Below are 144,179 nucleotides of genomic sequence, written 5' to 3'. Positions count from 1 at the left end.
CCTTGCTGAAGTCAGTCTTTTCACACTGGTCAGCTCTGGGGAGGTCAGAGTGCTCAGTGCTTCTCTGGGTCAGACTGGTACTGATTTGGGTGTGGAGTGTAGCCAGGTTGGTTTGATGTGGAGTTCGAACTGATTGGTTTTCATGCTGGGCTGAAGATCCTGCCATCCCAGATGGGGGGGAGAGGGAGGTTTTATTCCCCCCCTAGCAACGTTACTGCTAGAGAACTGTAATACTGCATCAAGAAGTCTGAGGTTGAAATTTAAAGGCATCACCAGTGGATCCATAGTTCTGATGAAGCTGGGAAATTAAACAAAATTATTTTTTTTAATAGACTTATTCTGTGGTAACTGGTTGTAAGAGACTTCTTAGTGAATTCACCGTGCTAGTTTTTGAGGTCATGGGAGAGAATGAAAGAAAGGCTGTTTTTTGAGACCAACGGAATGCCAAATTTGGAACAAAGTTTTAATACATGAATTCTTGTAGTTGCCAGAAAGCCCTGTACCTCTCCTGGGTCAGGATTCGTTAAGTAAATTGTAAGCTCAAATAACGTTTTCTGAGAATTCTGTTTAGTTGCATGTCCCACAAGAAGCTGCTTGGATGGTGCAGATCTGCTTGTGCAAGTGAGAAATCTCCAAGGAAATTTCAAATGCTGTATTTCCACTGGTATTAACAGCCAATGTTTGGATAAAGCAAACGCTACACTGATAGACGTGAATCAGGACTTCGATCTGGTAAGGGAAAACAATATACAATAAATATGACAGCCTAAATGGAGTTAGAGACTTTGAGGAATAAATTTATGACAACCTTACAGGCTGACTGCATTCGATTGGGCTTGCAGGTTTGTCTGTTTATAGCTACAACACAGAAACAACCTGTGGCTATTGTGGGACAGTATGATGAGATTGCTAACAGACTGATATACTGATTGTTACTCTGATCAAGAAATGCAGGGAATGAATTTAAGTCTTAATAGGCCATGATCCTTTTGTCATACATGTACCATTTGTGAAATTTAATTTTGATTTTTTATTTGCAATCTATGTCCTTGTAAATTGCACTAGCTGGTTTTCTTACCAGCACTACTTTTGGCATGCCTAAATGTAAATTGCTGCAGAACTTGCAATTCTTTAACATCAGGTCATAGGCCATACTTGTATCTGGTCTGATCCTACATACTTGCACAGTTTTTGTTGATGGTTCTGGGAAGTCTCATAAAGCTGTAGTGGTTTGGTGTGAAGATAACAATTGGCATCATTCTGTAAAAATTATTGAAGGTTCAACCCAGTTAGCAGAACTTGGGTGTCCTGGTTTTGTTAAAAACAAGTTTCTCTTTTAGTGAATTTTTGCCTATCAGCTAAAGCCTTCATATTAGTTGCATTTTCCTGGAAAACTCAACACATGTTTTGGTTAAACCTAGCAATGGAATGCAAACTTATTGATAAGCACGGATGGACATCTCGCGAGAGGGGCAACGAGAAAACTGATGACCGAGAGACTGACCAATGGTGTATAACATTCCATTCACGTGAATACTTCATATAAAAGTGGGAGATCACGAGGATCTCGGCCCTTTTCCCTTTTTCCTTCCCTTCTGCTTATGGCCAACATTAGGAGAGGACCTTGCTGGTCGTCCCTGCGAACTGAGGCCTAGTGAGAGACTGAATCCAGCTCCGGTTGGCTACAGAGTCTAATCCAGGACTTTGGGTGCTGGCTCTGCAGTTGCTGAGACTTACAGGATTGGTTTTGTATATTTTGTATTATTTTCTCTATTCTTATTAGTAGCATTAGTAAAACATCTTTAATTTTTCCAACTCTCTTCTCTCTGTCCTTAGTGGGAAGGGGGGAGAGGGAGAGGCAAAAGGGGGAAGTGGGGGGGAGAGGAAGTTAACAATACATCTGCCAGGGTTTGATTGTCACCCCGCAATCTTAACCCTCGACAGGCGCAGCTTTACTTTACTTAGAGCTTGTTAAGGAGGAACCTCTAAATTTGATTTGTGATTCTGAGTACGTAGTCAAGGTCCAATGCATGTATCTGATTTCCAACTGTTTTTTGTTTGTTTTCAAAAACAAAAAGGGGGAGAAGTAGGGGAAACACCACAAAACCAGTTGTCAAAAGCATTGTATGTGATGAAATACTTTGCAAGTATGACCCAAAACCATGCTAAATCAGAAAGAACCTACATTAGTTATAGTCAAATCACTAGTCAATGGAAAAGGCCACATCAATTGATAACTTGGGGAAAAGGTTATGTTTGTGTCATTACAGGCCAAGGATTGAAGTGGATTCCTGCGAAATGGGTCAAGCCATGGCTGAATAAAGACAACAAAGATTCAATTGATGTAGATGGATGGGAGGGAGATAAGTTGTGAGGACTGTTTCAGATGTAAAGCCTGGATCCTAATTCAGTGTTATGGATGCTCACAGACCTGATGGTTTAGAAGCCATTAGCAAGTAGACAGCATATCTTCTATAGAGAATGACTGCAAGGGAGAAAACTCATGGACTCCACACAATCCAATATGAATTCAAGCGAAGCCATTTATTACAGAAACAAGCCTCCTTATATATGCAGTTATTTCCTGCTCATGCGTCCACGCTCCAAGCATGCATTAGCTGATTGGATATTGTCCATGTTCACGAGCTGTCCACGCACCTGAGTCTCACTGCTGTTTTTCAGGGTGCTGTTTTTCATCCTTCGGGCTGGCCTTGAAATTACTTTGACTAGTTCAGAAATAAATCTCCATCTAATAGAAACCCATCCACACAACAACCTCAAAAAAATCCCTCAAATCTCCCACAAATGACAATTTGAACAAACAATAGAATTAGCCAAAAGGGTCATGTTATATTTAGATAGAACTGAGGTAAAATTATGAGACATTCCTACTGTAATATCTACTGCACTCTTTCTCTCTAGTCTAGCAGCTAGTAAAGCTTTAGGAGACATATCAAAGTTAAGCTATTGTTCTTTTAAATAGGTTAATTAAACTCTTGAAATACTAACTCAATTAATAATAGATGTTGATGGTGTTAGACATGTTGCTCTACAAAATCACACAGTTATAAATGTTCTGCTTTTAACATTAGGAATATGGTTGTGCTGTATTAACTTGTTTGATTATTCTGAACCTATTAATAAGTGCATTAGGCAAACTAGAACAGTGCATTAATAAGATTGACGTAGTAAAGTTAAGGTTTGACATATAACTTATAAGTTTTGGAATAAGTGAGTAGTTGTTTGATCTTATTAAATAAGGCTTAATTGCAATATTGGTAACTGTAATTATTGTTGTTAATCATGTGCTGTATATTGCAGTGTATTTCAAAGATGATTTGGCACGCTGCAAATGGGGCCTGGCTGGTTCAAGAACAAAAAGAGGGAATTGTGGAGGGGTTTCTATCAGATGGAGATTTGTAGTTGAACCAGCTAGGCTCAAAGGAATTTCAAGGCCAACTTGGAAAGCTGAAAACAGGACCTGCTGTGGGAGTGAGGCAGTTCTACAATAACAGGGCCTCAACATGACATAAATCAATGGACCTATCAGCAGCGAGACTTCAGCGCGTGGACAGCTCGTGAACATAGATGATATCCAATCAGTGAATGCATGCTTGGAGCGTGGACGCGTGATCAGAGAATAGTTGCATATATAAGGAGGCTTGTTTCTGTAATAAATGGCTTTGTGTGATTCACATTGAATCGGAATGCTGAGTCCTTTATCGCTCCAACAATACGGTACCCCAGAAAGAATTGTCAGACAATGACACTCATTTCCAAAATAAACTCATAAAACTCCTGGGCCAAGAACCATGACACTGAGTGGGTGTATCACATGCCCTATCACCCACCAACCTCCATAGAGACTGACATATATAATGGACTGTTAAAAACTATATTGAGAACATGGGAACTGGGACATAAATTTAGCAGAAGCCAGGTAAGAAGGGAAATGGCTGGGGAAGGCAGTGTGGATTGCTCCTCCCTTAGGAAAAGGCAAGCCCATTCATGGGATTGTCTTTGCTCAAGGACCTGGGTATACTTGGTGGGTTATGTGGAAGGATGGGGAGATCTGGTGTGAGCCTCAAGGAGACTGAACCTTGGGGGAAAATAATCTGTGATGGTGAGATTGTATGTTACAGGAAGTAATGTAGCAGGAACCACCTGAACCGATGAAGCTTCACAAGGAACTGGGCAAGTGCAATGATGACCCAAACCAAGCTGGTGTTTGTGCCCAACAAACAAACATGCTACTTCTCCTGTCTTAAGTGACCACCTTGACTGATGGGGCCCAATTCATAGCCTGTTCTTATGAACATTTTGATGAGTGGTGGAGGCCTAGGCAATGGGGAAATAATATCTATCTGTTAAGGGACAGGGGATAGTCATTAATGACACTGTATAAGTTCGTATGTTGGGGATAAAGATGGTTTAGGTATGTAGTAGAAATTGTGTTAGTAAGAGGGGATTTCCAGAATGAGAAATAGATATAAGGGGATGGTCAAGAGATATGTAAATATATCACATTATGTAGGACCTATCATGACACAAATGTTATGGAATAAGGGGTAGAGATTGTATTGGGTCTGTCTGGGATAGAGTTAACTTTCCCCATAGCAGCCCTCATAGTGCTGTGTTTTGTAGTTGTAGCTCACCAATGTTTTGGCTACTGCTGACCAGTGCCTGCACAGCATCAAAGCTGTTTCTCCAACCCCCCTCACCCACCCAGAAGGTCAGGACAGTCTACTCCAACTGACCAAAGGGATATTCCATATCATACAACATAATGCTCAGCAGTAAGAGCTAAGAGGGGCTGCGTGTGTACGAAAAGTAACATTCAAGGCATTTATCTCCAAAGTAACCACAACACATAGTGGGGTTCTATTTAAAAAAGAATATTTCCAACCCAAAGGGAACTATAACAATCATCTAATCCAACTGCCTGACCACTTCAGGGTTGACCAAAACCTCAAGCACAGTATTAAGAATATTGTCCAAATGCCTCTTAAACACTGAGAGGCTTGGGGCATTGACCACCTCTCTAGGAAGCCTGTTCCAGTGATTGACCACCCTGTTTTGGTAAGGAAATGCTTCCTAATGTCCAGTCTGAACCTCCTCTGACATAGTTTTGAACCATTCCCGTGCATCCTGTCACTGGATGCCAGGGAGAAGAGCTCAGCACCTCCCTCTCCACTTCCCCTCCTCAGGAAGCTGTAGCAATGAGCAATGAGTTTGCTCCTCAGCTTCCTTTTCTCCAGACCAGACAAACCCAGAGCCCTCAGTCGCTCCTCATAGGACATGCCTTCCAGCCCTTTCACCAGCTTCATTGCCCTCCTCTGGACGCATTCAAGGACCTTAACATCCTTCTTAAATTGTGGGGCCCAGAGCTGCACACAATACTCAAGGTGAGGCCACAGTGGGATAATCACCTCTTTTGACCAGCTGGTTATGCTGTGTTTAATGCACCCCAGGATGTGGTTTGCACTAAGGTGCCAGGGCACACTGCTGCCTCCTATTGACCCTGATGTCAACCAGCAGCCTCAGATCCCTCTCTGCAGGGCTGCTCTCCAGCCACTCCTCTCCCAGTTTGTACTTGTGTCCAGTGTTACTCTGTCCCAAGTGCAGAATCCAGCATTTGGTCTTATTCAATTTCACATCATTAATGATTGTCCAATGCTCCAATCTGTCTAGATCCTTCTGCAAGGCCTCTTGAACCATGAGACAGTCAACAGCACCTCCCAATTTGGTATCCTCTGCAGACTTGCTAAAGGATCATTCAACTCCTACATCCAGATCATTGATAAAAATACTGAACAGAACTGGCCCTAGAATCGAGCCCTGAGGAACACCAGTCACCAGCTAGATGTAGCCCCATTCACTACAACCCTTTGAGCCCTGCCTTTCAGCCAGTTCTTCACATAGCACACTGTGTACCTGCTCATCCTAGAGCTGGACTTGTTCAGAAGGATGCTGTGCAGGACAGTATCAAAAGCCTTGCTAAAGTCCAGAAAAACTGCATCCATCAGCTTCCCTTCATCTGCTTGGCAGGTGACCTTATCATAGAAGGATATCAAATTACTTAGGACTTCCCAGGAAGTTATTGGACATTGCCTGTTGATGGGAAGTAGAAAACCAATCTTTTTGCCTTTTTTTTTTTTTTTCCTTCTGTGCACACACAGCCATTGCTTGTCTTTTTTAAATTGCCTTTATCTCACCCCATGAGTTTTTTATCTTGTTTTCTCCCTGTCCTGTTGACAAGGGGGAGTGACAGAATGGCTTAGTGGGTACCTGGCAGCCAGTCAAGGACAACCCACCATAGGTAGACACAAGTGAACTTCAAGTAGTAGAATGCAAGTGTTTTTGTCCTTACTCATTCTCTTACAAATGAAGTCGACACAATTTATTGTAGTTGTGAGCAAGTTTACACAGGTTGGTTAGATTAACAGTGAAGATGACAGATCTCTGGAAAATAGAGGGAGGAAACATCTATTTTAATATTTTCTGTTCTCTATCTAAAAGTCTCCTCATACATGATATTAAGATCATTAGCCTTCACGTGAATACTGAATTTGATTGCTGTTATCTAAGTCTGAGAAATATTATTCCAAAATCAAAAGACTTATCCAAGTGTTCTGAAAGAAAATGCCCAGTGCAAATGTACACGTCCTTGTGGTTAAAAGTGGCAGTGGAATAGTAAGTTACTACCACTTAGCTAGAAGTCTTATTTTAATTAATCATACATCAAACTCTTGATGTTTTGAGTGCTAAACCACATTTGACAGCAAGTTCTCAGCAGACACTGATATACACATACTTACCAACTCTGAGACAACATTAAGTTTGATGTTAAATTTTAAAGGGGGGGGGAATAGATTTGCCATTTAAAGTTTTTTTTTGTTCACCAGTGGTCTTTGGACCAAAAGTAACAAGTTAATCTAGGATATGCATTTTCAGACCTTAAGAGTCCAATACACTGAGATGTCACTGCAACACTAAACTGAAAATAAATTTGGCCTAGGAAAATATTTTAATTACACTTAAAGATTTGTGAGGTCATTTATTTTTGTAAGATCAAATGTCTTGCTGACATACTTGAACCAAAATTTCTTCTAATGCAGCAGGCTTCTACAACTTTATTCATGATAGGCCACAAGACAGAACATTTTTTGTTTCCTGCATTCAGAAGTGACACAGTTCATGCTTTAGGAACCCCTTATTCCTAGGGTCTACATCCAAGTACTGCAGCTGTTTTATAACTTGCTTGCAACATAATCACTATTTGTCTTTAAAGATAAGCAGTGGCAGAACACCAAGTTGGAGGAAAGGGCCAGAAATCTGTCAGAAGAAAAAAAAAAAGGGGGGTGGGCATATTATATATTAAGATTTGTGGTACAGTAACCAATTTTGAAAGTATATAAAATCCATAAGCATTCAAAATTCTTATAATGACAAGCTATTTTTTATAGCATTTCATTGGTCTGAAAATGAATCTAAATAAGAGTAATAAAAAATAAGAAGGTATTTGACACTTTATAAAAAAAAAGCCACAAAACATTTAATGGAGAGACCAGTTTAAAAAAAGGAGTCACACAACATTAGCTCCATATCCAACCAAAAACAAGACAAGCTGTTCTATAAATCCATTTATTAATTCATTTGAAACACCCGTGCCTAAAACTTCTCCCATAATCAACACGACTGTAACTACAATCACAGCACAAAGTATTGAGCTTATTACAGGCAGTAACTTGGGTCTCTACCCTACCCAAATGCTGACTGCAAAAAACTCAATTCTCTTTCTTAAACCAGCTAACTGGGGGTGGAGGGGAGGAATTACAATTAAGTTACTGGGTAAATTAGGACTGAAGAAACCTTGTCTAGTCACAAGAAAAAAGGATGAATAACTTTCTTAGAAATTACTAGCAGTGAAAGAGTAAATATTAGCATTTTGCATAGAAATGCACTATGACACCAATACAAACATCATAAGCCCCCACCCAAAGCACAGAGAAATTACCAGTTCTCCCTGGGAGATTAGGGAATTCAAATAGGTGGCAAGTTTCATTGTCTTCGCACAATTAAAAAAAAAGTCATTTTAGCTTAGATTAAAGCAGTTCTCATGTAAATGCATTCAAGTAACTGTATACATTAGGAAAGTAAATCACTTAAGTGAAAGCATTTGCTGTCAAATGCAACTCTTGCCATGGGTATTTACCCAATAACACAATTTTTTTTTAATTCCAGACTAATGGCAGAATATTCACTCACTACCTATGATGTTAATACAAATCTTAGCCTAAAGAGATTATAAACTTGAAATAGTGAACAGCTGCATTAGCTGTCAAAATTATAAAAACATAGTAACAGCAAGGCACCGAAAAAATTCGGCATTATATTAGTAGAATAATTTCCTTTGGAGAAGACCTTTAAGATCATAGAGTCCAACTGTTAACCTAATACTGTCAAGTCCACCACTAAACCATATCCCCAAGAACCTCATTTATGTGTATTTTAAACCCCTCCAGGGATGGTGACTCCAGCACTGCCCTGGGCAGTCTGTTCCAATGCCCCACAGTCCTTTGGGGAAGAAATTGTTCCCCAGATCCAACTTCAACCTCCCCCGGCACAACTTGAGGCCGTTTCCTCTGCTCCTGGCGCTTGTTCCTGGGGAGCAGAGCCCGACCCCCCCTGGCTCCAAGCTCCTTTCAGGCAGTTCAGAGATCAGAAGGTCTCCCCTCAGCTCCTGTTCTCCAGCTGAACCCCCCAGGTCCCTCAGCAGCTCCCATCACACTTATGCTCCAGCTCTTTGCCCAGCTCCGTTCCCTTCTCTGAACTTGCTCCAGCACCTCAAGGTCTTTCTTGTCATGAGGGGCCCAGAACAGACCCCAGGATTCAAGGTGCAGCCTCACCAGTGATGAATACAAGGGGATGATCACTTCCCTAGTCCTGCTGGCCACGCTATTCCTGATACAAGCCAGGATTCTGTTGGCCTTTTTGGCCACCTGGGCACACACTGGTTCATGTTCAGCCACTGTCACCAACACCCCAGGTCCTTTTCCGCTGAGCACTTTCCAGCTGCTCTTCCCCAAGTCAGGAGCATTCATGGGGTTGTTGTGACCTAAGTGCAGGACCCAGCACTTGGCCTTGTTAAACCTCATACAATTGGCCTCAGCCCAATGATCCAGTTGGGCAGGATCCATCTGTATGGCTTTCCTACCCTCCAGTAGATCAACACTCCCACTTAGGAGCTCTAGCTACAACTAACTATCAATAAATATATAAATTTAAAGGGTCAGTGAAAGATAGTTCTTTAAAATGAAGTGTTGCTTGTAGAAGACTAGTAAAGCCATAGAAAAGAAATCAGAGCCATGTAATATTGATAATTTAAATATTGTAGTCAACACTGAAATTATGAAGTGCAAATGAGAACTACATACTATCCATCCCTGGAGGTGTTTGTTTAAATGAGGTTCTTAGGGACATGGTTTAGTGCTAGAGTTAGGTTATGGTTGGACTCAATGATCCTGAGGGTCTCTTCCAACTGGAACAATTCTGTGATTCTACAGTGTTGTGGGGTTCCGTTTTCTTTTGTGTTCCCACCCCCCCCCCGCACCCCCCCGAAGATTAAACCCCTCAGCATCATAGCACTGTATGTTATTTTATTTTAGATACAGGTATCTCAGTAGCTCAATAATTCACACTGTATTTAGTGTTCCCTCCTCTCCCCCCTCCCCCTTGCTAGAGTATTTTTTTAGAATGGAACATACCTAGCCTCTTGAGGGAGGAGAAACACGCCAACCAAAACCCACACGCCAACCAAAACCCACACGCCAACCAAAACCCACACGCCAACCAAAACCCACACGCCAACCAAAACCCACACGCCAACCAAAACCCACACGCCAACCAAAACCCACACGCCAACCAAAACCCACACGCCAACCAAAACCCCACTCCCTTTGTGAACTGGAGCAGTATTTAATAGTATTTACCAACACCTAGAAATAACTTACAGATATGAGAATTCAGCAGAGAAAGAAGGTATTATGAATAGGTATTGGCTTTGAAGAATTGCCTCTACAGACAAGAAAAAACGCATGCCTCAAATGTTTAATTCCTCTTGTTCTGTATTAGCAGCGGTGAAAAATTACGTCGAGAAGGAAATCAAGACTCTGAGTGAAGATCACCTTGGTATCTTCCCCCCCCCTCCACCCCACAGTCCTGGTTTTGTTAAAAACAAGACCGGTTTCTCTTTTAGTGAATTTTCCTTTCAGCTAAAGTCTTCTTAGCAACTGCACTTTTCTAAAGTAGGATACATGTTTTGGTAGACAACGCAATGGAATGCAAGGTCGTTGATAAGGATGCACGTCCTGTAAGTGAGAGGGGCAAGGAGGAGCGAATTGAACAGCTGACTAAAACTGACCAACTAAGTATTCTATCCCATTCTTGTGATACATCATATAAAAGTGGGAGATCACGAGGTCCTCGTCCCTTTTTCCCCTCTTCAACTATGGCCGGCATCTGGGGAGAACTTTGCAAGTCGTCCCTGCAAATCTGAGGCCTAGTGACAGACTGAATCCAGTTCCGGTTTGCTGCAGAGTCCAGCCCAGGACTTCCGGGTGCCTGCTCTACAGCTACCAGAGCAGCCAGCATTGATTTGCTGGGATATTTTCCAACTCTCTCTCTCTTTTTGGCCTTCTTTGCCTTCCTATCACCTGTACTTGGGGGGGGGGGGTGGGGTGGTGGTGCAGAAGGGCTGAGAGGGAGAGGAAGTTAACAAAGCATCTGCTTTTGGTTTATTGTTGCCCTGCAATCAAACCTTGACACATACTTTGTTTGTCCTACAGAAAATGTACATTCATTTTTACTTTGATAATAAACTACTTATAAAAAATCTTGCTTCTAAATTATTTCATTTTTATAGATGCAGCACAAATGGAAAATAAATGGCTAAGTACATTCATCAAGACAGGACTTCAGAATAAGAAGTTTTAGCAGGGACAAGAGGTAGATCCTCGTCCTCTTAGCTTGAAAATCTTTGCAGAAAACTTTATGTCTGACCTGAACTAGATTCTGCAACATAAACAATTATGTCTTCTATTTCCTGAGGTTTTGCATAAATATAGGTATTGGTATTAACACAAATAAACAAGTCTCTCTTCTTCTGGAAATACACATACTTATTTGCAGAGAGACAGATTAAATTATCTTCTAGTACTTCAAATAGGGTTGAGTCTACTGACATTAAGTGCAGAGAACAGGAGAAAAACCCAGAAAGTGAAAAAGTCAGGAAATCAGAAAGCAGGGTATCCCTCTCCTTATAAACAGGTGAGGCTTTCTGGAAGTCTATCCTATAGATAAACAGAGCACACACAAGAACAGACACCTCTGCCTTTCATGGTACATTGGGTGTGTGTGGCAAGAGGTCAGGGACCGCCCTGTGCCTCTCACAGCTAGTTCCAGCCTGCTCAGCAACAGATCTGCCACAGACCAAACCTGAGCCAATCAGTAAAGCTGACAGCATCTCTGTGAAAAGATGTTTTAAAAATGGGAGAAGACACCAAAGCAAGAGGGGAGAAGGAAATAAAAAGAAGTGAAAAACAGAGGGAACACCAAGGTCATAATAGAAAGAGCTCCACGGCAGAGCAAATATTCCTTCAGGAACTGCAGTCTGCAGAGGACCCATGCCAGAGCAGATATTCCTTAAGGACTACAGCCTGTAGAGAACCCATGCTGGAACAGAGAAAAAATGAGAAGGAATGAGCAGCAGAGAGAAACTGCTATATGCTGACCATAACAACCCCACACACACACACTTGCATCACCAAAGGGACTGAGTGTAACTTGCAGACATAACAAAGGGCAAGGGGAAGAGTTTGGAGTGAAGTTGAGTCTGAGAAAAGGGGGAAGAAAAGTGTTTTCCCCACATGTATTCCCCATGTCTTTTTATGTTTGTTTTGTTTCTGTTTCCCAATAGTTATATAAATAAATACTAAAATTATTGATTAATAGATATATATTTTATATATATAAAAATTAAACTCCCCAAGTTAAGTCTGTTTTGCCCAGGACAGTGATCTCCCTGTCTTTATCTTGACCCACAAGCTTTCTTGCTCCTGTTGTTCCTACTTTCTCACTCCACCTTGCTGGGGAAAGAGGTGAAAGGGCAGCTGGGTGAGAGTTTGGCTGCCAGCCAGGGGCAACCCACCACATCCCTGCTTCATATTTCAACTTGCTCCACCCCTACCCAAACATACAATCTCCCAGAACTGTGGTTAGAGGCCTCAGCATGATTGACAACTAGGATGTTTATTCACAGCAAAGAATCTTGTCCCAAGTCATTACCATTTAAAAATGTACTATTCATCCAATATTGATACCTTATTTTATATGACTAGAGATGTAGCTGTAAGTTTGCCTCATCATGCTCTCTATACAAACCAATGCTGCTATAACTGAGGGTAGGAGTGAACACACACCCCCTCCCCTTTAAACAAGTAAACTGTTAGGACAGAACATAAAATCACAGAAGAATTTCGCTTGGAAGGAACCTTCAAAGGCCATCTAGTCCAACCACTGTGCAATGAGCAGGGACATCTTCAACTAGATCAGGTTGCTCAGAGCCCCATCCAGCCTGACCTTGAATGTTTCTAGGGACGTGGCATCTACCACCTCTCTGGGCAACCTGTTCTATAGACCAGAAGAGAGGTTGCTTACCCTCTGTCTTATGGCTTACACCTAACAGTAAAGTATGTTTATACTGATTAAAAAAAAATAGAAAATAATCAGGATAATCAGGATGATGGGGGGGGAGGTTGAAAGAGGTTTCAATCACAAATGCTAATAAAAAAGAAATACAGTAGTCACCTGGGGTGCCTTCAGTAGTCACTGGACCAAGAGAGATTTCTATCTTGATTGACTTCTAGAAAAACCCTTTTCCTCAGTAGATAGATGACTTGTGTGCTCCCTAACTCTAAAAGCATTTAAGAGTCATTTTTTTTAAAAAGTATTTGCACCACACAAGAGACAGAATTTTCTGTTAAGCTGTTTTTTGAAGATACTCCTGTCAGCATGTATTTTGACAGATCAGATCTCTTATAACTGCAGTTCCACTGATAGTAAACCAACTATCAACAAAACATTGTCTTCTTTTAACATTAGGACAAAGATCTTCTGACTACCCAAAATACATGAGATTAAGGAACAGGATGGGCAAACAACTATCCAGAATCATACAGACATAGCTGACTGCCTTTTGAGTACAAGATGGGTGTTGTGGTTTAGCCCTAGCCCCACCCCAGCCAGCAACTAAAACCACCTGCCCCTCACTCATCCCTCCTCTGGTGGGATGGGGAGGAGAATCAGAAAACAAAAGGCAAAACTCGTGGGTTAGGGTAAGAACAGAAAACTAAAAAACAAACACACACAAACAATAACAACATATACAAAGTGATGGATACACAGAGCAATCTCGCTAGATGGCAATCCTGACACTGCACCTTGCCTCCTCTAAAGCAGCAAGTAGATTCCTGACCTCAGCATGTGCCAACCCCCTCTCCCCACACACACCTGAAACACAGCAGCCCAGAACCATGTGAGGAAGAGAGAAAGGAGAGAGCAGGCAGGCAAGCAAGAGAGAGATAGATAGATCCCTCCCTCCCTCCTCCCTCCTCCCCCCCCCAGCCCCTCTTTTGTAACTGAGCATGACTTTATATAGTATTAAATACCCATGTCATCCCCCCAGCTACCTGTGGAAATTAACCCTATCTCAGTTGACCCAGCAATGGGTTAGACAACCTACATCCTCTAAGCCTTATTTTCATTATTTGTATCATGCCTAGAAAATTTAAAGACAGTTTACTATCCCAACATTTTACAATTTGAATTGAAGACCAGTGATAAGTTACAGACATACAGAAGGACAGACAAAATGCTCATCAGTATGATAAGTAGTTATCTAACCATACCAGAGACCTAGACACTGTACTGAATTTTAGTAGACATTATGTTTGACACAGTATTTGAAAAAGGACAGCAAAAAAACAAGTGTGCTGTGGGCAAAAAAGTTCAATGATTTTTGGAGAATTTAAATCAATTGAATTTATTGTCAAGTAAAAACTTATAATTACCAATTTTGTTACTGAAACAAACAAAACCCACACTCTCAGAAGTCACAGAACAGTTGAGGTTGGAAGGGACCTCTGGAAGTCATCTGGTTCAATACCTCTGCTCAAGCAAGTGCACCTAGAGCCAGTTGCCCAGGACCATGTCCAGATGGCTTTTTAGGATCTCCAAGGAAGGAGACTCCACCATCTCTCTGGGCAATCTGCTCCAGTGCTTAGTCACTCTCACAGTGAAAAAGTTTTTCCTTATGGTCAAACAGAATCTCCTGTGTTTCACTGTGTGCCTATTGCTTCTGCTCCTGTCACTGGGTACCACAGAAAAGAGCCTGGTTTTGTCTTCATTACAGCCTCTCTTCAGATATTTATACATATTAATAAGATTCCCCCCTGAGCCTTCTCTATGCTGAACATTCCCAGCACTCTCAGCCTTTCCTCAGATGCAAGATGCTCTAGTCCCTTAACCATCTTTGTGTCCATGTCTCTCTTACACTATGGAGCCCAGAACTGGACGCAGGACTCCAGGTGTGGCCTCCCTAGTGCTGAATATTAGGGAAGGATCACCTCCCTCGACCTGCTGGCAATGCTTTGCCTCATGCAACCGATGATACCATTAGCCTTATTTGCCACAAGGGCACATTGTCTGCTCATGTTCAACTGGGTGTCCACCAGGATCCCCAGGTCCTTTTCTTCAAAGCTGCTTTCCAGATGGGTGGTCCCCAGTATATATTGGTGCCTGGGCTTGTTCCTCCTCAGGGGCAGGACTTGGCACTTCCCCTTGTTGAACAGCATGAGGTTCCTATCAGCCCATTTCTCCAGACTGTCCAGGTCCCTCTGGGCGGCAGCACACCCTCTGGTTTATCAATCACTCCTTCCTTGCTGAGGGTACACTCTGCCCCATCATCCAGGGTCATTAATGAAGATGTTAAATGGGACTGGACCCAGTATTGACCCCTGGGGTACACCGCTAGTTACTGGCCTCTGACTAGATTTTGTGCCACTGATCACCCACCCACTGGGCCCAGCCATTTAACCAGTTTTCAATCTACCTCATCCTCCCTTGCCTCTGCAAAATCTCTCCTTCCCCATTTGTTCTCCAATCCAATCACTACAGATAAAACAGTCTCTTAGATGGGGCAACAAGCAGCACCGGAAATTGGGGTCAGTGTGTGGTGGTTGCTCTACTAGCAGTAGTTCCTTTAAAGTCAGATCTCTCAGCCCCTACTCAGGTTACCACTCAAGCTCCTGCTCCAGTATGGTCTTCTGTCTCCTCTTTCTTCTGCTCTGGTTTTATTTCTTTTCTCCCTTTTATTCAGCATTTACCACCCTTTCAGTTTTGTTTTCACAGAGGTGCCACAAAGTTCACTGATCATCTTTGGCCTGCAACAGGGTTGTTGCTGAGCTGGCTGGAACCACCTGTAACTAGTACAGGGCAGCCAACAACTTTCTCCCACAGAGGTCACCCTTGCAGCCCCACCCTGCCTCCCCTCAACCTTGCCAATTATGCCCAATACAAAAAGTCACAAAGGAACTATTACAGAACACACTTTCTTCTGTCCTGCTAGGAAAAAAAAATCTCAACAACAAGCATGGAATTATACAGTGGATTTAAGCTACTTTTTCTGAACACACTAGGGAGGAATTTTTCATAAAGAAAATACATACTAAACTAGGAATTTTTTTTCAACAGAAATACTTATTTGATCTTAACATATACCAGAGCAGAAGTCTGATATGTCTTTCAGTTGTGCTTCTTAGGGTAAAAGGTCATGATCAAGTAAAGTTCATTTTTATATTTAAATGGTATTAATACAGGTTCAGAAAAGTAGTAATCTATATTTTTTGAAAGAGAGGGGTCAAGTCAAGGTGTAGATCAGTGATGTTTTTAACATGGAAGTCAGCATAATGGCAGGTTAGTATGCTTTAGAACAAGTCAATGAACATTATTGAAAAAGTTTACCTCTTCATTTTACAAGTGACTGACAACATCTGAGCAAAGTACTATCACCTTAATAAGCAGCACCAGTGGTAGACATGATTGTAAAGTATAACCTTACCTAGCAAACTCTAGTCAGCACAGTAATCCTAAAACATAATAGCTACCCATGTTCCCTATATTCATTACTTGTTCTGACCTAATAGTAATCTGAGGAAAACAAACCGACCAAGCAATACAGCAGACAGAATGAAAAGCCTTTCACGTAAATATTCAGAGGGAACTGTCATCTTAATAGGCTACATCCAAAGTTACACATGGAACTTGGGGTTCAAGGCTACCTTTGAACCACTAAGACTCTGAGAATAGAAGGATGAGAGATTGATCAGTGACATTAAACATAGCAACACATTTTATTGGAGCACTTGCATCCAAACTTGCGCATACAAGCAGTCTTAAACTTAAGCAGACAGATAGGTTCCCCAGAACTCTTATACTAGAATCACAGGATCATTTCAGTTGGAAGAGACCCTCAGGATCATCAGGTCCAACCATAACCTAACTCTAGCACTGAACCATGTCCTTAAGAACCTCATCTGAACACCTTTTAAATACCTCTAGGGATGGTGACTCCAGCACTTCCCTGGGCAGCCAGTTCCAATGCCTGACAACCCTTTCCGGGAAGATTTTTTTTCCTAATATCCAATCTAAACCTCCCCTGGCACAACTTGAGGCCATTTCCTCTTGTCCTATCACTTGCTACTTGGGAAAAAAGAGATCAGCACCCTCCATGCTGCAACCTCCTTTCAGGTAGTTGTAGACAGTGATAAGATCTCCCCTCAGCCTCCTGTTCTCCAGGCTAAACAGCCCCAGCTCCCTCAACTGCTCCTCATAAGACTTGTGCTCCAGGCCCCTCGCCAGCTTTGTCACCTCCTCTGCACTCTCTCTAGTATTTCAATGTCCTTCTTATAATGAGGGGCCCAAAACTGAACACAGTGTTCAAGGTGGGGCCTCACCAGTGCTGAGTACAGTGGCACAATCACTTCCCTAGTCCTGCTGACCACACTATTCCTGATACAAGCCAGGATGTTGGTGGCCTTTTTGGCCACCTGGGCACACTGCTGGCCCATATTCAGATGGCTGTCAGTTAACACTCCCAGATCTCCCCCTCATCTCCTCAATCTGTGCCCAGCCTCAGCTCTTACCGTAGCTGCTGCTGTGCACATTGGTTCACCATGTTTAAATCTCCTGCGGTTGCTCTGTAGTCACTGCTGTGCTCGCCACTTGCCCCAGACTAAATCAAACATGCAAAAAACTCCCAAAAGGAATATGAAGACTAGCCAGGTTAGCACTCACCACTGATCACTCCTAGGAAATAGAACTGCAGAGACTGAATCCAAGGCACTTCAATTAAAGTAGCTGGCACTGTTAGTACAAGGAAACTATCAGCTACAATGTTGTCAAAGATGTCAAAGAATAGGATCTTCATACAGCTATGCCAGAAGAAGTGACAATGAAAATAAATAGATTACTTCAAAGATAGCAAGTGGACTCAACAATTGGTCACAATGATAAAAATGTTCTCGCTATAAAAGGCTACTGTAAGTCATCCATATAAAAACAACTGGAATATTATTGGCAAACAAAGAAATAAAGTTCTCCTCTGTTCAACCCCCCCCCCCCCCCCCCAATTGAAGGTCTGAAGTTCAGCACCTCATCTGCATGTTAAGTATTGTTGAAAACCATAAAGCTACTCTTAAAATTAAGATCTACTCTCACCATTATTTGGAGGTGCAGACCTTGAATAGCACATGAGAGCATTCAAGAATAACTTTTTTTTTAAAAAAAAAAAAAATACTAAAAGCTAAGCTTAGCAAAAAAAAATAATATAAAAACCTACTTTTAAATGTTTACAGTATACTGTCAGTAACTTTTATTTTATAGATAGATCTCCAAGAAAATTCTATCATAAAAGATAAATTAACAACACATCTCAAACACCTTACAATAATTGCAAATACTAGAATGTAATTAGGTAATATTTAAATCTAATATAGTTACCACAGTTAATGACAACAATTTGTAATGGTTCCACGACCTGCTGAAATACATACAAATTTTCCAAGCAAGTCAAACAAGACCTCACATAACATGGATTTACAGAAGTTATACAATGTACATTATACACAAGAAATATAAAAATGCAATCTTCAATTGTAGAAACATTCTCCTCAAACTGATAGCCAAATCAATTCACCTCCTAAATTCTACATGCCATCACCAAATTCACATTTTACATTAAGACAAAGTTAAAACCAACCACTGTCACATGATAAAACCAGAAATAAGTACTGTATGTTATTCAATTAAATAATTTCATCATTACTTGATAATTACTTCAGTGATCCTAGGCCCATTTTTCACTGTTCATAGATAAAAATACAAATTAGTTAATTAGTCAGCAATATTTACGAGTAACTGAATGCTGCACAAATCCACTGACATGAAGTATTACAGTTGTCTTGGAAGTCATGACATGAATACACATTCCAAAATGCAATTTGGATGATTGCATTCAAGTTTTACATTGTGGTAAACTCAATACTATAATTTCTTTTTTCTTCTCCAGTTAATCAACACTTGTTAATGGGAATGCAAAAAGGGGGAGAAAAAACAAACATAGATTAAATAAGTTAATATGATATTTAAATGCAGTAACTACTTCAATCAATAAAAACTGATTATGCTATGCCAGTGCTTCTCCACTAGAAGCTTCCAAAGTAGGAAAAAAAAAAAAAAAAAAAAAAGACATTACTTCAAGGCACTGCTCTGATAGAAGTCATGGCTATAAATGTGTAAATGCTTTGGTTAAAGACTCTGGTTTTAAATATAGTCTTTGAAAAATGAAACATTTACTATAAGCTACAGTAATACATGTTTAGAAAGCATCCCATCCTTTGCACCTTGAGCATCCATCCTTAAATTAAAACCTAGATATGCTGTTCCCCAGCAAATAATTTTAGATATGCCCAAGAAATTCAAATGTTATTTTGGCTTTATGTCATTAAAAAAAAAAAGGCAATAAAATATAAGCTATTTTCATCAAAGCCAGAAGGGAGTACTCTGAATAACTGAAATTGGGAGGTGCTGAACTGAACATTTGCCTTGTGTTAGGAGAGATCAGAAACATGCTGTCTTGTAGTTCAGTATGGTACCTCAGCCCATGATGTTAAAAGTGCTCCTTTTCTTTTTTTGCCATTGTTAAAAAACACCCACAACCCAATCGCTTTCATTTGTGCTATTGTCATCACAAAGGCAAAATAATCTGAGACAGAAAACTAGCAACACAAAGAGACCCAGCAAGTGTTAATTCCAGTTTTATATCCTGTGATCCACAAGCTATTTAAAATACTGACAAGGAGATACAGAGAAAGCCCCAAAACCCTATACTATGTGTTTCCACTGCACAGTGCCTATTCTAACATAAGTAGTTCAGGTCTTTTTAATAAGACTGTGCCAAATTGATACCTTATACTGAACTACATCCTAAAATGAAAGAAATGGCACTAGATAATTTTGCAAGCATAATACAGTATTTAATCTCCGCTAGCACGTCTGTACACCAGCCCCCTCCCACAAAGAGATATGCGCATTCCAATCAAGCTTGGCTCAGCCAATTCTCCCCCTCCCTCCAGGCCTTGCTAGGTTCCCAAACTCCCACTGACTGTAGCTTTCATTTTGTTTTAAACAGCAAAACAAGAGGAGAAAGTTTCCAAAGCGAGGATCCTTACCCTTGAAATCCCACCATGCACGCAATAAGGAGGGTGAATTGGTTTTGTTTTGGTGGTTTTTTTTTTTTTCTTTCCCCTCTCTCCTGGGAGATGAAGGGGAAGAAACAAAAACCTAAATGGAGGAGAGACTAAGCGGCAGAGACAGAGGGAGAAAGAGGAGAGCCTGGTGAAGGAGCAGGGCGAGCGTCAGCCATATTGTGTGTGTTCATCCAGTATTTACAAACCTGCAGCTACAGCAGCGTTTTGAGTCTGGGAGAGAGAGGAAAGAAGGGAGGGAGAAAGAAAGAAGAGGAGGGAGGAGAGAGAGGGAATCGAGGGAGGTGGGGAAAGCAGCGGCAGCAGTAGACAAAGGAATCCAGCAAAGCGCGAGCATACACACACAAACTCAGGATTCCCCGGACAGCAGCAGTGGCGTATGCAACCCCAGCGCTGCCAGCCCAGCGCGTTAGCAACTCTCCCAGCTCCAGCCTTTGACTACTGCGGCCGAGCCTCGCCACCACCCTCATATCCTCTTCGTCCCGTTTTCTCGTGGTGGGGGAGCAGACGGATGACAGGGCAGCGGCATACCTCCCCCAACGTGCACTATCGACAGAGATGTTTATCTGCCGGGGACCCCTAGGTGGGCCCCAGCCCACACAGTACAGTAGCTCCACAGAGAGGAAGGGGGAATATGCAGCTGCGACCCCTCCCCTCCAACAAGGGAGGATGTGAGGGTGGGGTAGGTAGAGGGGCCGTGCCAAAGGAAGGCAGCAGTCCCCCAGAGCCCAGAAAAGTGGGGGTTGCCAAGGAGCCGGGACACTACGTAAGAAGGAAAGATAGAAACGGCAACACGAGCCTGAGGGCCGCCACTCCCGGCCGCCTCCCGCGCCTTCCGGGCAGGCCGCTGAAGCGGGCAGCGAAGAAGAAAAGGTACCAGAGACGAGGCACCACAAGTACTTAAATAACATCAGCCTCGGGGGAGAGAAGGGAAAGCTAGGAATAGTGGCTCCAAGCTCATCTCACAGCGACTCCCTCTGGCTCTGCCCGGTTAGACTAGACTAAGGCAGGCCAAGGGCGGTGCGACGGGCTGCGCTTTTCCCCCCGCCCCCCCCCCCATTCGCTACTCACCTGCTAGGGGGATGGGCGCCTGGGAGCGCCAGGAGAACGGCCTAGAGACGTTAGCGCTGCAGCCAGAGCAGTTCTTCTGTCTCACTAAGCCACTCAGATTCTCTACGGCAGCAGTAAGGACAGCTGCTCTCCTTGTCTCGTTTGCTCTATTCTGTCGTCACCACTGCTGCCTCCTGTTCGCTTCTGCCATATTTAGACCCTCCTCTCTGTACACGAACTCCACCGCCAGGATAAAGGCCTCCTCACCTTCCTGCCAAATAGTGAGCTACCCGCATTGAGACGTTCAAAACACAGGGCCGGACACCGCCCTCCTCCCCTCCGCCAAGGCGCAGGCGCACTGCAAATTCCGAACTGCGATAGGAGCGCAGAAAGCAATCCTCCACCTAGTCCACCACTCCCCGTTAGCGCGCAGGCGCGCCCGTAGTAGTAGTTGCTGCTGCTGCTTTACTGTTGTCTCCCGGCGCTCCGTTGGCAGTCATAGTGGAGGGTGGTGGGGGCCTGTCCGCAAATGGCTGTCTGTTGGCCCTTCTCCAAACGCAGACCACCAGGCCCTGGGGCGGTGAAAGTCCGCCTTTCCCCTCCCGTCAGCCCGCCCACCGCGGTGGGTCTAGTGCTGCCTCGCGAGGTGGACACTGATGGCAGCGGTACCGCTTCTCTAAAGGTGCCTTGGGAGGCAGCGGCTCTCCGCTGCCCCCTTGCCGTCATAGAAAAGAAAAGGTGTAAGCCATCATAAGAAAAATAAGCTATGGATATCCTGTGTTACAAATTCGGCCCGTGCCGACTGAGGAGAGAGGCTAGGACATAAAGTATAGAATTACAAAGGTAAATATTTATTCATGTGCATGAGATATCTCAGCCAAACTGGGCACGCCCAAGGGATTTTTCTTTAGGGTTTTTATACCTTACACTACAAGGGTATGTTATGAATCACCCAATTACCTACTGTGAGCACTGATGCAGGCAGGTTGCAAGAAGAGCCAGAGGCCACGAATGCATTGCAAAGAGCAAGTTTTATTTTAGTTCCCTCTCTACTGGGGGATCTCCGAAGTCACACTTGAGCTCCCAGGCAGAGGTGACACAGGCGGGGACGCAGGCGCTGGTCAGTTCAGCCCTGCTGGAAGATCGCTGGGCCTGCTGAGCTCGCCTGCATTTCAAGGCTTCGGGCAGGTGCAGCCTCCCGCTCTTTCTCACAACAAAGCAGGAATCTCAGCCATAGTGATGAGGTGCCTGGAGTTTCTCCCAGGCCTATGTTACCTAACACAGAGGTTCTACTCATCAAGCACACAAGGTCAGTAAAACAATTAGTGTGATGTATGTGCTTTCTCTACACCCCAGCTGCAAGTTGCTTCAGCGTGTTTACATTTCTCCTCCTCACCATTCTTCCACAATTCCCATACACCTACTAATGCATATTTCTATCCAATCATAAATGTGGTACAACATAGCAACATACATTACAAAAATATATATTGTAGGTCTTGCAGCATCATTATCTGTCAGCATCCTTGTGGTTTATCTGTTTATTCAGATGTTTCTATCATCAACTTCTGCAAAGTTATTAGGCATCAGCAATTCATGTTTCTCTTAGATATGGATCCTTCAGTTAAGGAAACCTCTGTTCTGGCAAAAATTTTCTTAGTTGATCGCTTGTCCTTAGTAGGGGTCTTGGATCTTCAGAAAATGGCACAGCAATTAAACACTAATAATGTTCTTAGCTCTTAATGACTGTGTCATCTCAATAATTTATGTCATGCCTACTAGAAATGAAAATAAAGATTTAGACAAAAATATAAAAATAAGATGCACTGTCACCAAATCATAATCTATTGCATTTTTTACATTATTCAGGAATATAACTTCAAGAGCTGTTCATAGCTTTAGACTGACAAAGAACAAAATGGAAAACATCAATAAGTAAAATTATATTCTTCTCTGACAAATCAAGTAATTGGTTCAAAAATCAAAACAGGTGAACAGCTGAGGCACAGTCTACCTTAAAAAATCTAATGGGTATTGTTTTTCAAAGTAGACCTTGGCAGGTATAACATGACATGACATGACATGACATTTCTCTGTTACAAAATCATAAGACAAAGAAACTTCAGTGCATGAAGACAGCTATGAAAAATTGTTTGAGTCAAGAAGAGTTTGACTGAAGGCCATCATATCATGAAACCAAAATGCAGCTTAATTAATAATATCATAATATCCTGAAAATTTTCATGGTTTTTGGTTTTTTTTGTTTTTTTTAAGTGCTGTTGTCACCTGACGCTATGGGGACAGATAGGTTCTTTTAGAGATCCTTGACAGGATGATGATGACACTAAGTTGTAGTTTCAATTAAAGCTTTCTTTTTTAACAGAATGTTATGATTAGCATAGCATAGAATCTTATTATAAGAATACCACAGGATTTCTGATAAGCAGAAGCAGTGTAGCACAATTGCATAAATAGTGTAGTGCGGCAATGAGGAATGACGCATACAGACGCAGACAGAGACACACAGGCACAGAGTTCTTGTTAGCAGCGAGAGCAGAGCCAGGCAGAGCTGAGCTCTCTTTTATTAACAGTTCTCAATTTATATGTTTACAGATACAGGGCCAGACCAAGAGGTTAGACAGTTTTTTCAAAAAATGTTATTCCAAACACACCACACTCATGTTGTGTCTGTTTTCAGTCACATCCCCACGCATATCTTGTGGATGGCGTTCTGACCCACTCATTCACATGCCCAGGCCCAACATTCACACCATACATATGGGGGCGGTTTTCCGACCTGAGATATCATTCTCACTGGCCTGGGCTATCGCTCCTTACACTCATAAAAAACATACTTCTGTATAACCTGTCCAAGACCCTTTAGCTGGAACTGCACATCCTGCTGTTCCCACAGCATAGCACAGAATTTTATAGCACAGCTTAGCTTATGGTTTCTAATCACCTGGACACTTTGGGTCAAATCTTAATACTTGACTTGCAGTATCAATATAACAACCATAAACTAGACTCAAAATACACAAAAGAATATGAGTCATTCAATCCTCAGAAGCAGCACATGATGGTGGAGGCCTCTCTGACCACCGGAGGTTCATGGGTTTTGCTGTCCAGTAGCAGTTCTGGCTTAAGTCCCATTTTGGACTTGTAACTGCTTAATTTTATAGATGGTGATCTGTGTGCTGCTGTGCTTCCCTGTTCTGTTTCAGGGTCATCACAACCTGCTTGGCTAGGTGTTTGAGACCTTCAAGGCCAATAAGGAGGGGAGTAGTCAGCCTGGCACCCAGAAACCTGGAGGTCAACAGGGAAAGGGCGAAGTTGTCTGCCTGGTGTATCAGTGTGTACAAATACCTGATGGGAGAAAATGAAGAAGAGAGAACTAGGCTCTTCTTGATAGTTCCCAGTGACAGGTCAAGAGCCAATGAGCACAAAGTGAAACACAAACTGTGGCCTGCACTATGCTGCCAAATGAATTGAGAAAAATGGATTAGCAATATCAGTTGTGGCATACCACTTGGCTGTCTTTAGCTCCCCTTCATATTGGAGTTCTAGAATGTCCAATACAGCAGCCCTTAATGGCTGCATGACTTTGTTCAGGCCACAAGAGTTTAATTTTAGCCTCCACCCTCTGTCAGACTTTCATTCTGGCCATATGGAACTATCAAAGGGTGAGTCTTACTGATCAATCCTTGACTTTCCAATTGAGGAATCAACTTATGGATGGTAACTGGGGGGCTCAATTGGTGTGATATTGTCTCTGGTGCACTGTCATGGTAGCAGTTGGCATCTGCGGTTCTTCAACACGCAGCAACTCCACCACAGAGGGCTCATCTGAGAGGCCAGGCAAGGTAGACAGCTGTTTAGTCTTCTATGCATCCATGGAGGCTATACCAAAAACTAACTAGTACCCTTTCGGGTCCTTGAAATATACTCTCATGAATCTATGCCAAGGACACACGGGGCCTCTGGGCTGGTCACAATAGGATGCTTCTGCCACTTCTTCCTTGTCAGGCTCACCTCACCCTTCAACACAAACAACTGCTGGGATCTGTTGCTCCAGAAATTCATATGGGTTCTGCCTCCCTTGTACCCCAATGGCATTAGAGTACACTGTGCACCGGTATCCACCAGAGCCTTATACTCCTATACTCTCATGGGTCTGATGTGCCAGGCCATCAAATCCACACAGTCCAGCAAACCTGGTTGTCCCTTTCCTCCACCTGGCCAGAGGTAGGCCCCTCTCATTCCCAGTCAGAGCATTCACTTCCTTACTCCTGTAATTGTAAACTAAAATACCCTTCACAAAGATCAGGACAAGGAGAGGCCTTCTCAGCCCTTCTACTGCATCTGGGGTATTGTTCAACAGTAACCAGAGCAGTAATCTTCCTGGATGAGCCAGCAGTGTGCTCAGGTGACCAAAAAGACCACCAGCATCCTGGCTTGTATCAGGGATAGTGTGGCCAGCAGGACTAGGGAAGTGATTGTGCCACTGTACTCAGCACTGGTGAGGCCCCATGTATGGGGATATAGCGGAAGATTTGGTGAGGAGGTTAGTTAAATGTAAATACGCTCAAGTGACTTGCACCTGTCTGTAGAAAAAGTACATACATCACACTAATTGTCTTACTGACCTTGTGTGCTTGATGAGTAGAACCTCTGCGTTAGATAACACAGGCCTGGGAGAAACTCTGGGCACCTCATCACTATGGCTGAGATTCCTGCTTTGTTGTGAGAAAGAGCAGGAGGCTGCGCCTGCCTGAAGCCTTGAAATACAGGCGAGCTCAGCAGGCCCAGCGATCTTCCAGCAGGGCTGAACTGACCAGTGCCTGCGTCCCTGCTTGTGTCACCTCTGCCTGGGAGCTCAGGTGTGACTTCGGAGATCCCCCAGTAGAGAGGTAACTAAAATAAAACTTGCTCTTTGCAAATGCATCCGTGGCCTCTGGCTCTTCTTGCGATGTGCCTGTGTATGTGCACACACCCCACCTTGAATATTGTGTTCAGTTTTGGGCCCCTCATCATAAGAAGGACATGGAGGTACTAGAGAGAGTGCAGAGGAGGCGACAAAGCTGGTGAGGGGCCTGGAGCACAAGTCTTATGAGGAGCAGTTGAGGGAGCTGGGACTGTTTAGCCTGGAGAATAGGAGGCTGAGGGGAGACCATATTACTATCTACAACTACCTGAAAGGAGATTGGAGCATGGAAGATGTTGGTCTCTTCTCCCAAGTAGCAAGTGATAGGACAAGAGGAAATGGCCCCGAGTTGTGCCAGGGGAAGTTTGAATATTAGGAAAAAATTCTTCCCGGAAAGGGTTGTCAGGCATTGGAACTGGCTGCCCAGGGAAGTGATGGAGTCACCATCCCTGGAGGTGTTTAAAAGGTGTTTAGATGAGGTTCTTAGGGACATGGTTTAGTGCTAGAGTTAGATTAGGTTATGGTTGGATTTGATGATCCTGAAGGTGTATTCCAACTGAAATGATTCTATGAATGGATACTTTCTAGCCACTGTTTGTGTTGGGTTTTGTTTGTTTGTTTTTTGTTTACCCCCCACACTTCATGTACACAGTTTTCCATGTCTGAGGTAGCTGCGCTATCCCACTTCCTCACGTCCTCCCTATGACCAATGACAAGCTAAGGAGCCACAGACAAAGGCCGGTTAGCTGACAGTAGGAGGTAGGGGACGTACCAGAGGGTACGTAGCTCTGTCTTCTGATAGGCCAATATGGCACAAAGGGAAAAGCTGAGACCCTTCAAGATGGCCCAAGACTTTTCTGTCTTTCACAATCACCCCCCAGACTTGTCTATCTTTAGCAATAACACCTCCTCAAAAGACCAAAAATTGTACAAGCAGACAATCCAGAGGGCTATATAAAGGCTCACCTATACTAGCACTGGCAGGGAACCCACCATCCTGAGGACCACTCTGCCCACCATCCTCATCGCAGGAACTGAACCAGACACCTGAGGATGCTGCACTCCCAGATTACAAACCCCAACATCCTTGTCACGGGATACCGGAGGCCACACATCACTGGACCCAGACTATAAGTCCCATCATCCATGCTGCGAAGCCATAAGGGTGGCAGGATCCCTCACTTACTTTCTTCCTTTCTTTTTTTGTTCTCTTCTTTCTTTCCTTCTCTTTTCCTTTCCTATATCTCTATTTCTTTGCCCCTGCTTCTGTGAGTAGTAAAATAACATAAGGCTTACATCCCCACACATGCTGCAAAACTCTTTTGTGTAAATCCTTTTGCTGTTAAACTGTTCACCAATTAGGCTTAAGTAACATAAATCTTTCTGCTGCCGAATCACCTGCTAATTGGGCCGAGCTGCAAAATAAAAGGTGTTGTTTTTCTTGTTTACATACCTTAAGTATTTTGTATACTGTTTTCCAACCAAGGGGACCCACAAACCTGAGTCACCTCTCCCCCCACTCACACCTCTGGGTGGGACGTGACAGTCCCCTTGTGCGGTTTGGCTGAACCCCTGCCCAATTATATCAAATAACCTCAAGTCAGCACTATAAGTCTGATCATGCTCAACAGCCAGTCTGGCGTAATGTTGAATTTGCTCAATGGATTCACTAATAGTGCAGGGCAGTCATGACCATTGAATTCACGTGCTTATACAGATTCACAAATAGTAAAATATATACTGTAAGTCTGAGAGCATTCAATGAGAAATTCTCATTGTTAGATCCACAAATACTGAGTTTTATTAAAGCAACAGGTTCAAGTTCTTTGAGATGCTGTTGATAAATACACTGTCTGCAAAAACACACTTTAGTTGCAAAATATACTTTAGTTGTAAAAAACATGTTAGTTGGAAGAAATAAGTATTGGTACCAAATTTATATAAATTCTAAGATGACTATATAGTCATGATTACAAATACAAGCTTGAAGTCTAAGTGTCCCAGGGAAACCTGGTAAAACTAAGTGCACAAATCTTACCTAAAAGCATCCCTTTGGGGTGGGGAAGATATGCTCAGCCCGTCAACTGGTCTCAGAAGTCCTATTATGCTATTCCCTTGACTCCCCAGTGATGGTGTCTTCCCCCCACCCTTCCTCTATTGTTACGGTATTTTACAATATTTTCTACATTTAGGTGAGCTTGAGTGACTCTAGTCATGCATACCTTTGCTATTGATTGGTTTAGCAATCCTCGCTTCCATTTTTAAAGTAAAAACCTCACTATGCATGCTTGAAGGTAGGCTGGAGGTGGGTATCCTTTGAGACAGAGGTGTATTTTGGCATTATAATAAGATTATAATGAGAAAAGTTCATCCATTGGACAAATTTCTAGCTCAGTAACTAGCATTTTGAACATTTATTCTTTTTAATTCACAGCAGCTATACCTTATCTTTTTAAATTGTCAGCAGCTATACCATCTGGTCCCTGTACTTGCCTTGTTACACAAGGCTTGGCCATGATATCTTCACACCACTCTGCGAGGGCAAAAACTCATGGACTCCACACAATCCAATATGAATACAAGTGAAGCCATTTATTACAGAAACAAACCTCCTTATATATGCAGTTATTTCCTGCTCACGCGTCCACGCTCCAAGCATGCATTAACTGATTGGATATTGTCCATGTTCACGAGCTGTCCACGTGCCCGAGTCTCATTGCTGTTTTTCAGGATGCCGTTTTTCAGCCTTTGGGCTGGCCTTGAAATTCCTTTACCTAGTTCAGAAATAAATCTCCATCTAATAGAAACCCATCCACACAACAATCTCAAGAAAATCCCTCAAATCTCCCACAATTCCCCCTTTTTGTTTTTGAACCAGCTGGGCCTTGTTTACAACACGCTGAATCATCTTTGAAATACACTGCAGCATACAACATATGATTAGTAACAGTGATTACAGTTACATATAGTGCAGCTAAGCCTTACGTTATAAGATCAAACAACAGCCCACCTATTCCCAAGCTTTTAAACCGTTTGTCAAACTTAATTCTACTATGACAATCTTATTAATGTGTTGATTTAGTTTGTCTAAAGTACTATGAATAAATCCAGAATGATTAAACAAGTTAATACAACATCTTTCGCTTAAATTCATCAAAACCATGTCCTTACAATAACAACAAAAATCTATAGCAACACGATTTTGAAGTATAACATGCCTAATACCATCAACATCTACTATTAATTGAGTTAGTATCTCAGAAGTTAGATTAGCCCGTTTAAAAGACAAATAGCTTAACTTTGATATGTCTCCTAAAGCTTTACCAGCTGCTAGACTAGGGAGAAGGAGTGCAGTAGATACTATGGTAGGAATGTCTCATAATTGTGCCTCATTTTTGCATTGACTAAGTGTGATATCGCCCTTTTGGCTCTCCTGCTGTTTGCTCAAATTGCCATTCTCCACGGAAGGTACAGCACCTGCTTGCTAATGGCTTCTAGACCACCAGGTCTGTGAGCATCTATAACACTGAATTAGGATCCACGGTTTACATCTGAAACAGTCCTCACAACTTATCTCCCACCTGTCCGTCTGCATCCGTTGAATCTTTGTTGAATCCACTTCAATCCTCGGCCTGTAATGACACAAACATAACCTTTTCCCCAGGTTATCAATTGATGTGGCCTTTTCCATTTACCATTAACTAGTGATTTGACCATAAGTAATGTAGGTTCTTTCTGATTTAGCATGGCTTTGGGTCACACTTGCAAAGTGTTTCATCACAGGGCAAATTTAGGCTGCACCACTTAGATATAAGTGATTCATCACATACAATGCTTTTGACAATTGGTTTTGTGGTGTTTTCCCTACTTCTCCCCCCTTTTTCTTTAAAAAAACAAAAACAAACCAGTTCAGCATCAGATGCGTGCGTTGGACCTTGACTACGTACTCAGAATCACAAACCAAATTTAGAGGTTCCTCCTTAACAAGCTCTAAGTCATGTAAAACTGCGCCAAGTTCTGCTAATTGGGTTGAACCTTCAATAATTTTTACAGAACAATGCCAATTGTTATCTTCATGCCAGACCAGTACAGCTTTATGAGACTTCCCAGAACCATCAACAAAAACTGTGCAAGTATGTAGGATCAGACCAGATACAAGTATGACCTATGACCTGATGTTAAGGACTTGCAGGTTCTGCATCAATTTACATTTAGGCATGCCAAAAGCTGTGCTGGTAAGAAAACCAGCTAGTGCAATTTATAAGGACATAGATTGCAAATAAAAAATCAAAATTAAATTTCACAAATGGTACATATATGACAAAAGGATCATACCCTATAAAGACTTAAATTAATTCCCTGCATTTCTTGATCAGAGTAACAATCAGTATATCAGTCTGTTAGCATTCTCATCTTACTGTCCCACAATAGCCACAGGTTGTTTCTATATTGTAGCTATAAATAGACAAATCTACTAGTCCAGCTGAAGGCGGTCAGCCTCTAAGGTTGTCATAAATTTATTCCTCAAAGTTTCCAATTCAATTTTAGCTGTCATATTTATTGGATATTGTTTTCCCTTACCGGATCGAAGTTCTGTTTCAGATCTATCAGTGTAGTGTTTGCTTTATCGAAACATTGGCTGTTAATACCAGTGGAAATACAGCGTTTGAAATTTCCTTGGAGATTCCTCACTTGCACAAGCAGATCTGCACCAACCAAGCAGCTTCTTGTGGGGCATGCAACTAAAGAGAATTCTCAGAAAACGTTGTTTGAGCTTACAATTTTCTTAATGAATCTTGACCCAAGAGAGGTGCAGGGCTTTCTGGCAACTGCAAGAATTCATGTATTAAAACTTTGTTCCAAATTTGGCATTCTATTTGTCTCAAAAAACAGCCTTTCTTTCATCCTCTCCCATGACCTCAAAAACTAGCACGGTGAATTCACTAAGTCTCTTACAACCAGTTACCACAGAATAAGTCTATTAAAAAAAAATAATTTTGTTTAATTTCCCAGCTTCATCAGAACTACGGACCCACTGGTGATGCTTTTAAATTTCACCCTCTGACTCCTTGATGCAGTATTACAGTTCTCTAGCAGTAACATTGCTGGGGGGGGAATAAAACCTCCCTCTCGCCCCCATCTGGGATGGCAGGATCTTCAGCCCAGCATGAAAACCAATCAGTTCGAACTCCACATCAAACCAACCTGGCTACACTCCACACCCAAATCAGTACCAGTCTGACCCAGAGAAGCACTGAGCACTCTGACCCCCCAAAGCTGACCAGTGTGAAAAGACTGACTTCAGCAAGGAGGTAAAATTATGAGCTCTTTCCCCAGATGTGCCAGAACCCAGGAAACAAGACAGAAGCAAAGAGAAACATCACCAACAACCCCTGATTCAAAGCTGAGAAGCAATGCAGTGCCACAACAAGGATGGATGACAATACTCCAGGAAAAAAAAAGACAGAGTGGGGGGAGTAAAGCCCCCCTTTCTCCGCTTAGCAGCGGGAAAACAGGTTTTTCCTTTTTTTTTTTTCTTTTCCTTTCTCTTCTTGCTGCAGTTCAGATGTAGCCAAGGCCACGCAGCTGGCATAATCGCTGGTATGAAGTGGGAGGCTCTGGTAAAGTCCTCGTTTACAATGAGCTGAGTTTTATACACCATTCCAATTACCTCAACAGTTGTTACATTCCTCAGCCCCATTTACCTTTCACAATTTACAGATGTCAAAATACAGTATATTAAACATCAATCCATTATTCCATTTTCCTAGATCCAAATCAGTTCACATTCCAGCAACTTTTAAATACAGCTTGATACAATACCAAGTTCACACCCATCATAGCATTTCGGTGTTTTTTTTTTTTTTTTGCAAAGCAGAGTTTAACAATTTAAATTCTTTTATGGTCTCAAAATTACTAGATAACAATATAAGCAATTACTCTAATGCATAAGGATGCATCCTAAGAGGGAGCAAGGAGGAATTTTAGCAGTGAAATCAGTACCCATTTTGTAATTATCTCCCCAAACAAAATTCTTTTGGTACCAAATACAAATATGCAAATTAAAATACTGAGCTCAGATATGAAAACCAAACACCAAGTTCAAATATGGAGGTGGATCACAGTTACACTTATTCAAGACAATATCTCAATTTTTACATTGCACCTTTGAACCGCTCACTGCCCAGCCAGACAGAGGCACCGCTGGGTCTCCTGACAAAACAGGTCAGTGCGCGCTGGAGCCCAACCGGCACCTGCCCCCCCCACATTGAGCTGGACCGGGCAAGGCTTTTATTAGTGTGTCATCTGGGGTGCTACAACTGTTATCCCAAAACCAGGATTCTTTACCTGGTGTGCATACAAAAGAGCCAAATCCAGCACATCGAGATGAGACACAGCCTATCACACAGTTGCGCAAGTCTGGATATTGGAATAAAGCCAGCATGCTAGAAAGAAAAGTAACAGCTAGTACACAGAAAATGTTAACATCACATTCACACAGGAAAGAACTAAATTACTCATGGTCTTCTGTATTATCACAAAATGCACATTTTGAGTCAACGGATTCTCATGATTTAACAGTCTGTGAACTTACTGTACCATATAACAGACAAAGACCTATTAAACTGTAATATTCTTAAACAGATACCTACAAAGAAAACAGGTTAATAAGGAAAGCATCTTGCAGACTTTACAAGTTTACTGTGACCTGTGTGTTATCAGTTAACTCTCTCTCAGCTTGGTGAAGTTCAAACCGTTCCGCCTGTAAAACTGTCTGAAATGATTTAATGATCTCTTGTAGGGATTTATTTTGTCCTGCTCTTCTCACCTTAAAAACAACATTAATTGCAACAAGGTGTTATACTTCAAGATTCTATTCTCCGGACAATTTTCCCAATCATTTAACTTATACAGCAGCCACCATTAATTACAATATTTTACATGATCTTCCTTCCTCCTATTTCCAAGTGCTTTCCTATGTTTTAAAACACCTCCCAATGCCGATTTTTTAGGAACACGACTGAAAACAATCATTCCTGACCCCATCTCGCAAGTAAAAACCTTGAGAAGAGGGAGGGAGGGGGGGAAGCACAGGGCTGCTTGCAGTGCGAGTGGGAAAAGTAGGGAGAAGGTTTTACGGTGCACTTAAAAACAACCAGTAGAACAATTAACTCACATTCCTGACAAGCTGCTTGATTTTCAGAGAGGCAGTACACAGGAGCACATAATATGTACTGTAAAACTCACAGATAACACGTTGATAGCAAACATTAGCATTCTCTACTGCTAATTTCAACACCAGTGCTTCCTTAGCTTCTAAGTTTTCAACCTGCTTTTTGATGATCTCTTGAAGGTGGTCAATAAATTGCATGTAATTCTCATTGGGACCCTGATTAATAGTTGCAAATGATTTGGCTGCTTTGTTGGTTTCAGGCACCTCTCTCATAGCTTGATATTGCTGACTGTTGGATTCACTCGCTAATAGTTCATCTGATCTGTCACACAGTTCTTTTGCCCAGTTCTGATCCGGCGACTCCTTCTGCTCTCTCATGGAAGTTGGAGGGTTAAAAGCTGGTTTTGACATAAAGAGAGGTAAGGTCAAGGGACCTGCCCAAGAGATTCAGTTTCTGGGAATTAAATGGGAAGATGGGCGTCACCAGATCCTGATAGCGGTGATTGACACCGCTAACTAGCAAAAAGGAAACACAAGCCTTTTTAGGTGTTATGGGCTTCTGGAAAATGCATATTCCAGATTACAGCCAGATTGTGCGCCCCCTTTATCAAGTGACTCGAAAGAAATGTGATTTTCAATGGGGCCCTGAGCAACGACAAGTCTTTGAACAAATTAAACAAGAGATTGTTCATGCAGTAGCTCTTGGACCAGTCCAGACAGGACAAGGTATTACGAATGTGCTCTATACTGTAGCTGGGGACAATGGTCCTACTTGGAGTCTCTGGCAAAAGGCACCAGGTGAGAATAAACGTCGACCTCTAGGATTTTGGAGTAGAGGATATAAAGGATCAGAGGCCAATTATACTCCAACTGAGAAAGAGATACTGGCAGCATATGAAGGAGTTCAAACTGCTTCAGAAGTGATTGGTACTGAAGCGTAGCTCCTCTTGGTGCCCCGATTACCAGTACTAGGCTGGATGTTTAAGGGTAAGGTTTCTTCCATGCATCATGCAACTGAAGCTACATGGAGTAAGTGGATTGCATTAATCACACAGTGGGCGCGAATAGGGAAACCTATTAGCCTGGGGATCTTAGAAATGATCACAGATTGGCCAGAAGGCAAAGATTTTGGAGTATCACCTGAAGAAGAGGAGGTGATGCGTGCTGAGGAAGCCCCAACATACAATGAATTACCAGAGACTGAAAAGCAGTATGCTCTGTTCACTGATGGATCCTGTCGTCTTGTAGGAAAACATCGAAAGTGGAAATCTGCTGTGTGGAGTCCTACATGACAAGTCACAGAGACTGATGAGGGATGAGGTGAATCAAGCCAGTTTGCAGAGGTAAAAGCCATACAGTTGGCATTGGACATTGCTGAAAGAGAAAAGTGGTCAGTACTTTATCTCTATACTGACTCATGGATGGTGGCAAATGCCTTGTGGGGGTGGTTAAAGCAGTGGAAGCAAAATAACTGGCAGCGCAGAGGCAAGCCTATTTGGGCTGCCTCGTTGTGGCAGGACATTGCTGCTCGACTAGAGAACCTGACTGTAAAAGTACGGCATGTGGATGCCCATATGCCTAAAAGTCGAGCCACGGAGGAACATCTAAACAACTAACAAGCAGATCAGGCTAAGATTAAAGTAGCTGAGGTGGATTTGGACTGGCAACATAAAGGTGAATTTTTTCTAGCTCGGTGGGCCCATGATGCTTCACAGAATCACAGAATCACAGAATGTTAGGGATTGGAAGGTACCTCGAAAGCTCATCCAGTCCAATCCCCCGCCAGAGCAGGAACACCCAGATGAGGTTACACAGGATAAAAAACATGAAAGACTCAAGCAAAATTAGACCTATGCAATGTAACAGCTATAGATCATTTAGGATGGAATGATGGGGACTCGTTGAAAGGGGCAGGTATCCCACAACTCTTGGAACAGACACTAATTGACACACCACAATTACAGGCACTATTAGTTTCTGAAATCCTGAGGCAGTCAGCAGACCTTGCATATCAAGCTATAGTAGAGATGTCTGAAACCAACAAAGCAGCCAAATTGTTTATAACTACTATCAGGGTCCCAGTGAGAATTACATGCAATTTATTGACCATCTTCAAGAGGCCATCAATAAGCAGGTTGAAAACTTAGAAGCTAAGGAAGCACTGGTGTTGAAATTAGCAGTAGAGGATGCTAATGTTTGCTATCAACGTGTTATCCGAGAGTTTTACAGTACATATTATGTGCTTCTGTGTATTGCCTCTCTGAAAATCAAGCAGCTTGTCAGGAATGTGAGTTGGTTGTTTCACAGGTTGTTGTTAGAATTGTTTCTTTGTGGTATAAGCACACCGTAAAACCTTCTCCCCACTTTTCCCGCTTGTGCTGCAAGCAGCCCTGTGCTTCCCCCCCTCCATCCCTCTTCTCAAGGTTTTTACTTACGAGATGGGGTCAGGAATGACTGTTTTCAGTCGTGTTCCTAAGAAATCGGTATTGAGAGGTGTTTTAAAACATAGGAAAGCACTTGGAAATAGGAGGAAGGAAGATCATGTAAAATATTGTAATTAATGGTGGCTGCTGTATAAGTTAAATGATTGGGAAAATTGTCCGGAGAATAGAATCTTGAAGTATAACACCTTGTTGCAATTAATGTTGTTTTTAAGGTGAGAAGAGCAGGACAAAATAAATCCCTACAAGAGATCATTAAATCATTTCAGACAGTTTTACAGGCGGAACGGTTTGAACTTCACCAAGCTGAGAGAGAGTTAACTGATAACACACAGGTCACAGTAAACTTGTAAAGTCTGCAAGATGCTTTCCTTATTAACCTGTTTTCTTTGTAGGTATCTGTTTAAGAATATTACAGTTTAATAGGTCTTTGTCTGTTATATGGTACAGTAAGTTCACAGACTGTTAAATCATGAGAATCCGTTGACTCAAAATGTGCATTTTGTGATAATACAGAAGACCATGAGTAATTTAGTTCTTTCCTGTGTGAATGTGATGTTAACATTTTCTGTGTACTAGCTGTTACTTTTCTTTCTAGCATGCTGGCTTTATTCCAATATCCAGACTTGCGCAACTGTGTGATAGGCTGTGTCTCATCTCGATGTGCTGGATTTGGCTCTTTTGTATGCACACCAGGTAAAGAATCCTGGTTTTGGGATAACAGTTGTAGCACCCCAGATGACACACTAATAAAAGCCTTGCCCGGTCCAGCTCAATGTGGGGGGGGCAGGTGCCGGTTGGGCTCCAGCGCGCACTGACCTGTTTTGTCAGGAGACCCAGCGGTGCCTCTGTCTGGCTGGGCAGTGAGCGGTTCAAAGGTGCAATGTAAAAATTGAGATATTGTCTTGAATAAGTGTAACTGTGATCCACCTCCATATTTGAACTTGGTGTTTGGTTTTCATATCTGAGCTCAGTATTTTAATTTGCATATTTGTATTTGGTACCAAAAGAATTTTGTTTGGGGAGATAATTACAAAATGGGTACTGATTTCACTGCTAAAATTCCTCCTTGCTCCCTCTTAGGATGCATCCTTATGCATTAGAGTAATTGCTTATATTGTTATCTAGTAATTTTGAGACCATAAAAGAATTTAAATTGTTAAACTCTGCTTTGCAAAAAAAAAAAAAAAACACCGAAATGCTATGATGGGTGTGAACTTGGTATTGTATCAAGCTGTATTTAAAAGTTGCTGGAATGTGAACTGATTTGGATCTAGGAAAATGGAATAATGGATTGATGTTTAATATACTGTATTTTGACATCTGTAAATTGTGAAAGGTAAATGGGGCTGAGGAATGTAACAACTGTTGAGGTAATTGGAATGGTGTATAAAACTCAGCTCATTGTAAACGAGGACTTTACCAGAGCCTCCCACTTCATACCAGCGATTATGCCAGCTGCGTGGCCTTGGCTACATCTGAACTGCAGCAAGAAGAGAAAGGAAAAGAAAAAAAAAAAAGGAAAAACCTGTTTTCCCGCTGCTAAGCGGAGAAAGGGGGGCTTTACTCCCCCCACTCTGTCTTTTTTTTTCCTGGAGTATTGTCATCCATCCTTGTTGTGGCACTGCATTGCTTCTCAGCTTTGAATCAGGGGTTGTTGGTGATGTTTCTCTTTGCTTCTGTCTTGTTTCCTGGGTTCTGGCACATCTGGGGAAAGAGCTCATAATTTTACCTCCTTGCTGAAGTCAGTCTTTTCACACTGGTCAGCTTTGGGGGGTCAGAGTGCTCAGTGCTTCTCTGGGTCAGACTGGTACTGATTTGGGTGTGGAGTGTAGCCAGGTTGGTTTGATGTGGAGTTCGAACTGATTGGTTTTCATGCTGGGCTGAAGATCCTGCCATCCCAGATGGGGGCGAGAGGGAGGTTTTATTCCCCCCCCAGCAATGTTACTGCTAGAGAACTGTAATACTGCATCAAGGAGTCAGAGGGTGAAATTTAAAAGCATCACCAGTGGGTCCGTAGTTCTGATGAAGCTGGGAAATTAAACAAAATTATTTTTTTTTAATAGACTTATTCTGTGGTAACTGGTTGTAAGAGACTTAGTGAATTCACCGTGCTAGTTTTTGAGGTCATGGGAGAGGATGAAAGAAAGGCTGTTTTTTGAGACAAATAGAATGCCAAATTTGGAACAAAGTTTTAATACATGAATTCTTGCAGTTGCCAGAAAGCCCTGCACCTCTCTTGGGTCAAGATTCATTAAGAAAATTGTAAGCTCAAACAACGTTTTCTGAGAATTCTCTTTAGTTGCATGCCCCACAAGAAGCTGCTTGGTTGGTGCAGATCTGCTTGTGCAAGTGAGGAATCTCCAAGGAAATTTCAAACGCTGTATTTCCACTGGTATTAACAGCCAATGTTTCGATAAAGCAAACACTACACTGATAGATCTGAAACAGAACTTCGATCCGGTAAGGGAAAACAATATCCAATAAATATGACAGCTAAAATTGAATTGGAAACTTTGAGGAATAAATTTATGACAACCTTAGAGGCTGACCGCCTTCAGCTGGACTAGTAGATTTGTCTATTTATAGCTACAATATAGAAACAACCTGTGGCTATTGTGGGACAGTAAGATGAGAATGCTAACAGACTGATATACTGATTGTTACTCTGATCAAGAAATGCAGGGAATTAATTTAAGTCTTTATAGGGTATGATCCTTTTGTCATATATGTACCATTTGTGAAATTTAATTTTGATTTTTTATTTGCAATCTATGTCCTTATAAATTGCACTAGCTGGTTTTCTTACCAGCACAGCTTTTGGCATGCCTAAATGTAAATTGATGCAGAACCTGCAAGTCCTTAACATCAGGTCATAGGTCATACTTGTATCTGGTCTGATCCTACATACTTGCACAGTTTTTGTTGATGGTTCTGGGAAGTCTCATAAAGCTGTACTGGTCTGGCATGAAGATAACAATTGGCATTGTTCTGTAAAAATTATTGAAGGTTCAACCCAATTAGCAGAACTTGGCGCAGTTTTACATGACTTAGAGCTTGTTAAGGAGGAACCTCTAAATTTGGTTTGTGATTCTGAGTACGTAGTCAAGGTCCAACGCACGCATCTGATGCTGAACTGGTTTGTTTTTGTTTTTTTAAAGAAAAAGGGGGGAGAAGTAGGGAAAACACCACAAAACCAATTGTCAAAAGCATTGTATGTGATGAATCACTTATATCTAAGTGGTGCAGCCTAAATTTGCCCTGTGATGAAACACTTTGCAAGTGTGACCCAAAGCCATGCTAAATCAGAAAGAACCTACATTACTTATGGTCAAATCACTAGTTAATGGTAAATGGAAAAGGCCACATCAATTGATAACCTGGGGAAAAGGTTATGTTTGTGTCATTACAGGCCGAGGATTGAAGTGGATTCAACAAAGATTCAACGGATGCAGACGGACAGGTGGGAGATAAGTTGTGAGGACTGTTTCAGATGTAAACCGTGGATCCTAATTCAGTGTTATAGATGCTCACAGACCTGGTGGTCTAGAAGCCATTAGCAAGCAGGTGCTGTACCTTCCGTGGAGAATGGCAATTTGAGCAAACAGCAGGAGAGCCAAAAGGGCGATATCACACTTAGTCAATGCAAAAATGAGGCACAATTATGAGACATTCCTACCATAGTATCTACTGCACTCCTTCTCCCTAGTCTAGCAGCTGGTAAAGCTTTAGGAGACATATCAAAGTTAAGCTATTTGTCTTTTAAACGGGCTAATCTAACTTCTGAGATACTAACTCAATTAATAGTAGATGTTGATGGTATTAGGCATGTTATACTTCAAAATCGTGTTGCTATAGATTTTTGTTGTTATTGTAAGGACATGGTTTTGATGAATTTAAGCGAAAGATGTTGTATTAACTTGTTTAATCATTCTGGATTTATTCATAGTACTTTAGACAAACTAAATCAACACATTAATAAGATTGTCATAGTAGAATTAAGTTTGACAAACGGTTTAAAAGCTTGGGAATAGGTGGGCTGTTGTTTGATCTTATAACGTAAGGCTTAGCTGCACTATATGTAACTGTAATCACTGTTACTAATCATATGTTGTATGCTGCAGTGTATTTCAAAGATGATTCAGCGTGTTGTAAACAAGGCCCAGCTGGTTCAAAAACAAAAAGGGGGAATTGTGGGAGATTTGAGGGATTTTCTTGAGATTGTTGTGTGGATGGGTTTCTATTAGATGGAGATTTATTTCTGAACTAGGTAAAGGAATTTCAAGGCCAGCCCAAAGGCTGAAAAACGGCATCCTGAAAAACAGCAATGAGACTCGGGCACGTGGACAGCTCGTGAACATGGACAATATCCAATCAGTTAATGCATGCTTGGAGCGTGGACGCGTGAGCAGGAAATAACTGCATATATAAGGAGGTTTGTTTCTGTAATAAATGGCTTCACTTGTATTCATATTGGATTGTGTGGAGTCCATGAGTTTTTGCCCTCGCAGAGTGGTGTGAAGATATCATGGCCAAGCCTTGTGTAACAAGGCAAGTACAGGGACCAGATGGTATAGCTGCTGACAATTTAAAAAGATAAGGTATAGCTGCTGTGAATTAAAAAGAATAAATGTTCAAAATGCTAGTTACTGAGCTAGAAATTTGTCCAATGGATGAACTTTTCTCATTATAATCTTATTATAATGCCAAAATACACCTCTGTCTCAAAGGATACCCACCTCCAGCCTACCTTCAAGCATGCATAGTGAGGTTTTTACTTTAAAAATGGAAGCGAGGATTGCTAAACCAATCAATAGCAAAGGTATGCATGACTAGAGTCACTCAAGCTCACCTAAATGTAGAAAATATTGTAAAATACCGTAACAATAGAGGAAGGGTGGGGGGAAGACACCATCACTGGGGAGTCAAGGGAATAGCATAATAGGACTTCTGAGACCAGTTGACGGGCTGAGCATATCTTCCCCACCCCAAAGGGATGCTTTTAGGTAAGATTTGTGCACTTAGTTTTACCAGGTTTCCCTGGGACACTTAGACTTCAAGCTTGTATTTGTAATCATGACTATATAGTCATCTTAGAATTTATATAAATTTGGTACCAATACTTATTTCTTCCAACTAACATGTTTTTTACAACTAAAGTATATTTTGCAACTAAAGTGTGTTTTTGCAGACAGTGTATTTATCAACAGCATCTCAAAGAACTTGAACCTGTTGCTTTAATAAAACTCAGTATTTGTGGATCTAACAATGAGAATTTCTCATTGAATGCTCTCAGACTTACAGTATATATTTTACTATTTGTGAATCTGTATAAGCACGTGAATTCAATGGTCATGACTGCCCTGCACTATTAGTGAATCCATTGAGCAAATTCAACATTACGCCAGACTGGCTGTTGAGCATGATCAGACTTATAGTGCTGACTTGAGGTTATTTGATATAATTGGGCAGGGGTTCAGCCAAACCGCACAAGGGGACTGTCACGTCCCACCCAGAGGTGTGAGTGGGGGGAGAGGTGACTCAGGTTTGTGGGTCCCCTTGGTTGGAAAACAGTATACAAAATACTTAAGGTATGTAAACAAGAAAAACAACACCTTTTATTTTGCAGCTCGGCCCAATTAGCAGGTGATTCGGCAGCAGAAAGATTTATGTTACTTAAGCCTAATTGGTGAACAGTTTAACAGCAAAAGGATTTACACAAAAGAGTTTTGCAGCATGTGTGGGGATGTAAGCCTTATGTTATTTTACTACTCACAGAAGCAGGGGCAAAGAAATAGAGATATAGGAAAGGAAAAGAGAAGGAAAGAAAGAAGAGAACAAAAAAAGAAAGGAAGAAAGTAAGTGAGGGATCCTGCCACCCTTATGGCTTCGCAGCATGGATGATGGGACTTATAGTCTGGGTCCAGTGATGTGTGGCCTCCGGTATCCCGTGACAAGGATGTTGGGGTTTGTAATCTGGGAGTGCAGCATCCTCAGGTGTCTGGTTCAGTTCCTGCGATGAGGATGGTGGGCAGAGTGGTCCTCAGGATGGTGGGTTCCCTGCCAGTGCTAGTATAGGTGAGCCTTTATATAGCCCTCTGGATTGTCTGCTTGTACAATTTTTGGTCTTTTGAGGAGGTGTTATTGCTAAAGATAGACAAGTCTGGGGGGTGATTGTGAAAGACAGAAAAGTCTTGGGCCATCTTGAAGGGTCTCAGCTTTTCCCTTTGTGCCATATTGGCCTATCAGAAGACAGAGCTACGTACCCTCTGGTACGTCCCCTACCTCCTACTGTCAGCTAACCGGCCTTTGTCTGTGGCTCCTTAGCTTGTCATTGGTCATAGGGAGGACGTGAGGAAGTGGGATAGCGCAGCTACCTCAGACATGGAAAACTGTGTACATGAAGTGTGGGGGGTAAACAAAAAACAAACAAACAAACAAAACCCAACACAAACAGTGGCTAGAAAGTATCCATTCATAGAATCATTTCAGTTGGAATACACCTTCAGGATCATCAAATCCAACCATAACCTAATCTAACTCTAGCACTAAACCATGTCCCTAAGAACCTCATCTAAACACCTTTTAAACACCTCCAGGGATGGTGACTCCATCACTTCCCTGGGCAGCCAGTTCCAATGCCTGACAACCCTTTCCGGGAAGAATTTTTTCCTAATATTCAAACTTCCCCTGGCACAACTCGGGGCCATTTCCTCTTGTCCTATCACTTGCTACTTGGGAGAAGAGACCAACATCTTCCATGCTCCAATCTCCTTTCAGGTAGTTGTAGATAGTAATATGGTCTCCCCTCAGCCTCCTATTCTCCAGGCTAAACAGTCCCAGCTCCCTCAACTGCTCCTCATAAGACTTGTGCTCCAGGCCCCTCACCAGCTTTGTCGCCTCCTCTGCACTCTCTCTAGTACCTCCATGTCCTTCTTATGATGAGGGGCCCAAAACTGAACACAATATTCAAGGTGGGGTGTGTGCACATACACAGGCACATCGCAAGAAGAGCCAGAGGCCACGGATGCATTTGCAAAGAGCAAGTTTTATTTTAGTTACCTCTCTACTGGGGGATCTCCGAAGTCACACCTGAGCTCCCAGGCAGAGGTGACACAAGCAGGGACGCAGGCACTGGTCAGTTCAGCCCTGCTGGAAGATCGCTGGGCCTGCTGAGCTCGCCTGTATTTCAAGGCTTCAGGCAGGCGCAGCCTCCTGCTCTTTCTCACAACAAAGCAGGAATCTCAGCCATAGTGATGAGGTGCCCAGAGTTTCTCCCAGGCCTGTGTTATCTAACGCAGAGGTTCTACTCATCAAGCACACAAGGTCAGTAAGACAATTAGTGTGATGTATGTACTTTTTCTACAGACAGGTGCAAGTCACTTGAGCGTATTTACATTTAACTAACCTCCTCACCAAATCTTCCGCTATATCCCCATACATGGGGCCTCACCAGTGCTGAGTACAGTGGCACAATCACTTCCCTAGTCCTGCTGGCCACACTATCCCTGATACAAGCCAGGATGCTGGTGGTCTTTTTGGTCACCTGAGCACACTGCTGGCTCATCCAGGAAGATTACTGCTCTGGTTACTGTTGAACAATACCCCAGATGCAGTAGAAGGGCTGAGAAGGCCTCTCCTTGTCCTGATCTTTGTGAAGGGTATTTTAGTTTACAATTACAGGAGTAAGGAAGTGAATGCTCTGACTGGGAATGAGAGGGGCCTACCTCTGGCCAGGTGGAGGAAAGGGACAACCAGGTTTGCTGGACTGTGTGGATTTGATGGCCTGGCACATCAGACCCATGAGAGTATAGGAGTATAAGGCTCTGGTGGATACCGGTGCACAGTGTACTCTAATGCCATTGGGGTACAAGGGAGGCAGAACCCATATGAATTTCTGGAGCAACAGATCCCAGCAGTTGTTTGTGTTGAAGGGTGAGGTGAGCCTGACAAGGAAGAAGTGGCAGAAGCATCCTATTGTGACCAGCCCAGAGGCCCCGTGTGTCCTTGGCATAGATTCATGAGAGTATATTTCAAGGACCCGAAAGGGTACTAGTTAGTTTTTGGTATAGCCTCCATGGATGCATAGAAGACTAAACAGCTGTCTACCTTGCCTGGCCTCTCAGATGAGCCCTCTGTGGTGGAGTTGCTGCGTGTTGAAGAACCGCAGATGCCAACTGCTACCATGACAGTGCACCAGAGACAATATCACACCAATTGAGCCCCCCAGTTACCATCCATAAGTTGATTCCTCAATTGGAAAGTCAAGGATTGATCAGTAAGACTCACCCTTTGATAGTTCCATATGGCCAGAATGAAAGTCTGACAGAGGGTGGAGGCTAAAATTAAACTCTTGTGGCCTGAACAAAGTCATGCAGCCATTAAGGGCTGCTGTATTGGACATTCTAGAACTCCAATATGAAGGGGAGCTAAAGACAGCCAAGTGGTATGCCACAACTGATATTGCTAATCCATTTTTCTCAATTCATTTGGCAGCATAGTGCAGGCCACAGTTTGTGTTTCACTTTGTGCTCATTGGCTCTTGACCTGTCACTGGGAACTATCAAGAAGAGCCTAGTTCTCTCTTCTTCATTTTCTCCCATCAGGTATTTGTACACACTGATACACCAGGCAGACAACTTCGCCCTTTCCCTGTTGACCTCCAGGTTTCTGGGTGCCAGGCTGACTACTCCCCTCCTTATTGGCCTTGAAGGTCTCAAACACCTAGCCAAGCAGGTTGTGATGACCCTGAAACAGAACAGGGAAGCACAGCAGCACACAGATCACCATCTATAAAATTAAGCAGTTACAAGTCCAAAATGGGACTTAAGCCAGAACTGCTACTGGACAGCAAAACCCATGAACCTCCGGTGGTCAGAGAGGCCTCCACCATCATGTGCTGCTTCTGAGGATTGAATGACTCATATTCTTTTGTGTATTTTGAGTCTAGTTTATGGTTGTTATATTGATACTGCAAGTCAAGTATTAAGATTTGACCCAAAGTGTCCAGGTGATTAGAAACCATAAGCTAAGCTGTGCTATAAAATTCTGTGCTATGCTGTGGGAACAGCAGGATGTGCAGTTCCAGCTAAAGGGTCTTGGACAGGTTATACAGAAGTATGTTTTTTATGAGTGTAAGGAGCGATAGCCCAGGCCAGTGAGAATGATATCTCAGGTCGGAAAACCGCCCCCATATGTATGGTGTGAATGTTGGGCCTGGGCATGTGAATGAGTGGGTCAGAACGCCATCCACAAGATATGCGTGGGGATGTGACTGAAAACAGACACAACATGAGTGTGGTGTGTTTGGAATAACATTTTTTGAAAAAACTGTCTAACCTCTTGGTCTGGCCCTGTATCTGTAAACATATAAATTGAGAACTGTTAATAAAAGAGAGCTCAGCTCTGCCTGGCTCTGCTCTCGCTGCTAACAAGAACTCTGTGCCTGTGTGTCTCTGTCTGCGTCTGTATGCGTCATTCCTCATTGCCGCACTACACTATTTATGCAATTGTGCTACACTGCTTCTGCTTATCAGAAATCCTGTGGTATTCTTATAATAAGATTCTATGCTATGCTAATCATAACATTCTGTTAAAAAAGAAAGCTTTAATTGAAACTACAACTTAGTGTCATCATCATCCTGTCAAGGATCTCTAAAAGAACCTATCTGTCCCCATAGCGTCAGGTGACAACAGCACTTAAAAAAAACAAAAAAAACCAAAAACCATGAAAATTTTCAGGATATTATGATATTATTAATTAAGCTGCATTTTGGTTTCATGATATGATGGCCTTCAGTCAAACTCTTCTTGACTCAAACAATTTTTCATAGCTGTCTTCATGCACTGAAGTTTCTTTGTCTTATGATTTTGTAACAGAGAAATGTCATGTCATGTCATGTCATGTTATACCTGCCAAGGTCTACTTTGAAAAACAATACCCATTAGATTTTTTAAGGTAGACTGTGCCTCAGCTGTTCACCTGTTTTGATTTTTGAACCAATTACTTGATTTGTCAGAGAAGAATATAATTTTACTTATTGATGTTTTCCATTTTGTTCTTTGTCAGTCTAAAGCTATGAACAGCTCTTGAAGTTATATTCCTGAATAATGTAAAAAATGCAATAGATTATGATTTGGTGACAGTGCATCTTATTTTTATATTTTTGTCTAAATCTTTATTTTCATTTCTAGTAGGCATGACATAAATTATTGAGATGACACAGTCATTAAGAGCTAAGAACATTATTAGTGTTTAATTGCTGTGCCATTTTCTGAAGATCCAAGACCCCTACTAAGGACAAGCGATCAACTAAGAAAATTTTTGCCAGAACAGAGGTTTCCTTAACTGAAGGATCCATATCTAAGAGAAACATGAATTGCTGATGCCTAATAACTTTGCAGAAGTTGATGATAGAAACATCTGAATAAACAGATAAACCACAAGGATGCTGACAGATAATGATGCTGCAAGACCTACAATATATATTTTTGTAATGTATGTTGCTATGTTGTACCACATTTATGATTGGATAGAAATATGCATTAGTAGGTGTATGGGAATTGTGGAAGAATGGTGAGGAGGAGAAATGTAAACACGCTGAAGCAACTTGCAGCTGGGGTGTAGAGAAAGCACATACATCACACTAATTGTTTTACTGACCTTGTGTGCTTGATGAGTAGAACCTCTGTGTTAGGTAACATAGGCCTGGGAGAAACTCCAGGCACCTCATCACTATGGCTGAGATTCCTGCTTTGTTGTGAGAAAGAGCGGGAGGCTGCACCTGCCCGAAGCCTTGAAATGCAGGCGAGCTCAGCAGGCCCAGCGATCTTCCAGCAGGGCTGAACTGACCAGCGCCTGCGTCCCCGCCTGTGTCACCTCTGCCTGGGAGCTCAAGTGTGACTTCGGAGATCCCCCAGTAGAGAGGGAACTAAAATAAAACTTGCTCTTTGCAATGCATTCGTGGCCTCTGGCTCTTCTTGCAACCTGCCTGCATCAGTGCTCACAGTAGGTAATTGGGTGATTCATAACATACCCTTGTAGTGTAAGGTATAAAAACCCTAAAGAAAAATCCCTTGGGCGTGCCCAGTTTGGCTGAGATATCTCATGCACATGAATAAATATTTACCTTTGTAATTCTATACTTTATGTCCTAGCCTCTCTCCTCAGTCGGCACGGGCCGAATTTGTAACACAGGATATCCATAGCTTATTTTTCTTATGATGGCTTACACCTTTTCTTTTCTATGACGGCAAGGGGGCAGCGGAGAGCCGCTGCCTCCCAAGGCACCTTTAGAGAAGCGGTACCGCTGCCATCAGTGTCCACCTCGCGAGGCAGCACTAGACCCACCGCGGTGGGCGGGCTGACGGGAGGGGAAAGGCGGACTTTCACCGCCCCAGGGCCTGGTGGTCTGCGTTTGGAGAAGGGCCAACAGACAGCCATTTGCGGACAGGCCCCCACCACCCTCCACTATGACTGCCAACGGAGCGCCGGGAGACAACAGTAAAGCAGCAGCAGCAACTACTACTACGGGCGCGCCTGCGCGCTAACGGGGAGTGGTGGACTAGGTGGAGGATTGCTTTCTGCGCTCCTATCGCAGTTCGGAATTTGCAGTGCGCCTGCGCCTTGGCGGAGGGGAGGAGGGCGGTGTCCGGCCCTGTGTTTTGAACGTCTCAATGCGGGTAGCTCACTATTTGGCAGGAAGGTGAGGAGGCCTTTATCCTGGCGGTGGAGTTCGTGTACAGAGAGGAGGGTCTAAATATGGCAGAAGCGAACAGGAGGCAGCAGTGGTGACGACAGAATAGAGCAAACGAGACAAGGAGAGCAGCTGTCCTTACTGCTGCCGTAGAGAATCTGAGTGGCTTAGTGAGACAGAAGAACTGCTCTGGCTGCAGCGCTAACGTCTCTAGGCCGTTCTCCTGGCGCTCCCAGGCGCCCATCCCCCTAGCAGGTGAGTAGCGAATGGGGGGGGGGGCGGGGGGAAAAGCGCAGCCCGTCGCACCGCCCTTGGCCTGCCTTAGTCTAGTCTAACCGGGCAGAGCCAGAGGGAGTCGCTGTGAGATGAGCTTGGAGCCACTATTCCTAGCTTTCCCTTCTCTCCCCCGAGGCTGATGTTATTTAAGTACTTGTGGTGCCTCGTCTCTGGTACCTTTTCTTCTTCGCTGCCCGCTTCAGCGGCCTGCCCGGAAGGCGCGGGAGGCGGCCGGGAGTGGCGGCCCTCAGGCTCGTGTTGCCGTTTCTATCTTTCCTTCTTACGTAGTGTCCCGGCTCCTTGGCAACCCCCACTTTTCTGGGCTCTGGGGGACTGCTGCCTTCCTTTGGCACGGCCCCTCTACCTACCCCACCCTCACATCCTCCCTTGTTGGAGGGGAGGGGTCGCAGCTGCATATTCCCCCTTCCTCTCTGTGGAGCTACTGTACTGTGTGGGCTGGGGCCCACCTAGGGGTCCCCGGCAGATAAACATCTCTGTCGATAGTGCACGTTGGGGGAGGTATGCCGCTGCCCTGTCATCCGTCTGCTCCCCCACCACGAGAAAACGGGACGAAGAGGATATGAGGGTGGTGGCGAGGCTCGGCCGCAGTAGTCAAAGGCTGGAGCTGGGAGAGTTGCTAACGCGCTGGGCTGGCAGCGCTGGGGTTGCATACGCCACTGCTGCTGTCCGGGGAATCCTGAGTTTGTGTGTGTATGCTCGCGCTTTGCTGGATTCCTTTGTCTACTGCTGCCGCTGCTTTCCCCACCTCCCTCGATTCCCTCTCTCTCCTCCCTCCTCTTCTTTCTTTCTCCCTCCCTTCTTTCCTCTCTCTCCCAGACTCAAAACGCTGCTGTAGCTGCAGGTTTGTAAATACTGGATGAACACACACAATATGGCTGACGCTCGCCCTGCTCCTTCACCAGGCTCTCCTCTTTCTCCCTCTGTCTCTGCCGCTTAGTCTCTCCTCCATTTAGGTTTTTGTTTCTTCCCCTTCATCTCCCAGGAGAGAGGGGAAAGAAAAAAAAAAAAACCACCAAAACAAAACCAATTCACCCTCCTTATTGCGTGCATGGTGGGATTTCAAGGGTAAGGATCCTCGCTTTGGAAACTTTCTCCTCTTGTTTTGCTGTTTAAAACAAAATGAAAGCTACAGTCAGTGGGAGTTTGGGAACCTAGCAAGGCCTGGAGGGAGGGGGAGAATTGGCTGAGCCAAGCTTGATTGGAATGCGCATATCTCTTTGTGGGAGGGGGCTGGTGTACAGACGTGCTAGCGGAGATTAAATACTGTATTATGCTTGCAAAATTATCTAGTGCCATTTCTTTCATTTTAGGATGTAGTTCAGTATAAGGTATCAATTTGGCACAGTCTTATTAAAAAGACCTGAACTACTTATGTTAGAATAGGCACTGTGCAGTGGAAACACATAGTATAGGGTTTTGGGGCTTTCTCTGTATCTCCTTGTCAGTATTTTAAATAGCTTGTGGATCACAGGATATAAAACTGGAATTAACACTTGCTGGGTCTCTTTGTGTTGCTAGTTTTCTGTCTCAGATTATTTTGCCTTTGTGATGACAATAGCACAAATGAAAGCGATTGGGTTGTGGGTGTTTTTTAACAATGGCAAAAAAAGAAAAGGAGCACTTTTAACATCATGGGCTGAGGTACCATACTGAACTACAAGACAGCATGTTTCTGATCTCTCCTAACACAAGGCAAATGTTCAGTTCAGCACCTCCCAATTTCAGTTATTCAGAGTACTCCCTTCTGGCTTTGATGAAAATAGCTTATATTTTATTGCCTTTTTTTTTTTAATGACATAAAGCCAAAATAACATTTGAATTTCTTGGGCATATCTAAAATTATTTGCTGGGGAACAGCATATCTAGGTTTTAATTTAAGGATGGATGCTCAAGGTGCAAAGGATGGGATGCTTTCTAAACATGTATTACTGTAGCTTATAGTAAATGTTTCATTTTTCAAAGACTATATTTAAAACCAGAGTCTTTAACCAAAGCATTTACACATTTATAGCCATGACTTCTATCAGAGCAGTGCCTTGAAGTAATGTCCTTTTTTTTTTTTTTTTTTTTTCCTACTTTGGAAGCTTCTAGTGGAGAAGCACTGGCATAGCATAATCAGTTTTTATTGATTGAAGTAGTTACTGCATTTAAATATCATATTAACTTATTTAATCTATGTTTGTTTTTTCTCCCCCTTTTTGCATTCCCATTAACAAGTGTTGATTAACTGGAGAAGAAAAAAGAAATTATAGTATTGAGTTTACCACAATGTAAAACTTGAATGCAATCATCCAAATTGCATTTTGGAATGTGTATTCATGTCATGACTTCCAAGACAACTGTAATACTTCATGTCAGTGGATTTGTGCAGCATTCAGTTACTCGTAAATATTGCTGACTAATTAACTAATTTGTATTTTTATCTATGAACAGTGAAAAATGGGCCTAGGATCACTGAAGTAATTATCAAGTAATGATGAAATTATTTAATTGAATAACATACAGTACTTATTTCTGGTTTTATCATGTGACAGTGGTTGGTTTTAACTTTGTCTTAATGTAAAATGTGAATTTGGTGATGGCATGTAGAATTTAGGAGGTGAATTGATTTGGCTATCAGTTTGAGGAGAATGTTTCTACAATTGAAGATTGCATTTTTATATTTCTTGTGTATAATGTACATTGTATAACTTCTGTAAATCCATGTTATGTGAGGTCTTGTTTGACTTGCTTGGAAAATTTGTATGTATTTCAGCAGGTCGTGGAACCATTACAAATTGTTGTCATTAACTGTGGTAACTATATTAGATTTAAATATTACCTAATTACATTCTAGTATTTGCAATTATTGTAAGGTGTTTGAGATGTGTTGTTAATTTATCTTTTATGATAGAATTTTCTTGGAGATCTATCTATAAAATAAAAGTTACTGACAGTATACTGTAAACATTTAAAAGTAGGTTTTTATATTATTTTTTTTTGCTAAGCTTAGCTTTTAGTATTTTTTTTTTTTTTAAAAAAAAAGTTATTCTTGAATGCTCTCATGTGCTATTCAAGGTCTGCACCTCCAAATAATGGTGAGAGTAGATCTTAATTTTAAGAGTAGCTTTATGGTTTTCAACAATACTTAACATGCAGATGAGGTGCTGAACTTCAGACCTTCAATTGGGGGGGGGGGGGGGGGGTTGAACAGAGGAGAACTTTATTTCTTTGTTTGCCAATAATATTCCAGTTGTTTTTATATGGATGACTTACAGTAGCCTTTTATAGCGAGAACATTTTTATCATTGTGACCAATTGTTGAGTCCACTTGCTATCTTTGAAGTAATCTATTTATTTTCATTGTCACTTCTTCTGGCATAGCTGTATGAAGATCCTATTCTTTGACATCTTTGACAACATTGTAGCTGATAGTTTCCTTGTACTAACAGTGCCAGCTACTTTAATTGAAGTGCCTTGGATTCAGTCTCTGCAGTTCTATTTCCTAGGAGTGATCAGTGGTGAGTGCTAACCTGGCTAGTCTTCATATTCCTTTTGGGAGTTTTTTGCATGTTTGATTTAGTCTGGGGCAAGTGGCGAGCACAGCAGTGACTACAGAGCAACCGCAGGAGATTTAAACATGGTGAACCAATGTGCACAGCAGCAGCTACGGTAAGAGCTGAGGCTGGGCACAGATTGAGGAGATGAGGGGGAGATCTGGGAGTGTTAACTGACAGCCATCTGAATATGGGCCAGCAGTGTGCCCAGGTGGCCAAAAAGGCCACCAACATCCTGGCTTGTATCAGGAATAGTGTGGTCAGCAGGACTAGGGAAGTGATTGTGCCACTGTACTCAGCACTGGTGAGGCCCCACCTTGAACACTGTGTTCAGTTTTGGGCCCCTCATTATAAGAAGGACATTGAAATACTAGAGAGAGTGCAGAGGAGGTGACAAAGCTGGCGAGGGGCCTGGAGCACAAGTCTTATGAGGAGCAGTTGAGGGAGCTGGGGCTGTTTAGCCTGGAGAACAGGAGGCTGAGGGGAGATCTTATCACTGTCTACAACTACCTGAAAGGAGGTTGCAGCATGGAGGGTGCTGATCTCTTTTTTCCCAAGTAGCAAGTGATAGGACAAGAGGAAATGGCCTCAAGTTGTGCCAGGGGAGGTTTAGATTGGATATTAGGAAAAAAAATCTTCCCGGAAAGGGTTGTCAGGCATTGGAACTGGCTGCCCAGGGAAGTGCTGGAGTCACCATCCCTAGAGGTATTTAAAAGGTGTTCAGATGAGGTTCTTAAGGACATGGTTCAGTGCTAGAGTTAGGTTATGGTTGGACCTGATGATCCTGAGGGTCTCTTCCAACTGAAATGATCCTGTGATTCTAGTATAAGAGTTCTGGGGAACCTATCTGTCTGCTTAAGTTTAAGACTGCTTGTATGCGCAAGTTTGGATGCAAGTGCTCCAATAAAATGTGTTGCTATGTTTAATGTCACTGATCAATCTCTCATCCTTCTATTCTCAGAGTCTTAGTGGTTCAAAGGTAGCCTTGAACCCCAAGTTCCATGTGTAACTTTGGATGTAGCCTATTAAGATGACAGTTCCCTCTGAATATTTACGTGAAAGGCTTTTCATTCTGTCTGCTGTATTGCTTGGTCGGTTTGTTTTCCTCAGATTACTATTAGGTCAGAACAAGTAATGAATATAGGGAACATGGGTAGCTATTATGTTTTAGGATTACTGTGCTGACTAGAGTTTGCTAGGTAAGGTTATACTTTACAATCATGTCTACCACTGGTGCTGCTTATTAAGGTGATAGTACTTTGCTCAGATGTTGTCAGTCACTTGTAAAATGAAGAGGTAAACTTTTTCAATAATGTTCATTGACTTGTTCTAAAGCATACTAACCTGCCATTATGCTGACTTCCATGTTAAAAACATCACTGATCTACACCTTGACTTGACCCCTCTCTTTCAAAAAATATAGATTACTACTTTTCTGAACCTGTATTAATACCATTTAAATATAAAAATGAACTTTACTTGATCATGACCTTTTACCCTAAGAAGCACAACTGAAAGACATATCAGACTTCTGCTCTGGTATATGTTAAGATCAAATAAGTATTTCTGTTGAAAAAAAATTCCTAGTTTAGTATGTATTTTCTTTATGAAAAATTCCTCCCTAGTGTGTTCAGAAAAAGTAGCTTAAATCCACTGTATAATTCCATGCTTGTTGTTGAGATTTTTTTTTCCTAGCAGGACAGAAGAAAGTGTGTTCTGTAATAGTTCCTTTGTGACTTTTTGTATTGGGCATAATTGGCAAGGTTGAGGGGAGGCAGGGTGGGGCTGCAAGGGTGACCTCTGTGGGAGAAAGTTGTTGGCTGCCCTGTACTAGTTACAGGTGGTTCCAGCCAGCTCAGCAACAACCCTGTTGCAGGCCAAAGATGATCAGTGAACTTTGTGGCACCTCTGTGAAAACAAAACTGAAAGGGTGGTAAATGCTGAATAAAAGGGAGAAAAGAAATAAAACCAGAGCAGAAGAAAGAGGAGACAGAAGACCATACTGGAGCAGGAGCTTGAGTGGTAACCTGAGTAGGGGCTGAGAGATCTGACTTTAAAGGAACTACTGCTAGTAGAGCAACCACCACACACTGACCCCAATTTCCGGTGCTGCTTGTTGCCCCATCTAAGAGACTGTTTTATCTGTAGTGATTGGATTGGAGAACAAATGGGGAAGGAGAGATTTTGCAGAGGCAAGGGAGGATGAGGTAGATTGAAAACTGGTTAAATGGCTGGGCCCAGTGGGTGGGTGATCAGTGGCACAAAATCTAGTCAGAGGCCAGTAACTAGCGGTGTACCCCAGGGGTCAATACTGGGTCCAGTCCCATTTAACATCTTCATTAATGACCCTGGATGATGGGGCAGAGTGTACCCTCAGCAAGGAAGGAGTGATTGATAAACCAGAGGGTGTGCTGCCGCCCAGAGGGACCTGGACAGTCTGGAGAAATGGGCTGATAGGAACCTCATGCTGTTCAACAAGGGGAAGTGCCAAGTCCTGCCCCTGAGGAGGAACAAGCCCAGGCACCAATATATACTGGGGACCACCCATCTGGAAAGCAGCTTTGAAGAAAAGGACCTGGGGATCCTGGTGGACACCCAGTTGAACATGAGCAGACAATGTGCCCTTGTGGCAAATAAGGCTAATGGTATCATCGGTTGCATGAGGCAAAGCATTGCCAGCAGGTCGAGGGAGGTGATCCTTCCCTAATATTCAGCACTAGGGAGGCCACACCTGGAGTCCTGCGTCCAGTTCTGGGCTCCATAGTGTAAGAGAGACATGGACACAAAGATGGTTAAGGGACTAGAGCATCTTGCATCTGAGGAAAGGCTGAGAGTGCTGGGAATGTTCAGCATAGAGAAGGCTCAGGGGGGAATCTTATTAATATGTATAAATATCTGAAGAGAGGCTGTAATGAAGACAAAACCAGGCTCTTTTCTGTGGTACCCAGTGACAGGAGCAGAAGCAATAGGCACACAGTGAAACACAGGAGATTCTGTTTGACCATAAGGAAAAACTTTTTCACTGTGAGAGTGACTAAGCACTGGAGCAGATTGCCCAGAGAGATGGTGGAGTCTCCTTCCTTGGAGATCCTAAAAAGCCATCTGGACATGGTCCTGGGCAACTGGCTCTAGGTGCACTTGCTTGAGCAGAGGTATTGAACCAGATGACTTCCAGAGGTCCCTTCCAACCTCAACTGTTCTGTGACTTCTGAGAGTGTGGGTTTTGTTTGTTTCAGTAACAAAATTGGTAATTATAAGTTTTTACTTGACAATAAATTCAATTGATTTAAATTCTCCAAAAATCATTGAACTTTTTTGCCCACAGCACACTTGTTTTTTTGCTGTCCTTTTTCAAATACTGTGTCAAACATAATGTCTACTAAAATTCAGTACAGTGTCTAGGTCTCTGGTATGGTTAGATAACTACTTATCATACTGATGAGCATTTTGTCTGTCCTTCTGTATGTCTGTAACTTATCACTGGTCTTCAATTCAAATTGTAAAATGTTGGGATAGTAAACTGTCTTTAAATTTTCTAGGCATGATACAAATAATGAAAATAAGGCTTAGAGGATGTAGGTTGTCTAACCCATTGCTGGGTCAACTGAGATAGGGTTAATTTCCACAGGTAGCTGGGGGGATGACATGGGTATTTAATACTATATAAAGTCATGCTCAGTTACAAAAGAGGGGCTGGGGGGGGGAGGAGGGAGGAGGGAGGGAGGGATCTATCTATCTCTCTCTTGCTTGCCTGCCTGCTCTCTCCTTTCTCTCTTCCTCACATGGTTCTGGGCTGCTGTGTTTCAGGTGTGTGTGGGGAGAGGGGGTTGGCACATGCTGAGGTCAGGAATCTACTTGCTGCTTTAGAGGAGGCAAGGTGCAGTGTCAGGATTGCCATCTAGCGAGATTGCTCTGTGTATCCATCACTTTGTATATGTTGTTATTGTTTGTGTGTGTTTGTTTTTTAGTTTTCTGTTCTTACCCTAACCCACGAGTTTTGCCTTTTGTTTTCTGATTCTCCTCCCCATCCCACCAGAGGAGGGATGAGTGAGGGGCAGGTGGTTTTAGTTGCTGGCTGGGGTGGGGCTAGGGCTAAACCACAACACCCATCTTGTACTCAAAAGGCAGTCAGCTATGTCTGTATGATTCTGGATAGTTGTTTGCCCATCCTGTTCCTTAATCTCATGTATTTTGGGTAGTCAGAAGATCTTTGTCCTAATGTTAAAAGAAGACAATGTTTTGTTGATAGTTGGTTTACTATCAGTGGAACTGCAGTTATAAGAGATCTGATCTGTCAAAATACATGCTGACAGGAGTATCTTCAAAAAACAGCTTAACAGAAAATTCTGTCTCTTGTGTGGTGCAAATACTTTTTAAAAAAAATGACTCTTAAATGCTTTTAGAGTTAGGGAGCACACAAGTCATGTATCTACTGAGGAAAAGGGTTTTTCTAGAAGTCAATCAAGATAGAAATCTCTCTTGGTCCAGTGACTACTGAAGGCACCCCAGGTGACTACTGTATTTCTTTTTTATTAGCATTTGTGATTGAAACCTCTTTCAACCTCCCCCCCCATCATCCTGATTATCCTGATTATTTTCTATTTTTTTTTAATCAGTATAAACATACTTTACTGTTAGGTGTAAGCCATAAGACAGAGGGTAAGCAACCTCTCTTCTGGTCTATAGAACAGGTTGCCCAGAGAGGTGGTAGATGCCACGTCCCTAGAAACATTCAAGGTCAGGCTGGATGGGGCTCTGAGCAACCTGATCTAGTTGAAGATGTCCCTGCTCATTGCACAGTGGTTGGACTAGATGGCCTTTGAAGGTTCCTTCCAAGCGAAATTCTTCTGTGATTTTATGTTCTGTCCTAACAGTTTACTTGTTTAAAGGGGAGGGGGTGTGTGTTCACTCCTACCCTCAGTTATAGCAGCATTGGTTTGTATAGAGAGCATGATGAGGCAAACTTACAGCTACATCTCTAGTCATATAAAATAAGGTATCAATATTGGATGAATAGTACATTTTTAAATGGTAATGACTTGGGACAAGATTCTTTGCTGTGAATAAACATCCTAGTTGTCAATCATGCTGAGGCCTCTAACCACAGTTCTGGGAGATTGTATGTTTGGGTAGGGGTGGAGCAAGTTGAAATATGAAGCAGGGATGTGGTGGGTTGCCCCTGGCTGGCAGCCAAACTCTCACCCAGCTGCCCTTTCACCTCTTTCCCCAGCAAGGTGGAGTGAGAAAGTAGGAACAACAGGAGCAAGAAAGCTTGTGGGTCAAGATAAAGACAGGGAGATCACTGTCCTGGGCAAAACAGACTTAACTTGGGGAGTTTAATTTTTATATATATAAAATATATATCTATTAATCAATAATTTTAGTATTTATTTATATAACTATTGGGAAACAGAAACAAAACAAACATAAAAAGACATGGGGAATACATGTGGGGAAAACACTTTTCTTCCCCCTTTTCTCAGACTCAACTTCACTCCAAACTCTTCCCCTTGCCCTTTGTTATGTCTGCAAGTTACACTCAGTCCCTTTGGTGATGCAAGTGTGTGTGTGTGGGGTTGTTATGGTCAGCATATAGCAGTTTCTCTCTGCTGCTCATTCCTTCTCATTTTTTCTCTGTTCCAGCATGGGTTCTCTACAGGCTGTAGTCCTTAAGGAATATCTGCTCTGGCATGGGTCCTCTGCAGACTGCAGTTCCTGAAGGAATATTTGCTCTGCCGTGGAGCTCTTTCTATTATGACCTTGGTGTTCCCTCTGTTTTTCACTTCTTTTTATTTCCTTCTCCCCTCTTGCTTTGGTGTCTTCTCCCATTTTTAAAACATCTTTTCACAGAGATGCTGTCAGCTTTACTGATTGGCTCAGGTTTGGTCTGTGGCAGATCTGTTGCTGAGCAGGCTGGAACTAGCTGTGAGAGGCACAGGGCGGTCCCTGACCTCTTGCCACACACACCCAATGTACCATGAAAGGCAGAGGTGTCTGTTCTTGTGTGTGCTCTGTTTATCTATAGGATAGACTTCCAGAAAGCCTCACCTGTTTATAAGGAGAGGGATACCCTGCTTTCTGATTTCCTGACTTTTTCACTTTCTGGGTTTTTCTCCTGTTCTCTGCACTTAATGTCAGTAGACTCAACCCTATTTGAAGTACTAGAAGATAATTTAATCTGTCTCTCTGCAAATAAGTATGTGTATTTCCAGAAGAAGAGAGACTTGTTTATTTGTGTTAATACCAATACCTATATTTATGCAAAACCTCAGGAAATAGAAGACATAATTGTTTATGTTGCAGAATCTAGTTCAGGTCAGACATAAAGTTTTCTGCAAAGATTTTCAAGCTAAGAGGACGAGGATCTACCTCTTGTCCCTGCTAAAACTTCTTATTCTGAAGTCCTGTCTTGATGAATGTACTTAGCCATTTATTTTCCATTTGTGCTGCATCTATAAAAATGAAATAATTTAGAAGCAAGATTTTTTATAAGTAGTTTATTATCAAAGTAAAAATGAATGTACATTTTCTGTAGGACAAACAAAGTATGTGTCAAGGTTTGATTGCAGGGCAACAATAAACCAAAAGCAGATGCTTTGTTAACTTCCTCTCCCTCTCAGCCCTTCTGCACCACCACCCCACCCCCCCCCCCCAAGTACAGGTGATAGGAAGGCAAAGAAGGCCAAAAAGAGAGAGAGAGTTGGAAAATATCCCAGCAAATCAATGCTGGCTGCTCTGGTAGCTGTAGAGCAGGCACCCGGAAGTCCTGGGCTGGACTCTGCAGCAAACCGGAACTGGATTCAGTCTGTCACTAGGCCTCAGATTTGCAGGGACGACTTGCAAAGTTCTCCCCAGATGCCGGCCATAGTTGAAGAGGGGAAAAAGGGACGAGGACCTCGTGATCTCCCACTTTTATATGATGTATCACAAGAATGGGATAGAATACTTAGTTGGTCAGTTTTAGTCAGCTGTTCAATTCGCTCCTCCTTGCCCCTCTCACTTACAGGACGTGCATCCTTATCAACGACCTTGCATTCCATTGCGTTGTCTACCAAAACATGTATCCTACTTTAGAAAAGTGCAGTTGCTAAGAAGACTTTAGCTGAAAGGAAAATTCACTAAAAGAGAAACCGGTCTTGTTTTTAACAAAACCAGGACTGTGGGGTGGAGGGGGGGGGAAGATACCAAGGTGATCTTCACTCAGAGTCTTGATTTCCTTCTCGACGTAATTTTTCACCGCTGCTAATACAGAACAAGAGGAATTAAACATTTGAGGCATGCGTTTTTTCTTGTCTGTAGAGGCAATTCTTCAAAGCCAATACCTATTCATAATACCTTCTTTCTCTGCTGAATTCTCATATCTGTAAGTTATTTCTAGGTGTTGGTAAATACTATTAAATACTGCTCCAGTTCACAAAGGGAGTGGGGTTTTGGTTGGCGTGTGGGTTTTGGTTGGCGTGTGGGTTTTGGTTGGCGTGTGGGTTTTGGTTGGCGTGTGGGTTTTGGTTGGCGTGTGGGTTTTGGTTGGCGTGTGGGTTTTGGTTGGCGTGTGGGTTTTGGTTGGCGTGTTTCTCCTCCCTCAAGAGGCTAGGTATGTTCCATTCTAAAAAAATACTCTAGCAAGGGGGAGGGGGGAGAGGAGGGAACACTAAATACAGTGTGAATTATTGAGCTACTGAGATACCTGTATCTAAAATAAAATAACATACAGTGCTATGATGCTGAGGGGTTTAATCTTCGGGGGGGTGCGGGGGGGGGGTGGGAACACAAAAGAAAACGGAACCCCACAACACTGTAGAATCACAGAATTGTTCCAGTTGGAAGAGACCCTCAGGATCATTGAGTCCAACCATAACCTAACTCTAGCACTAAACCATGTCCCTAAGAACCTCATTTAAACAAACACCTCCAGGGATGGATAGTATGTAGTTCTCATTTGCACTTCATAATTTCAGTGTTGACTACAATATTTAAATTATCAATATTACATGGCTCTGATTTCTTTTCTATGGCTTTACTAGTCTTCTACAAGCAACACTTCATTTTAAAGAACTATCTTTCACTGACCCTTTAAATTTATATATTTATTGATAGTTAGTTGTAGCTAGAGCTCCTAAGTGGGAGTGTTGATCTACTGGAGGGTAGGAAAGCCATACAGATGGATCCTGCCCAACTGGATCATTGGGCTGAGGCCAATTGTATGAGGTTTAACAAGGCCAAGTGCTGGGTCCTGCACTTAGGTCACAACAACCCCATGAATGCTCCTGACTTGGGGAAGAGCAGCTGGAAAGTGCTCAGCGGAAAAGGACCTGGGGTGTTGGTGACAGTGGCTGAACATGAACCAGTGTGTGCCCAGGTGGCCAAAAAGGCCAACAGAATCCTGGCTTGTATCAGGAATAGCGTGGCCAGCAGGACTAGGGAAGTGATCATCCCCTTGTATTCATCACTGGTGAGGCTGCACCTTGAATCCTGGGGTCTGTTCTGGGCCCCTCATGACAAGAAAGACCTTGAGGTGCTGGAGCAAGTTCAGAGAAGGGAACGGAGCTGGGCAAAGAGCTGGAGCATAAGTGTGATGGGAGCTGCTGAGGGACCTGGGGGGTTCAGCTGGAGAACAGGAGCTGAGGGGAGACCTTCTGATCTCTGAACTGCCTGAAAGGAGCTTGGAGCCAGGGGGGGTCGGGCTCTGCTCCCCAGGAACAAGCGCCAGGAGCAGAGGAAACGGCCTCAAGTTGTGCCGGGGGAGGTTGAAGTTGGATCTGGGGAACAATTTCTTCCCCAAAGGACTGTGGGGCATTGGAACAGACTGCCCAGGGCAGTGCTGGAGTCACCATCCCTGGAGGGGTTTAAAATACACATAAATGAGGTTCTTGGGGATATGGTTTAGTGGTGGACTTGACAGTATTAGGTTAACAGTTGGACTCTATGATCTTAAAGGTCTTCTCCAAAGGAAATTATTCTACTAATATAATGCCGAATTTTTTCGGTGCCTTGCTGTTACTATGTTTTTATAATTTTGACAGCTAATGCAGCTGTTCACTATTTCAAGTTTATAATCTCTTTAGGCTAAGATTTGTATTAACATCATAGGTAGTGAGTGAATATTCTGCCATTAGTCTGGAATTAAAAAAAAATTGTGTTATTGGGTAAATACCCATGGCAAGAGTTGCATTTGACAGCAAATGCTTTCACTTAAGTGATTTACTTTCCTAATGTATACAGTTACTTGAATGCATTTACATGAGAACTGCTTTAATCTAAGCTAAAATGACTTTTTTTTTAATTGTGCGAAGACAATGAAACTTGCCACCTATTTGAATTCCCTAATCTCCCAGGGAGAACTGGTAATTTCTCTGTGCTTTGGGTGGGGGCTTATGATGTTTGTATTGGTGTCATAGTGCATTTCTATGCAAAATGCTAATATTTACTCTTTCACTGCTAGTAATTTCTAAGAAAGTTATTCATCCTTTTTTCTTGTGACTAGACAAGGTTTCTTCAGTCCTAATTTACCCAGTAACTTAATTGTAATTCCTCCCCTCCACCCCCAGTTAGCTGGTTTAAGAAAGAGAATTGAGTTTTTTGCAGTCAGCATTTGGGTAGGGTAGAGACCCAAGTTACTGCCTGTAATAAGCTCAATACTTTGTGCTGTGATTGTAGTTACAGTCGTGTTGATTATGGGAGAAGTTTTAGGCACGGGTGTTTCAAATGAATTAATAAATGGATTTATAGAACAGCTTGTCTTGTTTTTGGTTGGATATGGAGCTAATGTTGTGTGACTCCTTTTTTTAAACTGGTCTCTCCATTAAATGTTTTGTGGCTTTTTTTTTATAAAGTGTCAAATACCTTCTTATTTTTTATTACTCTTATTTAGATTCATTTTCAGACCAATGAAATGCTATAAAAAATAGCTTGTCATTATAAGAATTTTGAATGCTTATGGATTTTATATACTTTCAAAATTGGTTACTGTACCACAAATCTTAATATATAATATGCCCACCCCCCTTTTTTTTTTTCTTCTGACAGATTTCTGGCCCTTTCCTCCAACTTGGTGTTCTGCCACTGCTTATCTTTAAAGACAAATAGTGATTATGTTGCAAGCAAGTTATAAAACAGCTGCAGTACTTGGATGTAGACCCTAGGAATAAGGGGTTCCTAAAGCATGAACTGTGTCACTTCTGAATGCAGGAAACAAAAAATGTTCTGTCTTGTGGCCTATCATGAATAAAGTTGTAGAAGCCTGCTGCATTAGAAGAAATTTTGGTTCAAGTATGTCAGCAAGACATTTGATCTTACAAAAATAAATGACCTCACAAATCTTTAAGTGTAATTAAAATATTTTCCTAGGCCAAATTTATTTTCAGTTTAGTGTTGCAGTGACATCTCAGTGTATTGGACTCTTAAGGTCTGAAAATGCATATCCTAGATTAACTTGTTACTTTTGGTCCAAAGACCACTGGTGAACAAAAAAAAACTTTAAATGGCAAATCTATTCCCCCCCCCTTTAAAATTTAACATCAAACTTAATGTTGTCTCAGAGTTGGTAAGTATGTGTATATCAGTGTCTGCTGAGAACTTGCTGTCAAATGTGGTTTAGCACTCAAAACATCAAGAGTTTGATGTATGATTAATTAAAATAAGACTTCTAGCTAAGTGGTAGTAACTTACTATTCCACTGCCACTTTTAACCACAAGGACGTGTACATTTGCACTGGGCATTTTCTTTCAGAACACTTGGATAAGTCTTTTGATTTTGGAATAATATTTCTCAGACTTAGATAACAGCAATCAAATTCAGTATTCACGTGAAGGCTAATGATCTTAATATCATGTATGAGGAGACTTTTAGATAGAGAACAGAAAATATTAAAATAGATGTTTCCTCCCTCTATTTTCCAGAGATCTGTCATCTTCACTGTTAATCTAACCAACCTGTGTAAACTTGCTCACAACTACAATAAATTGTGTCGACTTCATTTGTAAGAGAATGAGTAAGGACAAAAACACTTGCATTCTACTACTTGAAGTTCACTTGTGTCTACCTATGGTGGGTTGTCCTTGACTGGCTGCCAGGTACCCACTAAGCCATTCTGTCACTCCCCCTTGTCAACAGGACAGGGAGAAAACAAGATAAAAAACTCATGGGGTGAGATAAAGGCAATTTAAAAAAGACAAGCAATGGCTGTGTGTGCACAGAAGGAAAAAAAAAAAAAAAGGCAAAAAGATTGGTTTTCTACTTCCCATCAACAGGCAATGTCCAATAACTTCCTGGGAAGTCCTAAGTAATTTGATATCCTTCTATGATAAGGTCACCTGCCAAGCAGATGAAGGGAAGCTGATGGATGCAGTTTTTCTGGACTTTAGCAAGGCTTTTGATACTGTCCTGCACAGCATCCTTCTGAACAAGTCCAGCTCTAGGATGAGCAGGTACACAGTGTGCTATGTGAAGAACTGGCTGAAAGGCAGGGCTCAAAGGGTTGTAGTGAATGGGGCTACATCTAGCTGGTGACTGGTGTTCCTCAGGGCTCGATTCTAGGGCCAGTTCTGTTCAGTATTTTTATCAATGATCTGGATGTAGGAGTTGAATGATCCTTTAGCAAGTCTGCAGAGGATACCAAATTGGGAGGTGCTGTTGACTGTCTCATGGTTCAAGAGGCCTTGCAGAAGGATCTAGACAGATTGGAGCATTGGACAATCATTAATGATGTGAAATTGAATAAGACCAAATGCTGGATTCTGCACTTGGGACAGAGTAACACTGGACACAAGTACAAACTGGGAGAGGAGTGGCTGGAGAGCAGCCCTGCAGAGAGGGATCTGAGGCTGCTGGTTGACATCAGGGTCAATAGGAGGCAGCAGTGTGCCCTGGCACCTTAGTGCAAACCACATCCTGGGGTGCATTAAACACAGCATAACCAGCTGGTCAAAAGAGGTGATTATCCCACTGTGGCCTCACCTTGAGTATTGTGTGCAGCTCTGGGCCCCACAATTTAAGAAGGATGTTAAGGTCCTTGAATGCGTCCAGAGGAGGGCAATGAAGCTGGTGAAAGGGCTGGAAGGCATGTCCTATGAGGAGCGACTGAGGGCTCTGGGTTTGTCTGGTCTGGAGAAAAGGAAGCTGAGGAGCAAACTCATTGCTCATTGCTACAGCTTCCTGAGGAGGGGAAGTGGAGAGGGAGGTGCTGAGCTCTTCTCCCTGGCATCCAGTGACAGGATGCACGGGAATGGTTCAAAACTATGTCAGAGGAGGTTCAGACTGGACATTAGGAAGCATTTCCTTACCAAAACAGGGTGGTCAATCACTGGAACAGGCTTCCTAGAGAGGTGGTCAATGCCCCAAGCCTCTCAGTGTTTAAGAGGCATTTGGACAATATTCTTAATACTGTGCTTGAGGTTTTGGTCAACCCTGAAGTGGTCAGGCAGTTGGATTAGATGATTGTTATAGTTCCCTTTGGGTTGGAAATATTCTTTTTTAAATAGAACCCCACTATGTGTTGTGGTTACTTTGGAGATAAATGCCTTGAATGTTACTTTTCGTACACACGCAGCCCCTCTTAGCTCTTACTGCTGAGCATTATGTTGTATGATATGGAATATCCCTTTGGTCAGTTGGAGTAGACTGTCCTGACCTTCTGGGTGGGTGAGGGGGGTTGGAGAAACAGCTTTGATGCTGTGCAGGCACTGGTCAGCAGTAGCCAAAACATTGGTGAGCTACAACTACAAAACACAGCACTATGAGGGCTGCTATGGGGAAAGTTAACTCTATCCCAGACAGACCCAATACAATCTCTACCCCTTATTCCATAACATTTGTGTCATGATAGGTCCTACATAATGTGATATATTTACATATCTCTTGACCATCCCCTTATATCTATTTCTCATTCTGGAAATCCCCTCTTACTAACACAATTTCTACTACATACCTAAACCATCTTTATCCCCAACATACGAACTTATACAGTGTCATTAATGACTATCCCCTGTCCCTTAACAGATAGATATTATTTCCCCATTGCCTAGGCCTCCACCACTCATCAAAATGTTCATAAGAACAGGCTATGAATTGGGCCCCATCAGTCAAGGTGGTCACTTAAGACAGGAGAAGTAGCATGTTTGTTTGTTGGGCACAAACACCAGCTTGGTTTGGGTCATCATTGCACTTGCCCAGTTCCTTGTGAAGCTTCATCGGTTCAGGTGGTTCCTGCTACATTACTTCCTGTAACATACAATCTCACCATCACAGATTATTTTCCCCCAAGGTTCAGTCTCCTTGAGGCTCACACCAGATCTCCCCATCCTTCCACATAACCCACCAAGTATACCCAGGTCCTTGAGCAAAGACAATCCCATGAATGGGCTTGCCTTTTCCTAAGGGAGGAGCAATCCACACTGCCTTCCCCAGCCATTTCCCTTCTTACCTGGCTTCTGCTAAATTTATGTCCCAGTTCCCATGTTCTCAATATAGTTTTTAACAGTCCATTATATATGTCAGTCTCTATGGAGGTTGGTGGGTGATAGGGCATGTGATACACCCACTCAGTGTCATGGTTCTTGGCCCAGGAGTTTTATGAGTTTATTTTGGAAATGAGTGTCATTGTCTGACAATTCTTTCTGGGGTACCGTATTGTTGGAGCGATAAAGGACTCAGCATTCCGATTCAATGTGAATCACACAAAGCCATTTATTACAGAAACAAGCCTCCTTATATATGCAACTATTCTCTGATCACGCGTCCACGCTCCAAGCATGCATTCACTGATTGGATATCATCTATGTTCACGAGCTGTCCACGCGCTGAAGTCTCGCTGCTGATAGGTCCATTGATTTATGTCATGTTGAGGCCCTGTTATTGTAGAACTGCCTCACTCCCACAGCAGGTCCTGTTTTCAGCTTTCCAAGTTGGCCTTGAAATTCCTTTGAGCCTAGCTGGTTCAACTACAAATCTCCATCTGATAGAAACCCCTCCACAATTCCCTCTTTTTGTTCTTGAACCAGCCAGGCCCCATTTGCAGCGTGCCAAATCATCTTTGAAATACACTGCAATATACAGCACATGATTAACAACAATAATTACAGTTACCAATATTGCAATTAAGCCTTATTTAATAAGATCAAACAACTACTCACTTATTCCAAAACTTATAAGTTATATGTCAAACCTTAACTTTACTACGTCAATCTTATTAATGCACTGTTCTAGTTTGCCTAATGCACTTATTAATAGGTTCAGAATAATCAAACAAGTTAATACAGCACAACCATATTCCTAATGTTAAAAGCAGAACATTTATAACTGTGTGATTTTGTAGAGCAACATGTCTAACACCATCAACATCTATTATTAATTGAGTTAGTATTTCAAGAGTTTAATTAACCTATTTAAAAGAACAATAGCTTAACTTTGATATGTCTCCTAAAGCTTTACTAGCTGCTAGACTAGAGAGAAAGAGTGCAGTAGATATTACAGTAGGAATGTCTCATAATTTTACCTCAGTTCTATCTAAATATAACATGACCCTTTTGGCTAATTCTATTGTTTGTTCAAATTGTCATTTGTGGGAGATTTGAGGGATTTTTTTGAGGTTGTTGTGTGGATGGGTTTCTATTAGATGGAGATTTATTTCTGAACTAGTCAAAGTAATTTCAAGGCCAGCCCGAAGGATGAAAAACAGCACCCTGAAAAACAGCAGTGAGACTCAGGTGCGTGGACAGCTCGTGAACATGGACAATATCCAATCAGCTAATGCATGCTTGGAGCGTGGACGCATGAGCAGGAAATAACTGCATATATAAGGAGGCTTGTTTCTGTAATAAATGGCTTCGCTTGAATTCATATTGGATTGTGTGGAGTCCATGAGTTTTCTCCCTTGCAGTCATTCTCTATAGAAGATATGCTGTCTACTTGCTAATGGCTTCTAAACCATCAGGTCTGTGAGCATCCATAACACTGAATTAGGATCCAGGCTTTACATCTGAAACAGTCCTCACAACTTATCTCCCTCCCATCCATCTACATCAATTGAATCTTTGTTGTCTTTATTCAGCCATGGCTTGACCCATTTCGCAGGAATCCACTTCAATCCTTGGCCTGTAATGACACAAACATAACCTTTTCCCCAAGTTATCAATTGATGTGGCCTTTTCCATTGACTAGTGATTTGACTATAACTAATGTAGGTTCTTTCTGATTTAGCATGGTTTTGGGTCATACTTGCAAAGTATTTCATCACATACAATGCTTTTGACAACTGGTTTTGTGGTGTTTCCCCTACTTCTCCCCCTTTTTGTTTTTGAAAACAAACAAAAAACAGTTGGAAATCAGATACATGCATTGGACCTTGACTACGTACTCAGAATCACAAATCAAATTTAGAGGTTCCTCCTTAACAAGCTCTAAGTAAAGTAAAGCTGCGCCTGTCGAGGGTTAAGATTGCGGGGTGACAATCAAACCCTGGCAGATGTATTGTTAACTTCCTCTCCCCCCCACTTCCCCCTTTTGCCTCTCCCTCTCCCCCCTTCCCACTAAGGACAGAGAGAAGAGAGTTGGAAAAATTAAAGATGTTTTACTAATGCTACTAATAAGAATAGAGAAAATAATACAAAATATACAAAACCAATCCTGTAAGTCTCAGCAACTGCAGAGCCAGCACCCAAAGTCCTGGATTAGACTCTGTAGCCAACCGGAGCTGGATTCAGTCTCTCACTAGGCCTCAGTTCGCAGGGACGACCAGCAAGGTCCTCTCCTAATGTTGGCCATAAGCAGAAGGGAAGGAAAAAGGGAAAAGGGCCGAGATCCTCGTGATCTCCCACTTTTATATGAAGTATTCACGTGAATGGAATGTTATACACCATTGGTCAGTCTCTCGGTCATCAGTTTTCTCGTTGCCCCTCTCGCGAGATGTCCATCCGTGCTTATCAATAAGTTTGCATTCCATTGCTAGGTTTAACCAAAACATGTGTTGAGTTTTCCAGGAAAATGCAACTAATATGAAGGCTTTAGCTGATAGGCAAAAATTCACTAAAAGAGAAACTTGTTTTTAACAAAACCAGGACACCCAAGTTCTGCTAACTGGGTTGAACCTTCAATAATTTTTACAGAATGATGCCAATTGTTATCTTCACACCAAACCACTACAGCTTTATGAGACTTCCCAGAACCATCAACAAAAACTGTGCAAGTATGTAGGATCAGACCAGATACAAGTATGGCCTATGACCTGATGTTAAAGAATTGCAAGTTCTGCAGCAATTTACATTTAGGCATGCCAAAAGTAGTGCTGGTAAGAAAACCAGCTAGTGCAATTTACAAGGACATAGATTGCAAATAAAAAATCAAAATTAAATTTCACAAATGGTACATGTATGACAAAAGGATCATGGCCTATTAAGACTTAAATTCATTCCCTGCATTTCTTGATCAGAGTAACAATCAGTATATCAGTCTGTTAGCAATCTCATCATACTGTCCCACAATAGCCACAGGTTGTTTCTGTGTTGTAGCTATAAACAGACAAACCTGCAAGCCCAATCGAATGCAGTCAGCCTGTAAGGTTGTCATAAATTTATTCCTCAAAGTCTCTAACTCCATTTAGGCTGTCATATTTATTGTATATTGTTTTCCCTTACCAGATCGAAGTCCTGATTCACGTCTATCAGTGTAGCGTTTGCTTTATCCAAACATTGGCTGTTAATACCAGTGGAAATACAGCATTTGAAATTTCCTTGGAGATTTCTCACTTGCACAAGCAGATCTGCACCATCCAAGCAGCTTCTTGTGGGACATGCAACTAAACAGAATTCTCAGAAAACGTTATTTGAGCTTACAATTTACTTAACGAATCCTGACCCAGGAGAGGTACAGGGCTTTCTGGCAACTACAAGAATTCATGTATTAAAACTTTGTTCCAAATTTGGCATTCCGTTGGTCTCAAAAAACAGCCTTTCTTTCATTCTCTCCCATGACCTCAAAAACTAGCACGGTGAATTCACTAAGAAGTCTCTTACAACCAGTTACCACAGAATAAGTCTATTAAAAAAAATAATTTTGTTTAATTTCCCAGCTTCATCAGAACTATGGATCCACTGGTGATGCCTTTAAATTTCAACCTCAGACTTCTTGATGCAGTATTACAGTTCTCTAGCAGTAACGTTGCTAGGGGGGGAATAAAACCTCCCTCTCCCCCCCATCTGGGATGGCAGGATCTTCAGCCCAGCATGAAAACCAATCAGTTCGAACTCCACATCAAACCAACCCGGCTACACTCCACACCCAAATCAGTACCAGTCTGACCCAGAGAAGCACTGAGCACTCTGACCTCCCCAGAGCTGACCAGTGTGAAAAGACTGACTTCAGCAAGGAGGTAAAATTATGAGCTCTTTCCCCAGATGTGCCAGAACCCAGGAAACAAGACAGAAGCAAAAAGAAACATCACCAACAACCCCTGATTCAAAGCTGAGAAGCAACGCAGTGCCACAACAAGGATGGATGACAATACTCCAGGAAAAAAAAAGACAGAGTGGGGGGAGTAAAGCCCCCCTTTCTCTGCTTAGCAGCAGGAAAACAGGTTTTTCCATTTTTCTTTCCTTTCTCTTCTTGCTGCAGTTCAGCTGTACCAAGGACATGCAGCTGGCGTAATCGCTGGTATGAAGTGGGAGGCTCTGGCAAACTCCTTGGTTACAATGAGCTGAGTTTTATACACCATTCCAATTACCTCAACAGTTGTTACATTCCTCAGCCCCATTTACCTTTCACAATTTACAGATGTCAAAACACAGTATATTAAACATCAATCCATTATTCCATTTTCCTAGATCCAAATTAGTTCACATTCCAGCAACTTTTAAATACAACTTCATACAATACCAACTTCACATCCATCATAGCATTTAGGTGTTTGTTTTTTTGTTTGTTTGGAGTTTTGTTTTGTTTTGTTTTTCAATGGGAATCAAAGTTTAACAACTTCAATTCTTTTCTGATCTCAAAATCATTAGATAACAATATGAACAATTACTCTAAGGTGTAAGGATGCATCCTAAGGGGGAGCAAGGTGGAATTTTAGTAGTGGAACTGGTTCCCATTTTGTAATTATCTCCCCAAACAAAATTCTTTTGGTACCAAATAGAAATATGCAAATTAAAATACTGAGCTCAGTGTCGTGGTTGAGACGGACAAACGACATGGACCAAATTCTTCCAGGATGAAAGTAGTAGATGCCATTTATTGCCACAAGTGCATTTTTATACAGTTTTACCAATTCATGTGTCTCTTCACTATTGGTTACAAGTTACAGCAGTAACATCTCATTGGCTAATTTTGCCATCATCAGTGTTACTCTTCTACTCCCTTCTCTCTCACGGGTTCATCCTTAATATTTCCGGATACTCCTTTACTCATGGGTAGGCCTTCATATCTTCAAGGCTAATTTCTGTTCCCATGCCCTCCGTCAGGGAATCCACGGACCCACCGTAGTCCCCCACAGCTCAAGTTCAAATATGTAGATGGATCACAGTTACACTTATTCAAGACAATATCTCAATTTTAACATTGCACCTTTGAACCGCTCACTGCCCAGCCAGGCAGAGGCACCACTGAGTCTCCTGACAAAACAGGTCAGTGCGCGCTGGAGCCCAACCGGCACCTGCCCCCCCCACAGCGAGCTGGACTGGGCAAGGCTTTTATTAGTGTGTCATCTGGGGTGTTACAACTGTTATCCCAAAACCAGGATTCTTTACCTGGTGTGCATACAAAAGAGCCAAATCCAGCACATCGAGATGAGACACAGCCTATCACACAGTTGCGCAGGTCTGGATGTTGGAATAAAGCCAGCGTGCTGGAAAGAAAAATAACAGCTACTACACACAAAATCTTATCATCACGTTCACGCAGCAAGGAACTAAATTACTCATGGTCTTCTGTATTATCACAAAACGCACATTTTGAGTCAACGGATTCTCATGATTTAACAGTCTGTGAACTTACTGTACCATATAACAAAGACCTACCAAAACTGTAACATACCTAAACAGATACCCACAAAGAAAACAGGTAAATGAGGAAAACATCTTGCAGACTTCAGCAAGTTTACCGTGACCTGTGTGTTATCAGTTAACTCTCTCAGCTCGTTGAAGTTTAAACCGTTCCGCCTGTAAAACTGTCCTAAATGATTTAATGATCTCTTGTAGGGATTTATTTTGTCCTGCTCTTCTCACCTTAAAAACAACATTAATTGCAAGAAGGTGTTATACTTCAAGATTCTATTCTCCGGCCGATTTTCCCATTCATCTAACTCACACAGCAGCCACCATTGATTACAACATTTCACAAGATCTTCCTTCCTCCTATTTCCAAGTGCTTTCCTATGTTTTAAAACACCTCCCAATACCGATTACTTAGGAACACGACTGAAACAGTAATTCCTGACCCCATCTCGTAAATAAAAACCTTGAGAAGAGGGAGGGAGGGAGGGAGGGAAGCACAGGGCTGCTTGCAGCACGAGTGGGAAAAGTGGGGAGAAGGTTTTACGGCGCACTTAAAAACAAGCAGTAAAACAATTAACTCACATTCCTGACAAGCTGCTTGATTTTCAGAGGGGCAATACACAGAAGCACGTAATATGTACTGTAAAACCCACAGATAACACGTTGATAGCAAACATTAGCATTCTCTACTGCTAATTTTAACACCAATGCTTCCTTAACTTCTAAGTTTTCAACCTGCTTTTTGATGGCCTCTTGAAGATGGTCAATAAATTGCACGTAATTCTCATCAGGACCCTGATTAATAGTTGTAAATGATTTGGCTGCTTTGTTGGTTTCAGGCACCTCTATCATAGCTTGATATGCAAGGTCTGCTGACTGCCTCAGGATTTCAGAAACTAATAGTGCCTGTAATTGTGGTGTGCCAATTAGTGTCTGTTCCAAGAGTTGTGGGATACCTGCCCCTTTCAACAAGTCCCCATCATTCCATCCTAAATGATATAGAGCTGTTACATTGCATAGGTCTAATTTTGCTTGAGTCTCTCATGGTTTTTATCTGATCTTGAGGCAACGCATACACATACTCTTTTTCCCGTTAACTTTTGAAGAAAATGCTTCAAACCCCCATCCTCATCCGAGTCATCAGATAACACGGACTTGAACAGTGCTGAAGAATCGTTGGTAACAGGGGGGTTCGGAACAGTGCACATTCTCGCCAAGACTTTCTAGCATCATAATTATTTGTATAACCTGAGTCCCCAGGAGCACCCCCTTTCCCATCACGATCATCATGACTGCATTGCCGACTGCTGGATTCACTCGCTATTAACCGATCTAATCTGTCACACAGTTCTGTTGCCCAGTTCTTATCCAGTATCTTATCCAGATACAAATTGGTAAAAGGACTGACAGTACACTTGTTTATGACCTTAGCATTCTCGGCTTTCACAGGTTCTTTGGGCAAGTTGTCTGACTCCAATCCTCTGGACTTGCTGTTCTCACCAGGGTTGGGCAATGGTACAGGAGGCCACCCGCTCGGCATTTTTCCTCCCCCCATCCCAGACTGCTGAACCATCGGGGGTGCCAAAAGCACAGCAGGGGATGGAATAGGGAGGGTATCAAAGACACAAACCAGGTAAACTTCATAGCGACTTTCAGGATTCTTATCAGGCTGCAATGCTGCAAAAATTCCGGCAGCAGCAGACCGTTCAGCCTTTAGATCTTTTAAGGTGGTAATTATAAGCTTCCATGTAATTACTAACGATTTAGCTTCTTTATCTCCATTGCTGACTTTATCCCATAATTTCTGCCCTATATCGTCCCAAAGTTCAAGTTTAAAAGCCTTCTCGGTTTCTCCCAAGTAGCCGTTAGTTCTACACCAAACTAACAGTCTACATATGTTACTTTCTTCATATTTACATCCTCTGACAGAGAGAATATCAGGAGGAGCTTCACTCTTCCCTCCTCCTGCCCCAGCTGCTCACCTTTTCCGGTGATTTCTTCGACAAATTTATCTGCGGAACGTCCGTACGCCTCCGCCTGGTTCTCAGTCCAGCTGATCCACCTCCGACTGGGCCGCTCCAGGCTTTTCCTCGATCGCAGTGAGATACCATTCAGAGTATCACGTCGGGGTCACCATTTGTTGGAACGATAAATGACTCAGCATTTTGATTCAATGTGAATCACGCAAAGCCATTTAGTACAGAAACAAGCCTCCTTATATATGCAGCTATTCTCTGATCATGCGTCCATGCTCCAAACATGCATTCACTGATTGGATATCATCTATGTTCACAAGCTGTCCACGCGCTGGAGTCTCACTGCTGATAGGTCCGTTGATTTACGTCACGTTGAGGCCTTGTTATTGTAGAGCTGCTTCTCTCCCACGGCAGGTCCTGTTTTCAGCTTTCCAAGTTGGCCTTGAAATTCCTTTGAGCCTAGCTGGTTCAACTACAAATCTCCATCTAACAGAAATCCCTTCACACCGTATCACTACAAAATTTGCCTTTCAAGGCAGAAGAGGATGTTTTGGGCAGTGGCATGGTTTACAGGGTATGTTTCTAGCTACCTGGTAGTTGCTTCTGCCATGGTGAATATGCAGCACTTGGTCTGTTTGTGGCAGTGGTCCAATCTAGTCAGTTTGTCAGGCCTCAACATATTGAAAACTCAGCCACTGCCCTCTATTCCAGGGAGACTTTACTTGTGTGGCTTACTTGATTGTGCCACGTTTCACATTCATGAGTGACCTGCGTGGTAGTTTTCATGGTTAGGTCCACCCCTCTCCCATCTGTATGTTGCATCTCTCCCTAGATGCCCTGATGTTGCATGTACCTTTTGAGCTACAAATAGCTCACCTTTCCACTCCCAGTCCAGGTCTACCTGAGCCCCTTCAGTTTTGACAGTCTTCTCTACCGTTTTGATGTTTTTCAGTGGCATAGTTCTTGAGCATATGAGCATCTACATGGTGATATCTTTTTTTTTTTTTACCTGGGCAGCCATGTCTTGCCACAGTATGTCACAGTCCCTTTGGATCTATCAAATTTACAGGACAACATACTCTGTAAATTAATAAAACAAACACGACAAATAAGGGCTCAGTCCCCTTTGCACAGACTAGTCTATTGTGATTTCACTTAGTCACCATATAAGTCATGAGGTTTCATAATTTATAACCTATAACTCTTAACTCGTGCACCTATGAGGAAGATAGTTACCTAGCTGACAGTGAGAGTGCTCATCCCTCTTTCTCCATCACAGTGGGGGCATCCCCTCTATCACACTGGGAAGCATGAAAGCCTTAGCAGTCCAGCTGCTATTGAATCTGCTTCAAAAGCCTTTTGGGTAAGCTGATGTTTTTATACCTTCGAACTTGGAACTTTGGTCTATACCATTTCCATGAGCTAGAGGATTCTGATGAAACTTCCAGACAATCAATATGCAAACATGCTGGCTGCAGGAGACAACAATTTGCAGGTGATAATAGCTGCATAATGGCCTTTTAACTCTTTCTGGGCACCTCTTCTGTCTAGGTGGTGCTCTTGCTTTGACCTAATGTTGCTGCTCCCAGCATACATCAGGCCTTAGAATGAGTTGTGTTAGCCAAAATCTGAGCAGAGATAAACTTATCTTGGCAGCTGCATTGTGTGATTGCTCACTCAACTCCTGCTCCTGGATGGTGGCTAATGCCCTATGGGAATGGCTGTACTAGTGGAAGAAGACCATGAGTCAGTACAGCGATAGAGTACTGGCTGCTTTTCTCATTCAGTAATCTTTAGGGCTAGCTGGATGGCTTTCACTTCTGCAAATGTTCTCAACATGTTCTCCTTTAGCGGCTTTGGCATCTTGTAGTGTGGGACTCTGCACAGCTGTGACAGGATGCAAACCCCCCTCTCTCCCCCTCCCTCCTTCAGTATGGAAGGAGTAGGCACATCTCCCTCTCTCTCTGCTGTTTGAGGCTGACAGCTTCTTTTGTTTGACCCCAGAGCACCCTGGCCAGGGCCATTAGGAGAAGGGAGTGCGGAGGCGCCAGGGAGCCGCTGGGCACCTGCGGCCAGTGTGGGGGATGTTTGGAGGCTTCAGGGGCACCCCACAGCCAGTGTGGGGGTGCAGAGAAGCTTCTGGAATGCCTACAGTCTGATCTGATCAGCCAATATAAAAATGGGACTCTTGTCGAGACTCGGCCCATTGTCGCCGGTCTCTCGGAGCATGAGCGAGATGCTGCCGCCAAGAGCCCCTCTCCCCGGGATGGAGACTCCGCTTGCCTTGCAGCCACGTGTGTGAGTAAAACTTCTCGCAGGATTGTGAGTGTATTTATCCCTTCCGTGCACATATGCACGTGTAAAATTAATCCTCGCATAATCGCGGGTGTATTTTCCTCCCGTGCTTCCACATAAGCACGTGTGACTTTCCGTGCACATTTGCATGCGTACTTTCCATGCTCAATACGAGCACGCGTATAAATGATTTCCTCGCACAATCGCGAGTGTATTTTCTTTCCGTGCTTCCACATAAGCACGTGTAGTCCGTGCACGTTTGCATGTGTAAGTAAATTAACCCTCACAGGATTGCGAGTGTATTATAAATTTACCCTCGCACAATCGTGAGCGTGCACTTTCCGTACTCACTACAAGTATGTGTATCTCTTTAAAATAATCCCAGGCAAGTGTGTTCAGGCAAGTGTGTACTCCTCTGGGACTCGGGGGTGGTTCCGGCATTGTTTTGGGTGAAGCCACGTGCATGCACTCTGTGGACTGCCTGTTGTATTAGTTGCTGCCCCTTAATAATTTTCCTCAGCTGATATCTGAACCTGTATTTAAGTCACTTTTGGAGTGCTAAAACCCCGTTACTCACTGGTTTAATAAAAGTTGCTTTGGACCCTGTTGTCCCTTAAACTAACCTCGGGGTGCCTCCGTGACAACAGCAGCTTTCCACTTCTGATGGTTTCCTATGACATGACAGGATTCAGCAGTAAACAAAGCATAACACCTTTCATCTTCTGATAACTCATTATATGATGGTGCCTCTTGGTCACAAACCACCTCTGCAGGCAATGCTCCAAAATCTCTGCCTTCTGGCCAGTCCATGATCTCTTCCAGGATTCCTGGGTGGTTGGATTTTTCCAGTCAAGTTTGTTGTGTGATCAACGCTACCCGCTTACTTCATGTAGCACTGGTTGTGCGATGTGTACAGAGCATCTTTCCTTTGAACATCCAGTGCAGAATAGGTAGTTGTGCTGCCAAGAGGAGCTGTGCTTCTCTACCAACAACTTCTGAACCAGCTCAAATGCCTCATGCTGCTAGTATCTGTTTTTCACTTGGGGCATAGCAGGCTTCTGATCCTTGATACCCCTGTCTCCAAAGCCCTAGAGGTCAACCTCAACTTTCTCCTGGTGTTTTCTGCTAGAGGTTCCATGTGAGACTATGCTCCCCAACTGCAGTGTAGAGCACGTTTTGGACAGCTAGTCCTGTCTGGACAGGCCCAAGGGCTACCACATAATCTATCTCCTGCTTTATCTGTTTAAAGGCTGCCCCCCCGGCCAGCGCCCTTTATAACTGAGCATGACTTTATATGGTATTGAATACCCTTTTGGCTAGTTTTGAGTCAGCTGTCCTGGCTGTGTCACCCCCCCCAGCTACTTGTAGAAATTAACCCTATCTCAGCTGACCCAGAAGAATGGCCTACAAAGCTGCCAAAGGAATTGAGAAAAATGGATTGGTAATGTCAGTTGTACCATACCATTTGGCTGCCTTTGACTCCAGTTCATATTGCAGTTCTAGCATGTCTAGTACAGCAGCGCTCAGTGGTGCCTGACTTCATTCAGGTCACAATAGTCTGCTGTTAGTCTCTACCTTTGGTCAGACTTTTGCACTGGCCATATGTTATTCTTAAAGGGCGAGCGAGTCTTGCTAATCACTCCTTGGCTCTCTAATTGAAGAATCAACTTATGAATGGGAACCAGGGGTCTCAGCTAGTGTGATATTGTTGTCAGTGTGCCATCATGGTAGCACTTGGCATTTGCTGTTTTTGAATGCATAGCAGTTCCAGAATAGAGGGATCTTCTGAGAGGCCAGGCAAGATAGATATCTGTTGAATGTTCTCTTTATCTGTAGTGGCTACACCAAAGGCCCACTGCTACCCTTTTGGGTCCTCGAGGTACCCTCCCCTGAGGTAGTCTATTCCAAGGACACACGGGGCCTCTGGGCTGGTTGCAAAAGGATGCTTCTGCCATGTCTTCCCTGTTAGACTCACCTTGGCCTCCAAGACAGGCAACAGTTGGGATCCCCTTTCTCTTCAGAAATCTAAATGGATTCTTCCCCTTTGTACTCTGATGGCATTAGGGTACACTGTGTACCTGTGTCCACCAAAGTCTTATATTCCCATGGATCTCATGTACCAGGCCATCAAATCCACACTGTCCAATAAACCTGGTTTTCCCTTTCTTCTGTCTGTCTGGAGGCCTGGACCCTGTACTCCTGGTCAGAGTACTCACCATCTGACCCCTGCAGTGTCAGACCAGAAGTCTGTTCACCAAAATCAGGAGGAGGGTCGATCTCAGTGCTTCTTCTGTGTCTGGGGGATTGCTGGTTACCTTCTACCACCTCAACAGCAACTGAACTGACACCCTTCTTGGATGGCCCCTTCTTAGCAGCTGCATTCCCCCACTGTTCACATACATGGGCTTCTATAGAAACCCTACATTTATGTGAACTATTAAAAAAGGGGAAACACATACTAAAGTGCTTCAACTTTCCTTTTTCAGTATTAGCTGTATCTTTGGATATGCCAGAATTTTAATGATGCACTCATTAGCTCAGTGACTTCACTAAAGCATTATATTGCTATCATTCTGTTCTAAAATAATGTTGAGAATAGACAAATAGCTGAAAGATTTGCATGCAAGAAATTTGGAGCAAAGTAATCTTTTCATATGGCTGCAATCATCCCCCTTTTGTTGGTATGGGCCACAAGAGTTAAGGGCTGGTGTATCTCTTATTATTCTTACTGTACTCCTAAAGCCCTTTTGCCTGCAATATGCAGGAAGCTGTAAATCATTCCAGGCAGGTTCATTGCAGGGTGCTTCCTGCCTCCTCGGTAGCTGTAGTACAATTAATGTGAACTGATCAAATGAACTATAGCCTGAAACCAGGGTGGGAGAGACATTTTTCAAGCAGTAGGAGAGTGTCCCCGTCTCTCCCTTATCTTTTCAGGAATATCTCCTAGTGTTGTCCAAAAAGAAGGGTTCTTCACCTGGTGTGTGAGTCAGTTTTACACACAGAGACGAGATGTTGTTTATTACAGAGTTGCACAAGTCTGGATGCTGGAATAAAGCCAGCATGCCAGAAAGAAAAGTAACAGCCATTATATACAAAATCTTATCACTGCAGTCACACCCTCAGGGCAGTCCTAAAGAGCTGATTGGTTAAACAATCATTTTACCACTACCTGTGCTCCCTGGAGAGGAGTCTCAGGTTGGGCTGGGGTCTTCACTCCTGTGGTTGTGATTTTTAGTATTATAATGAGCATATAATGCGAATAGTTCACCAAAAGGATACTTTTATCTGACAATCTCGAGATACATGTTCAACTAATTGCATAGGCTCCATTGTATCTAAACTGCAAAAAATCAGGGCCCCTGATAAGGAGTTCCCCAAATCACCTGAAACTGACAGGATTTACATATCTTTAGGTTAGTAATTGCCAACCGGATTAATTCTTTTCAGTGGCAGTGACTACACTAGGGAGAAATTCCCAGGCACATCTCAGGAGCTTGAGCAACCCCACTTTCCCAGCAGTTTTATGGGGTTGGGGGGAATGTCTCAGTTTCAGCTGATTGACCCCCCACCTTCTTTATCCTTTGATATCTAATCTGAATCAGTGATGGTTGAGTAGTTAATTTAGAGCATATTCAGCATGAACTGAAACATTAAAAGCTATATATATATTTTTTTTTCCTGCTATGGCGAATGAGCCTGGTATCTCTGGCAGGAAGGAGGGTCTGAGTGTTATTTCAGCCCCTTCCCCCTGTGGTGACCCTTCTTCATCATTGAAGTGGCTTCCACCTTTAGTGGTTACATTAAAGATGGGGTGGGGAATGTCCTGCAGGATGTCACTGGAACTGTAACCCTGTTCCTGAATTGTTGTCATTCTTAAGGGCAGAAACTTTTAAGGATCCCTAGAAGTGTTGTAACTCCTTTGATTTGGGGGAGGGGGGGTGAGGAGTGGGGAGGAATAATAATCATATATCCCCTTGGATTTGGGGCTTATCTGAGCATCCTTGGACATAAGGACCTCTTGCGGCTGACCCTGGGTTGTCCTGTCCAGCCATCTCTTGTTTATAAGCAAGACAGCATGTGTTTGTCTAATGACAGTAGCTACAAGAGATTTGCACTTACAGTAGGTACATTATTTGCAGAGTTAAGTGATGTTTGTTCCCCCACAGTTCACTGATTTCTGCCATAATAATCAGCTCTATTCCTTGGCTCCATCAGGTTGAAATCTCTGCGAGTTGCAGCTCTTCCTTTGCAACTGTGCATTTTCCTTTTCTACCTGATTCTTCACAGATTGGAAAGTTCAAGTACTAGTGAGCTCAGCCTTAGCCTGATTCTCTCACCTTTCCTCCTGCTTTATAGCCTATTTGATAGTTGGAAGTGATCTGTTACTTATACTGAAACAAAGAAATAAATTTAACAGCAGAGTCAATTATACTGTTAAGTGGCATTCTTTATAGACAGCGCTGGGGATCATACTCCATAAGTGCTCCAAAGACTGGATGATCTTGCGTTGCTTATATTCACATAATTATTACATATGCATTACAGTTTTTGAAACTTCTGACATACAATACATCTATACTAAGAAATAATTGATGATGTTAGATATAATTGTTTAGTTTCTTACTTACAATGCACCTATTAATTATTAGTTAAATATAAACTAAGCACTCTGCTTCTAAACAATGTATCACTTAATCTTCTGTCTCCCTCTTGTCATGCAGAAGGATCTAAAACTTGAAAAATATCCCCTCGTTTTGCAGGTGGTCAGAAAGCATTTATCTCATGTCAATTGATTAATGATGGGTACATCTTTTATAACTTAATCACAGTATGCATGAACTTGGCAGTTTCTCTTCAATGCATACTATGGTGTCTCTTTTCATTCCCCAAACTACAAATCCCAGTCACTAGGCCTGCAGTTTGAGCCATTTACACCTCTTATTGTTCTTCTAACATTCTGTAAATGTCTTTTTTTTTTTCAATCCAATTGTTCCAATTAACCCAAGGATCTATTATCACAGGTCCCATTTGGGTGCCTACATATAGCTCTAGAAGGTTGGTTGCAAATTTAACACTATAGGCACATCAGCAAAGGATCAGTCCCTCCATCACATATGGATTATGTACATGCAATCTTGAGAATACTCACAACTCAACCAGATCCTGTGAGTATGCCAGATGTTAAGTGATGTTAAGAGTGGCCGCCTCCTACCAGAAGCTCCGGCCCAGGATTCCCTCCCACCCAGCTGCTGGAGCCCAGCCCGGTGCATCCAGGGACCCGGGTTCTCTACCCAGGCTGGGGGATGCAGCTGCTGCTTTCCTGCTTGCAAGTTCAACCGCTAGTGAAGCTGAGCACATATCCCAGAGACACACACATAGGACACACATGGCCATTTACACAGACTTCCACATACAACAAGCTCCAGTGGCAAACTCTCAGGCGAGGCCCTTAACTGCATGCAAAACAGACTTTCAGGAAACAAAATTCTCAAAAAAATAAAAAATGTAACGGAGTAGAATAGCAGAAGGGCTGGCTCAAGCTGGGTACCAGCACAGAGGTCCGCCTGTACCCATTCACAAAGCAAACTGTCAGGCGTCTTCCCTCCCTGATAACCATTTGCTCCAGGGACTGTGTTTTGAAGCTCCAGAGGCAAACTTTCAGGTGAGGCTTATGTCCGCCGCAATGCAAATGTTTGGGATTCTTCTTGCCCTGATAACCGTTCGCTCTGGAGCCTGTACTTAGAGCTCTGAAGGCAAACTTTCAGAGGAGACCCATAACTGCATGCAAAGCAGACTTTCAGGAAACAAAATTCTCAGAAAATAAAAAAATGGAACGGAGTAGAATAGCAGAAGGGCTGGCTCAAGCTGGGTACCTGTGCAGAGGTCTGCCCAAGCATAGAAAACTACAAACTTTTATATCTCTGCAGACCATTCACACCAAGATACTGTCCAATAGCAAAATTTCACCACCAGGTCCTTTGCTTCCCATTGGACCCTTTTTACCTGACTCCACGTGGGCCTCTGTTTTGTTCAGTTGTTGACATTGGTTTTGGTCCATATCCTTGAAGGTGCCGTTTTGTCTGGATAAATCCTTTCTTCTCAGCAAAGTGCAAAATAGGCCCCGCTTTGCAGATATCTGTAACGTCTCCGCATTAGCCTTGGATGATTGTTTTCCCAGTCAGTTCCATTTTTCCCAGCAAAATGCAAGCTGGACTTTATCTTGCAGGCATTTAGTGTAGTCTGCAGTTGCTTTTGGTAAATACAAGCTTAAAATTTTAGCAAATCTAGTCTACCAAGTAACATGAATCAAAGAGTACACTAAAAATCATACAACCTTATATCTCTAAATAATCCATTACATTTGGTGTGCATCTACTTAAGCTAAATGATCAACATCGGACTTGAATTGGGCTCATCCACTGACCTGTGAGTAGTAAAGCCATTGCCATACAGCTCACTTATGTAGCAGGGAGAGCTCAAAGTGGGCTCATCCAGGCTGTCGTGTTTATAGAATGAAGCGGTTGACTCGTAGTCAAATCGCATACAGTAGGAAAAGTCTGCACGAGACTCCCTGTTCCCACAAGCCACCGGCGTTCAGTGTGCTCTTTTGCTTCCCTGTGGGTCTCCTGGAAGGAGTTCTTGGCCTGGCTGCGGCTCAGGCCCTTCCCTCCTCTGGAGCCTGGACCAAACTGCTGCTGGTTTGGCTGGGGGGGGTCGAGTGCATCTGCTCCACTACCCTTTCTCCTCCCCTTGTGAGGACGCTGTAGACCGCGACGAGGTCTCCTCTCAGTCTCCTCTTCTCCAGGCTGAACAAACCAAGTGACTTTAGCCGCTCCTCATACAGCTTCCCCTCCAAACCCTTCACCAACTTCATAGCCCTCTTCCGGACACTCTCCAGTAGCTTAATATCTTTTTTGTCCTGTGGCGCCCAGAAGAGCACACAGTGCTCCGGGTGAGGCCGCACCAGTGCAGAGCAGAGCAAGAGAATCACCTCCCTCGACTGGCTGGCGATGCTGTGCTGGATGCACCCAGGACACGGTTGCCCTCTTGGCTGCCAGGGACACTGTTGACTCACATTCAACTTGACATCAACCAGAACCCCCAGATCCCTCTCCACAGAGCTGCTTTCCAGCATCTCGTCCCCAGTCTGCATGTACAGCCAGGGCTGCCGTGTCACAGGTGCAAAATCCAGCACTTGCCCTTGTTGAACTTCATGCGGTTGGTGATTGCCCAGTTCTCCAGTTTGTCCAGATCCCTCTGCAGGGCCTCTCTGCTCTCAAGAGTGTCAACAGCTCCCCCCAATTTTGTGTCATCAACAAACTTGCTAATCAGTCCCTCAAGTCCTGTGTCCAAGTCCTTTATGAAGACATTGAAGAGTGCTGTGGAACCCTGCTAGTGACTGGTCACCAGCCCGACTTTACCCCCTTTGCCAGGACCCTTTGAGCCCGGCCCATCAGCCAAGTGCTCACCCACTGCACTGTGTGTTTACCCAGCTGTGTGCTGGACATCTTGTCCAGGAGGATACTGTGAGGGACAGTATCAAAGGCTTTACTGAAATCCAAAAAGATCACGTCAACAGGCTTCCCTTGGTCAACTAGGTGGGTAACCTTGTCGTAGAATGAAATTAAGTTAGTCAGGCAAGACTTTCCCCTCATGAACCTGTGCTGGCTGGGACCAATGACTGCGTTGTCCTTCAGATGTTTTTCAATAACTCCCAGAACAATCTTCTCCATGAAGAGATCTACAATAGCTATAGCATGCTCAGATCAAAAGTATAATTTCTTCGTGCCCCACTTTGGGCACCAAAAAAGACTGTGTTTGGTTGACCCCAGTGAGCAGTCAAACACTCACACAGCCTCTCACAAAAGGTTGGAAGGGACCTCTGGAGGTCTTCTGGTCCAGCACCCGGCTCAAGCAGGGTCACCTAGAGGCGGTTGCCCAGGACCATGTCCAGACAGTTTCTGAGTATCTCCAAGGAAGGAGACTCCACAACCTCTCTGGGTAACCTGCCCCAGTGCTCAGTCACCCTCACAGTAAAAATGTCTTTCCTGACGTTCAGATGGAACTTCCTGTGTTTCATTGTGTGCCCATTGCCTCTTGTTCTGTCACTGGGCACCACAGAAAAGAGCCTGGCTCTGTCCTGTTTGCACCCTCCCTTCAGGTATTTGTACACACTGAGAAGAACCCCCTCGAGCCTTTTCTTCTCCAGGCTAAACAGTCCCAACTCTCTCAGCCTTTCCTCAGAGGAGAGATGCTCCAGACCCTTAATCATCTTTATGGCCCTTTGTTGGACCATGTCCATGTCTCTCTTGTACTGGGGAGCCCAGAACTGGACACAGGACTCCAGGTGTGGACTTACTAGTGTTGAGTAGAAGGGAAAGGTCGCTTCCCTCAACCTGCAAGCAATACTTTGTCTAAGGCAGTCCATGATACCATTAGCCTTCTTTGCAGCAAGGGCACATTGTCAGTTCGTGTTCAACTGGGTGTCCACCAGGACCCCCAGGTCCTTTTCTGCCAAGCTGCTTTCCAGCCAGTTGGCCCCAGCATATATTGAGGCACGGGTTTGTTCCTCCCCAGGTGCAGGACTTTTGTACTGCCCCTTTTTGATGAATTTCATGAGGTTCATGTTGGCCCATTTCTCCAGCCCATCCAGGTCCCTCTGGATGCCAGTGCAACCCTCTGGCATATCAGCCACTCGCCCCAGTTTGGTGTCATCTACATGTCTCCTGGGGGATGGAGAGAAAAGAAAAGGAAGGTTAAAACACTTCTGGATTGAGATGAAGCTGTACAGGTAAGCAAAGAAAAAAGAATTAATTCTCTACTTCCTATCAGCAGGCAGATGTTTAACCACTTCCTAGAAAGCAAGGCTTCAGCACACATAATGGTTGCTTGGGAAGACAAACACTGTAACCATGAACATCCACCCTTCCTTCTCCTTTTCCTGAGCTTTTATTGATGAGCATGATGTCGTATTGAATCGGTAGAAGACACCTCCATATTCCATATGGGTATCCCTTTGGTCAGTTTGGGTCAGCTGTCTCATTTATGTTCCCTCCCAAAGTCTTGCCCATCCCCAGCCTACCGGCTAGGGGGGGGTGTGGTGGGAGGAGCAGAAAGAGAGAAAGCCTTGATGCTGTGCAAGCACTGTTCAGCAATAGCCAGAATATTGCTTTGTTATCAACACTGTTTTAGGCACAGATGCAAAGCACAGCACCATACAGGCTTCTATAAAAAAAGTTGATTCCATCCCAGTCAGACTCAGTACAAGTTGTTAATATCCTTATTCTACTTCTGTTGGGGCCACGGAGGAGCCTTTGTGCTGCTCTTTGTCCCATGTTGCCAGGCCTTAAAATTTCTCAGAAAAGATTTTGCACGGAAAGATTGTGGGAGATTTGAGGGATTTTCTTGAAGTTAATGTGTGGATGGGTTTCTATTAGATGGAGGTTTGTTATTGAACTAGCCAGGCCCAAAGGAATTTCAAGGCCACCTTGGAAAGCTGAAAACACAACGTAAATCAACAGACCTATCAGCAGTGAGACTCGGGCGCGTGGACAGCTCGTGACCATGGACAATATCCAATCAGCTAAAGCGTGCTTGGAGCATGGACGCGTGAGCAGGAAATAACTGCATATATAAGGAGGCTTGTTTCTGTACTAAATGGCTTCGCTTGAATTCGTATTGGATTGTGTGGAGTCCATGAGTTTTTGCCCTCGCAAAAGATCTGATTTGTTACTGTAGAAAGCTCATAAAGACTATGCAAGAGAGACTGGAAATTTCACGATACTGGGATATTTATAAGGATGTCCTCCGTTATGGAAAAAAGAAAACAAAAAGAAAGTTTGAAGGAAAAATTAAAAGGAAAAGGCATTGATTTTTTTTTTTTTTCCTATGCTGGCTATAGACATTGATGCTGTTATTAATCCATGCAATTTTGGGACTGAAAATCATTTTCACTGGCTGTTGTTATATGACTTAGTACTTCAGGCTCCTCTGTGAAATAAGAGAAATATGTTTTCTGATGACATTGCCTGTTTGGCATGTGAGTATGCATTTGGAAGGCAGAAGAGTATAGAGAGCATCTTGATGTCAGAACAGTATGTTTAAAGAACTTCTTGGGATGGTTACACCATTTCCCACCATTTTCGTGAATCAGAAAGATGGGTTGGGGGTTAGTTAGTTGTGTTTTTACATCCCTGCCTCAAGGAACAGCCCAAGGGCTTCTCTCTGTTGAACTGTGCATGTGGACAGTTCAATTTTTATATTCTTATATTGTATTTTGTATGTTTGCTTATACAGTATATGAAAATGTTTGTAATCTAGTGCACATTTTATAACGATGTAATAATGGGAGGGCTCTACTACTAGGATTGTGAATTTATAAATTTAACTAGTGTTAAGAAAATTCAGAGCTTTTTTAAGATGAACAAATTTTAAAGATGCTGTGCTTCAGAGAGATTTTTTTTGCCTTGTCTTAGTTCCTTATCTCATTTTTTTCTTTAAAGCACTATTCATACTTTATTTCTTTAGATACCATCAGCCATTCTACAGCGAAAGTTGCTTTTTGTGAAAGTCCCTGATCAATCCTTACCTTATTTCTCTTTTAGAGATGCATAGGCAGATAAGTTTTTTAATGAGAGGAGTGTGGTTACTGTTTGCACATTGAGAGGAAAAGTGACTGAAGATTTGTAAAACTTTGGAGCACTGGCTAGCACTAATGCCTTGAATGATGGCATCCTTTAAGGTCTGTGTTTGCAGGGAAGAGTTCTGCAGTATGGCAACAAACTTAAATTCTCTAAGAATACTTGCTGTTTCTGTGTATCCTTCGATATGTATGGAAAGTGGTGTTCTTTGAGCCTCTGGTCTTCAGTGTGCTGGTTTGACTGAAAAGAAGTTAAGTTTCTTCATGCAGTTAGAAGCTTTTGTTTTTCATAGCTAGCATGGTCCTTGTTTGGATTTAGTTTGAGAACAAGAAGAAAACACAACAGGGCAGAATTAATGTTTTTCTTCAAATAACTTTCCAGTGGTTTTGAGTTAGAATAAAGAGAATGTAAGAGCTTATTGTTATCTTAGTTGTTGTCTGGGAGCCAAGGTCTTTCTAAGCTCTGTCTCCAGGTGTGAGGCAGCTAGGAAGTGGGACATAGATGGGGCAGACCTTGACTGCCATCCAGACTGATCAATAACAATATTCCATGCCATTAACATCATGCTTCGTATTTAAGGAGAATTGGATTTTCTGGCTAGAGGGGGATGGAGACGGAGACCCATTACAGTTCTGCTCTGTTTGGATGGAGTTCCATTTGGGAGTTTCTTTTAGTTCTACCTTTTGCCATCCTGCTGTATTGTAGCAGGCTTATGGGCCTTTCTGCCTTTTCTCCCGGGATCAGTTGTTCGGGACCAGGGTGCTCTCTTCCCAGGACTGGCTGCTTGGTGGGAATGGAGATAGGAATTGCATTGAGTATCTTTTACTTTATATTCTATTCTCCATTTTATATATATTAGTAGCAGTAGCGGTATATTAGTATTATTTTGTTATTTTATTAAACTACGTTTATCTCAACCCCTTCCCTTTCGATTGTCTCTCCTATTTGGGGGGGGGGGAGGGAAGGGAAGGAGGGAGGGAGGGAGTGGCTATCGTAGTTGTGATTACTAGCTTGGATTAAACCGTGACACTCACTTAGATATGAATAGAGCTGGTTTAGCCGTTTGGCTTAAAATTTACTGGGTGGACAAGCTTTAAGGGATTGCTGATCTGTCAGGTTGCTAGCAGCAAAGTGTTACAGAGTGATGGTTTGTCTAGCAAATGTAGTTAGGGGTTTTGTGTTGTAACAGTACATCGTGAGAGTTCTTCATAAAGTCATTCTCTGTATCATTCCAGCTCACTGCAGCACTGCAAAAGGGCCTGTGCGCTCCCCTCACTCAACATTTGTCTATGATGCCTATTTACATACTTTCTGTAAGTTACTGGGGAAGGTAAAGGTGACCAAAACATGGTTCATGTTCCAGAGGTTCAAGTCCAGCATCTCCCTTGGGGAACACAGTGTTTGGTCCTCAGTCTGAGGCTTGGCTGCTGTGCAGGCTGGCCTAGGGAAAGCAGTGTTTGAGCTTCATGTGGTCAGGGTATGGGGTGAAGGGGTCCCCAGGCAGGCTAACATGGATCAGGAGAGAGGATGCAGTTTACTGGTGGTGCAGAAAGCAGGGATGCTCAGCTAATATGCTGTGTTGGTGGCAGGTTGAGGATGAAGCTGGTTTCATATGCTGGTACAAGTCCATTCCCAAAGCAAACTAATTACCATTTTTTAAAAGAACAGTAATTTGGTATAGGGGAGTATAATACTAAACAGCTTAAATTGACCCACCAGAAATCTGTTAAGGAAAGACAAGCTCTAAAACTTTTGTATTATAAGTTAACTGGAAGATGTACTTCAGAACACAAATACCCACTGTCACCTGACACTACCCAATGCTATGGGGAGAGGCAGGTTCTTTTAAGGATCCTTGGTAAAACAAGAACTGGGCACAGGGTTATAGTTCTAATCGGAGCTTTATTATTATATACAATTTTAGCAATCAGCGTAGCTTATTGTTAGACAGAATTTCTACCAGCTCAAATAGCTTTCCTGTTACCTAAAATTTCAGTTACCTAGACTTTTCTATCACCTGGACCCTCTGTAGATTGGGTCAAATTCTTAATAATCATCACAGAATCACAGAATGGTTGGGGTTGGAAGGGACCTCTGGAGATCATCTAGTCCAACCCACCTGCTAAAGCAGGTTCACCAGAGCAGATCACACAGGAATGTGTCCAGGTGGGATTTGAATGTCTCCAGAGAAGGAGACTCCACAACCTCTCTGGGCAGCCTGTGCCCAGTGCTCTGGCACCCTCAAGGTAAAGAAGTTTTTCCTCATATTCAGATGGAACCTCTTGTGCTTCAGTCTGTGCCTGTCGTTCCTCATCCTATCGTTGGGCACCACGGAAAAGAGTCTGGTCCCATCCTCTTGACACCCACCCTGGAGATATTTATAAGCATAAATAAGATCCCCTCTTAGCTTCTCTTCTCCAGGCTGAACAGCCCCAGCTCTCTCAGTCTTCCCTTCTAAGAAAGCTGCTCCAGACCCCAGCATCTTTGTAGCCCACCGCTGGACTCTCTTGAGTAATTCCTTGTCCTCCTTAAACTGGGAAGGCCAGAACTGGACACAGTACTCCAGATGGGGCCTCACCAGGGCAGAGTAGAAGGGGAGGATCACCTCCCTTGACCTGCTGGCCACGCTCTTCCTAATGCACCCCAGGATACCGTTGGCCTTCTTGGCCACAAGGGCACATTGCTGGCTCATGGTCACCCTGTTGTCCACCAGGACTCCCAGGTCTTTCTCTGCAGTGCTGCTTTCCAGCAGGTCCAGCCCTAACCTGTACTGGTGCCTGGGGTTATTCCTCCCCAGGTGCAGGACCCTACACTTCCCTTTGTTGAATTTTATCAGGTTCTTCTCTGATCAGTCCTCCAGCTTGTCCAGGTCTCTCTGAATGGCAGCACAGCCATGGAAGTGCCCATCTAAAACATGCTGTTTGGTTTGGTAAAGCTGAATTACTGGCCATCACCCTAGCTTTTGAAGCTGGAGCTGACTGGGTTTACATTGACTCCTATTTTGTGTGGGCTGGAGCCACCCAGTGGTTTGGAAACTGGCAATGACATGACTGGCAAGTAGGGAAAGGAGAAGTTTGGGGATACCCATATTGAGAAAAATTATAACGATCGGCCTTATCTCTTCCCTTCAAGTAGGGCATGTACCTGCTCACAAAAAAGCTAACACGAAGGAAGCCAGACTCAATGCCAAGGACATCCAGCTACCTCAAATAAATATTGCTATAGACTCTGATTCCACTGAATGGAATAGATTAGCTCACTGGCTGCATGCTTCGTTAGGACGTACTGGTACAGATTATTTACTTAAACAAACACACATTACGGGATGGCCACTTTTATGAAAATTCCCTTCCGTGTTATACCAATCAGTCTTTGGGGGGGGGGGGGTTGTAGCTGGGCTTGCACCAGTGGGGCAGCACTCTAGAGTTGATAAAGACTGGGAGGCCTCCCACCCCGCTAGGGTGAAATCAGTGTGCTCAGCTCGCTCTCTGAAATGCCTGTACAGCAATGCGGGCAGCATGGGGAATAAGCAGGAGGAGTTAGAAACCTGTGTTAGGGCAGGAGATTATGATCTGGTGGCAATTACAGAGACATGGTGGGACAGCTCACATGACTGGAATGTGGTCATGGATGGCTGTGTCCTTTTCAGGAAAGACAGGCCAGCCAGGCGTGGTGGTGGAGTTGCTCTTCATGTGAGAGAGCAACTACAATGTATTGAGTACTGTCCAGGGGCGCATGAGGAGCGAGTTGAGAGTCTGTGGGTGAGAATGAAGGGGCAGGCTGGCAGGGGTGATACTGTTGTGGGTGTCTATGACGGGCCACCAGATCAGGGTGAGGAAGTTGACGAGGCCTCTACAGGCAGCTGAGAGCAGCCTCACAGTCACAGGCCCTGGTTGTGGTGGGGGATTTTAACTTCCCTGATGTTTGCTGGAAGGACTACTCGGCCGGCCAACCACAGTCCAGGAGGTTCCTCCAGTGCCTTGACGATAACTTTCTGATGCAAAGGGTGGAGGAGCCGACTAGGAGAGGTGCTCTGCTGGACCTCATCCTCACTAACAAGGAGGGTCTGGTTGAAGTGGTAAAGGTTGAGGGCTGCCTTGGTTGCAGCAACCATGAGATGGTGGAGTTCAGGATCTCCTGTGGCAGGAACAGAATAGCAAGCAGAACTGCAACCCTGGACTTCAGCAGGGCCAACTTTGGCCTTTTCAAGCAATTGCTAGGGGAAATCCCATGGGCAAGGCTGCTTGAAGGTCAAGGGGCCCAAGATAGTTGGTTAGTGTTCAGGGACTGCTTCTACCAGGCACAAGATCAGAGCATCCCAATGAAATAAATAACTTACGCTTTTTCTATCAATAAACAACGTTTAATCCAATTCCTTAATTGTATTCTTTAAACACGTGTTCATTAGAGCATAAGGAAAACAGTGCTGGGTGTGTTGGGGATTTGCTCCGCCCAACACACACACCTTTTAACAATATGAGGTGTGCTTAAATACAGTAAGGTGTTACATATTCATAATGACCCCAGGAACGCCTATACATATTCATAAAGTGAGTCTCAGATAACCATTTCCATAGTCCCCTCCTTGACCCTCCCCTGTTGTGCCTGCGCAGTGTCACTTGGTGAATTTGAGGAGGGGTCTTTGGATGAAGGCTCCTTCAGCTTCATCACAGTGAACTTCGTACCTTTGGCTCATGATGTTGAATTGACTGGAACCCAAGTTGCCAAGTCGATTGAAACCAGACTGGCGCCCCCTTTTGCTGTAAATCTTCGTTATCTTGTCTCCTCGAGTTTACAGCTAGGTGCAGTAAAACTTCTTATCTTGGCATTCCATGGGGTTCTGTTTTTCTTAACATAAGTTTACATAAAGCTCTAAACTAAGCATTTATTGTGTGGCTAAGCCTTAAAGTGTTAGTTCGTTAGTAGGCACCCATTATATGTTTAGTTAACCCTTAAAATGTTAGTTCCCTCTGTCAATATAACTTCATAAACAAGTTTCATAACTTTTTACATAGAACTTAACCACCTTCCCTTTTTCCAGGTTCAGAGCTCGTGCCTCATTTGGTTATATCTGTAAACATTAAACATTTCAGCACGAATCACAACTGCATTTCTCACACCAACACGTAGGAAGTCAAGGAAGGGAGCCAGGAGACCTGCGTGGTTAAACAGGGAGCTGCTGGGTAAGCTCAAGTGAAAGAGGAGAGTTTATAGATCATGGAAGGAGGGGCTGGCCACTTGGGGAGAATATAAGGCTGTTGTCAGAGGGTGTAGGGAGGCAACTAGGAAAGCTAAGGCTTCCTTAGAATTAAACCTGGCGAGAGGGGTCAAGGACAACAGGAAGATCTTTTTCCAATACGTGGCAGATAAAACTAACACCAGAGGCAATGTAGGCCCACTGATGAACGAGGTGGGTGCTCTGGTGACAGAAGATACAGAAAAGGCAGAGTTACTGAACGCCTTCTTTGTCTCTGTCTGCTCTGGCGGAGGCTGTCCTGAGGAGCCCTGTACCGCTGAGGCCCCAGAGGCAGTCAGGTCAATGGAGGAGTTTGCCTGGGTTGATGAGGACTGGGTTAGGGAGCAGTTAGGCAATCTGGACATCCATAAATCCATGGGTCCGGATGGGATGCACCCACGGGTGCTGAGGGAACTGGCTGAGGTCATTGCTGAACTGCTCTCCATCATCTTTGCCAAGTCTTGGTTAACGGGAGAGGTGCCTGAGGACTGGAGGAAAGCAAATGTCACTCCAGTCTTCAAAAAGGGCAAGAAGGAGGACCTGGGTAATTATAGACCGGTCAGCCTCACCTCCATCCCTGGGAAACTGATGGAACGACTTCTCCTTGGTGCCATCTGTGGCAGGATGCAAACCCCCCTCTCTCCCCTCCCTCCTTCAGTGTGGAAGGAGTAGGCACATCTCCCTCTCTCTCTGCTGTTTGAGGCTGACAGCTTCTTTTGTTTGGCCCCAGAGCACCCTGGCCAGGGCCATTAGGAGAAGGGAGTGCCGAGGCGCCAGGGAGCCGCTGGGCGCCTGCAGCCAGTGTGGGGGATGTTTGGAGGCTTCAGGGGCACCCCGCAGCCAGGGTGGGGGTGCAGAGAAGCTTCTAGAATGCCTACAGTCTGATCTGATCAGCCAATATAAAAAACGGGACTCTTGTCAAGACTCCGCCCATTGTCGCCGGTCTCTCGGAGCATGAGCGAGATGCTGCCGCCAAGAGCCCCTCTCCCCGGGATGGAGACTCCGCTTGCCTTGCCACCACGGGTGTGAGTAAAACTTCTCACAGGATTGCGAGTGTATTTATCCCTTCCGTGCACATATGCACATGTAACTTTCCGTGCTCAATATGAGCACGTGTAAAATTAATCCTCGCAGAATCGCGGGTGTATTTTTCTCCCGTGCTTCCACATAAGCACGTGTAACTTTCCGTGCTTAATACAAGCACATGTATAAATTATTTCCTCGCACAATCGCGAGTGTATTTTCTTCCCGTGCACATTTGCACGTGTAAGTAAATTAACCCTCGCAGGATTGCGAGTGTATTATAAATTTACCCTTGCGGAATCGCGAGCATACACATTCCGTACTCACTAGGAGTACGTGTATCTCTTTAAGAATAATCCCGCACTGTGTTCAGGCAAGGGTGTACTCCTCCAGGACACAGAGATGGTTCTGGCATTGTTTCGGGTGAAGCCACGTGCATGCACACTGTGGACCGCCTGTTGTATTAGTTGCTGCCCCTTAATAATTTTCCTCAGTTGATATCCAAACCTGTATTTAAGTCACTTTTGGAGTGCTAAAACCCTGTTTCTCACCGGTTTAATAAAAGTTGGTTTGGACCCTGTTGTCCTTTAAACTAACCTTGGGGTGCCTCCGTGACACCATCTCAAGGCATATCAGGGATAAGAGGGTCATTAGGGGCAGTCAACATGGCTTCACCAAGGGGAAGTCGTGCTTGACCAACATCATTGACTTTTATGAGGACATAACAAGATGGATGGATGATGGCAGAGCGGTGGATGTGGTCTACCTTGACTTGAGTAAGGCATTTGACACAGTCTCCCACAGCATCCTCACTGCTAAACTGAGGGAGTGCAGTCTGGATGATCGGGTAGTGAGGTGGACTGCGAACTGGCTGAAGGGAAGAAGCCAGAGAGTCGTGGTCAATTGGACGGAGTCCAGTTGAGGCCTGGATCCAGTGCAGGGCCTCAGGGGTCAGTACTGGGGCCAATATTATTCAATATCTTTATCAACGATTTGGATGAGGGAATAGAGTGACTGTCAGCAAGTTTGCTGATGACACCAAGCTGGGAGGAGTGGCTGACACTGGAAGCTGTGCTGCCATCCAGAGACCTGGACAGGCTGGAGAGTTGGGCAGGGAGAAATTTAATGAAATAGAACAAGGGCAAGTGTAGAGTCTTGAATCTGGGTAGGAACAACCCCAGGTTCCAGTGTAAGTTGGGGAATGACCTATTAGAGAGCAGCGTAGGGGAAAGGGCTTCTCTGCCCTCCACAGTGTCAAAAGCTCCCCCCAATTTTGTGTCATCAACAAACTTGCTAATCAGTCCCTCAAGTCCTGTGTCCAAGTCCTTTATGAAGACATTGAAGATTGCTGGCCCTAAGATGGATCCCCATGCAACCCACTAGTGACTGGTTGCCAGCCCGACTTTACCCCATTTGAGCCCGGCCCATCAGCCAAGTGCTCACCCACTGCACTGTGTGTTTACCCAGCTGTGTGCTGGACATCTTGTCCAGGAGGATACTGTGAGGGACAGTATCAAAGGCTTTACTGAAATCCAAAAAGATCACGTCAACAGGCTTCCCTTGGTCAACTAGGTGGGTAACCTTGTCGTAGAATGAAATTAAGTTAGTCAGGCAAGACTTTCCCCTCATGAACCCGTGCTGGCTGGGACCAATGACTGCGTTGTCCTTCAGATGTTTTTCAATAACTCCCAGAACAATCTTCTCCATGATTTTGCCAGGCACAGAAGTGAGTTTGACAGGCCTGTAGTTGCAAGGGTCATCGCTGTTGCCCTTGTAGATTGGGACAACGTTTGCCAGCTTCCAGTCATCCTCGACCTCTGATCTGTAGGAATCTCCTGGAGTGTGCGTGCTTAGCTGTGTTGCCCATCCAGCAGATGTCAGGGTGATTGAAGCCCCCCATGAGAACCAGGGCTTGTGATTGTGAGGCTGCTTTCAGCTGTCTGTAGAAAGCCTCATCAACTTCCTCCTCCTGATCAGGTGGCCTGTAGTAAACACCCACAACAGTGTCCCCCTTGTTAGCCTGTCCCTTAATTTTTACCCATAAGCTATCAATCTGTTCTTCGTCGTCCCTAGGCAGAGTTCGATACATTCCAGTTGCTCTCTCACATCAAGTGCAACTCCTCCACCTTGCCTTGCTGGCCTGTCTTTCCCAAAAAGTACATAGCCTTCCATGACAACATTCCAGTCATGTGAACTGTCCTACCATGTCTCTGTAATAGTAATGAGATCATGGCCTTACAACTGCACATAGATCTCTAATTCTTCCTATTTATTCTCCATGCTGCATGTGTTGGTGTGCAGTCAATTCAGAGAAGTAATCAAGCATGCAGGTTTCTCATGAGGTGTGCAGAAGGAACCACCAGAGCCAAACATACCCTTGAGGTGGTTGGCCTTCTGGTTCTCATTTTGGGAGGCAGCTAAGGAATATTTGTCGCTGTTCTGGTTGGCCTGGCTTATTCCCCAGTTGGATGCAATTCCATGAGCATTGCCACTTTGGACCCTGCTCTCCGAGCTCTTCAGTTTAAAGCCTGCCTCACCAAGTTGGCCAGCCTATTGCCGAAGGTGCCTTTGCCTCTTCTAGACAAGTGGGTTCCATCCCTCCCTAACAGGTTATAGTCATAAAAGAATGTCCCATTGTCATAAAAGCCAAAACCCTCATGACAGCACCAGCCTTGAAGTCAGGAGTTAATGTGCATTATGCATCCATTTCTGGCCGCCCCCTTTCCTCCAACTGGTAGAATGGAGGAAAAGATGACTTGGGCACTGATATTTTCCTTGCACCCCCAGGGCTTTATGGTCTTCATTGATTCTGTCCAGGTTCCAGCTTGCAGTGTCATTTGTGCCTACGTGAAAGAGCAGCAGTGGGTTGTAGTCTGTGCTCTTGACAAGTTGTGGAACCCTCTCGGCAACATCTTGCATCTTAGCTCCCAGAAGGCAGCCTGCCTCTCGTGACTCCCTCTCAGGATGGCAGATGGGTACTTTTTCCAAAAACTAGAAATTGCCAAATACTTGCTTAAACTAGAAACACCAGAAATTAGTATTTCATTTTGTTTGTGTCTCTATTGCTCTTTATTTATAGGAATATTCTTCTGCATTGATCTGATATTTATAGGAGTTTGTGGATGTGATTCATGGAAGAATTGGCTAAGTGTTAGTAGATGTAAATGCAAGTTTCAGCATAGCACTTGTACTTTACCTCAAGGCATATCCTTGTATATTTAGTTGTTCAGTAAGGCACGAACATGAGGTACACCTTTTCCCACACGTGAGTCACTAGTTAGGGACATTCCTCTGTTTTTTACCCTTTTGTAAAAATTAACAGCAGGTTCCAAAGCTCCTGTTGGGAAGAAAAAAAGTGAAAGGGAGAAGGCCACTGATGATTGACAGATTACAGAGAACATGATTACAGCAATCATGTAATTCTGTGATTCTGTAATCATATTTCTGAGGGAAACCAGGCTGAAAGGATGAGCTGACCTAACCTGTTGTTTTAGCCATGTGCAGCATTGAAACGAATGGAATAATTAGGAGAAATGCTTGCTGTCCCGAAACATTAGTCTGAAACAGTTGATCTGTAATTCTTCAAAATTTTAGGTGATAACAAGTGTCTGTAATTTAAATATTGGTAAATACTTTAAAGAATTGTCCTCCCAATCTCCCTTATCTAGAGAAATGTGATTACTAAATGTTTCAGGAATCTGAATTTAGGTGTAGCGAATCACTTTTGCAGATCTTCTATAAACTAATGACTTAACAAATTGTTAGTTTGAGCATTTGTCAAGGTTTGATTGTAGGGCAAAATTAAACCGTGGCAGATGCTTTGTTAACCCCCTCTTCCCCCCAGTCCTCCTTAGCCCCCACCCTCCCCCACCCCACTAAGTACAGGTGATAGGAAGGCAAAGAAGGACAAAAAGAGAGAGAGAGTTGGAAAATATTAAAATGCTACTAATAAAATAGAGAAAATAATACAAAATACACAAAACCAATCTTGAAAGTCCCAGCAAATCAATGCTGGCTGCTCTGGTAGCTGTAGAGCAGGCACCCGGAAGTCCTGGGCTGGACTCTGCAGCAAACCGGAACTGGATTCAGTCTGTCACTAGGCCTCAGATTTGCAGGGACGACTTGCAAAGTTCTCCCCAGATGCCGGCCATAGTTGAAGAGGGGAAAAAGGGACGAGGACCTCGTGATCTCCCACTTTTATATGATGTATCACAAGAATGGGATAGAATACTTAGTTGGTCAGTTTTAGTCACCTGTTCAGTTCGCTCCTCCTTGCCCCTCTCACTTACAGGACGTGCATCCTTATCAACGACCTTGCATTCCATTGCGTTGTCTACCAAAACATGTATCCTACTTTAGAAAAGTGCAGTTGCTAAGAAGACTTTAGCTGAAAGGAAAATTCACTAAAAGAGAAACTGGTCTTGTTTTTAACAAAACCACGACAGTGTTGCAATGGAATCTGTGGGGTTTTTACCTTTTAAGTGTTAAGATTCTTTCTACCATTTTTTGAACATATCTGTAGAGAAGGAATTCTGATATGTGGGTGTGAAGCATTTTAGTTTCTTTTCTAACAAATGGAAGTAGTGGGTTTGTGCTTTTCCTATGGTGAAGATAGTGCAGTTTCTTCTGCTTTCAGGTAGGGTTTTTAAAGTAGTAGTCATTGTTCCCTATACTAAGAAAAGTTGGGGTTTTTTAATGAGGTTTTTCTATGTGTATCTGTCTGTGGATGACTTTGATTTGATACAGAATTTGCATTCAGAATATGAGGAAAAGTACAAGCCTTAAAATTTGGCTGTCTTCTTGCCTACCTGCCCTCTGTTTACTGAATACATCCAGAATAACAGAATATGAAGAGACTTCTCATTGAGTATGAAAGAAAAAATATTTTGTTTCACTTCAATGTTTATTTTAAACCAGGTCTCAAATCAGACTATACTTTTTGGTTTGTTTTTCAGAGTGATATAATTGAAAGTGCTTCTCCTATATTTGAGGAATAACAAATTGGTGATTGGATGGTGGATTAATAAGTAGCTGTTGTATTACGAGAGTAAGAAGATATTTTGGAGTTGGGAAGAACCGGATTTTCACCCTAGTCTAGCAGCTTCGCTGCTCACTTAAACACAGATGAATGAAGACCCCATTTGGAAAATCGACAGGTCAGCGATCCAGAGCTGATGCAAATGCAGGTGAGGTGTTACTTAATTTGGGGGTTTTGTTTGTTGTTTTTTAGTGGGTAAAAAAGTGTCACAATCACAGAATGGTTGGGGTTGGAAGGGACCTCTGGAGATCATCCAGTCCAACCCACCTGCTAAAGCAGGTTCACGAGAGCAGATCACACAGGAATGTGTCCAGGCGGGTTTGAATGTCTCCAGAGAAGGAGACTCCACAACCTCTCAAGGCAGCTTTATGAAGCCCTTACTGTTTGTTTGTGCTTCTGGGTTTTTTTTGTGTGTTTTGGTTTTTTATTTTTATTTTGATATAACAATTATTTCTTTCATTATAGAAACTGTGGAATTGAAAATATATGCATAAATTTAATTAAGCTATACAGGCTTACATGTAAGAAGTTGTACTGGTTTTGGCTGGCATAGAGTTAAATTTATTCATAGTAGTTTCATGGTGCTATGTTTTGGATTTGTGCTGAAAACAGTGTTGATAACACACTGACATTTTATGTACTGATGAGCAGTGCTTACACAGAGACAAGGACTTCTCTCTTTCTCATGCTGCTCCCCCTGCAGCAAGTAGGCTGGGGGTGTACAAGAAGTTGAGAGGGGACACAGCTGGGACACCTTACCCCAACTGACCAAAGGGATATTCCATACCATAGACTAACACTTTAAGGGAAAAAAATTCTCTTTTGCTCATATCAGAAGTGCTGGAAAATTAACAATAATGTATTCACCATTTATTTATAACATGCTGTAAAATTTTTAATTAAAGAAATTGATCGGATAGAAATTGTGAAAGAGCATCTCTCAAAAAAACTTCAGAAAGGTTTTTCTAAATGTACACAGAGATTATTGCTACATTGTGTTTTGTAAATTGAAATAGTCAAAGTATTTTAAAGAATTCTTTATTTCAAGAAACAAAATATGAGTAATCACTTAGCTTTTTATGACTGGTTAGGCTAATTCAAAGGTTTGTAGCTCAATGGACTAATGAATCTCAGTAAATCTTGTGGACGCATATGGTAAGGATTATTTGCAATGACACAACAAAAAAATCAAGTTATCTGTCAAAAATTGTTCTGTGTGCTGGTATTTGGTCTTGTATAAAATAAACCAGACTGTTTTAGTTGTGCATTCTGTTTGGACTAGTGTGCAGGTGTATGGGAATGTAGTGCAAGATTGGCGAGGAGGTTAGTTAAATGTAAATACGCTCAAGTGACTTGCACCTGTCTGTAGAAAAAGCACATACATCACACTAATTGTTTTACTGACCTTGTGTGCTTGATGAGTAGAACCTCTGTGTTAGGTAACATAGGCCTGGGAGAAACTCCAGGCACCTCATCACTATGCCCGAGATTCCTGCTTTGTTGTGAGAAAGAGCGGGAGGCTGCGCCTGCCCGAAGCCTTGAAATGCAGGCGAGCTCAGCAGGCCCAGTGATCTTCCAGCAGGGCTGAACTGACCAGCGCCTGCGTCCCCGCCTGTGTCACCTCTGCCTGGGAGCTCAGGTGTGACTTCGGAGATCCCCCAGTAGAGAGGGAACTAAAATAAAACTTGCTCTTTGCAATGCATTCGTGGCCTCTGGCTCTTCTTGTGATCTGCCTGCGTATGTGTACACAGCAGGACAGGGATTAGAAATTATCAGTTGCAAGTTAAGAATTCCACAGTCCACACAGTGTGAACTTTATGTAGACGGTGATTTTTGTTAATTAAAATAGGTAATTTTACTTTACATGTTAAGTAAAAAATTTCACTATTTGTCCTCAATTAAAAAAAACCCCAACAACTTTTTTTAGATGGTCACACTTTCCATGGTTATTTTATTATATTTTATACTATAACTGGCATCTTCATTTTGCACCATGTAAAATCATTATAATTGATACTCAGATTTCTTTAGATGCCATTTTTGCTTTTTAATATCCCTACACAACATGGGCTGTGGGTAGCTGGCCTTTATTGCTTTTTGAAAAAAACAAAAAACTTATGTGGTGATGGAATTATAGATGTATATTAGGAAAAAGTGTACCAGGTAGCCATTATTAGGAGGCTGCGTAACCAATTCTTTAATTTTTTTTGTGTGTTTGTTTGGTTTTTTTTAAAAAAAACATACAACTACTGAGCAGGAAAGACGGAACATTTGTTTATCATTGTAGTTTCACATAGTCGTCAAATTATTTGGAAAGAACAGCAGAAGCAGTAATTGATTTCATGAGAGTTTATCAAATCAAGATTTCGAAGGCTGAAGACAAGGAATTAGAAATCCAAATCAGTAGTAAAGACTTAGATATGGTGGCTTCTTTGAAAAAGCTAGTTTTCCTCTGTCCTGTCTGCCTGCTTACAAAGGCTTTTATTTGCTGTAAAGTAGGTTTAAAAGAGGAGAAAAATCCATTTGACCAAAATATCCAGGTTTTTGAAGTCTATCTCCACTGGGAAACAGACTTAATAGTTCCATCTTGAGAAATAAAGGATAACACTGAAGACAGAGAAACAAAGGAAAGCCAAACCTGTTTCTTATTTTTTTCATAACAGTAGAGTGTGCATCTGCAGCCTCAATGGTTTTGTTAAAATATAGAGCAGCTTTCCAGGATATAGTTTTAGCAGATCAGACAGTTGCTTTGTGCTTGACATTGTGCTTGTGATTCTAAGTAGTGCATGGTTCTCCCCAATACAGGCAAATCCTGATTTTTTTCATTAACATAATCTAATCTAATTGTCTGTAAGATAAGTTGTGATTACCCTTGTGTTTACATTTATATTTTGTCTTTTTGAGTCTAGCGATCATTTGTTTTATCACAGTATCACAGTATGTTTGGAATTGGAAGGGACCTTGAAAGATCATCTAGTCCAATCCCCCTGCTGGAGCAGGAACGCCTAGGTGAGGTCGCACAGGAAGGTGTCCGGGCGGGCCTTGAATGTCTCCAGAGTAGGAGACTCCACAACCTCCCTTGGCAGCCTGTTCCAGTGCTCTGTCACCCTCACTGAGAAGAAGTTCTTTCTCAAATTTAAGTGGAACCTCTTGTGTTCCAGCTTGATCCCATTACTCCTTGTCCTATCATTGTTTGCCACCGAGAAGAGCCTGGCTCCATCCTCATGGCAATCACCCTTTATATATTCATAAACATTAATAAGGTCACCCCTCAGTCTCCTCTTCTCCAAACTAAAGAGCCCCAGCTCCCTCAGCCTTTCTTCATAAGGGAGGTGTTCCACTCCCTTAATCATCCTTGTTGCCCTACGCTGGACCCTCTCCAGCAGTTCCCTGTCCTTCCTGAACTGAGGGGCCCAGAACTGGACACAATATTCCAGATGGGGTCTCACCAGGGCGGAGTAGAGGGGAAGGAGGACCTCTCTCGATCTACTGACCACTCCCCTTCTAATACACCCGAGGATGCCATTGGCCTTCCTGGCCACAAGGGCACAGTGCTGGTCATGGCCATTCTGTTGTCCACCAGGACCCCCAGGTCCCTTTCCCCTACACTGCTCTCTAATATGTAATTTCCCAACCTATACTGGAACCTGGGGTTGTTCCTGCCCAGATGCAGGACTCTACACTTGCCCTTGTTAAATTTCATCAGGTTATTCCCCGCCCAACTCTCCAGCCTGTCCAGGTCCCGCTGGATGGCAGCACAGCCTTCTGGCGTGTCAGCCACTCCTCCCAGCTTAGCGTCATCAGCAAACCTGCTGATAGTACACTCAATTCCCTCATCCAGATTGTTAATGAATAAATTGAATAGTATTGGCCCCAGTACTGACCCCTGAGGCACTGCACTAGATACTGGTCTCCAACTGGACTCCGCACCATTGACCACCACTCTCTGGCTTCTCTCTTTAAGCCAGTTTGCAACCCACCTCACTACTCTATTGTCTAGACCACACCTCCTCAACTTAGCTGTGAGGATGCTGTGAGAGACTGTGTCAAAGGCTTTACTGAAGTCAAGGTAGACCACGTCCACCGCTCTGCCATCATCCATCCACCTTGTTACATTCTCATAAAAGGCTATGAGGTTGGTCAAGCATGACTTCCCCTTGGTAAAGCCATGCTGACTGCCCCTAATGACCCTCTTATCCCTGATATGCCTTGAGATGACACCAAGGATAAGCTGTTCCATTACTTTCCCAGGGACAGAGGTGAGGCTGACCGGTCTATAATTACCCGGGTCCTCCTTCTTGCCCTTTTTGAAGACTGGAGTAACATTTGCTTTCCTCCAATCCTCAGGCACCTCTCCCGTTTCCCAAGACTTGGCAAAAATGATGGAGAGCGGTCTAGCAAGGACTTCAGCCAGCTCCCTCAGCACCCACGGATGCATCCCATCTGGACCCGTGGATTTATGGATGTCCAGATTGCCTAACTGCTCCCTAACCCAGTCCTCATCGCCTAAAGCAAACTCCTCCATTGACCTGGCTTCATCCGGGGTCCCAGCGGTATGGGGCTCCCCAGGACAGCATCCAGCAGAGCAGACAAAGACAAAGAAGGCATTCAGCAATTCTGCCTTCTCTGTGTCTTCTGCCACCAGGGCACCCACCCCATTCATCAGTGGGCCTACATTGCCTCTGGTATTAGTTTTATCTGCTATGTATTTGAAAAAGTTCTTTTTGCTGCCTTCCTACATCCTCTAACAGCAGCCTTATATTCCTCCCAAGTGGCCAGCCCCTGCTTCCATGACCTGTAAACTCTCCTCTTCTGCTTGAGCATACCCAACAGATCCCTATTCAACCACACAGGCCTCCTGGCTCCCTTCCTCGACTTCCTACGTGTGGGGATGCTCTGATCCTGAGCATGGAAGAAGCAATCTCTGAATGCAATCCAGCTCTCTTGGGCCCCTTTTCCTTCAAGCAGCCTTGCCCATGGGATTTCCCCCAGCAATTGCTTGAAAAGGCCGAAGTTAGCCCTGCTAAAGTCCAGGGTTGCATTTCTACTTGCTATTCTGTTCCTGCCACACGAGATGCTGAACTCCGCCATCTCGTGGTCACTGCAACCCAGGCAGCCCTCAACCTTTACTGCTTCCACCAGACCCTCCTTGTTAGTGAGGATGAGATCCAGCAGTGCACCTCTCCTAGTCCGCTCCTCCACCATCTGCATGAGGAAGTTATCATCAATGCGCTGGAGGAACCTCCTGGACTGTGGCTGGCTGGCTGAATGGTCCTTCCAGCAAACATCAGGGAAGTTAAAATCCCCCACCACAACCAGGGCCTGTGACTGTGAGGCCACTCTCAGCTGCCCATAGAAGGCCTCATCAACTTCCTCAGCCTGATCTGGTGGCCTGTAATAGACACCTACAACAGTGTCACCCCTGCCAGCCTGCCCCTTAATTCTGACCCATACACTCTCAACTCGTTCCTCATCCGCTCCTGGGTAGAATTTAGTACATTGCAGTTGCTCTCTCACATAGAGAGCAACTCCACCACCACGCCTGGCTGGCCTGTCTTTCCTGAAAAGGGTGTAGCCATCCATGACCACATTCCAGTCATGTGAACTGTCCCATCACGTTTCTGTGATTGCCACCAGATCATAATCTCCCGACCGAACATAGGATTCTAACTCCTCCTGGTTATTCCCCATGCTGCGCGCATTGGTGTACAGGCATTTCAGGGAGCGAGCAGAGCACACCAATTTCTCCCTAGGGGCATAGGAGGCCACCCAGTCCTCATCCGTTTTAGAATGCTGTCCCACTGGGACAAGCCCAGCTACAACCCCATCCCCCTTCGAGCCTAGTTTAAAGCTCTCCAAATGAGCCCAGCTAATTCCTGCCCCAGCATCCTTTTGCCCCTGCGAGATAAACCTTTCCTGCGTAACACTGTCCGGACTGGAGTCTTATAAAACCAGCCCTTATCAAAAAAACCAAAGCCCTGCCTGTAGCACCAGTCTTGGAGCCAACCATTTAGAGACGGAATTTTCCCATTCCATCCCACATCGTCACTTGAAGAGGGAAGGAGCGAAGAGAAGATCACTTGAGCCCCTGAGTCTTTCACCATCCTTCCCAAGACCTTGAAATCATTCTTCATTGCCCTCAGACTATGGGAAGCAGCTTCCTCCCCATCTGTCTGGAAGACCAGCAGCGGGCAGTAGTCTGTCGGGTGCACCAGTCTGGGGAGCTCCGGGCTCCAGGTAGACTACAGACTTCTCTAAGATGAGGGTCAACCCTGCATATTGGGCCCTCTTTTCCTTTCAGAAGGGAATTTCCTATTACAATCACCCTTCTTTCTTTCTTATCAGAGGCAGTCTTATGTTGTGTAGTCAACCGCCTCTTCCTATGCTGTAGAAGTGTACAACATGGTCATTTACATTCCTTCCTAGCTGTTACCAGTACTGTCCTTGTGAATTAAGAAGAGATCCAACTCCCAGATTCGACTTGCTTAAAAAATGCAATGAAATCTTTTGGCAGAGTTGGGAATTCATTTTACCACTCTTCTCCCGGTCCGGTTCCCCAAACTCTTAAAGCTGACATTGGCCAATATTAGGTATGAATAAACATGGTTGTGGAATGTTTAGGTCCCTCAAAGTAATTCTGAAAGAGCCATCAGATCAAGAACAATTTTCATGTGATTATATGGTGTTTCCACAGCAGATTCTGAAATATATTTTTTAAATGTCCATCTTTTGCTGCCTGTCATAAAGACTGGGGATATTCTGAGAAATGAGAAAAAGTGGAGTCCACACCCTCAAAGAATGTTTATTTTATTTCTGTGTCGTCTTACCCTTTTTCTTTCTCTGTGAGAGTAAGGCAGAAGCATTCAGAAACATGGCTTCTAGTTTTGCTATTGAATTTAACAATATTTTAAGAATATATTAGGCAGAATTAATTCAGGCTCAAAAAACAAAGGCCAACTGACAATTAAATGCTTAACTCTTTTGTTCTTGACTGGGAGTTGGGAGTTATGGAAAATATTTAATTTTTTAGTCATAAGAGATTGAGCCATAAATATTTTCTCCTCCCTCAGGTCTATCAAAGTTTGAATCATTGCTGCTTACTACGAAGAAGCATAAAACAAATCAAATCACTTTGTGTGCTTGGGGTTTTTTTTATACTGTTAATTATTAACTTCTGGTTTTATATTCATGGCAACTTCGTTGTACAGAGTTTATTTTGAATGATGTCTAAAACATGGAATTTTATGGAATGCGCTAGTTAGAAAAGTAGCACTTACCATTCCGTAGTCAGAAGGAGGTAAAGGGTATGAACTTAAACCCATTCAATTACATTCATGCTATACAGAATCTGATAGCTGCATTATTGTTCTCTAATTACTGTTAACATCTTCAAAGTCATATTATTGCTTGAGACCAAACTATGCTTGACCCTAAAACACTTGATATACTAAATTTTCACTTGAAATATTTGTGTGAACATATTGCCCTTGGATAATTTCAGGATAATTTGTGTAAGCAAAGTTGCTGCTTTGCTTGTTATGTTTGGCATTCTCTGCTAAAGGAGATGATCAGCAACATATATGTTAAAAATTAATATATTAAAATATTTTTATTTGCTCTCAAATGTCTTAAGTCATTAAGACATAGTAATACTTACAACATCATACATTTACAAATAAACATCTTTGTAAAGAACCTGTACAAGCTGTTTGGAATACTAAATTGAGGAAAAAAAAGTCCTCTGTGTGGCTGATTTGTTGCCAAGGTGAGCAGCCCTGGTGCTGGCATGATCAGCAGCAGAGTGCTCTAGTGTGATACACTAGGGGGTTTCCCGATCTGGGGGAATCTTGGGGGGAGCTGAGAGAACCACCAGGAGCCTGACAGCAGCTGATGAGACCTGGGTGGGGCCAGGAGCAAAGGCAGCCAAGCTCCCCCACATATAAAAGAAGCCTCTGGGGAGTGCCAGTGACCAGCAGAGCTGTGAACAGGGCAGGCAAACAGGGCATGGTGTGGCAGTTTGCACAGTAGGGCACACAGCTCTGCTAGCTCACTGGGGAGCAATGGTATCCACCCGGCAGAAAGCCATGGCCTCTGTAAGCTCGGCACCCACCACAAGTGATGCAGCTGCCCAAACCAAGATCTGGTGGGAAGATGCAGCCACCCAGGTGTCAGGCTGCAGGGTGAGCCCTGCTCTTACACCAGTACTGGATGGCAGCAGTGAGCACAGCTGTGGGAGTTGTGCTCAAGCAGAGGAACTCTTCCACTTAGTGACACAGCTCCGGGAGGAGGTAAGTAGGTTGAGGAGTATCAGGGAGTGTGAGAGGGAGATAGACCAGCGGAGTCGTACCCTACCTTCCCTGGGACAGACCCAGCAGGTAGACAGAGCACATGAGTCAGCTGATCGGAGCCAGCGAAGCGAGAGCCAGAGCCGGCGAGGTTCAGCCGACCACGAGGTTTAGCCGAGATTAGGAAGCTCAGAGGGGAACGTACAGGGACAGCGTAATTCCCGGCGGTCCCGATCCCCCTGAAGCCCCGGCAGCCATTGTGAGAGAGCGGCTGACGTGGCGGGGAGCGTTCCCATGGTGACGGCGACCACACCCCCTCCCCTTGCCTTGAAAAAGCCTTTGGGAGGGCAGAGACTAGTCGCTGTGCACCAGGCGCAGAAAGGAGCAACCAGCTTGTGCAGCAGGGTGCAGAGAGCACTTGTTGCTTGTCAGTCCCTCCGACTTATTGCCAGCGTCCCAGACTGCTGATGACCATGGTCGCCTCCAGAAGGAGAGCTCGTCTCGAAAAAACTGTGGCAAAGCAGACTGAGGTTCTGTCCCGAACGGTGGCTGTTCAGGTCTCTGTCTGCAGGGAGTGCCAGAGTCTTCTGCTGCCGGGGGAGGGAGGCCAGCACTCCACCTGTGTGAGGTGTGAGCAGGTGCAAGATCTGCTCGACATGATTGTGGAACTTAAGGAGGAGGTTGAGATGCTGAGGTCCATCAGGGAGTGCGAAAGGGAGATCAACTGGTGGAGTAGCACCCTGACGTGCCAGTCGGAAAGGCCCCAGGGAGGTACCCCCCAAAAGGAGATGGACCTCCTGCACTCTCGGACAGAGGCGGAAGTCCTGAGACAGCCCCACCCTTGTCGCTGTTGGGCAGAGGAAGGGGACCTAAAAGACGATGAAAGTTGGAAGCGTATTCCAGTTCGGCATCACGGGCAGCCCCCCTCCCTGCCTGCTTTGCCTCCCCAGGTGCCCCTCCATAATAGGTATGAGGCCCTAGATCTTGAAGAAGAGGTAGGTGAGGAGGTGGTGCCAAGCCTGCCTACAAGATCACATAGGAAGAGGCGGTTGACTACACAACTGAAGACTACCTCTGATAAGAAAGAAAGAAGGGTGATTGTAATAGGAAATTCCCTTCTGAAAGGAACAGAGGGCCCAATATGCAGAGTTGACCCTCATCTTAGGGAAGTTCGTAGTCTACCTGGAGCCCGAATCAAGGATACCGCTAGAGAGCTCCCCAGACTGGTGCATTCGACAGACTACTGCCCGCTGCTGGTCTTCCAGACAGATGGGGAGGAAGCTGCTTCCCGTAGTCTGAGGGGAATGAAGAACGATTTCAAGGTCTTGGGAAGGATGGTGAAAGACTCAGGGGCTCAAGTGATCTTCTCTTCACTCCTTCCATCTTCAAGTGACGATGTGAGATGGAATGGGAAAATTCAGTCTCTAAATGGTTGGCTCCAAGACTGGTGCTACAGGCAGGGCTTTGGATTTTTTGATAATGGCTGGTTTTATAAGACTCCAGTCTGGACAGTGTTACGCGGGAAAGGCTTATCTCGCAGGGGCAAAAGGATGCTGGGGCAGGAATTAGCTGGGCTCGAAGGGGAATGGGGTTGTAGCTGGGCTTGTCCCAGTGCGACAGCATTCTAAAACGGATGAGGACTGGGTGGCCTCCTATGCCCCTAGGGAGAAACTGGTGTGCTCTGCTCGCTCCCTGAAATGCCTGCACACCAATGCGCGCAGCATGGGGAATAAGCAGGAGGAGTTAGAATCCTATGTTCGGTCGGGAGATTATGATCTGGTGGCAATTACAGAAACGTGGTGGGACAGTTCACATGACTGGAATGTGGTCATGGATGGCTACGCCCTTTTCAGGAAAGACAGGCCAGCCAGGCGTGGTGGTGGAGTTGCTCTCTATGTGAGAGAGCAACTGCAATGTACTAAATTCTGCCCAGGAGTGGATGAGGAACGAGTTGAGAGTGTATGGGTCAGAATTAAGGGGCAGGCTGGCAGGGGTGACACTGTTGTAGGTGTCTATTACAGGCCACCAGATCAGGCTGAGGAAGTTGATGAGGCCTTCTATGGGCAGCTGAGAGTGGCCTCACAGTCACAGGCCCTGGTTGTGGTGGGGGATTTTAACTTCCCTGATGTTTGCTGGAAGGAGCATTCAGCCAGCCAGCCACAGTCCAGGAGGTTCCTCCAGTGCGTTGATGATAACTTCCTCATGCAGATGGTGGAGGAGCGGACTAGGAGAGGTGCACTGCTGGATCTCATCCTCACTAACAAGGAGGGTCTGGTGGAAGCAGTAAAGGTTGAGGGCTGCCTGGGTTGCAGTGACCACGAGATGGCGGAGTTCAGCATCTCGTGTGGCAGGAACAGAATAGCAAGTAGAATTGCAACCCTGGACTTCAGCAGGGCCAACTTTGGCCTTTTCAAGCAATTGCTGGGGGAAATCCCATGGGCAAGACTGCTTGAAGGAAAAGGGGCCCAAGAGAGCTGGATTGCATTCAGAGATTGCTTCTTCCACGCTCAGGATCAGAGCATCCCCACACGCAGGAAGTCGAGGAAGGGAGCCAGGAGGCCTGTGTGGTTGAATAGGGATCTGTTGGGTATGCTCAAGCAGAAGAGGAGAGTTTACAGGTCATGGAAGCAGGGGCTGGCCACTTGGGAGGAATATAAGGCTGCTGTTAGAGGATGTAGGAAGGCAGCTAGGATAGCCAAGGCCTCCTTAGAATTACAGCTGGCGAGAGGGGTCAAGGACAGCAAAAAGAACTTTTTCAAATACATAGCAGATAAAACTAATACCAGAGGCAATGTAGGCCCACTGATGAATGAGGTGGGTGCCCTGGTGGCAGAAGACACAGAGAAGGCAGAATTGCTGAATGCCTTCTTTGTCTCTGTCTACTCTGCTGGATGCTGTCCTGGGGAGCCCTGTACCCCTGAGACCCCGGATGAAGCCAGGTCAATAGAGGAGTTTGCTTTAGGCGATGAGGACTGGGTTAGGGAGCAATTAAATAGTCTGGACATCCATAAGTCCATGGGTCTGGAAGGGATGCACCCGCGGGTGCTGAGGGAGTTGGCTGAGGTCATTGCTGGACCCGGGTAATTATAGACCGGTCAGCCTCACCTCTGTCCCTGGGAAAGTGATGGAACAGCTTATCCTTGGTGTCATCGCAAGGCATATCAGGGATAAGAGGGTCATTAGGGGCAGTGAGCATGGCTTCACCAAGGGGAAGTCATGCTTGACCAACCTCATAGCCTTTTATGAGAATGTAACAAGGTGGATGGATGATGGCAGAGCGGTGGACGTGGTCTACCTTGACTTCAGTAAAGCCTTTGACACAGTCTCCCACAGCATCCTCACAGCTAAATTGAGGAGGTGTGGTCTGGACAACAGAGTAGTGAGGTGGGTTGCAAACTGGCTTAAAGAGAGAAGCCAGAGAGTGGTGGTCAATGGTGCGGAGTCCAGTTGGAGGCCAGTATCTAGTGCAGTGCCTCAGGGGTCAGTTCTGGGGCCAATGTTATTCAATATATTCATTAACAATTTGGACGAGGGAATTGAGTGCACTGTCAGCAAGTTTACTGATGACACTAAGCTGGCAGGAGTGGCTGACACTGGAAGCTGTGCTGCCATCCAGAGACCTGGACAGGCTGGAGAGTTGGGCGGGGAATAACCTGATGAAATTTAACAAGGGCAAGTGTAGAGTCCTGCATCTGGGCAGGAACAACCCCAGGTTCCAGTATAGGTTGGGAAATTACATATTAGAGAGCAGTGTAGGGGAAAGGGACCTGGGAGTCCTGGTGGAGAGCAGGGTGACCATGAGCCAGCACTGTGCCCTTGTGGCCAGGAAGGCCAATGGCATCCTTGCGTGTATTAGAAGGGGGGTGGTCAGTAAATCGAGAGAGGTCCTCCTTCCCCTGTACTCCGCCCTGGTGAGACCCCATCTGGAATATTGTGTCCAGTTCTGGGCCCCTCAGTTCCAGAAGGACAGGGAACTGCTGGAGAGGGTCCAGCGTAGGGCAACAAAGATGATTAAGGGAGTGGAGCATCTCCCGTGTGAGGAAAGGCTGAGGGAGCTGGGGCTCTTTAGTTTGGAGAAGAGGAGACTGAGGGGTGACCTTATTAATGTTTATGAATATATAAAGGGTGTGTGTCATGAGGATGGAGCCAGGCTCTTCTCAGTGGCAAACAATGATAGGACAAGGAGTAATGGGATCAAGCTGGAACACAAGAGGTTCCACTTAAATTTGAGAGAAAACTTCTTCTCAGTGAGGGTGACAGAGCACTGGAACAGGCTGCCCAGGGAGGTTGTGGAGTCTCCTACTCTGGAGACATTCAAGGCCCGCCCGGACACCTTCCTGTGCGACCTCACCTAGGCGTTCCTGCTCCAGCAGGGGGATTGGACTAGATGATCTTTCGAGGTCCCTTCCAATCCCAAACATACTGTGATACTGTGATGAGACGAAGGACTCCCCACCTTCTCTCTGCATGGCGGACTGTGGTGACTGAAGGGACAGGGGGTGATGGCAGCATGTTCCTGACCAGTGCACCAGGAATGTCTCTGCTGTGACTGCCCCACCTTCCCAGGTTCCTTTGCAAAACAGCTATGAGGCTCTGCAAGTGAAACCAAACAATACTGAGGATGACAATTCCACTAAGTTGGAGGTGCCGCAGAAATTATCAGTCTACGCTCTCCGTCAAAACTGCTTCTATAACGAAAAAAAGATGGGTCATTGTCATAGGAGACTCCCTTCTGAGGGGAACAGAAGGCCCACTTCTTAGGGAAGTCTGCTGCCTCCCTGGGGCTCAGGTTAAACACGTGAAGAGTAAACTTCCTGCCCTGCTATGGCCCTCGGATTATTATCCGTTATTGATTTTTAAGGTAGGCAGTGATGAGGTTGCAACAGGAAATCTGAGGGAAATCAAGAGGGACTTCAGGGCCTTGAGATGACTGTTTAAAGGATCAGGAGCACAAGTAGTGTTATCCTTGTGTTGTCCCAAAACAGGGTTCTTTACCCAGTGTGCATACAAAAGAGCCAAATTTAGCACACAGAGATGTTTATTACAGAGTTGCACAAGATGCAAGGGTTGTTGATGTGTTTGAAAGCATGGAAGCACCTGAGAATGGTCACATAGGAATTAGAGCTTCTCCTCCAAAAAAGGTGGCAGGATCAGTAGCCCGGCTGAAGTGCACCTATACCAATGCACGCAGCACGGGCAACAAACAGGAGGAGCTGGAAGCCATTGTGCAGCAGAAAAACTATGATATAGTTCCTTTTTATGGCAGTTCTAGTCGAATGCCTTCTCAGGCATTGGAACAGGCTGCCCAGGGAAGTGGTTGAGTCACCATCCCTGGAGGTGTTTAAAAGACAGATGAGGTTCTTAGGGACATGGTTTAGAGGTGGACTTGATAGTGTTATATTAACAGGTTGACTCTATGATCTTAAAAGTCTTTTCCAACCAAAACAAATCTGCACTTGGGACAGAGTAACACTGGACACAAGTACAAACTGGGAGAGGCGTGGCTGGAGAGCAGCCCTGCAGAGAGGGATCTGAGGCTGCTGGTTGACATCAGGGTCAATAGGAGGCAGCAGTGTGCCCTGGCACCTTAGTGCAAACCACATCCTGGGGTGCATTAAACACAGCATAACCAGCTGGTCAAAAGAGGTGATTATCCCACTGTGGCCTCACCTTGAGTATTGTGTGCAGCTCTGGGCCCCACAATTTAAGAAGGATGTTAAGGTCCTTGAATGCGTCCAGAGGAGGGCAATGAAGCTGGTGAAAGGGCTGGAAGGCATGTCCTATGAGGAGCGACTGAGGGCTCTGGGTTTGTCTGGTCTGGAGAAAAGGAAGCTGAGGAGCAAACTCATTGCTCATTGCTACAGCTTCCTGAGGAGGGGAAGTGGAGAGGGAGGTGCTGAGCTCTTCTCCCTGGCATCCAGTGACAGGACACATGGGAATCGTTCGAAGCTGCACCAGGGGAGGTTCAGACTGGACATTTACTGATTAGGTGGTCAAAGACTGGAACAGGCTTCCTAGAGAGGCGTGGTTGATGCTCCATGCCTGTCAGTGTTTAAGAGGCATTTGGACAATGCCCTTGATAACATGCTTTAATTTTGTCAGTCCTGAAGTGGTTAGGCAACTGGACTTAGATGATCGTGGTAGGTCCCTTCCAACTACAAAAATACTCTGTTATATTCTATACCACCTTTTTGCGCTATATCTGGGCTTTAGTGTAAGCACTTAATAGGAAAATAGTCTTTCACATGCTTCAGTTACACAGATGAGAATATGTACAACTTACTGATGCAATTTTGTGGGTAAGAACACTGTTTATAGTATAGTCTTCAAGTGTAAAACCAGTTTCTTGAGGTATAAAAACTGCATTTGCATGATTTTTTTTTTTTTATATCTGTAGTTATTTTGGCTAGAATTTAAAAGCATTAGTTTAGGCAAACTGGACACCCACAAATCCATGGGCTCCGATGGGATCCACTCACGAGCACTGAGACAGATGGCAGATGTTATTGCAAAGCCACTTTCCATCATGTTTGAAAGGTCATGGAGAACAGGAGAGGTGCCTGAGGACTGGAGGAAAGACGTCACTCCAGTCTTTTAAAACGGCAAGAAGGATGACCTAGGAAACTACAGACCAATCAGCCTCACCTCCATCCCTGAAAAGGTGATGGAACAGCTCATTCTGGATGTCATCTCCAAACATGTGGAGGAAAAGAAGGTTATCAGGAACAGTCAACATAAATTCACCAGCCTCATAGTCTTCTATGATGGCATGACTGGCTGGATAGCCATCTGTCTACCATGACTTCAGCAAGGCTTTTGACACTGTCTCCCACTATGTCACAACATCCTCATAGGCAAGCTCAAGAAGTGTGGGTTGGAGGAGCGCACAGTGAGGTGGATCATGAACTGGCTGGACGGCAGAGCTCAGAGGGTTGTGATGAATGGTGCAGAGTCTGCTTGGAGGCCTGTAGTTAGTGAGGTTCCTCAGGGGTTAGTATTGGGTCCAGTCCTGTTCAACCTGTTCTCATCAATGACCTGGATGAAGAGACTGAGTGTACCCTCAGCAAGTTTGCTGATGATACCAAACTGGGAGGAAGGGCTGACACACCAGAGGCTGTGCTGCCATCCAGCGAGACCTGGACAGGCTGGAGGAGTGGGCAGAGAAGAACCTGATGAAATTCAACAAGGGCAAGTGCAGGGTCCTGCACCTGGGGAGGAATAACCCCAGGCACCAGTACAGGTTAAGGGTAGACCTGCTGGAAAACAGCATTGTGGAGAAGGACCTGGGAGTTCTGCTTGATGACAGATTGACCATGAGTCAACAATGTGCCCTTGTGGCCAAGAAAGCCAATGGTATCCTGGGGTGCATTGGGAAGAGTGTGGCCAGCAGGTCGAGGGAGGTGATCCTCCCCCTCTACTCCGCCCTGGTGAGGCCCCATCTGGAGTACTGTGTCCAGTTCTGGCCTCCCCAATTTAAGAAGGACAAGGAATTACTGGAGGGAGTTCAGGGGAGAGCTCTGAAGATTATGAAATGAAGAAATAAACTGATCAGCAGAGTCAATTATACTGTTAAACAGGCATTTATTTTATCAGCGCTGGGGAACACTGGGGATCATCCTCCATACGTGCTCTTATAAGTGCTCTCCATAAGTGCTTTATAGTCTGATGTCTCTCAGTCCTTCCCCCCCACCCCGCTAGGGTCAGGTGCCAGGTCCCCAGTTTTGTAAAAACAACATTCCCTTGTTAATGATTCCTTACAGAGTTCTTGTGGCTTTTACATTGGAAAAGCTATATTGCTGAGGTAATTTGCCTGAATAAAGATACATTCAGGCAGGCAGATTCATTGAGTAATTTTGGATTTTGCTTTACTCTGTAAGGATAAAGCTTAATGATGTTAAAAATAAGGATTCCATGTTGTTCCATCTCCCTTTTTATACCTGCTATAGGGGGGAGAGATATTCACTTTTCAGCGAACTCCTGTTACAGTTTCAAAAGATGTGAAGTGCTACACAGTTTAAGCTGAGATGGTTTTAAAAGAGTTTTTATTTTCTTGAGACATTAATGTATTCAGACAATACAAAGTACAAATGCATATTATGGCCAATAGCCTTGTAGTCAGTACTAGAATGATTTTGTCAAAATTATAGAATGGTAGGGGTTGGAAGGGACCTTTAAAGATCACCTAGTTCCAACCCCTCTGCCATGGGCAGGGACACCTTCCACTAGATCAGGTTGCTCAAATCCCTGTCCAGCTTGACCTTGAACATTTCCATTGATGGAACATGCACAACTTCTCTAGGCAACCTGTTCCAATGTCTCACCACCCTAATCATTAACAATTTCTTCCTTATATCCAATCTACATCTATCCTCTTTCAATTTAAAGCCATTACTCTTTGTCCTATCACTACAGGCCCTGGTAAAAAGTTCTCTCTCTGTCTTTCATATAAACCCCTTTATATATTGAAAAGCCACATTAAGTTCTCCCCTGAGCTTTCTCTTCTCCAGGCTGAACAACCCCAACTCTGTCACCCTGTCCTCATAGCAGAGCTGTTCCAGCCTTCTGACCATATTCGTGACCCTCCTCTGGACCCTCTCCAACAGGTCCATGTCTTTCCTGTACTGGGATCTTCATGTACCTTGTAATCATCTCTTCTTGTAAGTAGGCTGTATTCACATTATTAATCTAAATGCCATAACTTCATATTAAACTGAGCACTACCTTAAGATACTGAAACAAAGAAATAAATTTAACAGCAGAGTCAATTATACTGTTAAGTGGCATTCTTTATTGACAGCGCTGGGGATCATCCTCCATAAGTGCTCCAAAGACTGGATGATCTTGCGTTGCTTATATTCACATAATTATTACATATGCATTACAGTTTTTGAAACTTCTGACATACAATACATCTTTACTAAAAAATAATTGATGATGTTAGGTATAATTGTTTAGTTTCTTACTTAAAATACATCTATTAATTATTAGTTAAATATAAACTAAGCAATCTTCTGTCTCCCTCTTGTCATGCAGAAGGATCTGGTGGCAATTACAGAGACATGGTGGGACAGCTCACATGACTGGAATGTGGTCATGGATGGCTGTGTCCTTTTCAGGAAAGACAGGCCAGCCAGGCGTGGTGGTGGAGTTGCTCTTTACGTGAGAGAGCAACTACAATGTATTGAGTACTGTCCAGGCAGGGATGAGGAGCGAGTTGAGAGTCTGTGGGTGAGAATGAAGGGGCAGGCTGGCAGGGGTGATACTGTTGTGGGTGTCTATGACGGGCCACCAGATCAGGGTGAGGAAGTTGACGAGGCCTCTACAGGCAGCTGAGAGCAGCCTCACAGTCACAGGCCCTGGTTGTGGTGGGGGATTTTAACTTCGCTGATGTTTGCTGGAAGGACTACTCGGCCGGCCAGCCACAGTCCAGGAGGTTCCTCCAGTGCCTTGACGATAACTTTCTGATGCAAAGGGTGGAGGAGCCGACTAGGAGAGGTGCTCTGCTGGAACTCATCCTCACTAACAAGGAGGGTCTGGTTGAAGCGGTCAAGGTTGAGGGCTACTTTGGTTGCAGCGACCATGAGATGGTGGAGTTCAGGATCTCCTGTGGCAGGAGCAGGATAGCAAGCAGAATTGCGACCCTGGACTTCAGCAGGGCCAACTTTGGCCTTTTCAAGCAATTGCTAGGGGAAATCCCATGGGCAAGGCTGCTTGAAGGTCAAGGGGCCCAAGATAGTTGGTTAGTGTTCAGGGACTGCTTCTACCAGGCACAAGATCAGAGCATCCCAACACATAGGAAGTCAAGGAAGGGAGCCAGGAGACCTGCGTGGTTAAACAGGGACTGCTGGGTATGCTCCCCACTTGGGGAGAATATCAGGCTGTTATCAGAGGGTGTGGGGAGGCAACTAGGAAAGCTAAAGCCTCCTTAGAATTAAACCTGGCGAGAGGGGTCAAGGACAACAGGAAGAGCTTTTTCCAATACGTGGCAGATAAAACTCACACCAGAGGCAATGTAGGCCCACTGATGAACGAGGTGGGTGCCCTGGTGACAGAAGATACGGAGAAGGCAGAGTTACTGAACGCCTTCTTTGTCTCTGTCTGCGCTGCTGGAGGCTGTCCTGAGGAGCCCCGTACCGCTGAGGACACAGAGGCAGTCAGGACAATGGAGGAGTTTGCCTGGGTTGATGAGGACTGGGTTAGGGAGCAGTTAGGCAATCTGGACATCCATAAATCCATGGGTCCGGATGGGATGCACCCACAGGTGCTGAGGGAGCTGGCTGAGGTCATTGCTGGACCGTTCTCCATCATCTTTGCCAAGTCTTGGGAAATGAGAGAGGTGCCTGAGGACTGGAGGAAAGCAAATGTCACTCCAGTCTTCCAAAAGGGCAAGAAGGAGGACCCAGGTAACTATAGACTGGTCAGCCTCACCTCCATCCCTGGGAAACTGATGGAATGACTTCTCCTTGGTGCCATCTCAAGGCATATCAGGGATAAGAGGGTCATTAGGGGCAGTCAACATGGCTTCACCAAGGGGAAGTCGTGCTTGACCAACATCATTGACTTTTATGAGGACATAACAAGATGGATGGATGATGGCAGAGCAGTGGATGTGGTCTACCTTGACTTGAGTAAGGCATTTGACACAGTCTCCCACAGCATCCTCACTGCTAAACTGAGGGAGTGCGGTCTGGATGATCGGGTAGTGAGGTGGACTGCCAACTGGCTGAAGGGAAGAAGCCAGAGAGTCGTGGTCAATTGGACGGAGTCCAGTTGAGGCCTGGATCCAGTGCAGTGCCTCAGGGGTCAGTACTGGGACCGGTATTATTCAATATCTTTATCAACGATTTGGATGAGGGAATAGAGTGACTGTCAGCAAGTTTGCTGATGACACCAAGCTGGGAGGAGTGGCTGACACTGGAAGCTGTGCTGCCATCCAGAGACCTGGACAGGCTGGAGAGTTGGGCAGGGAAAAATTGAATTAAATAGAACAAGGGCAAGTGTAGAGTCTTGAATCTGGGCAGGAACAACCCCAGGTTCCAGTGTAAGTTGGGGAATGACCTATTAGAGAGCAGTGTAGGGGAAAGGGACCTGGGGGTCCTGGGGACAGCAGAGTGACCATGAGCCAGCACTGGGCCCTTGTGGCCAGGAAGGCCAATGGTACCTGGGGTGGGTTAGAAGGGGGGTGGTCAGTAGGTCAGAGAGGTTCTCCTTCCCCTCTACTCTGCCCTGGGGAGACCACACCTGGAATATTGTGTCCAGTTGTGGCCCCTCAGTTCCAGAAGGACAGGGAACTGCTGGAGAGAGTCCAGCACAGAGCCATGAAGATGATGAAGGGAGTGGAGCATCTCCTGCGTGAGGAAAGGCTGAGGGAGCTGGGGCTCTGGAGCTGGAGAAGAGGAGACTGAGGGGTGACCTCATTAATGTTTACAGATATAAAGGGTGAGAGTCAGGAGGATGGAGCCAGGCTCTTCTCGGCGACAACTAATGACAGGACAAGGGGCAATGGTTGCGAACTGGAACACAGGAGGTTCCACTTAAATATGAGAAGAAACTTCTTCTCAGTGAGGGTGGCAGAGCCTGGCCCAGGCTGCCCAGGGAGGTTGTGGAGTCTCCTTCTCTGCAGACATTCAAACCCGCCTGGACACCTTCCTGTGTAACCTCATCTGGGTGTTCCTGTCCATGGGGGGATTGCACTGGATGAGCTTTCCAGGGCCCTTCAACCCCTGACATTCTGGGATTCTGTGATCTAAAACTCAAAAAATAACCCCTCATTTTGCAGGTGGTCAGAAAGCATTTATCATGTCAATTGGTTAATGATGGGTATGTCTTTTATTGTAACTTAATTACAGTATACATTAATTTAGCAGCTTCTCTTCAACATGGGGGGATTTTTTACTGATAACATGTATCCAATACTCACTGACTGGGTTCTTTTAGATATTCCATATGTAGAGGGCTGGATGTCTAATATGAACTTTGTTTTTTTGAAGTTATTTGACATTATGCGGGACTTTGATTTAGCAGAATGATACAGCCATTTACTTAAATCACAGTACAAGTTACACTTAACAGAGTATAGTAGTTGCAATATGCAGTTGAATCACAATACAAATATGATTCTCCTAACTGGTCTCTATCACAATGCTGGGCATCCCCAGTCATTGAGAAGGAATATTTGGGTTGAAACCAGCTCAAGCCTGTTACTCTCTTCAAAGTTCTTTCTGTTAGTTTTACAGTTTTTATACTGTATATGCTATACTGAGTTTTTATCCTCAGTTTGGCTGAGCCATATATATACCCACCCATTCTGGCCTTGCCAACTCAGGAAGATATGTATTTGCTGCTTATTATTATTATCAACTCAAGGGTAGTTACACAGACATTTGATTCCCTTAACTGTTGTCACCATTTATCTAGAACAAAGATTACCTTCCATTTCCTTTGTGCTAAGTTCAGCTTTTTCTAACAGTTGTCATCAGTCACTCCCTACTTCTTCACTTAACTTGGTGAGTACATAGTCCTTGCCTGTCTCCTTGGAGCCTCCTTCCATTGTAGGAGATCACTGATCAATCACAACATGAAGTGTTTAAATTTTTTTTACTTAAAAAAGGAAACTTCTGTAAGATACTGTCACAGGGAAGTAATTTAGGGTTCTGCTTGCTGCAGAACAATGTTTAGATTTCTTAAAGAGAAGCGTGACATTAAAGAGTTCGGTGGTAGGTTCACTCTATTATTTACTGCATGGGGGAGATATACCAAGCCAAATGCTGCTGACCTTCTCTCCAGGTGCCTGTACCCATTGGCGAAGCAAACTGTCAGGTGTCCTCCCTCCCTGATAACCATTCGCTCTATGGGTCTGTGTCTTGGAGCTCCGGAGACAAACTTTCAGGCGAGGCCGTATCTGTCGCGGTGCAAGCTGTCAGGATTCCTTTTTCCCTGATAACCATTTGGTCTGGAGTCTGTATTTTAGAACTCCAGCAGCAAACTTTCAAACCATATGCAGAGCAGACTTTAAGGAGACAAGATTCTCAGAAAATAAAAAATGGAACGGAGTAGAATAGCAGAAGGGCTGGCTCAAGCTGGGTACCAGCACAGAGGTCCGCCTGTACCCATTCACAAAGCAAACTGTCAGGCGTCTTCCCTCCCTGATAACCATTTGCTCCAGGGACTGTGTTTTGAAGCTCCAGAGGCAAACTTTCAGGTGAGGCTTATGTCCGCCGCAATGCAAATGTTTGGGATTCTTCTTGCCCTGATAACCGTTCGCTCTGGAGCCTGTACTTAGAGCTCTGAAGGCAAACTTTCAGAGGAGACCCATAACTGCATGCAAAGCAGACTTTCAGGAAACAAAATTCTCAGAAAATAAAAAAATGGAACGGAGTAGAATAGCAGAAGGGCTGGCTCAAGCTGGGTACCTGTGCAGAGGTCTGCCCAAGCATAGAAAACTACAAACTTTTATATCTCTGCAGACCATTCACACCAAGATACTGTCCAATAGCAAAATTTCACCACCAGGTCCTTTGCTTCCCATTGGACCCTTTTTACCTGACTCCACGTGGGCCTCTGTTTTGTTCAGTTGTTGACATTGGTTTTGGTCCATATCCTTGAAGGTGCCGTTTTGTCTGGATAAATCCTTTCTTCTCAGCAAAGTGCAAAATAGGCCCCGCTTTGCAGATATCTGTAACGTCTCCGCATTAGCCTTGGATGATTGTTTTCCCAGTCAGTTCCATTTTTCCCAGCAAAATGCAAGCTGGACTTTATCTTGCAGGCATTTAGTGTAGTCTGCAGTTGCTTTTGGTAAATACAAGCTTAAAATTTTAGCAAATCTAGTCTACCAAGTAACATGAATCAAAGAGTACACTAAAAATCATACAACCTTATATCTCTAAATAATCCATTACATTTGGTGTGCATCTACTTAAGCTAAATGATCAACATCGGACTTGAATTGGGCTCATCCACTGACCTGTGAGTAGTAAAGCCATTGCCATACAGCTCACTTATGTAGCAGGGAGAGCTCAAAGTGGGCTCATCCAGGCTGTCGTGTTTATAGAATGAAGCGGTTGACTCGTAGTCAAATCGCATACAGTAGGAAAAGTCTGCACGAGACTCCCTGTTCCCACAAGCCACCGGCGTTCAGTGTGCTCTTTTGCTTCCCTGTGGGTCTCCTGGAAGGAGTTCTTGGCCTGGCTGCGGCTCAGGCCCTTCCCTCCTCTGGAGCCTGGACCAAACTGCTGCTGGTTTGGCTGGGGGCGGGGGGTCGAGTGCATCCGCGACAGATACCTTTTTGACATTATGTATAAATATACTTTATTGTTCAATAATTCCATCATTTATATTGTAGGTCATGCAGGAGTCTCTGCGAGCATGATGAAAAAAAGAACTTCCCACAAGTAAGTTGCTAGTATTTTTCCTGAAGTATAGTTTTCATTAACTGGAAGTACCGTTCTAAAAATTTATCTGTATTGTTCCAGTCATTTTACTCTTGAAAATCATGTGGAGTAGTATTCAGTGTATGTGTGTAGAGTCAGACTTTAATTCTTTTGGGAGGACACTGGGAAAGAATGCACCATTGGTAGTGTTCTAAACATCATTTTGAATGTTATTCTGAGATAAATTATCCTGTAAATACAATTCTACAATTTATTCTATAATTCAGAGACAAGTGGTTGCAAGTTGGAAATTGGGCACATGTACTCTAGGATTCATTAGAGCTCTAGTTTTTGAAAAGGATTTTTCACCTTTTTTTAAAAAATAAGGGACATGCTGAAGTACTTCTATAAGGTGGCTGTTATTTGTGTGAGGGATGCTTATCCTGTACATTCATGGCATGTATTATTCTGTCTACTACATTTTGAAGTAGTAGCAGCTAAATGCTGCTATGAGTAAATGTGAGAAGATAGAGATAATAGCTTAGACATGATTGACCTTAGTGTCTAAGAGATAGATGTTGCATTGGGCTGCATCTTGAGCGGGTCAACTCTAAAAAAACAGGGGAAAGGTGAAATGATATAAAATGCTACTAGTTAGATTTTGAGTATGAAGTCCTATAGTGGTGATATACAATATGCATCAATCCAAAGCAATTTGCCTGACAGAAATATCTTCTGTGATTGACATTTGAATTAATATTAACTGTTTCCCAGGCACAATACCTGATGTAAAACTACTCTAATTCCTTCCACCAACTCTTCACCATTCAGTCTTGTCTATCTCCTTACAAGGCAAAGATAAACATTTATTTGTCTAGAGACAGGTAGAGTTAAAATTTAATTTCTCTTGTTCTTTTTCAACCGCTCAGAGAAAGGAGTATATGATGGGAAGACTATCAGAGGTGGGTTGCCTTTTGTACTTGAGGGTGGCTAGATTTGTCTTTATTGTTGTGTTGATATACACTTATTTAAATACCTAAATAGGTTGTATATTTTTGTAGCATAAAGGCTTTTATGGGGCATATTAAGTCATGATCTTAAGTCACATGGTTTTGAGACATTTAACTTAAGTGCCCAACTGAGTTTTATATTAATGTTAACCTAGTTTAACTGTTGAAGAATTGTTTGGTAAGGGTTTTATTTTGTACCAAACCAAGATGACTTTGTGTGCTGCTCACTGATTTCTTTGAGAATGACAGAGACTAGTACAGAGTTATTTTTATTTGATATTCATTGCTTACATTTTTGAAATTAACAGTAAGTAGTACTGTAGACATGTTTATATTAAACAAGTGTGATATGAATCACTATTTTAAAATGTATGCTGATACTACTATGAGCTGTTACAGCAGACCATGAATTAGTAATACATACTTTGTCAGTAATTTAGTTATGAAGACTTTTACGTTCCTCATTAAAAGAAAAAGAGGAACAAGTCTTTTGGCACTTGAAGGCCATAGGGGAGATTCTAAACTAGATTCAGAAGTTCATGGGGGAGGGAAGAGCCAACAGGATGGAACAGGGCATGGTCTAGTAACTGAGGAAGTGATAAAATGTGTGGATTAGTCTTCTGAACTCTTCTTAACTAGGGTGGCAGTTAACCATTGATCCTTTTGGAAGGAGATCCCATGGTTATAGGTCAGCTGCAAAAGGGCAGTTCTTCTGAGTACTATGTCAGTGTCAATGAGTAGTGATGATCTTTGTGAACATGAAACTGACCCTGTTTGTGTCAGATCAGTCAGTAGTCTCTTGACTCTCATCTTTTCCACCCTTGATGTGTAAGGGAAGAGCGCACAGAACAGCATAAGTATAAAATCTTCCTTATGCTCTCCAAGTTACTCATAAATGGCAGTTCAAGGACTTTGAGGTGGAGGTTTTATCTGCAGTTTAACTACCACTGTACTTATTCCTTGTGAATTTCTGATCACACTTTAACTTGATGTGGTGGGTTATACTTGGTTATGGGCCAAACTCCCACCCACCCACTCACTCCCTCTCCTCAGTGGGGCAGGGGGGGAAATAAGATGAAAAAGCTCATGGGATGAAGACAGGGACATTGCTTACCAGTTACCATCACAGGCAAAACAGGCTTGACTTGGGGAAAATTAATTTCTTGCCAATTAGAATAGATTCAGGTGGTAAGAAACAGGAAGACAAACATTAAAACATCTTTCCTCCCCCCTTTCTTATGCTCAGCTTCACTCCTTCACTCCAGACTCCTCTGCCACTCACCACCCCCAGGGTGGTACAGGGGAAAGTAGGGAAGGTAGTTTACAGTCTGTACATAATGGTTGCTCTCTGCTGCTCCTTCCACCTTGTACTTACTTTCTCCCTGCTTTGGCATGGGTTCTCTACAGGCCACAGTTCCTGTCAGGAAAACCTCCTCCAGCATGAGCTCTTCCAGGGGAGACAATCCTGTCAGGAAAACTGCTCTGGCATATGTTCTCCGTGGGTTCTCCATGGGCCACAGTTCCTTCAGGAAATATCTAACTGTTCCAGCATGGGTCATACACAGGCTGCAGTGTGAATATCTGCTCTAGCACCATTGAATGCCTCCTTTTTTTAATTGGTGTTCTCTCTGCTGTTTCTCACACTTTAAAAAAAAAAAAATTCCCCCTCCTTCTCTGCCTGTCCAGTGTTATTTTGCCCTTTCTTAAATATGTTTTCACAAAGGTGCCACCAGCTTCGCTGATTGGCTCAACTTTGGCCTGCTGGGGCAGTTGTCCCAAAATCAGGGTTCTTTTACCCGGTGTGCAAAGTGACAAATAACAGAGTCAAGATATTTGTTTATTCCATGTCTGTTCAGAGATGGGTGCTAGGTGGTAACTCCACAAAGCTAGCACCCCTCTTGGCTGTCACACAGTTAACATATATTCCAAGCAACAGTTATCAGTAACTTTTCACAGTTAGGCTTGATCACCCTCGTTACCATTGGTTCTTGTAATGCCTGGCTTCACTTAAAGGTACAGCGTGTTTTAAATTTACAGCGCATGCTCAGTGTGTGGGGGTCTTTGCTTAGGCCAAGGGCTTTATTGCTGGAGGTATGGGTTTTGACATTATAATAAGATTATATTGAGAAAAGTTCATCTAAGGGACACAAGCTGGGCAAATCTTGTGATATCTCTGAGCTCATGAGGGAGGGAGGTTTCCTTGAGCCCCCAGCTCAAGGTCTGTCTGTTTCCTTATCTCTGTTCCAGATGGCTCTGCTATCTCTTACCTGATTAAGCTTGCTCAAAGCCCCGTGTTGTGAAATATTTATTTTATCTTACTTTTTAACTTTTAATTAGGACGACTGCCAAGCCAGCTGGAACCAGCTATGTCTGGCACAGGTCAGCTTATCATGGAGGACACCCCTGCAGGTGTTGCATTGTATGTGTCTGCTACCAAAAACTTGCCATGTATACCAAATAAACTTATCATCCTAAGAAAATTAGTTTCACAACTGAATTATAAGTTTTGAAGGAGTACAGAAAGTACTTTAAAAGTTCTGTCTTTAGTAATGTGCATCATAGTCTGAATATCAAGGAAAAATAGTTTATAACAATTATCTGATCATAAGATATCCCCTGCTAGTGACAGTCTGTAGTAAGATCGAAATTCTAATTTGGGCCCTATTTTTAATAACTTTTCTAAATGGCACCATGAAATATAGAAATTATACTGACCATTGCTACTCTACTTCATTTATACTATTTTAAAAATTTATTTGAAATTTCCATGATCTGGTTCTGCTAATAAAACCTTTTAATGGAACAAGAATTTACTTATGAGCTTAATGCCTTCAAGAAAAATACTCAGTTGCTGAGGCAAGCAGCCCCAGTCCTGGCAGAGTGCTCTATCATGGTGCACAGAGGGGTTTCCCAATCCAGGGAACCTCAGGGGAGCCAAGAGACCTGCTAGAAGCCTGCAGCTCATGTGACAGCAGCTGATGGGATCTGGGTGGAGCCAGGTGACCAAGCCCCCCCACACATAAAAGAAGCCCCTGGGGAGCACCAGTGACCAGGAACACAAGCAAATAGGGCAGGAAAACAGGGAGTGGCATGTCAGCAAAGGCCACTCACTGAACAGTCCACCCATCAAATCCATATCTCTCCAATTTAGAGAGAAGGGTGTTGTGGGGGACCACGTCAAAGGCTTTACAGAAGTCCAGATAGATGACATCTATAGCTCTTCCTTTGTCCACTGATATAGTTACTCCATCATAGAAGGCCACTATTTTGGTCAGGCAGGACTTGCCCTTGGTGCAGCCATGCTGGCTGTATCCAGTCACCTTCCTGTCCTCCATGTGCCTTATCATAGCTTCTAGGAGGATCTGTTCCATGATCTTCCCAGGCACAGAGGTGAGGCTGACAGGTTGGTATTTCCCGGGGTCCACCTTTCTACTCTTTCTGAAAATGGGTGCAACGTTTCCCTTTTTCCAGTCACGAGAGACTTTACATGACTGCCAGGACTTCTCAAATATCATGGAGCGTGGCTTGGCAACTACAGCAGCCAGTTCCCTCAGGACTCTGGGATGCAGAGATCAGACAAGACAGATGACTTTTTAACCTTCTATGTGTTCGTGGTGGCTACACCAAAAGTCCGTCGGTAACCCTTTGGGTCCTTGAAGTACCCTCTCCTGAAGCAGTCTATGCCAAAGACGCAAGGGGTCTTACTCAGACAAGTCTTTCTTCAATCTTGATCCAAATTTCCCAGATATGGACATCCACGCAGCAGCAAAGATGCAAGGGTTGTTGATGTGTTTGAAAGCGTGGAAGCACCTGAGAATGGTCACATAGGAATTAGAGCTTCTCCTCCAAAAAAGGTGGCAGGATCAGTAGCCCGGCTGAAGTGCACCTATACCAATGCACGCAGCACGGGCAACAAACAGGAGGAGCTGGAAGCCATTGTGCAGCAGAAAAACTATGATATAGTTGCCATCACGGAAACATGGTGGGATGACTCGCACCACTGGAGTGCTGCAATGGACGGCTATAAACTCTTCAGAAGAGATAGGCAAGTAAGGAGAGGAGGTGGGGTAGCCCTGTATGTTAGGGAGTGGTTTGATTGTCTGGAGCTTGATGAGGGTGAAGATAGGGTGGTGCATTTGTGGGTAAGAATCAGGGGGAAGGACAAGGCAGACATACTGGTGGGGGTCTGTTAGAGACCACCCAACCAGGATGAAGAGGCAGATGAAATATTCTGCAGGCAGCTGGGAGAAGTCTCCCGATCGCTAGCTCTTCTTCTCATGAGGGACTGCAACTTACTAGATGTCTGCTGGAAATACAGCACAGCAGAGAAAACCAGTCTAGGAGGCTCCTGCAGTGCATGGAAGACAATTCCTGGCACAGCTGGTCAGTGAGCCTACCAGGGAAGGAGCCCCACTGGACCTGTTATTTGTGAACAAAGAAGGACTTGTGGGTGATGTGTCAGTTGGAGGTCGCCTTGGGCATAGCGATCATGAAATGATCGAGTTTTCTGTTCTTGGAGAAGTAAGGAGGGGCCTTTCCAGAGCTTCTGCCTTGGACTTTTGAAGGTCAGACTTTGTCCTGTTTAGGGGCCTGGTTGACAGAGTCCCTTGGGAGGCAGTCCTGAAGGGCAAAGGAGTCCAGGAAGGCTGGACATTCTCCAAGTATGGAATTTTAAAAGGTGCAGGAGCAGGCTTTCCCTGTGTGCTGAAAGACAAGCTGTCAGGGAAGAAGATGGGTCTGGCTGAACAGAGAGCTTTGGCTGGAACTCAGGAAAAAAAAGAGTTTATGACCTTTGGAAGAAGGGGCAGGTAACTCAGGAGGACTGCAAGGATGTCGTGAGGTTATACAGGGGGAAAATTAGAAGAGCCAAAGCCCAACTAGAGCTCAATCTGGCTACTGCCACAAAAGAGAATTTAAAATGTTTCTATAAACACATTAGCAACAAAAGTAAGGCTAAGGAGAATCTCTACCCTTTATTGGATGTGGAAGGAAACATAATGATTGGGTATGAGGAAAAGGCTGACGTACTTAATGCCTTCTTTGCCTCAGTCTTTAATTGTTCTCGGAGTACCCAGCCCCCTGAGCTGGAAGACAGGGATGGGGAGCAGAATGAAGCCCCAATAATCCAAGGGGAAATGGTTGGTGACCTGCTACACCACTTGGACACACACACGTCTGTGGGGCCAGATGGGATCCATCTGACGGTGCTGAGGGAGCTGGCAGAGGTGATCACTAAGCCACTTTCAATTACTTATCATCAGTCCTGGCTGACTGGGGAGGTCTCAGTTGACTGGAAGCTGGCAAATGTGACACCCATCTAAGAAGAAGGGCTGGAAGGAGGATCTGGAGAACTACAGGCCTGTCAGTCTGACCTTGGTGCCAGGGAAGGTCATGGAGCAGATCATCCTGAGTGCCATCACATGGCATGTACAGGACAGCCAGGCAATCAGGCCCAGTCAGCATGGGTTTATGAAAGGCAGGTCCTGCTTGACCAGCCTGATGTCCTTCTATGACAAGGTGACCTGCTTAGTGGATGAGGGAAAGGCTGTGGATGTTGTGTACCTGGACTTCAATAAAGCCTTTGACACCGTATCCCACAGCATTCTCCTGGAGAAGCTGCAGCTCATGGCCTGGATGGTGTATCTGCAATGGACATAGAACTGGCTGGAGGGCCGGGCCCAAAGAGTTGTGGTGAATGGAGCCAAATCCAGTTGGTGGCCGGTCACGAGTGGTGTTCCCCAGGGCTCAGTATTGGGGCCAGTTCTGTTTAATCTCTTTATCAATGATATGGATGAGGGGATCGATTGCACCCTCAGTAAGTTTGCAGATGACACCAAATTGGGTGGGAGTATTGATCTGCTTGAGGGTAGGAAGGCTCTACAGATGGATCTGGACCAGCTGGATCATTGGGCTGAAGCCAATTGTATGATATTTAGCAAGGCCAAACGCCGGGTCCTGCACTTGGGTCACAACAACCCCATGAATGCTCCTGGCTTGGGGAAGAGTGGCTGGAAAGCTGCCTGGAGGAAAGGGACCTGGGGTGTTGGTCAACAGTTGGCTGAATATGAGCCAGCATGTGCCCAGGTGGCCAAAAAGGCCAACAGAATCCTGGCTTGTATCAGGAATAGCGTGGCCAGCAGGACTAGGGAAGTGATCATCCCCTTGTATTCATCACTGGTGAGGCTGCACCTCGAATCCTGGGGTCTGTTCTGGGCCCCTCATGACAAGAAAGACCTTGAGGTGCTGGAGCAAGTTCAGAGAAGGGAACGGAGCTGGGGAAAGAGCTGGAGCATAAGTGTGATGGGGAGTGGTAAGGACCTGGGGTTGTTTGTTCTGGAGAACAGGAGGCTGAGGGGAGACCTTAGCACTCTCTGCAACTGCCTGAAAAGAGGTTGTAGGATGGAGGGTTTCAGTCTCTTTTCACAAGTATCGAGTCATAGTATGAGAGGAAATGGCCTCAAGTTGCACCGGGGGAGGTTTAGATTGGATATTAGGAAAAGTTTCTTCCTGGAACGGTTTGTCAGGCATTGGAACAGGCTGCCCAGAGAAGTGGTGGAGTCACCATCCCTGGAGGAATTTAAAAGATATGTAGACTTGGTGCTTACTGATATAGTTGAGTGGTGGACTTGGCAGTGTTAGGTTTATGGTTGGACTTGATGATCTTAAGGGTGTTTTCCAGCCTAAATCATTCTATGTTTGCTATGAAATGAGAGTATCTGAAACTTACTGCAGTTGAAGGTCCATTTACAATGAGGGCCTAACTAATGCATCAAGAACTAATTTTAGGACTTGGTATTATCTGATTTTCTTGGCTCTGTGTGTTTTATATATGTAGGGCAGTTGAAATATTGAACATCTAGGTGAATGAAATGTTATTCTAGTCTTTAAGAAGAAAATTTTGTGGAATTTTAAATTTAATCTGATAAAACAGAAGGGAAACATTTTGTGTATTCTGATTATAGCATCTCAAAAGGTTATGTGCATATATGTTATTCTGCTTATCACAGAAACAACATACTATTGATATAGAAATTGGTTTGAGTAAGTTCCTATTGTCTTACATGGAAGTATACTGGTACACACCCGTTTTTTTATATTATCACACTCATTTTGAAAAAGGATAATAAGGAGGACCCTGGAAACTACCAACCAGTCAGCCTCACCTCTGTGCCTGATAAGATCATGGAGCAGATTCTCATGGAAGACATGTCAAAATATATGGAAGGCAGGGAGGTGATTTGAGACAGCCAAGATGACTTCATAAAGGGCAAATCATGCCTGACTAATCTAGTGGCCTTCTACAATGGAGTGGCTGCATCAGTGGACAAGGGAAGAGCAACTGATGTCATCTACCTGGATTTCTGTTATGCTTTTGAAATGGTCCCCCCCAACATTCTTACCTCTAAATTGGAGAGAGGTGGGTTTGACAGATGGACTGTTAGATGGACGACGCCAAGCTGGGTGGTGCAGTTGATACGCTTTTGAGGGACAGGATGCTGTGGCGATTAGAAACGATGCACACCGGGATGCAAAGATTCACGCACAGACAGAGATCTTGTTCAGGAAGGAGCACAGAGCCGGGCAGAGCAGAGTGCTGAGCCAGGCTGAGGCCTTCTTTATTAGCCATTGACAATTTATAGGATTTACAGATATGGGCCTGGACTAAGAGGTTACACAAGATGTTTTTCCAATAATTGTTATTAAAAACACACCACACTAATGTTATCTCTGTTTCAGTTATGTTCCCACTCATTCACAGACCAGGCCCAAGGACATTCACACACCATACACATGGGGGTGGTTTTCTGACCCGAGATATCATTCTCACTGGCCTGGGCTATCACTCCTTACACTCATAAAAAACATACTTCTGTATAATCTGTCCAAGGCCCTTTAGCTGGAACTGCTGTTTCCACATCTCCCCCTTTTTTGTTTTTGAACATCTGGTTCACAGTGAGCGCAGCAAGGACTCTGGCTTTATTCTTCTTTGCATTCTGTATAATTCTCCAGATGATTCGGAAGACTACAAGAAAAAACATTACACGAGCACATCTAATTCCCACAAAACCCCATATATGCAGATTGAGACCTGAAAACCAAGTTTTTGAGTGTAATCACTTTATGCTATCAGATAATGTTAGCCATTATGTCTTGCAGTGCTAATTCTTGCAAATTATGCAATTGTTTTGCAGGGCACTGGCTAAATGCTAAATCAGGTCTTGCACATTAGTTGAGACTGCTCTTTGGAGGTGTTGTTTTTCTTGATTTCGCTCATAAACATTATAATTTCATTTCAATGATATTACACATATTTAGCACTCCAATAACATAAAATACTGGTTCAGATATCAGCTAAGGAGATTATTTGAATACAATAACATAAGAATAATGAGGATCCACAACGTGCACATAGTCACTCACTAGAAACAAAACTAGAGGCCTCTTACTTCAGGGTACTCACAAGAAATAATCACTCACCTGGGTTAGGCGAAGTCTCATTCAAGGATATATCCAGTAAATAATCACTCACCCAAATGAGGAGGTGAGGCGCTCTCAGTCCCAGGAAGTCTCCTTAAACAGTGTTCCTGTCTAAGGAAAGGGCTCCAGTTCACAGACCTGCAGCTCCGAGAAGACCACTCAAAGGGCATCTTCGGCGGGAACCCCATTTTATAGTCTGGTCAGATGTGGCTGTGGGCATTACAACATAGTTCAGAAGCTTCGAAGCTACTCTGGGCACCTCCTTTGTTGAGGACCCTGTCAATTGACCAAGGGTCCCACCCCTCCTGCCCCGCCAGCTGGTAGAGGTGAAGTCACTCTGCAGGGGAGGATGTGACTGACAGCACCTTGGTACCACCCTAGGTGTGTACTTTGAGACAGGCACAGTGGGACACAAAAGGTGCTAAAGAGCCATCAACCTCCTCATTGAAGGCTCCAGATTTCAGGGGAATGTGCAACTGCCACACAATCCAGCCTGTGACCGCAGTCATCTGACAGGCTACTTTGGAGTGGTGGTGCAGTCACCTCTTGCCTCCAAAGTCAAAAGGGGGCATTCTGTTGGTGAGTTTGAATGCCCACTGTGGATCATCATACCTCATGTGTCATTTTCCTGTTATACATTATCATTACAAAACAACCTACTGTAGAATAGAATAATGCAAATTACAACAATTACAGTTATTAACAAATATTGGAGAAAGCTGGTTAGCCATACTAATAAGGAAAACAAATCCATTGAAAGTTTTTTCACCAGTTAGTCCCCAGTCCATATAGTGTAAAGCTGTATCATTCTGATATGCTAGTGCCTCTTCCTTTGGTCTCTTCTGTTTCTTTGTTGCCCTCTGCTGCAGGGACAGATGCTGTATCTCTGGCATTAGGTCCTGCGTCGTTTGTCCAACTCATAGTCAGGTTTAACATATTTTGCAGGAAGCCACTTCAGTCCTGTTGGAATAAGAACACACACATATCCCCTTCCCCAGGTGATTAACTCTACAGGCCCTTGCCACTGACTGCTGTATAGGGGATCCCAGTACAAAACCTTTGGTCTCTGAGACAGTGAATCTGGAACACAGAAGTGTTTTTCCACTGCTGCGATAGAGGAGGGAGGCATAGTTTTAATAACATCTGTTTCAGTGTGGAATGTGCTCGTTCAATGATAACCTGTCCAGTGGGAAAATGTGGAATACCTGTGACATGCGAAACACCCCACTGCTGTAAAAAATATTGCGTGGATCTAGCAGTGTATCCAGGACTGTTGTCATTTTTTATCTGTTGTGGCACTCCCAGCACAGCAAAACAGCGGGTCCAGTGATGCTGAACATCTCTGCTTTTCTCACTCGTATGCGCAGATGCACAAAGCATACCTGAAAAAGTATCTATAGAAACATGTACATATTTCAAATGACCAAAAGATGAGACATATATAACAGCAGTCTGCTAAATGGCATTAGCTGTGAGCCCATTTTGGCCTTCATGTTTATTGGATATTGTTTTTCCTTACCAGAACAAAGTCCTGTTTCAGTTCTATCAATGTAGTATTTGCTGTATCAAAACATTGGCTGTTAATACCAGTGGAAATACAGCATTTGAAATTTCCTTGGAGATTTCTCACTTGCACAAGCAGATCTGCACCATCCAAGCAGCTTCTTGTAGGACATGCAACTAAAGAGAATTCTCAGAAAACATTATTTGAGCTTACAATTTACTTAACGAATCCTGACCCAAGAGAGGTACAGGGCTTTCTGGCAACTACAAGAATTCATGTATTAAAACTTTGTTCCAAATTTGGCATTCTGTTGGTCTCAAAAAATGGTCTTTCTTTCTTTCTTTCTTTCTTTCTTTCTTTCTTTCTTTCTTTCTTTCTTTCTTTCTTTCTCTCTTTCTCTCTTTCTCTCTTTCTCTCTTTCTCTCTCTCTTTCTCTCTCTCTTTCTCTCTCTCTTTCTCTCTCTCTTTCTCTCTCTCTTTCTCTCTCTCTTTCTCTTTCTTTTTCTTTCTTTCCCATGACCTCAAAAACTAGCACGGTGAATCTACTAAGAAGTCTTTTACAACCAGTTACCACAGAATAAGTCCATTAACAAATTTTTGTTTAATTTCCCAGTTTCATTAGAACTATGGATCTGCTAGGGATGCCTTTAAATTTCACCCTCAGACTGCTCCATTCAGTATTACAACATCACTGCAGTGGGGGGAGAGAAAACCCCCCTTTCACTGCCTTGAAAGTGGGAGGCCATGTTTTTCCATTTTTTTTTCTTTTTCTTTCTCCTCTTGCTGCAGTTCAGATACAGGCAAGGCCACACAGGTGGCATTAATTGCTGGTGCTAAGTGGGAGCTGCCTGGGAGCTGCCAGGGAGCTGAGTTTATCTAGCAGCTTGATCCAGGCCTGAAATTTATGTTCAAACAGTACAGCACAGGCCTGGGATATTTTGCTTTTTTATTTTCCCATTTCATTCCAGCCATAATACACTCTATATACAATTCTAATTAGCTGGACAATAGTTACATTCCTCAGCCCCATGTACCTTTTGCAATTTCTTACAGATGTCAATAAACAGCATATTAACCATTAATCCATTACTTTAATTTTCCTAGATCCAAATCAGGTCATATTCTAGCAACTTTTAAATACAACCTCCTCCAAGTTCACATCCATCATAGCATTTAGTTTTCTTTCCCATAGCTCCAACAAATACACAAATTCAATGTGAATCAGAGTTTAACAACAATTCTTTTCTGGTCTCAAAATTATCAGATAACAATATGAACAATTACTCTAAGGTGTAAGGATGCATCCTAAGGGGGAGCAAGGTGGAATTTTAGCAGCAGAACCGGTTCCCATTTTGTAATTATCTCCCCAAACAAAATTCTTTTGGTACCAAATAGAAATATGCAAATTAAAATACTGAGCTCAGATATGAAAACCAAACACCAAGTTCAAATATGCAGATGGATCACAGTTACACTTATTCAAGACAATATCTCAATTTTAGCATTGCACCTTTGAACCGCTCACTGCCCAGCCAGACAGAGGCACCGCTGGGTCTCCTGACAAAACAGGTCAGTGCGCGCTGGAGCCCAACCGGCACCTGCCCCCCCACAGCGAGCTGGACTGGGCAAGGCTTTTATTAGTGTGTCATCTGGGGTGCTACAACTGTTATCCCAAAACCAGGATTCTTTACCTGGTGTGCATACAAAAGAGCCAAATCCAGCACATCGAGATGAGACACAGCCTATCACACAGTTACGCAGGTCTGAATGTTGGAATAAAGCCAGCATGCTAGAAAGAAAAATAACAGCTACTACACACAAAATCTTATCATCATGTTCACGCAGCAAGGAACTAAATTACTCATGGTCTTCTGTATTATCACAAAACGCACATTTTGAGTCAACGGATTCTCATGATTTAACAGTCTGTGAACTTACTCTACCATATAACAGGCAAAGACTTATTAAACTGTAGTATTCTTAAAACAGATACCTACAAAGAAAACAGGTTAATAAGGAAGGCATCTACGACTGCTGTGTTATATAGCGCTGTTGAGGACAGTGTTTACTGACATGACCCTCATTACCGCAAATAAAGCACTTAAGACTCATTTGATTTACACTGAGCTGAGACAACGTGGCTGCTAATACTGAAGCCTGATATGTTTCAGTCTGTATATTCTGACAAACCTTAACATATTGCATGATATCAGTGGCTTTACCTTTCACTGACAACAAAGCAGCCTGGCAGTCAGAGTTAGCATTGTCATATGCCAGTTGAAGCAGTAGAAGTTTTGCTACATCTTCATTTTCAACCTGCCTTGCTATAGCGGTTTGCAGTCTGTCAATGAAGTTTATATAAGACTCCTGCAGTCCCTGTCTTGTTGTTGCAAATGAGCTTATGCGCTGCCCTGCCTCTGGGACCCAATGCCATGCCATAATAGCAAGACAAGTTGCCTGTTCAAAAACCTGCTGCAGAAGCCCAGCCTGTGCCTGTGGAGTGCTATACTGTCCGGTTCCTAGCAACATATCCTGATTTATCCCTGCTTCTGATGACAAATTTTCCAAGACCTGTTCAGTCACAAGATCTTTATTCTCTAATTGCCACACAGAATATTGTGCTGGTGTCAAAATTGTTTTAGCAAGCAATTTCCAATCCCATGGAGCCATTACATACATGGCACCAATACCTTCAGTAATTCCCATTGTGAAAGGACTATGTAACCCATTCTCTTGCACAGATTTTTTTAACTCCTTAACCATTGTATAAGGTATTCCGTCATGTTCTGGTGGTTGTTGTGGTTTGTAAATAACTGGAAAGGCAAAAGAAAAATTGCTGTGCTCCATAGTCTTTTCACGGCATTTTTGCATCACCCCTTTGTGTTCTGCTGTCTTAGTCATGAAGGGGTTACTGGGCGCTGTATAAGCATCATTAAAATCAGGCAAGGGAGGTGCTGAGGGTAAAGTTTTAGACTTCTGACCCAGCTCCTCACAAATTTCTACTTTATCTTTACACAACTGTGATGGCGTTAATGATGGATATAAAACTGACTCTTTTTCGAGATCTACAGAGCCTGACTCAAAAGGATGAGTGCTGTCAAGACTCAAATCAGTAGCAACCTGCTCCTTTGTGTTTTTCTGTCCATCCTCCCATTTGCCCTTGCAGAATGTACTCTGCCGACTGCAACTGTGATAGTGCAGAGTATACAAATCTCCAAGTTACATGCAAACCATCGGGGACTGTAAAACCTGAATTCTTTTGCGCGTGTAGATATTCCCCAACCTGTTTCCAAATTTTACTGTCAAACATCCCATCACTTGGAAACCAAGCACAGTTCTCTTTCACCCATACCAGGAGTGAAGCTACCTGCTTCTCAGAAGTACGATACCCAGAAAAATGTAATATCTGCAGCAAAACCTGCAAATACAATTCATGTTCCTGAGAAGCGGCCTGCCCCATACTAATGCAATCCCGCAGCGCTCTCATTCAATGAGGATGGCTTGTCCCTATTTATACTGTAGGGATTAATGTGGCCACAAACAAAATTTACTCACCTGTTGGATTGTGTGTTCGCCGCCAAACACACTGCTCGATGAAGAGCCTCCAGGGGTCACACACTCATACGGGGCACCACTTGCAGCGATGAGGAACGACACACACCAGGACGCAGACAAAGATTCATGCACAGACAGAGATCTTGTTCAGGAAGGAGTGCAGAGCCGGACAGAGCAGAGCGCTGAGCCAGACTGAGACCCTCTTTATTAGCCATTGACAATTTACAGATATGGGCCTGAACTAAGAGGTTACACAAGATGTTTTTCCAATAATTGTTATTAAAAACACACCACACTAATGTTATCTCTGTTTCAGTTATGTTCCCACTCATTCACAGACCAGGCCCAAGGACATTCACACACCATACACATGGGGGTGGTTTTCTGACCCGAGATATCATTCTCACTGGCCTGGGCTATCACTCCTTACACTCATAAAAAACATACTTCTGTATAATCTGTCCAAGGCCCTTTAGCTGGAACTGCTGTTCCCACAGGATGCCATCCAGAGGACCTAGACAGGTTGCAGAGTGGGCCCATGAGAACCTCCTGAAGTTCAACAAGGCCAAGTGCAAGGTCCTGCACATGGGTCAGGACAATCCCAATATCAGCACAGATGGGGGGGATGAATGGACTGAGAGCAGCCCTGCACAGAAGAACTTGGCAATAATGGTAGAACAAAAAATTGGACATGAGCCAGCAGTGTGCACTTTCAGCGCAGAAAGCCAATTGTATCCTGGGCTGCATCAAAAGCAGTGCGACCAGCAAGTCGAGGCAGGTGATTCCTGCCCCTCTGCTCTGGTGAGACCCCACCTGGATTACTGACTCCAGCTCTGGAGCCCTCAGTACAGGAAAGACATGGACCTGCTGGAGAGGTTCCAGAGGAGGGCCACCAAGATGATCAGAGGGTGGAACAACTCTCCTATGAGGACAGGCTGAGAGAGTTGGGGTTCTTCAGCCTGGAGAAGAGAAAGCTCTGGGAGGACCTTATTGTGGCTTTTCAGTATATAAAAGGAGCTTGTATGAAAGATGGGGCGACTTGTTAACAGAGCCTGTAGTGACAGGACAAGGGGTGATGGTTTTAAACTGAAAGAGGGTAGGTTTAGATTGAATATAAGGAAAAAAATATTGATAATGAGGTTGGTGAGGCACTGGAACAGATTGCCCAGAGTAGCTGTGAATGCCCCATCATTGGAAGTGTTCAAGGTCAGGTTGGATCAGGCTTTGAGTAACCCGATCTAATTAAAGATGTCCCTGCCCATGGTAGAAGGATTGGAAGTAGATGTAGATGATCTTTAAAGGCTGATCTTTCTACGATTCTGTTATTTGTAGTCAGTTAGAAACCTATGTTTTCTTTTGTATTATATGTTCAGTTGCAAACAAAAATAGTTTTTCTTTGGCCATTTCTTGTTGGAAAATCATATTTCTTGCTGTATTAACCACTACAAATTAGAATAAGTGGCTGTCCAGTAGTACAGCCTTTAGACAAAGAAAAACTTGAACTGCAAGTATACCTAGCTGCTGCTTGATTTGTAACTGCATTTACAATGCTTTTTACTCTCTCCAAGGTGTTTGAAAAGGCAGTTACCAGTTTGAACTTAATTATATAGGTTTTTTTCATATTTTTTAAATGACTGAAGCTTTTCACTTAATTGTACAAATTTCAATGTTGTGATTATGTTTTATAGGCAGAACATAAAATTGACTGTGGTTAAACATGAACAGTAGTATTTTACCTTTTTCATCTTTAAGTTTTGAGCTTCAATAGCAGTTGGTTTTATTCTGTGAGGATGCCTTAAAACTGAATTAAGATTTGTTAAAACTAAATAAATTAATTGCATGCAAAACAAACTCATTTTCATTGTGACCAGGAACCAAATCTCTCATTTCTTGATAATAAAATATTACTGAGACTATTATAATGAAAAAAATGGCTTGAGTAAGAACTAGTATTTGAATATATGTTCAAGTTTCTGTGGAAAATTGGAACCAACTCTGCAAGGGAGTGCCTCTTAACTGGAAGAGGTTAGCATTTCTAGAATACTCCTAACTTTGACAACACAGATTATGAATGCAGACTGACCTCCTTGAAAAGGTTAAATCATCACAAAAGTTGAATTTGATAAAAGATACTGTGGAACTCTGCTAAGATTTTCATGGAGAATGAAATTCTGGAGGTGGGACAAGTTGAAGGAATTGTACATCTTGTTTTTAATAGAGTTATGATTACATCTTTAGATTATTAATTTTTAGATATTGTTTTTATTATTCTTCAAGAGTAATTATGAGACTTAAGTGATACAATCGCTATTTGTGTCTTTTGGATCTGTCATACATGGGCTGCTCTGTGAGCTTTCATTTTTCCTGGAGACTTTTTTTTGGTCACTGTCATTAATCTAAGGATGGATAATGTTTTCTGCAACTGATTTTTCTTTTTTTTTTAGATGTTACTTTAAGCATGCTAATGATATGTATATTTTATTGCCATTTAAATGAAATGTACTGTAACTGGTAACTAATCCAGAAATTTACTTTGCAATTAGCTAACATTCGTGAGAATTTTAATCAAGCAACCCTCTAAATATCATTTTTAGGAATGAGTGTGCATATTGTAACATACTAAAATAAAGGTAATATATGTTTATCACCTATGTATGTACTGTCATAATGTTCATATGTTTCTTCACCTGTATTCCCAACTGTCAGTTTCTTTTTTCAACTGAGTAGAACAAAACTTGTGTAACTGTTGTAGTGGGTTGAAACTGTCAAATAGCTTACATGACTGCTTATCAGAGCAACTGATATTCACCAGAAGGAATCTTTCCATGCAAGTTAGATTAAAAAACTGAGGAAGGGTAAAAAGTATATTTAATTTATTATCTGCTTTAAAGAGTATCTCTTCTACTGCTGTGACCTTTGCATATAATTTTTCTTCTACTGTACTAAAAAGGAATGTTAGAAGAATATTGTCACTACTATGTGTCTTTAAAAACATTTTGAAGTCAAAGATATCTATAAGTGCAGAGGGAAGAGAAATTTCCTTCAGGTGACAACACAGGTTAGGGAAAACAAATGCTTTGAAGAATTTTAGTCAACTACCACTAATGTTTCCACTGACTTCTTCCTCCTGGGGTAAGGGAATTATGTTTACTGTTCTGCAGAGAGCAACAAAGTAGCAAAAGTATAATACTGTTAGGCAACATTGCTCTTTGAGACCCAACTTAGGGTTTTAACAAACAAGTGTTAATATTGATGTTCAGTGTACAATGGCTAAAATAGTTCTTTTGGCTTAAGCAAACTAGTTTTAGGAACTACTATTATGAAAGCAACCTTATACAAAATGTTGAAAGCATCCCACTACATTTCAGTGTGTGTTTATTTTTCTTTTTCCAGTACAATGTAATATGCTTTATACCCTAATTTGAATAAGGTGCACTAAGCTATACATCTTATGATTTAATGTATTTTTATTAATATAATATATTGCATTCTTAAAGCATACAACTCTTGTCTGGAGTAGAATTCTGAGTATGTACTGGTTTAATGTTATGTTTGTATCTGTACAGAAAGCATAGAAACAATGTTGGACCAAGCAAACCTATTTCTCAGCCTCGAAGAAACATTGTAGGCTGCAGAATACAGCATGGCTGGAAAGAAGGGAGTGGACCTGTAACACAATGGAAGGGCACAGTTCTTGATCAAGTTCCTGTAAATCCCTCTCTCTATCTTATAAAGTATGATGGATTTGATTGTGTGTATGGACTAGAACTGCACAAAGATGAAAGAGTTTCAGCACTTGAAGTCCTTCCAGACAGAGTTGGTAAGAAGTTTTTTTCCTATATGTGCATATGTTGTCAGAACATTTAAATTTTATTAAATTATTTTTCATCACATGGCAGAAAATGTAAATGCTATTTATTTTTTCTTGATTTCACAAAGATTTGATGATACCAGAGAATGTAGTGCTGTCTTTTGTCTTTAAATGGTATACAGTAAATTCTGTATTTTTTCTTGTTTAGAGTCTTATTCCTAACAAGCTTATGTACATGTAACATTGATATTTCTATTAAAATTTAAATTCTGAGCCAGCTGAGAAATGTCCTGGCTATGTTGTCCTTGTGCATGTTTGGCAGTAATTATGTGTTTGGTTGTTTTTTTTTGTTTTTGTTTGTTTGGTTGGTTGGTTTTGGTTTTTTTTATGTGCTTTCCCTAGGTATTATTACAAACAAAGGGCAAAAAAGCATTTTCTAAGTGAATTAACTTGACTAGTAACAAGCCTTTATTGGTTTTCATAATTAGCACTGAATTGTTAAATTGAAGGTTTTTACAAACTGTAAAGTTCAGAGTTTACCATAGTAATTACTTGTTTCAGAATGGAATAAGTTCTTGGTTTTCCTGACTGCAAAAAGCAATTGCTAGAATGGGGTTAAGGGGAAACAAACTGAATACCTTCATTAATAACTTAATACAGCTGCTGTGTGATTTTTATGATAGTTTGAGTAATTGTGGGGGGGTGTACAATGGTGGAAAATGTCAATAAGAGTGTTAAGGTGTTAAAATAATTCTTCAAGTTCTGCAGTTCTTAGGTCTTCAGTTCTCTGGAACAGAGATTGTTTTGTATGTGAATTGACTAACTGAAAGAAATTTATACATGAATCTGGATAAAGATTATTTTTTACAAAGGCTTATTTCTGTACTTTTGAATGGACATACTTATGAACTGCTGCCATTTCAGCTTCATCTCGAATTAGTGATGCCCACCTGGCAGACACAATGATTGGCAAAGCTGTGGAACATATGTTTGAGACAGAGGATGGCTCAAAAGATGAATGGAGGGGGATGGTCTTGGCTCGTGCTCCTATTATGAACACATGGTTTTATATTACCTATGAGAAAGATCCTGTCTTGTACATGTACCAACTCTTAGATGACTATAAAGAAGGTGACCTCCGCATTATGCCTGATTCCAGTAAGTAGGCCAGTTACTTTTTTCTTCTGGAAAGCAGCATCTCTCTTTGTATTATTGTTTGACTTATGGTTCATGTATGGAAAACAGAGTTGACAAACAAGGATCTTAGTAAGTATCAAAAATAACAAAGTACAGTACAACAGAAAATACATCTGTATTGAACAACTTCTGAAATACTTGAATCAGTGGTGAAATATGCAATAAATACTGGAAAATCCTTTTCTGTAATAATTCCTAATTTTGATAAAGATATAAATACTACTGTGGAAGAGATTACACTTAGATTTGTTTTTTAACAGAAACTGACAAATTAGAAGACTTATATTGTTTTTTTTGTTATAGAAGTGTCACAAATCGAGAGCCATCTCAAGGAGTTGTATTCCTGAAGTAGTTCTTATAAGAATAATGGTTTGGGGCTAACTAAAATAGTCAGATTAATTTAGTTTGAGTAGGCATCTTCAGTTCGGAAAGCTTTTGAATAGTTTCTTGGAGGAAAGAAGCACTAATCTTTTGAAAACTCATTTTCTCTCACATGTTTAAACACATAAACAGGGAAAAAATTCAGTAGGATAGGAGGGATATTTTTTTCTGCCTTTTTTGAAGTGAAGGTTATTGGGGTTTTTTTTCCTATAAATACAGAAGGATTTTCAGAGAATCAGTATTGTACAAGAGATTTGGATAGCTAGTACAAAAAAAAAGGAAGGAAAAAGTTTGTCAAGAATATTGTATTCTCCTGCATCTCAAAAGCACTTCTCTGACAGAGAGGCAATTTTGGCTTTAAATTATTAATTAGATAACTAGTGTTTGGCTATGCAATGCACTGCATAAATATTATTTAAAAGTCATTCATTGAGTTTCTGAGACTGTCTTCCTTCAGATCTAGCACTGATAAATAGTCTGATGGCTGAGTAAACAAGTGGCACTTGTTTGCATAACCTCTGTACTAATCCTGTGGTTTTAGATTTTTTACAGTCTAACAAAAAGCAACATATATCTGTGACTTGAAGAAAATGAGCCACAAATGTTAATGGAAAAAGTGACCTCTCTATTTCTAAAGAAACAAATAAAGCATGCTCTTTCAGAGTTGGCACCTCCAAATGCCTTGCAATTCCTTTTTAAATTCTGCTTTGCTTTCTTCCATCTTAGAAAAATAAGCTAAAAGGCTTATGCTTTCCATATTTAAGAATTAAGTTTTTAATGTACTTTTTCCTGAGACTATCTACTACTTACCTCTGTTTCTAAGGCACTCTGAATTATGAACTACTGTCCCAGAATCTGTATCTTTTATGTGAATTGTGTCCTTAAGAATACTTCTGGGTGGATTTTACTAGAAAAGCAAATAATATAGTTAGACTTCTCAACAGTATCCATTCCAGTGTGAAATCGAAAGTCCTTTTTAACATTATTGGTTTTGGAGGTTACACTTACCTTGGAAAAGTGTTTCTGTTGCAATGGCATGTATGCTTTGACATTTTGGATAAAGCATGTGGGAAGAGGGAGTTCTAGCATAGCTGCCTTTCTGTTAAAGAGACTTAGTACCTTGTTCTGCTGGGTACTTAAATTCAGTTATCCTACAAACATGTTCTGTAATTGGTGTGTAAACCTTCAAACCTTCATGTCAAAAGATTTACTTTTCTAACCAATTGAAGTGCTATTTTTTACTTCATAGAACTGAAGATGGTATTAAAAAAAAATCTGTGACTTTCTAGAAGCATGGCAATAGTTAGGTGCTTCTCTGAACAACTTGTTTTAGACATGCTCTGCATTTTAAACTTGTGATTGTTTCTTAACTTTTAAAGAGGGCTCCGCAGTTCTGTATGTTGGAAAAAAATCCATGAATGTCTACCAAAGTACACTGTATTTTCATATTACAGATGATTCCCCTCCTGCAGAACGGGAACCAGGTGAAGTTGTGGACAGCCTGGTAGGCAAACAAGTGGAATATGCCAAAGAAGATGGCTCAAAACGGACTGGCATGGTCATTCACCAAGTTGAAGCCAAACCATCTGTCTATTTCATCAAGTTTGATGATGATTTCCATATTTATGTCTACGATTTGGTAAAGACATCCTAGACAGCATCATGAACTTCTGCCACATTTGTGGAACTATTAAATGTAAAATTTGTAGACACAAAGACTTGACTGTTTTTCAGTTAAATGAAAGCTTAAATGTCCCTGCGAACCCACAATCTCTGCCAACAAAACTGTTTTGTTCTGAATAATACAAATTTATTTGAACATGATACATTTTGTGTAAGAGAACTCCTTTTCTTGAAGGAAGTCAATATATTTGAGTGGGAGGAAGTTAAAAGCAAAGAACAGCTGCAAATTCAAGCTGTGAAATCAATCTAGCATTGTAATCTAGATTTTTTCATAGATTTAAACTTTTTCTTTAACCTTGCACTCACCTGTTCAACTGCCACATGCAAGTGTAGTTTGCTATTTTTGATTTGCCTTCTTTTGTAACATTAAATTTAATTTCTTGGCTACTGGCAGCCCTTGTTTTCTGGGTTGGAACAGAGGTGACTCTTCAGAAAGATTTAAACATTTTGTGCAGCAGTGAGGAGTGCCTAACCCAAGTAACGCCAATCTACTGTGTTTCTACACTTTATTTCAAATTAGACTTTTAAAGAACTTGCAGTACATGGAAATATTTGTGGATTTTTACTAGTCACAGGGCAGTAGGATATCAAGTGTTTGACTTACACACATTTCAATGAAAAGGCTTTAAACTATAAAAATATATTTAATCTGTATAATCAGTTAATTAGAAAATGCAGGTTAAGGGTCTGTGTTTACAAGTTGTAGGAACCAGTAAAATACACACAACAAAACTGCCTTTAATCCTAAATGTTGTACTCTGTTTTACTATACACATTTCTTAGCAGAACCCAAGTGCTTGGTGCCACAAGTTTAACAATATATATACTACTTAAGAAGACTTTAGACTATGCATTGGCAATCGATAGTCTCTCATTTAATATCAGAACCTAGCAACCTGGATGTTTGTGTGTGGACTTAGAAACCTAACAGTAGTTAATCTTTTACACGGTAAATACAATCTTATGGGGGTAGGGGGTCCTTTTACACTGAAGACCTTCTTTAGAGGAGAAGCACTTGTTGCCTTCTGCTCAGTCTGCTGTATTGCTTTGCTTTGTTTTGTTTTGGGTTTTGCTATTGTTTTTAACCATTTTGGTTCAAGAAGGCATCTTCTCAAGGTATTCTTTTCCTGGCTTTTCCACATGAGGAGTGTCCAGACAAATCTACAGTTTAAACCTGTTGTTGCCTTTTGTGGTGTACTTCTTTGAGGTATGCTGTTAACATGAATTTGATTCTATGAACACTGGAGTTCTGCATGCCAGTGATGTACTATCTAATGGGAGCTGGTCTCAGTGGTTCAGTCATCTGCATTAGATTCTGGATGTAAATAGCAGCTCACAACAGCAGAATCCTTTCACAGGTTTAATCTTGCAACAAGATAGTTGTAAATCAAGGTTAGGGTATTTGCTGGTTTTTAAGTGTAGCAACTTTTAAAAGCATCAGAATTGTAACAAGGATCAGCACAGCAACAAAGTTGTCATGCTTTGCAAGCTTCAAAGCACTTTTTCACAGAAATGCAGTATGTGAAGAATGTGAATACAGTCAACACTATTGATGGAAAGAAGGAATACATAGATATCGAATCTTATGCTGTTAGTGGAAGGATGCAGGAGAAATACTGTTAATCAGAGATCAGGGATCTGACCTCTATTGTGGGTATTCTTGATATCAAAGACTCAGTGGTTTAAGTTCCTTTCTGTCCATTTTTTGGCCTGATTTCATATTTTAGCTTTAAGGCTTGTGCCTCATTATGCTGTTAAATGGTAATACTATATAAATATGGTATCTTAATTCTTTGTCCCTTGCTACTATATTGTATTATGACCTGTATTTCATCATGGGCAACCAAAGGCAGTCTTTAAGTTCACAGCTTCTCAATCCAGTCTTTAAGCACTAAGTACCTGAGTGAGTAAATTTTGTTTTGAACAAAGTGAGCAGATTTGCAACACAGTGCTTTCATCCTGCAGATCTGTTATGTGCTTTCTGTTGACTCTTAAGAGTCCTGCATGTAAATCTCAAAGCTGAGCCTGGCTCCATGAGCCCGAGTTGATATTTGTGGCATGAGAATGAGTGTATTGATTACACACAAAATACATTAATAACTTAGTACAGTGAATTTTGGGCTTTACATCTAAGGAATACAAGGTTTGTTTTGAAATATTTGAGGATTAGGTCTACTGGAACATTTTTAGCATTAGGCTTGTATTTGTGGGTTTTATGCAAGCCATTCTAATACACCACGTATTTTGCTAATTAGAATATAATCTATATACTGTCAAATTTTATGGTTGTTTTTAGATGTCCCCGTTGTTTGTTGCATGGGTTTTTTCTTTTCATCTTTTTTCTTAAGGTTTGGGGGAGGTGGTTTTTGTTTTGTGGTTGTTTGTTTTTAATAGTTTAAACCACCTTTTTGAGACTAATTCTACTCCCTGCCATCTGCTTTGGGCTTTCTTTTAGGCTCATGTTTCAGATCTGCATGCAGTGCTTGCATTACCCTAGTAACTGCATGTTGGTCCCTTGTTCTAGGGGTTCAACATTAGTTTCCAAATTTATCATGGGTCTTGTGATGGCGCAAGCTATGGTTCTTTGTATAAAAGTTATTGCCCTCTCTCATTTACCTGATGTAGTATTGTTGTATATTGTGTGTGTGCATGATGTCAGGCTGCCATGTAAAATTTTTTAAAAGAAAAAAAAACCTTAAATGCAGACCATTCTTTTTTGCATGCTTAGAAGGTTAGAATGTTCAGTGTAACAAATGAAAGTTGCATGTTATAATGTTTAGATTTGGGTTTTGTTCTGGTTTTATTTTGTGTTCATTTTTTGTGAATTTGCTTATTGTGCTGTTTGAATGGTTGTTAGTAGGATTAAATGCACTGGTGAGGCAAACATAGTGCCAACAGAAGGTAATTTTCCAGTTGTATATGTCATACAGCATTTGAAGGGACCATGTATTCTGTTCAAGAATAAATAAAATCAATAAGTAAAACACTACATTTTTTTCTTTTGAATGCCAAACCCTAAACTAAGTTGGACTACATAAAGACCGAAATACTTTGGGGAAAATCCTATTTATTGCAATAGGTATAAGCCTTCTTTAAATTAATTATTTAAAAATTGAGGCTTTATCTTCAGATAGAATAGATTACAGTTGCTTCAGGGAAAAAGAATTATGGTAAAAGCAGTTTCTGGTTCCTTCAAAATGCTGTACTTTTTGTATTTTACATCATTAGTGCAATTTGGATGGTTCTTGGTATGTGTATAGTTGATAGGTCTTCGTGTTCACATTTTAAAATTAGGTAATGACTTCATCTTTAGAGCTCAGTTTCATTATTTTTATTTTATTTCTCTGCATTTAGAAGTATGAACACTTTAAATCTGTTACTTAATTCTGTAAGTAATTTTTATAATTATGATGTAATTCTATCCTTAAAACATTTAAAATAAATCCTTTATGTGCAACTCATGACTGTAAATTTTATTCTCATGAGCAAAATGTAGTGATGTGACTTCATATTGTGAAGAAGCACTTTCTTCAGTATTTTAATTAAAAAGGACTTAGTATTTTAAAGTTGAGCCATGTATGCTGGTATAATACTTTCCCCTCTGAAATAAGTTCTTTCTTTTTTCTTTTCCAAGTAAATATGAATGTCAATAATATGGAATTTGACTGAGGCAAAGCATAATGCTTAAACTGTATTTCACAACAAGGAGAAAAATTCCT

General features: G+C 43.2%; 1 protein-coding gene across 5 annotated transcripts; it reads left to right on the top strand.

Annotated features, from left to right (window-relative positions):
• Positions 1-46,865: 46,865 nt before the first annotated feature.
• Positions 46,866-143,903, top strand: LOC136114498 (spindlin-Z-like). 5 transcript variants are annotated; one of them, XM_065859849.2, is made up of 7 exons: positions 46,866-47,423; positions 96,105-96,335; positions 112,980-113,129; positions 118,814-118,862; positions 136,955-137,208; positions 138,124-138,357; positions 140,232-143,903. In XM_065859849.2, exons 3-7 carry the CDS (start codon positions 113,105-113,107, stop codon positions 140,429-140,431), a joined length of 762 nt encoding a protein of 253 aa, XP_065715921.1. In that variant the 5' UTR covers positions 46,866-47,423; positions 96,105-96,335; positions 112,980-113,104; the 3' UTR covers positions 140,432-143,903. The 5 variants fall into 5 exon arrangements, with proteins under 5 accessions (XP_065715921.1, XP_065715923.1, XP_065715919.1 ...); XM_065859847.2 differs by lacking the exon at positions 112,980-113,129 and adding an exon at positions 82,895-83,041 and having other exon boundaries at positions 46,870-47,423; XM_065859851.2 differs by lacking the exons at positions 96,105-96,335; positions 112,980-113,129 and adding an exon at positions 82,895-83,041 and having other exon boundaries at positions 46,867-47,423.
• Positions 143,904-144,179: the final 276 nt, after the last annotated feature.

This window comes from Patagioenas fasciata, chromosome W (genome assembly GCF_037038585.1).
Source record: "Patagioenas fasciata isolate bPatFas1 chromosome W, bPatFas1.hap1, whole genome shotgun sequence".
Classification (NCBI taxonomy): Eukaryota; Metazoa; Chordata; class Aves; order Columbiformes; family Columbidae; genus Patagioenas; species Patagioenas fasciata.
This window is presented reverse-complemented; position numbering and strand designations above follow the sequence as displayed.

What these genes read in the sequence shown, in the direction of transcription:
- LOC136114498 (XM_065859846.2), top strand. Translation starts at nt 96,278, where the DNA reads ATGAAGACCCCATTTGGAAAATCGACAGGTCAGCGATCCAGAGCTGAT. An exon ending in AGTCCTTCCAGACAGAGTTG is followed by an intron (nt 137,209 to 138,123) that starts GTAAGAAGTTTT and finishes CTGCCATTTCAG; the next exon opens with CTTCATCTCGAATTAGTGAT. An exon ending in CCGCATTATGCCTGATTCCA is followed by an intron (nt 138,358 to 140,231) that starts GTAAGTAGGCCA and finishes TTCATATTACAG; the next exon opens with ATGATTCCCCTCCTGCAGAA.